We start from the raw sequence: 144,179 nt of genomic DNA on the forward strand, positions 1-144,179 counted from the left end.
ATTTGTGTACAGCTAGCCTAAAATAAAACCTGTAGAGGAAGCAGAAGGGAAAGATTTATTAAATAGCTGAGCAGCACTTCGTTCCTGCTAACGATTCTCAGTATGCAGAAAGTAAAAGGAACTAAACCGTAATCTCCCAAACAGCATCCTACTAGTTATGGAAAATGCATTTTCTTTCAAGTAGAAGTAAAAAAAACTAAGCGAAGTATTCGCTCTAGATGATACAAGTGTATGCCCCCAGTGCCATCTGGCAAAATAAGCTACCTTTTAGAAGTATTTGCCTGTATTTTGATGCTATAATGTCTGTATCAAGCAAAGGAGATAGATAGGCAGTTATTGTACGATATGGGAAAGCGGTCATTAGTATTGGTCTGAAGTACTAGAATCTGCGTAAGGATGTTTGAAAGCACTTAATGCCGGCACCTAAGCATTAACATACTCTTTTTCTAGTGTGGCTTTACAATATAGTTCTAATCCTCATTGATCACATGTAATGTTCTCCTTACAGATAATTGCAATTACAGCCTTACCTGTGTGAGTCCCCTGTCCCTATGTCCGAGGTCCTCATGAAAATCTGAGACAAAACTGTTGGTATCACTCATTTTTTAAAAGAACATTATCATCTACTGCTTAGCTTCCATTCTAATACTACTACCTTCTTCCTTCCCCAGCAATAATTATTTAAAAAAACAACAGCAACAAACCACCAAAGAACCAAAAACCAGTTATATGAAAGCTAGATACTGTACACGTAATCAAAACCAGCATCCTTCTAAGCACCAACCTTCTATGGTGGATATATAAGGCACGTATACCGCTGCATATTCAAAACATGAAAGAAAAACTAGGTTTAAAAAAAGAAAAAAGCATCAACTCCCATGCATAGAGTACTAGTTTGAATCCTGTAAGTCACTCACGCATGAACCTAGTACACCAGCCCTGTCAGAAATAGCAGCCCGTTACAAATAACTGAACCAGCATTTGAACCAGGGCAGCCAATTGTCTGTGCAAAGGAGTCAGCCAAGAGCTAGATTTGAGAGTCTGCTTTTTGGTGAAATATTACATGTTAAAAGACAAGCACACCCAAGAAATTGGCTAGACTTCTGAACTGTCACTGCTGCTCTGCGGTGCGGTCATGGTGTCACTGCTACCGGAGTGGCTGATGGGTGCTTTGCTTTTCCCAGCAGAGAGCCGGTTCCTCTGCTGCAACAAAAAAAGAGTTACAACCGCAGTGCAGATCAGAAAGAGCAGTCCCGTCAAGCCTCCCGTAACGGGTACAATACTGGTTCCAGAGTCCCTGCTTGTGATTTCCAGAGCTGGCCTGTGATGCGGCGCACCAGCTAGGACCACATCCTTCTGGATGATGACAGCTTTGTCAGAACGGTCAAGTGCGATATGCTGAATATTCGTGCCCCTGTTTTTATCTGCTCCAATGTCTTGCATGAAGACTGGGGCGTCTGGGTTGGCTCTTCTGCTGCGTTTGAAGGCTGTGGTGCTAACTCTTCCTTTAGCAGAGGACAACGCATGGTGGTAGTCAAGACTTCTTTTGCCATTGTGCCTGCGTGCATTTTCCTTCGATTGGACCGTGTAAATAGTGTGAATGTACCATTCTCGGCCAGCTGCCACCTTAAAAAAAAAAAACAAAACAAAACAAACACATAAAACCCCAACAAACCAGAACAACCCCATCATGCATATTTACTACAAACTGTGAAACACCAAGCATCAGATGCATCCAGACAGATGTCCCAAGTTTGCTGCCAAATGTGTCTAATTAAAGTCAACAGCAGAACTAGGCACTTGGAGATAGATAGGATTAATCTTTCTTAAGCAGACTGCTGAAGTAGGTCAGATAAACTATATTCTAAGAGAGCCTATTTCTTTCTAGTGTTAATGCAGAAAGGCTACTTCATTTACCTAGGAAAACACCAGTCAATTTAGGCAAGAACAACCCCACTTCAGGAGACCAAAAAAAGACTTCAGGACTTAAAGCAGAATGCATAGTTCTCTTTTTTTATTTCATATCATATACAAACCAATTACCTTTTTATTCTTCCCCAGTTGCAAGAAAATCAAGTCTAATTTCTTCATTTTCTCCTATGTAAAAAGAACCCCACGGTAAGTTAAACCAGTGACTTCTGCTCCCAGTCACAGGTGGACATGTCTGCAGTAACAGCAAGGCTGCAGAAGGGCAGCTCCATGTTACAAAGCAGTGCTGTCATTGTTTCTACACTGTTAGGGAGAGGGAACAAAGTAAATGTGTTGTTGAAGTCTGTCACTGACTAACATAGCGCCCATGATTACCTCCAAGCTCTGTTCTCCACCTCCATCGTCTTTTAGCATGAAGGAATTTCTGTGATATACTTCTCAGACAACTTACCTGGAAGAGTGGAGCAGATGACAGGCTGAAACCATCAGAACCAGGCTGTTTTACTAGAGGAAAAGCATCTGCATGATCAGCTGCTAACGTAGCATGAAACTCCAGGTTTCCAAAGGCTCTTGCTTGTGTCTCAGGTTGAGCTTTATCCTAAAGGAAGTAAGTTTAGTATTTCCAGATTCACATGGACATCAGGGATCTAAAAATGCATGCTACCGTAACTGTTTACGTACCAGGATCTTGAATCTGTACAAGAGGGAGGGTGAGTCAGCCAGGCATCCGTATTCCTGATTGTCTGGGCTGTACTTGGGCACGTACCCATCGGCACCAGTGCAAAGGAACACCTTCTCGATGTTGCAGCTGAAGGAGTCACCGAGATTCTGAACTGGATCCACCATCACTCGGCCATAGATTTCAGATCCTAGTAAAGCAGATAAACACATTTTACATTATACCAGTCAATTTAAAATTATTAAATCAAGTTATTACCAACCATTGTTCTTAAAAATTCTCAGGACAGGAATTATCTAGCTTTAAGTGTATTTCCCTTTGCATCTGAAAACAGTATGTTCCATGACTGTTACTACTGATTTATCATGGGCTTTCGTCTTACTTTCTGTTACAATTCCTACTGACGTGCGATATTTACAGTGCAGCTCTTTTTTAAGCAAGCTTTTCCCTTCTCTTCACTAGAGGGCAACCCATATTCACATATAAGAAACCACCCAACCTGATAGCATTATATGAAGCAAAATAAAGTTCTTAACAGGACATTTGGGTTTCAGACTGATAACTCAAATAAGGGACCAATTAAAACCAAAATTATTTCTGGTCCAGTACTGCCATTACCAGGAGTCTTCCCTGGAACCTGGTAACAGCTCCAGTAAGTGAGTGAGTACAGTGTGAGAGAGCACCTGCCCTGGGCCAGAACTAAAAAAAAAATAATCAAGACTGAGTCTGAGCAGCTTGGCTGAAGCCAGCTGCAGTTACTGTGCATCCAGGCTGCAATTGAGAACAGCTGCATGACTACGTCAAGGAGCCTCAGGTGTACAAGTATTCAATTCCTGCATTTCTGACTAGAATAACCTAAGCACTGAAATTACTTAGCCCCCTCAAAATGGGGCAAAAAGTTCCAGTGTGGGTAGCTTCAAAGCAAAACAACCAGAGTGAGGGGAATCTGTGATTACGCAGTAACTGAGTAAGAGTTTTCAGAACTGCAGTTTCAGATATATGCACCTAAATGCTGCACCTACCTTTGGAATGCTTTTCCTCTCAGACCCCATGAACAGAACCAAAGCCTGTTTCAATTACACTAAATTACATCATATTCTAGTGCTTCCGTATTTTACTTTTCTGCAGTGGAAATATGTAGACCATGTAGGGGTTATAAAACTAGTAAAATACATATTCAGCTCCTGTTAAAAGTGGTTCTGTTTTAGCTTTCATAATATGCTGAATGTACAATTGACTTTTTACCTTTGGTAAAGGCTACATCAGCTCCTTCTCCAAATCCCATTGATCCATCAGATATCCAAAGCTCCTTTTTGGACAGCAGAAACATTTGAGTATTTAGACTGAACTCTGCTGCCACTGGGTCACTGACCTGTGGTGAAAAGTGAAATTAAATGATCAAAAAAATGCCTTGGTTGTAGCTTCACAATGATCATTGTACACCACTGCCATAGTAGTGACGTGCTGATCAAACCTTCCAGCAGTACAAAGCATTTACAAGAATCCTCCTATATACAAACATAAACCTCCTGTTGCGCTTCTCATCACGACCCCTTAAAATACACAATTGTAGTGCTTTATTTCAGTGTTGCCAAGTAAAACAGCAAAAGATATCCATTTCCTCAGATACGGGACAGCAATGTGACACTTGCCAAAGTTACTGGGAGAATAGGGCTGTGGGCAAGAGGCCAATAAAACTAGATCAGGGCTAGAACTTAGCTCAACACCAACTTGTTTCCCCTACTCTGAACAACAATCTGCATATTCAAACCAACGAGCACAGGACGGGAAACCTCATCTGCCCCTACTTAGCCCCGGCTGCACTGTGCATGTTCCACTTGCAACCTAGAAGCTGCCTGCCGTTTGCCCAGAAAAGTAACCTGGCCACAGCCCACATGTGGTGACAACACAGGAGCTGCCCTGCGAGCAGGCTAACTCCTCTGGTGCAATGGTAGGTCGCTCCCAGTCACCACCTTTCTGCCTTGCCCACCGCAAACACCTCACGGCTGCGGGAGCCCAGCAGAGCCCAGCACATTTGGATGGAGGAAGCTGGCACCAAGCTGCCGGTCTGTGCCTGCCCCGGGACTCCGACACTCCGGAGTGCTGGGAGACCCACCGCATGTGTAATGCCAGGGAGGTGCAGAGGGGAACAGAAGGCAAATGGCTCTCCAGCACAGAAGGTAAAGAAATAAATTGTCTCACGCCACTATTTAATCTTGTTGACCACAATATATCCAGCATCTACGGGTAACAGTCATAAGGGTGTGATTACATAGACAGAAGCGCAAAATTAACTTAATATGCAACTGCCACCACAACTCCGGTTATTTCCTTCCTCATCAAATCATTTTCCTTTTCCTGTGTAGCATTCATGTCCTGCGTTACAAGGTGGCAGCAGGAAGACTATTGCTGAAGCAGTATCTTTAAATTAAACTAACAACATTTCAATTCAACACCAATTGTTTGAGCAAAGAGGACTGAGACATGCGGGTAATGCAGTTGTCTCCACATTTGCTACATAGGTCACGCAACTGGATAATGAAGCAGAAGGCTAAAGAGCAACTCTAATGGTCAAAAGGGCTGAACGGCTCTGACCGACACTGACAAGGCTTCTGAGGTATCCAGTACTTTTTGGGGAAAAAAAAAAAATCAGGTCATTTTTTATGTATCGACTGAAGGACGCAACGTCATGCTAAGAAGTTTTAAAATGTTTGGTATGTTCACTGGAAGTTAAGTCTCAGATTTAGAGTCCTTGGTCTCCAAATGCTATTCAAGTCATTCCTCAAGCTAACTGCAACAGAAAATCTGGTCTTCGTAACAGTCTACAATAGTAAGCTACTGCTACTTGATATGCTGCTTTTTTTTTTTTTTGGCTTTAGTATACACAGGAAAGTTGCCACACTAACTCTGAATGAAGTGGTTCCCACTGCTTGAGAAAAAGACCTTCTTGATACAATTCTATTATGATTTTTAAAACTGAGATTCAACAATCTCAGAACTAGAAGTTATTTTTGAAAACAATCTCACTTAGAACTAAAATTCCTTCCCCTTTCAGCCCCCGCCTTCCTGAAAAAGAAGCAGCACAATACTTGGGAACAGGCTGGACTATGAGGTAAATAAATGGAAAAATAAGGTTTTAATTACTGGAAAAACATTAATTTAGCTTGATTTTATCTCACCTGAGAAGATGAGATCTAGAGCCATCTGAAACACCCCATGATTTTCTCTTGACAACTGGTACCCGATGGCCTATGCCAGAACATCTCTTTCAGCAGTTACAGAACAGCTGCCTTTCAGCCTAAATTTGCTTTTGGCTGGTTTTGCCCATGAGGCGTCACGGAAAAATGTTTAAGTCCTAAGTAAAATGGTGTACCTGTTGGAACCTGATGTCCATATCAAATGTAATTGGGTCCCGTGGGTTGCAGATGACAGGAAAGGCATATTGCTGACCGGGCGCAGCAGTACAAGGGATGAATTTCACAGTGTAAGTGCCTGAGTAATCTCGTACCTGGGAGAAGATTAGAGAAATTAGCATTTCTCCACAGTCTCCGAACAATCACTTTTTCAGCTCACATTGCCCCTGAGGCCAAGCTGAATTCCCAGCAGCATCCTAAACACTTTCACAAACTTGGACATTGCTGTTTACCATCACGGTGCTTTACCTCACGCAGGAAGTGTGTGCACCAACATCGTCAGTGCACTTCAGCAGCACAGGCAAGGCACTGACACGTGCTGTGTCTCCCTACCTCTCTGTAAAATGAGGACTAATACCTACTATCAGGCCTTTGAGGGACTGACCTTGCTGCGATGGTAGTAGGAATCAAACATATCAGTGTTCAAATCTAACATACTAAATCTCTCTGAAGAGAAGATGATTTTGGCCAGATTTTTAGTGAATGCAAAGGGCTCCTTTCTGCCAGCTCAGCAAGAGCTGAGTAACTGAGCTGTATCCCACTCACAGAAGCAAGACACTTTTAAGCAGGCCTCTTCTGCGCTATTAGAGACACAGGCTTTGGGGCCACAGTAGTTGCCGCTGACTCCTGAGCTCAGCAGGAGCTCAGCGGCTTTGCCACATATGGGGGAAAAATCTATCATATCTCAGAACAGCAGCAGCAACTCCTGGATCACAGTTTCCTGGCAATGCCAAGGGCGATAACGTTAAGGCAAATTCTTCAAAAGAGGCCACAACTCCAGCACTGGCCTGCTCAATGAATGGTGCCGGTTAGCACTAGCGGGAGCATGGGTTCAGGCCTTTGGACTCAAGCTCCAGAGACACCAGGGACTTCAGACTGTTCATTATGTAACAAAAATAAGCGACTGCATCCAAATGAGTTCATGTCTATTGATCTCATAGTGCTGACGACTGCATGGAAAATATGTTAAAAACTGACATTCCCTTTGCTTCCCTAAATTCAAGTCTGAATGCAAACTCACAGCAAAGTCAGAGATAAAACTCCACTGCTGCACAGGCTGGTGGAAGGTCGGCTCGCTTCGTAACAGACTGAGCGTAAACGTGAGGCCAGGGTGGTCAGCAGACATCACCATTGATGCCAGAGATGTTCCTGAAAGAATAAAAGGCAAATTATAATTTGGCCGTAATTAATAACAATGCCTGGCATAGTATAAAATCAGCACACAAAAGCATAGAAGCAAGAGAATGAAAAGAAACTAACTTACACTCCAGAAAAGGAAGTACCTCAGTTACTTATTCCCCTTTTACACTGAGACAGACCCTTTCCTGTGATACCTTTCTCCTCGTGCCAGGTAGACAGCACTACAGATACTCTGGCTAGCGCAGGTGGACAGGCCAGGTACGCACCTGGGTGGGACATCACCAGCTGGCCCCGGAAATGAATCTCTGTTCGGAAGTTCACCACTAGTCGCCCTTCATCATTGATCCGCATACTCATGGGATAGAGGGAGCCTAGGGAGGAAAAGCCAACCATTTTACTACCACCATTTCCCAAGTGCATTTTTAAGGGAAGGCTCTTCATATATTTTCTGCATCTGGAGGTCTGAAACACTTTACCTAAACCCTGGTGCTCTTCACAGATATGAAACCCTGTCACAACGATTGTTTTGAGACAGATGTCCAAACCTACCAACTTCAGAAGAAATGCACTCATTTATACTTGCTAAAAGTACAATCCATTAAGGCAGATTTTTTTTTTCCTCCCTTTTGCTGACGTAAAACCAGAGTCACCTGAAGTATATCCACATATGCTGATATAACAGAGTGCAGGCAGGAGAAAGAAGGGGTCTGGCACTTTTTGTCACACGGACACCAAGGATGCTTACCCCAGTAAGGTCCCTTTTGCAGGCACTTCCCCTGCACAGGACTATGTAAGTGCTTCTGTTGCCCTGTAACCGTGTACCAGTTCAGCACTGGAGTCTACCTCTCCATAATAACGTCTGCTTTAGAGTTGGTCCGTATGCTAATTTATCTAATTTTTTATAGATTAAAAGCAGCATGCAATTGAGGGAAGATTCAAAACTTCTAGTTTAGTAACATATGGCATTAAAAACAAAACACTGCCCTTTGGGTGGGTGTTTTAATCGACAGAGTCAGCGTGCTGTTACTGCTTTGAAGATTCTGAAGGCTAAAAAGCATTGAGTTATTGACCACACATCTCCCATCATCAAAACGTTGAATAGGACAGAGTTTAGAAATGATGGCATCTGAAACAGCTCACCTTGGAGCTCTGATTCAGGAGGGCTGCCTATCCCATCCTTCCACAGGATAGCTGTGTCGTACACAAAGGTGAGTCTCAGTTCAGACTGCAAATCAAAATGTTGCCAGCCACCAACAGCAGCAGGGGAGTGGAAGACATAGGAGACAGAGAGAGGCACCCGTAGAGTTACATACGACTGCACCAGATTTAAGACCTGAAAAACATTGAGGTACCAGGTTACTGCATGCAACCTGAAAAAAAAATGACTTTCACTGCCAACCTTGCATTCTCATGAATTGCGCTCTTTACACCTAAGCAAATAAACCTGCACAGAGACATTTTACGTCTGTTACTGACATCACTATTATTTCAGGTCCTGCAAATCACCTCACTTGATAGCGTCCTCAAACCTTTACCGGTTTAACATTAACAGGGTTCGTACCTCTCCAAAATAAGGACCATCTAAAGATAAAAGCCTTCAAACAAACTCCATAGAAACTGAAGGTGGTTTAAATTAAAATTCCAGATCAGAACCACCAGATCCCTTAGGCATTCAGAAATCAAACACGAATTTAGAAATGAGTCCTGTCTTTACAATAGATTGAACTCTATGGATTATGGCACCCTGAAACACTGCGATTTAAAACTATGGCCTGAGTTAAGAAGGTCTCTCTCTACCAAGCAACCAGAATGGGCAGCCAAGCAGATAATTAGTAAATAAATCTTCTTTGGCCACTCAGAATCAATTGAGAAGGTAACAGTTGAGCACCTACGGAACGGGAAGCATCAAGCTACTGAGCCAAGGCTGATTCAAGGTGGAGTCAGCACAGAGGCTCTACAGACCCCTGGAATTTCCTCTAACGTAAGCGCAATTGCTGTAGGGTGCTTGCGCGTTGGGTTATCTTCCAAGTAAACGCAACGTGCTGTCAGACACTGCACAGGGGAGCCAACGTGCCTGCTCTGTGATCGATGTTGATGTAATTTGTATCACAGGCCTGGAACGATGGCCTGTTTTACGCAGGAAAATTACATGTGTGTTTGTTCCTTATCAACCAAGCTTCTGTTTATAAAATCTCACCTACTTGGCAGCTCTGCCTAAAGCCCAAACACTGTAAACCGAAATAAAAGCTTCTAATTAGAAAAGTGTCTTGGGTTATTTTGTAAAAAAGTATATTTTTGTGTAGCCTTAGAACACACTTCCAGGGTCAATAGCATACTTTACACATATGGTTTACTTCTATAAGGCAATAAATTTGTAGCTTCTTCTTTGAATATGCTGCTACACAGGCTTTGGGTGATAGCACAAGCATGTACACAGTTTGGAAAAGCTCTTTGTGTCAAAAAAGCAGAGTTTCTAAAATCTAGACTAGGAGCAACAGCAATGCAGTAAGCTGTGCTTAATTACCGAGAAGATGAATCGTGTCTGTGCACAGAAATACAGTGCAAAGGAACAAATCTGTACTTCTGAAAACATTTGTGCTAAAGGAACACATATCAAACTGCCTGCATAGTGACTACATCCTTTCTCATGCAATCGTTAATAACACTTTGTCGGACTTGTGCTTCCAAAGCCTCCTGTTGGGAGAGGAAGGAGCTTCAGTGCCACATACCTGCCCATCTATGCCAATGGAGCCACTGCAGTCCGTCAGCAGCTCAGACATATCGTAGTAACTGTTGAACTCCCAAAGGCAAGCCTCAAGGTTGAGGTTCCGGTAGAAACGCAAGGTTTTGGCAGACCTCAGAGCACTGCTGTACTGGTAAGGTGACGTTTCTCCAACCACTTTGGGGTTCTTCGTTTCCTCTGTAATAAACCCATGTTTGGTCTGGATCTCATTATAGTCTAGTAGGTTGGAGCACTTGTGGTGTCCCACACGAGTGCCGTCTGGGCTAAGTGTTAGCTCAAAGTTGGATAAGGGGCGCGTGGAGATAACTGGCAGCATTCCTAAAACATAAACGTCACATGACCCATTAACAGCCTGAATGGAAAAGACCAAATGCAGTATTCATTAACTTCTTATGAACATATTTTTAGAGCTGGAGTCAGGAAACATAGGAGTTAAGGATGCCCAATGTTTCTTTCATATGTCAACCTTGCAGTTGGCAAGTTGTTCATTAAATATGGATTATTCATGGTTCTGCCACAATGCAGCAAACAACTGTGGAGACAAACGTGTGGGAGAGGGAAAGTCCAAAGCAGTGTGTGTTATTTAAGCGGTTAGTCTCACCACTTGATGCTTACCATCCATATGGGGCATTGTGACTGTTAGGCGGATCAGATTGGGATGGTCAGGATCATCTGGACCCGTGTAGCGAATTTTAGCTGAGAAAGGTTCTGCTCCCACTGTTCCTGGGATGCGAGGTTGGCAAAGACCTGAGCAAAGGGGAAAGACAGGTTGTGAGATGCCTGCTAAACTGTGTCATATCTGTGTTAACCAGCTTGGAGATGTCTGTCCGTAGAGCTAGGTCAGAAAAATGCAGAAATGTCGACACGCTAATTAGGGAGATCCTCACAGCTCCGCCCATGCTGCCTGGTCTGACTCCTAGGGCCAAGAGGTCCTTTTCCAGAGAGGCAAGGGCAGAAGTATGGAAACCCTTCAATACCCAGCAGCGGCTGAGAAACCTGACCTCTTCCTGAGAAGGATTTGTACTTCCTCCCTAGAAATGGGGAGATGGCAACTTTACATCAGCATTCACCTTGGCAGCCATCACTTACTGAGGTGAAGGGCAGGGTGGTTCACAACCACACCTGAGCTCTTGCCACAAAAACCAGGCTGCCCGAGGGGAGCCAACATCTTGCAGACAACAGCTAACTAAAATACACAGGGGCAGTTTGTGCCATTCTGCAGGGTCCACCACTTACACTGGAGAGGGATTTCAGGTTCTTTCTTTTTCTGTGTATGACTGAGACAAAGATAATTTCTGATTAAATTACACAAAGAACTGGCACTTTAGGAGCATAGCGGTAAATCCACAGAGGACCCTCAGTGCATAATGGCCACTTTAGACCTCTAAATCTAACACTTAGGAGCCTCAAGAACCTTGAAAACTTCATAGGCTACTGCCTAACTTCCTTATGATGGGAAGTCTCAAAGGAGCTTCTTTTCAGCCACTAAGCGTGAACACAACTGCCTAAAAAACCTTGATGGATTTCAGTCCGGATTACATGCCCTTTCCCTCCCCAACTTGTGATCTTAACAAAAAATACTGCCTCCCTCCACAAGCCTTGTCTTGTCTTGTTGACAGGCCACTGCCACTACAACAGAACCACCACCAACACCCTGGTAATACAAAACTTTTTCAGTTCTTCCCACATAGTTCAATCCTACCCAGGGGTTTTGCACTGTGGCCGGAGGAGATGGAGGTGAAGGACTCCATGTAGCAGAAGGACTGAACTGCACAAAACAGAGAGCTGAGGAAGCACAGCGTGACCCACTTGACATGGTCAGTGAGCTAGTGCTTCTCTCACCCAGTGAGTATTTAATTATAGAGCCTAAATGAAACATTTTAGTCTAAAGAAACAGAGAAGAGTCACCCTCTAACACCCAACATTTTGGCCCTTTGAATCCCAACGTGCAGTAAAGCCAGGCTCCTGCTTTAATTTGGGCAGAATAGGACCTTAAAGTAACTCCTGAGTAACTGTCCTAGTCACTAACTGATTGAGCAAAAAGATGTGTTTTCCTCCTCTAAATTTCTGAGGAAAAAAGCAACAGATTAGACATACACATCTAGATATGGATCACAGTTAAGAAACCTGAGGATGTGGGCTAAACCCAGAATTAGGATGTTTCCTTATCTTCTGAGACATAGCCCAAGTTCTCAACAGAGTTACGTGTGCAGTGCTGCAATATCTGAATTTCCACATGGATTTCACACCCCCATCCTTTTCCAGTGCCTGTATTTTAACTGTCTTTAGTCTGCAGGTCTTCAGAAAACATCAAATTCAATACATCTACAATCTGCTCTCAGTATCAGTAGCTGTGTTGTTTAAATTAAAACCACATGGAAATAGAGGTGGTATTTGAAATATGTATATTCCCCAAGACTGGGGAGGTCAAATTCTGCTCTACTCAATAGTCAAATTAGCTGTAAAAAATCATTATCACCATACACCCACCAATCTTTTACACATGACCTATGATGGGCGCAAACTCTTGAAATACCAGACCGGATGAGATGATTACAAGATGCTTTTGCCTTTCACTAGCAACAGTCCCATATGTGTATGAAAAAAAAAAAAAATTAACTAACGTACGAGCACTAATGCCCTAAAACAAAACACCCCGTAGCAGACCACTACCTCATCTTTTCCCAGGAAAGGTTACCTAAATTCCCATCATCAACAACTTACCTTCCTCTCTGTTTACTGTATAAATTGGACTTAGCAGCTCCAGACCTGCATCACCATTGGCATTCACAGCTCGAGCTGCACACTGAAGCCTGGAGCCTGCCTGGAAGTATATAGAGTCCAGGGAGATGGATTTGGTGCTTGTAAAAAAAGTGTTGGAGTCCACTTCCCTCATCGGGCTGGTGACACCGTCACTCCCACTTGGAGCACTGACAAGCCAGCGGTACAGGGTCAGAGTATCATTGATGTTTTCCGTGGCGCAGATGGATCCGGTTTTGTCATAGTCTGAATACTTGGGATTGCATGCCTACGGGTTGGCATTTACAAAAGATAAAGGGAGTTATCTATTCTTACCTACACCTGCTCCAGGCAAGCAAACTGTTAAGCATTATTCTAACAGTACCGTGCTTATTACTAGAACTCTATCAGCAAAATAAGACCTTTATGCAGGCACATGATTTTCCCCTTAATTGAGGGGACATGAATGAATGCCATAGGGCTTTTTTAATTAAAAACAAGAACAAACAAACAAACAAAAAACCAAACCCCAGACAGTAGCGAGTTGTTGTGACAATTCACGTGTCACCTCTGGCCATGCAAACCTGGAAAATGCTAGTGCTAACTCCAAAAACTGAACTCTTATTTGAAAACATCAAAGTCAGTTCTCCCAAATTCAGACACCCTAGCTTGAGAAATCCCAGTGTGAAACCCCTCTAAATAAATTAGAAACTGTTAGATACAGAAAATGAATGGCCTGAATTCATACATCCCTGGCAAAGTGCTGCCAGTTTACAACTGCACCCTCCCCAGCAGTCTGTTGCTGCTCCCACAACAGAATCAAGCAGGAGTGAAGACGCATGTGTGATATTTGCTAGTGGAAAATTCAGCTTCACCCCCCCGCCCCAATCATCCTTGATCAACAGTTTAAAACTCCTGGCTTTACACAGAAGCAGCAGGCACACAAGTACGTGTCCCTCTGCCAGCTCTGCCTGGCAGAGCGGTCTCCTGCAGGCGGGACAGATGGCTGATACCAGAGGTTGCTCAGTCAACTTTGGTCAAATCTGCTGCTCAGCTGCTCATGGCACAGCTCTGCTCACAATGCCTAGGATGCGAACTCTTTCTGGAAAGCTCTGTAGGGCCCAGCCACAGACCTTTTTTTGGGCAGCACTTATCTCCTCCTCACCTTCCTGCCTGCTCAGCTTTGGGTTTAGAAATCTCTATTTTTCTGGCCCTAATTCCACATGTCCCAGCCATCCCCTGGAACTGGTTGTTAGTTTGACAGCACAGCCCAGTAACAAAGACCTATTTAGGTCAGCAAGAAACACTCACTGCAGGAAGAGCTGTCACTGGATAGGGGTGTTAGTGACCCTCTCTTGGAAGCTCTCATTCTCTGAGCTAGGTCACCAGAAAGACTTATGCAAGTGTCTCTGACACAGTAACAGCCTGCTGCTTTTAGTTGTCTTGTTCCAGAATTGAATACTTTTTCAATTTTCTTGCATGGTCTAGAGCATGAAATGAGTAAGTTGGATAAAGCATACAGAAACAAGCCTTACCGTTACACAGACAACAGGATAGCCAGTTGGAGGGTGTGGATTCTCTGTGCTCTTAGCAGTATCGTCATACATCAGGAGTGAGACAACCTGGGGCACAGCTGGAAACGTCACATCTGCAACACTGTCCATTTCTTCAATGTACACAATGGCTTTGCTCGTCTGAGTTGAGAGAGAGAAAAGGTTATGTATACTGCTGAAAATAAGGAATAGAGGGAGAAGGAGAAGTAGTACCTACAACTTAATTTCCACCACCAAGCTTATTCTGGTTTTACCCAGGATTCTTTGATAAAATGGTGACTTGTATTAAGGAAGACTCACTCCTCCATGGTTTTTAAAGGTTTTCAACTTAAAACCTGTTCACCAGCACCTAGCTAAAAATTAAGGAAGAATTAATTCCCCAAACACTAGGAAAAGGGAAATAAAAATATTCCAATTTTTCTTAAAAAAAAAAAGTTAGCCTTGGCAAACAAACACCCACCCAGTTGCTCACTCACTCCCCATCTTCAGCATGGCAGGAGGAGGAAATAGGATGAGAAAGCTCATGCTTCCAGCTAAAGGCAGGGAGATTGCTTACCAATTACTCTAACAGGCAAAACACACTCCACTTGGGGAAAATTAATTTAATTTATTGCTAATTAAAGTGGATTTGGGTAGTAAGAAACAAAGACAAACATTAAAACACCACCTTTCCTCCTCACTTCCCCATGCTCAACTTCATTCCTGAGTCATCTACCCCCCAAAAACCTTGCCACAAACATAAAATACAAAAACAAACCCCCAAACTCTCCTAAACTAATTCCAGAGACCATGCAGTAGCTTCAGCCTACACGTCAATTTGATCTCACTTGACAGCCAGCTTAGGCTTTTACCAACTGAAGTATAAAGACTCTGTGTTAACTTCAGAGCCTCTGTTTTTAAAATAGTGGCCTACAAATTTATCAAGGTATAATACACATGATTTAATGGATCCCAGGGCCATAGTTTCTCTGCATGTAGTAATTTACTGTATATAGTATTGAAGTAAGAAGTTGCTAGTGTTTGAGTCAAATTAGATCTTAAATATAAGGCAGTGCTCTTCAGAATCATAGTAGCTCTAACACTTGCTATGCTCTCCTCTGCTTCACCAAAATAAAGGAAGAAACGGGAGACGCATCTATGCCCATCTGTCCCCATTCGTGCTCTCCTCCCTGCCCACAGCCCTCCTACCATGGGAATGGGTGAGAAGGCCTCACAGAGCTATATTTGGGCCCATGAAGTGACACAGAGCAGTGACCAGAGCACCACAGCATGGCTGCAGCTGCTGCTGCCACATCTCTGATCTCCCTGTCGTACTGGGTCTCTAGCAGCTAGAGACACTGTTAATACAAACAAAACCTGCCAATCACAGCTTCTTGCTTTCTTTTTTGTATATTTTTAAATATTTTGATGTAATGGGAAAAGTCAGAAGAGGTTTCTACAAGCCAGTTAGTGCACTACACTTTCCTAAGCTGTATATCATTAACTTGGAAAGAATGAGACAGCTCTCCAGTACCAACCTCTCTGTGAAGCATATAGTGGGTCACACATAAAATTTGTAATTCAATGCTTATAGACTTTGTTCAAAGTGTGTGGATTTACAGCTAATTTATACCAGTATTTAGACAGGCATGCACCAAAATAACCACAGGAGCGTATGAATACTAGGCCGTCATGCACGCTGTTTTTTTAGATGTTTTTATACAAATAAAAAAAAAAAAATCATTACAAATGGCAACTTTTGCTGTCAACAGTGGTTACCTGTGTCTCTGCTACCATGTTCTCATCAGCTTTCAGGTGGACAGTAAATGCTTCTCTCATTTCTCTTATGCCATCATACAAAATCTCTACTTCAACAAAATGCCCAGTTTCTCCTTCTCCAAATTCAATATCTGATTAAAAAAAAAAAACCAAACAACAAATTAATGCAAAATTAAGAGCCAAACAATTGTTTTCTTTGCCAATTTTGTTCAACTAACATATTCTGTTGCAATAACGTGTTTTTGCTCTAAGTAAAATGCACTAGCAAACTGAGCTGTTAGCCTCTGTTCTTCAGCATAACGACCAAGTAAAACTAAACCACTTTCGCTGGACAGAAAAAAATAAATACAAGTTGATATTGATAACTTGTTGGAAGACTTAAAAATAATATAAAAACATAATATCCTGACATGATTTTCCATCAAGCCAACTAGCTTTCTTCCAAACAACTCCTGGACACAGTTCAGAATTAGTGTGGGCCAGGGAGGCAGTTTTCATGCAGAGATCCTGCTTCAGTTGTAAAGTTCAAGAGAGCGGGTCTGCATGCCAAGGAATGGTCCCAGGTGCATTATTATACCAGTAGGTATACTGCCTCAGGCTCCATTTGTAATGCATATTTAAGCAGGATCCAAAACACTGCATTTTTGAAATGAAAAGTCAACACATTTAGCATTAGGTCTTTAGGAGACATGTTGATCTACATGAAATCCCAAGACAAGAATGGTCTATTAGAAATAGGCATCTGTGGTCCTTCCTCCAGAGACCACGTGGGGATTGTTATTTCTTGCTAAAAGTCAGGAGGAAGTGGTACCTATTTTTCTGACACTAGCCCTTAGTCAGTAGCACAAATACTCAAGAAATGAGAGACCTTGTGTGTTCATTTTACTCTAATTACATTCAAGGTTGTATGTCCCTGGGAAACACCATAAAACAGTTACTCCTCTAGGGAGTTTGCGTAACCACCAGGCTATAACTGTTCCTGTGAGGGTGACGCTCCATCAGAACCACATCACTATGAGGAGAAAAAAACCCAAATGCAGTGGATCGCAGAAGGAGAATATGGGTCTGTAACCTTGAGACTTGGACTCTTTCCTGGGAGACAGGGGACCTGTCTAGGAAAAGCATCCTACCCACTGGCAACTCCTTACTGTAAGTGCTTAGGGCAGACCTCTCTTCCATACTGCAGGATGATGAAAGCAGAATAAATCTGGATAATTGCCTTAAAATAGAGAACCAAAACAAAAATAGACCTTACTCAGATCTCCCGTTCCAAAACACAGAAGGTGAAGCAGGAACTCCTGGTCTGAAGTACAGTACTTAACCATTCAGGTATCAAAACAAGAATTCAGCTCCCTGTCCAGCATCCATTTGCAGGAAGGCACTTTCCAAACTAATGTTTCCCATTCCCACACCCAATGAAGCCCTTACCTTCTGACACTGGATTGTAGTCCTCCCCCGAGGTGGCTGAGCCATCCTTAGTGTGCACTCTGACAACAGATACTTTGGAGCTATCACCGAGGCGTAGAACATGGATTCTTACTAGTGCAATTTCTCCAGGTTCCTGAGGCTCCTGAATGCTGTGTTTTATTTCAGAAAATTTGATCACTGGTTCTAGATGAGAAAAAAAAAAAACACAACAAAAACCTGACCATTAAAAAAATAGTAATAATTTACTCATGTCAATTAACCAAGTGCAAATACCTTATCTGAAAGTGGATAGTCCAAAGGAAATGAGAAGGTCATAACAAACCTGAAAATTGAAAGTGATTGTCTGGGTATTAATTTATTTGGTTTATTGATTGCAGTCTGGAACGATTGAAGTGAAATATTTTGGAAACTGGAATTCAGATAGATGTTTGTAGCTATTATTAAAAGCAGAATACCTGGTCCCCCGGTGTTTGCTTTAGTGGAGTCTAAAGTGGAATATTTAGAGATAAAATATGTTTAGCTTTTGAAGAAAGCAGTTATTTTTATAAGTTATTTATTGTAAGGCCTTGTCAAATGTATGGGATAAATCTGTTTTTCTTCAGTGACTCTCTATGACTTGTAAGGAGTGCATTTTACAGCATTATCAATTATATTGGGGGGGTTGTTTTGGGTTTTTTTGTGAATTTGACACAAGGCATCCACGAGTCTTTCAACTTAGTCAAATTTATGACACTCTTACAAAAGCAACACATATAGAGCAACAAATCAAATGGAAATAAACAAGAGAGTTTCTCTTCCCATTATCCCACAAAAGGCAGAGCCAGTGATGTGTTCAGAATAGATTAAAAGGGTGCAAATTCAAAACATAAAAATCAAATCCTTGACAGTTTTTTGAGAAACTTGGTACTGGGTACTTTGAAAACTGTAACGAACACTGAATGGAATTAGTCCCATTTTCCCATTTGCAGCTATGTATATAATCAACAATTAACATAAAACTCACTGTCTTCTTCATCCTTAATCTTGATCACTGTTTCTTTCTGATCCCCAATGGAAGCACCAAATGTGGAATCACTTTTTGGTGTTCCAAGCACCAATCTGAATTCCTCCTCCTCTTCATAAATTACATCATCCTCCAGAGTTACCACACAGGGCTTCTCAGTTTCTCCTGCAGAAAGGTATGAAGCAAGAACAAGACATTATCTTCATGGGAGTACAAAAGACCAGGATAAAAACAAAACAAAAACCCCATACTTTCTCAGGCTTCCCATAGAAAAGAGAGTCTCGAGAACATGGAAGCAGAGACTAGTGCTGTCTGGCACACGTAATTTTTCTGTTGTGTTTGAGTCAATCTCCGCTAGGGAAAAATCCCATGACTCTGCCACAGTCGGAGCTACGCAGCATCCCTTACAGCATTCAGCAGGGTGTTGTATGGCAAGGAACCTGCTGCTCTCATTCTCCTCTGCTGAAGGCACTGCATCAGTGTTATTCCTGCTTATTCTCATGAACAAGTGCTATGCTCAAAAGTGTAGCAGAAGATGTTCAATATTACTGAATTCTTTATTGTCCAACTTCGGCCATAAAAACCTTTTAAAGTGCTGGCTGTCATAGTCACAAAACTATTTGTTAAATAGTCCTGTGCCACCTTCTTCATCCACAGAAGCTCAGCTGGCATAACAACTCCCAGAATGTCCTGGAGGTCTAGCTCTTATTTACCATCAGATTACTTGGCAGACAAAAATAACACATTATTTTCTAATTCCAATGGGAAAAGCTTACCTGGGAGAAAAACCACTTCAGAATCATCTGTATTTGGCCTCTCCTTGTAGTCCATCATAACTTGGGCAGAACCCTGGCGAGTATAGCAACGCACTGTGGATTTATGGTTAATGTCACCGCTTCGATAAACGAGGGCCACCAGTTGTTCATCTTTTTCATTTGCCACGTACATTGGTTCTTTGAACTGGACTTTGGGTACTGACAACAGAACACGTTACACAAGTTGAAAAGGACCCTCATACATGGGCAGAAAATATTAACCACATTCCTCAATTAAAAAAAAAAAAAAGTTATTTTCTTTAACTTAACATTTTATTTGCTAACCTTTTACAATAAACTGAAGGAGGTTCAGATTTACACATGCTTTTTAAATACAGATTTTGAATCTAGATGAATTCAAATACTTTCCCAGTCTACAGCAACTAATTGCCAACTTGGTACCAATTCTGTCACCAGACTTCTCACAGTAGCGAAGACTTGGTGATTTGTTTAAAACCAGCACTTGAGCCACTTCAGAACTGTGGGATTATTTTCTACAAAGCAGCCTCTTTTAGCTTTGATGCAGAGTGGAGGTAGGTGCACGATACCACAAGGGCAAAAAGGGGTGATGAGCACAATTCCATCTCCACTTAAGTCAGTATCATACTTTGCACTGACTTCAACAAGTGAATATTTCAGAGTGAAACTGTAACTGCTCTTCAGAGTTCTGTTTGAGAACGAGCTTTCTAAAACAATATAGCTTCTTGAAGTCTTTGAAGTGCAGTGAATTTGCAGAAACCTGAGACTGCTGAGAGCCAGCTCAGTTTATTTAGCAAGTGCTGGAGAACCTGTAAATGGCACTGTGTTGAGTGTTGTTTAAAGTTTTACACCTACCTTTTTTTCCCCCCCTTAATGCTCCCCTAGAAGAGTTACAGCTTCATGAAACAGCAGTCTGCACAATTATTTGAAAAACTTAGCTCCCTACAATTTTTGGTGGTCAAATAACTACTAGGGGAAAAAAAAGTTTAATCCCTATGGCTTCTCGACCTTCAGAATGAATACTCATTCAAAGAAATAGCCTTAATGGACCAGGCATAAATAAATGTACTTTTAGCTCATGGCACAGTTCCACTATTATGTTAACTTGTCCAAAACAGTATCTTCAAGTACATAATGAGAAGGGAGACAAGCCAGAGTAAAGAACCTGCACTATAGCCCTGTGTTCTGACTTCAGGTGTAGCACACAACTGTTCATCTTTATAATGTAGTTGGGGTAAATGATATATCACAGCACTTACACACATAGTAATTTATGCTACTGCCAAAAGAGCTCTTCTACCTTCTAAGTGCACTTAAAACACTAAAAGGAAAAACCCTCCCCCACCCCCTTTATACTTACAGTCAGTGACAGTGTCATTGATAAAGACAGTAGTTTTGCTAGGCTCTCCAAGCACTGCATTTGCGGGCATGCAGAGAACTAGTTCGAACTTCTCCAGACCTTCCAGAATAGGCTGGCCCAAATCATCAAGGATAATCACTCGAAACACTTGCATGTTGACTCCTGGTGTAAAATCCAGGTTATGGCTGATGCCCACATAATCAACTCCAGCTGTTTCAGAAGCAACAAGACTTGTATGGTCAGTTACTACTGCATGTTCATAACATTCACTTGTACATTTGTGAAATGTGTTTGCAGCTGTTTCTATTGCTGTCCTGGAGAAAATTTAATTTAGGTTTTTGTCACGTGCAAATAAATTTGGGAACAATGAACATACAGTGCAACACACACACACAAATGCATATCTGGATCATCATTTACTCTTTACAACATCAGCACAATTAAAACTGCAGAGTAACAGGCTACAGCCTCAACAACATGCAACAAACCTGATGTCCACAGCAATTTAACACTTTTGCTCAACTCTGGACTACAAACATGAGGTTTTACTTAGCTATTTACCTTTAAAGGGGCAGACGTCTGTCCGAGAATAATTCCAGCTGTACCCTAAGAAAAAAATGTGTCTTGCACTAGGCTAGATCACCGAGCTTGAAAATCATGCTGTTACCACTGTCTCGCCCCTAAAAGACGCAGGCAGACTGAGTGCGGGTGAAAACACCTAGAATGACTTTTTAGTGTGTGTATGAGACTATGAAATCTAAACTGGAAGATGTGTAATGACTTCACTTCCTCCTTCTGCTTGTGTCCCATTATTTCACTGTGATTTTGACTGTTCCCATAATTTTGCATTCTTTTTAACCAGAGTGTTCCTCCCTATCCCCTTTCAAATGTTCTACTTGTTGCTTGTAATGACAGCACTTCTTTGTCACAGCATGTTGACATTTATATACTTAAAAGCAACTCTGCCTTCTTCTTTTACACATCATTATGCAGCCTCTGGATTAGAGGCAAGAAACACTTTCCTGCATAAAAACTGACCTCCCTGGTTGGCTCTGTGCATTATGAAGAACTACAAATCTTGCACAGGTTTTGTTCTTTCCTTAATCAAATATTGCGTGCAAAGGTATTTCATATACAACCATATTATTATTTTTTCTGTGCAAAACTCTATAAATACTTGAAACTAGGAAAAGATTTAGTGAAAACAATTTTTTTCTAAATCTCATAACTAGGCTTTAACAGAAGTGACTTTTAAAAAAACCCTATAAATACAAGATTAGAAACGCAACATTACTTTGCTACTTTATACACAACACAGAAAATTCTGTAAGACTCAATCATATTTCTTCACCTGAATAGTGAGTCTTCACATATTCATCACATACATTGTCTATTTTGCTAACCACTTCTCTGATCTTCAGTAATTGTAAACTTGTAAGTTAACTGTATCTTATAAGTTAATTAATTGTTCCTTCAATCATACATGCTGCATTACTAGTTGCTGTAATTCTTTGTTATTTTGGTAGCAAATCTGATTTTGTATCACATACATATTAAAAAAGACAATTTTGCTTTCAGCTTGATCAATATGAAAATTTCTGAAGCCTTATCTGTCTATTGCCAGTGTGTCGTCAATTTGTTGGGCTGAACAGAGAAATTTTCATTAATGCAACCAATTTCCTTGACAGCCAGCAGTTATAACTGCTCCTTAAAATTAATTTAGCAGCTAGCAAGTCAAGCAACATATTTAAACAGCACTGCAAAATTTTGGCCAGCCTAAGTATTCTCAAAGTCTGATAGGGAAAATGACTTTTTGTTGGGACTGAGAAATAAAAATAGGGTTTTACAAAGACAGTCACCAGATTTTGGGTATTTTGGGTCAGTGTTGGACAGAGAAATTCCTTGGAGGTCACACTGGCGGTGCCTTCCAGAACCTTCTCCACTGTAACTGAGAGACCCTAAAATCTCAGATACAACAGCTCTTATAGATAAATAAAGCTTCCTTGGCTAATGTACTGATAGCGTAATTTCAGGGCAACTGCAGATTTATGCTGTAAATTCAGTTTTATTCCAGAGAATCACAGTGCTATAAAGACAATACTCTCTTTCACTCTGACTTTTTCTTCCAATGTCTGCCATCAGTTAAGGTGCGAGTAAATTAATGATGATTTTATCCACATCCATTCTGCAGTCTCCATCAGAGTCAGTGAGCTTAGCTGAGCTGTCCTTGTCACACACATCGTGTTTTCTACCTGATAAATCCATGTCTGATGTCTTTTACTTAACTTTTCCACCCCATATATATGCACAGAAGATAAATAAGAGTGAATGCCAGATACCCCATCTTCATGCTCACATACTCTAAAGCAACCAGAGCATCATTTTTGTGAGTAACTCACCCTCTGCTGACACTGGTTCTGTTTTTCTGGAACGCACTGTGACAGAAGCTGTTTTGGACAGATCTGTTCCAGTCCTCCAGACATGAATCTCCACGTAACCAGCGCTTTCATCCACTCGATAGTCAGTGTTACCAAAGTACAGAGCAGGTTCTAAATACAGAGAGAAATGCATATATTTTTGAAAGAGCCTCTTTTGGCATGCTCTTATCCACACGGATATTTAGTGCTTAAACCCTCCAGCCTGACTTTTAGTGCTCAAACTCTGCAGTTTGAATTTTAATATGTCCACAGCTGCAAAAAAAAAAAAAAAGCATTACCAATTTCCCCTGCAAATCCCAGTAATATCTACTGTCCACTTACATAAATATTATTACGCACCTGCCTACCACTTAATGTAAGGGGGTTTTTTATCCTTTAAAAACAAATCCAAGCACTCCATGAATTAAGTAAATGAAGTGTTATATCTATATATTTTTGATCTTATCCACAGCTGACAGAGATCTTCCACAGCTGGCTGTTTACCTTACCATCTGAAGTAAAACAGCCATTTCAAAAATTGTGACTATGTAGTGTAACACAGATGTAAGACGTGGAATAGTTCCTCCATTATATTTTTGTTAAGCAAAACAAGGCAGAATTTTTTTTTTGAAATTTACTATTAAAGGAAATATATACCTAAACATAAATTCCACCCTCCCTAAAAGATAAAGGCAGTTTGCAGGATTTCAAGACTTTAGAATTTTTTTTTTTTTTTAAATTGTTTTCAAAGCATACATTTGACACAGATGTGTCAGATTAAAGGGTCACAAGCTGTTTTTTTCTTCAGTGTGGTAAACTGACTTTAGTTATTCTATAGGGAATACAAAAAGTTGCACAATCCAGGTCATGGTAAAGGTCAATATTAAATTGGATTTAAGCAGCCTCTGTTGTTCAGCTTAAGAGATCAAACATCACAAGACTGTCTCAAACTAGCGCCAATTTTAGCCGCCTTTCTGAATACCCATCAAGAAGAATGAAGCAGCACACACTGGAGACACATTATACCTGCGGCTTTTACTAAATAATGGATAGAGTCTGCTAAATACAATACATGTCCTCCTTTACTTCTGTCACCTAAACAATAGTAGGCTTTATCTTGCTATCAGTATTAATAAAGCCTGACACATTTTTCCTGTGTTGCATATTACTACTAACCTATATTAACACAATGTAGAGAATCTCTCTGATACCAGAGCAACATTATTTTAGCACAATAGCCAATATCTTCTTTAGTAGAACCACCACAGTTGCAGAAAAGCCTGGCACTCATCTAATATGCTGCATTTCTGTTGTACCTCTTGGGGAAATTCAAGAACTCTGAAAAGCTTTAGAAGTCATGATTATGGTCTCCTACAGCTGGGGAAATGGAAGCTTAGAGTAAAACACTATGGTCCGTAAAGAGTTTTTAATTTTTGGCTACCTGGCGTTTTCCAGAGCTCAGCTTATTACTGAGCTTAAAACCAGTTTTACATAAGGGACAGTTTCCAATGACTCAATGTGCCAAGTACAGCACAGAAAAATACACAGGCTTTTCTATATAATGTGAAGCAACTCAATAATGGAAGTGCCTCACGCTAGTAATAAGTTTTTACATTCTGGATCTCACCTTCCCAAACATAAATAAATGTTCTTTTGCGAATGGGGGAGAATATCTAGCTAAGTTCTTTTCTGAACAGGGACGGACAGCACTGCTCAGCTAAGTGAGAAGTTTATATTCACCTAGAGGCACCATCCACTTCCTCCACATATATATTCCTCCACATCTGGCCTATACCTATATAAACATTGCCACTCCAGCTTGCAGGCACCTGTAGATACTTACTGTAATTTTCTTGAGCCACTGAACTATGAACCTTTGCTTTACTTCACCATCAGAGCAAACCCTGACAATCACAAAGACTTGCTGCAGAAGCAGATGAGGTCCTTCAGCACACAGTATTAAGGAAGGTACAGGTGTTCCAAGCAGGACTGCGTTAATATTTATTTACAAACTTTTGATAGATTGCCTTTAAACAGGCTGAAGCAATTCTTTCCTTAGCCCAGCAGGATGTCTAACAAAGCAAAGCTTTTGCACACAAAATTCAAGAGAAAGGTTAGAGAATGAAACCAGACATTTAATGATGGGTTAAATAGCTTAACACAACACAAAGCTCTTTGAAATTGCGGTTTTTCTGAGGGACAGATCTATTCATCAGGACTGCAGGACTTCTAGCTAAAAATCGCAGCCTTTGGGAGATTGAAGGTTTTGGCTTTCTTCTTGAAAAATTCTTTTTCAATTCTTGAAGTATTTTTGTGTTTTAAGAAACAGGGTATCACGACTGAAAGTCAAACTGAATGTCTCATTTTATGTCAATACTTCAAGATGTTTTCAAAGAAAACTTTCCTTTGCCTAAAACAGTACCCCAACACAAATTTTTCCCTCCACCTTCCTCCCATGCCTCCAGTCAGCAGTTTTAATGATCAGATATTTGCCAGTTTTGGCAATTTTCCCCCTGTTGTGACAGGTAAGAGTCTGAAGATGATCACACTCCTGTCCCACCGGCTATGCAGTTTTTACTATTGAAGACTTGCCCACATGGTGGGGAGAAGAGTAGGCCTCTAAATATCCAAACTTACATGCCTTTTTGTCACAGCTAATGGATTATCAAGTGACTAATGATGCCCTAGGAGTTGTTACAGTTCTGTTTCACCAAGTTGTGTAAAGCACATAAAGAGTAATTCTGCACAAGGCAATGGCAACACTGCAGGTTATATCAGTGTCACTGCAACCTGGATCCTGCTTCCACTAAGTGGGCAGAAAAATCATTGGGGTCCCCCACCAAAAGTGGAAAAAACACTTGGAAAAATACAACTTGACAAAAACTGTTACAATTTTAGCTACATTTCATGAAGATGATCACTGTATAGTATTTACTCTTGCAAGAGTAATCAAGATTTTTTTGTAATTAAAGGAAAATTATTATTTATATTTTTTAAAATAAAAAAAAGTTATAATATCATCTATTCTTTACCATTCCTTCTTCCCCTCTGAAAGAACTGTCCAAGCTTGTAGATTCAGTTTAAAAATTAGACTGGTTAATTTCCTCTATTTACATAGGAATCTGCTTTCAAATATCAAAAGTCCATCAATTTCCCTTAGGCACAGCTTAATGGATTTTTCAAGTACAGGTTGTAAATTCTTTTGAAGTTTTAAGAGATCAGGCAGTTCAGCTTATTACAGGCCATGATAACTGTCCTGAATTGGCCTTTAAATACCAGCCTCCTTAACTGGGAGAGTAACTTTTCCCCCCCTTGAATGTGCATACTGTATCTACCTCTATATGGACTGTAACTTTATAACATCAGATGTCAGTGCTGCTCCTTTTGATAACAAGCTTTTTGTTTTGAAATATGGCTTAAGGAAATGCAATAATCAGTCGTATTATTACATATTACAGTCATCTTTCCCATTTCTATTATATCCACCGTCATTTGTCATCTTAAATTGTGCTAAGCTTTTTATAATTCTGCTGAGAGAACTTGAAATGCTTGCTGCAATGATCCAAAGTTTCTCAATCTTAATTGCATTATCAATGAAAAATACTAAATAAGCAAATACTTTTGGTCATTTCCAACACAAACAGATGAAAATAAGATTAAAAAAATAACTATCTCTGTAATTGTTTGTTTTTAATCTTTCAGATGAACATGTTTCCCATATAAATATAGCACAATGAGAGAGGATTGTTCCTTGCATACCGAGACCAGTGAAATATTCAACAGCATTTTCCATGTCTTCAGAGTTACTGAATGTGCAATCCAGATACACCTACTCTCCCAAAAATAATAGGGATAATAAACATCAGTCAATGGGCTATTAAACATACAGGTCCAGCCCTCAAGCAAGATGACACTTGTGACTCAATTATTACAGCGAATTAATCACTTGTCTCTGAAACACAATCCATTCTTATCATGGAGCCCAAAGATAACCTCAGTACCCTTTAAATTCTACCAAGGCAATATATTTTAAAGACACATACCTTATTTAGGATTTCAAAAGCTGATACACCAAGTCAAAAACAAAAAAAAAAAAGGAAAAAAGAAAAGCAGTTTTAAAAGTAGAAGTCATTCATGTATTTATACGCTTCTTTTCCTTCCCTTTTAGGATGGTCAGTGAAGAAATCATTACATTAATTACCAAACATTTAACTAAGTGAGCAGAACAGCATCTGAGCTAACTGGTAATCTTTAGTAAACAACAGTGATTTCAACCATGAAATGCCACAAATTATTAAGTTAAGATCAAATTTCCTGTATAAAATAGTAGCTCTAAGTGTTAGTTTGGCCTAGAAAGCCAGACAATTTTCTTTTTTTTTTTTTTTTTAAGCTGTTGTCCTGAAACCTGTTCTACCTGTGATGCCACTTAAACACACAAGCAAAGACCTAACGTGGATTTCCGCTTGCTTAGAAAACCACAAGCTGTTTGCACCTATTTCTTCAAAGCCGTTTACTGAACAACCGGACCCTTTGTTCAGCTAGACACAGACAGCGTGCTCCCAGGCACCCACACTGCAGGAAAATGATACACAACTCAGAGCTTACTGGTTTAGGATCAAAGGTCTACTACAAAATCCGCATTGTTCTCTGGCTTGGAGAGACCCTAGATCAAAGGACAGACATTATGTCTTGAATATTAACTTGCTGTTTCTTTTTCGTTCTTGAACTAACACTTTCCTTTATTTAAACATTACTATGATGCTATGAGAATGTGGAGTAGTAATTACTTTTAGAGATATTTAAAGTTTTAAACTTTTTCATGCACTAAGCGATCTGAAACTGGTGTCTCTGAAGACTCTTGAGACCTAATAATGAGCTATTTTTGGTTTTTTACATGCATGTAACATGACTCTGTGAGGAGCTATGGATCTTCACTTGAGGCAGTTTGTGGCAGGCCTCTCCTTATGACATTGACAAGAAAAGTTTAGGATGCTTTTCTTTATAAGATCTGTTTTCTCTTTAAGGAATCCCTGGGCATATGCCTCTCAAACCATACTTCAAGCTTTGATCAATGCCTTCCTCTGTATAATGCACAAACCATATCACACCTGAGCAGAGACGGTAGAAATTTGAATCCTTCAGATGCTAAACAGGGATAAGTTTCTACAGTTGTAATCTGAGAGATGAAAATAGGCCCGTGTACAGAACTAATACTGAAAATTTTCATGCATTTCACAGAAAAAAGTCACTGTAATGTATGCTTTATTTTCCAGTATAAGGCCATTATACAGAACCATTTATTTAAACACGCAGCAAGGTAGGGCCCTTCAGAGAGGGAGACCGAACCGGAATATATGTAAGAAACCTCAAACCCTGAAACAATAAAACCAAGAAACTGCTTTCTCCTCCATCCTCACACACACATAGCACCGTGGACACCAGTGAACTCACAAGTTTTATGAAGCTCTCATGAGACATCTTAACAGAACAGTCAGCAAGACAAAAATAATTTCCATTCCTGCCTGTGCTCTGGTATCAGACTTTCAAAATGGGAATAGTGACTAAGAGAATTTAGTAATGTTTGGATGCCTGGTATTTATCTCACCTTATGGTGACATTATCTTTACCGATAGAATGCTTTTTCTGAAATATGTTATATACTTTGTGAACCACTCTGTATAAATATTTAAACAGCAGTAATTCTACTAACAGAAGCTCTGACAACACACCCAACTGCTTTCTTTGATGACACTTTAAGTGGCTTTCCTTCTTGCTACAAAGCTTAATGGGAGTAAAAACATTTCAGATCACTTAACATAACTAATCCTTCAACTTTCACTGACATGCGGCAGCACCAAAATGATTGACCTCAAAGTTGTGGCATTCACATACAGCTTTCTTTGGCCTAAGAAACTCAAACCTTTTCTCTCCAAATTTCTTCTTTTTTTAAAATTGTTGATGAGAAATATATTCGCTACTTCAAATCTTACTAACATTAAGCAATGCCAATAGTAAGACCAAGCAATAACCTGCTTTCTTTGCATTTGATCATTGTGAGATGTGGAATGCTGTGAACAAAATATAGCACAAGGTATTTGCTTTTGTATGTATGTCAGGGAGTGTTCACAGAATCTCACCACAGGTGAACAAAAGAACAGAGTAATCATTCCTGAATTGCTTTTATTTAGAAAAAGCGTGAGGAGTATTTCCTGTGTTGCTTGCTATAGCAAGGAACACAATCATACTGGATATACCTGTATGTGGTCATAGCTGCACACAACTACTCTGTCAAAAGGCCATCTCTTGCTATCGACAAAAACTCCGTTGACTGCACTGATGTAATCTAACACCTCTGTAGGTATTTAAGTACTTAGGATGTAATAATCCAACCTCATATGCTATATTGCCCTTTACTCAATCCCAGCTATATTTTTACCATCTTTCTTACAAATAAAGGGGTTCAGACCTCAGAGATTGCCATTACACATAGAGGACTGTGCCTAGTACTTTGCTGCAAGTTTACCTACTTTATATTTGAACTGTTAAGCAGTTCATAAAACTGCAAAGTTCTGGAAGTGATGCCAATATTAGTTGAACTGTTAAGCAGTTCATAAAACTGTAAAATTCTGGAAGTGGTGCCAATATTATGGACATTTCTGTAAAAATTTGTAATATAAAAAAGCCCACAAATGTAAAAAATATGTATCACGTTCCAGGTTCATTAAAGCTAATCATGGCCTGAATCAACATTAATTTATGCTGTGTATGGTCACTTATCCATACAAGTAGTTTTGGAACACTATCAGATCTTAATAATAAAATTTTGCATTTTCCTTTTCTTTTTCTAGGGCTGGCTAACACAGGATTACTATTACCCCTTAATGCTGCAAATAATTCTATTAATATATACTTTAAAGTCTTTGCCTCTCAATTTCTTTCTTTTTCTCCTTGTGGGGTTCTCTGGTCCTTGTGTTAGAGGCATCACAGCGCACCTCATCATGACTAACTTGACCAAAGGACTGTGTGAATACAGTCACATCCCAGATCAAAGCTGTGCTCAGCTTTTTTCCAGTTGGAAAGAGGCAATTCAGGCTCACTATTGCCTTACTCCTTTGCCGAGTCTAACAATCATTCCAAATTTGGTTGGCATACATCATCTGTTAGCATATTGCACTTCACAATGGGAAATTCTATCTGTTTAAACAATCCATTTTTTCCCAGTATTAACAAAAACCCCAAAGCATTCATCTTTCAGACACAACAAGGCATACGGCTATGAAATCTTCTTTTTCACTTTAATGGACTATAGGACTATCCACTGTAGGAGTGGTAAGTATATATACTTACCCACTGTATATGCACTTACAGTACTGTCTAAGTATTAGAAATGTTTGGTGGATCAAGTTATCATTCTGCAGAAAGACAAAACTGGTGACACTTCACTCTTTGCAACTCAAATTTTACACATTTGAGAAAGAAGGTTTTCCAGTTTCTTATCAATCAATCCATTGCCAGCAGTCTACTTCCAGGTCAGATCAAAACAGAGTGGCAGCCTGTTTCCTGTCTGTTTATTCAAAAAGGAAATAGTCTTACAAAGTAGTGTATTCTTAAGAGACTTTTCATTTCAGAGCATACTCTTTAACAAATTGACCTTAAGCCCTGGCTATCTTTCCATATGACACAGGCTGAGTTCAGAACTACTCTGAATTTATCTGGTGATAGGTTGTTAAGTATTTTGCCAGATAGTACTCTCGGAAAGAAAGCTTTGTAACAAAGAAAGAAAGAAAGAAAGAGAATATATGATAACCTATCAAAGTTGTATTGAAAAATAGAAACATGATAATTTTCTGTCAGTTAATATAAAATAATTACCTATATAGTAATTTAGCTTTATATATATATAAAATAATTTTATATCTACTAAACACTGCATAGAAAGCAGTTTTGATCTGCTGATAATAAATAATTTTGTTTTCCATGAAAATAAAAAATCTGGTCATTGAGGCTGGCAAAGAAAACAACTCTTTCCTTGCCGCAATGGCTTAATTCTGCATTATTTCTCTTCCTATTCTCTGAAAAGGATAAAGAAGCCTTTCGACAAATCTCATCAGGCTAAAGACCATGACACTCTAACTTCATTCTTATGGCAAATTCACTTCTGATGTAAATCCTTCAGTCAGAGGAATTACACCAGTGATTATTTTGGCCCATTCATATTCTATTTAGAGAAAACAACATTTTTCCCCTCATCAATTTGACTGTGTCTGTTTTGACTAGCTGACTTCTGCAAGACATACAAAAGGGTAGAAATAAACAGTAGCTAACAGAAATATTCTCCTGGATCTTTAGCTTCTTATTTTTCTTCATGTAACAGAGTGAAAATTACTTTTTTATTATAGAACACAGAAATCAGCCCCCAAATTCTCGTTAATCAAAAGCTCCAAAGAATCAGCTCAGTATAGCTTAAATACCAAACCTGACCACTACTGAATATCACGGATTTGTCTAATCACATTACGAAACTCCTGCCTCATTTAGCTCCATTATATCCTCAAGATTGGATTAGCAAGAAAGATTTAGACAGGGACTAAAAGAACAAACAGAAGTTTGACAATAAAGTACATGGCTTTTCTTCTGCTTTTGTCTAACAGTATCAATTCTCAAATTGAATTCTGTGTCTCCAACTTTATAATAAAAAAGGAAGACTTGCATTTCTACCTTAAAAGTGCACTAATCTCAACACACGGCGAATTACTGTGCATTCCAAATTAGCCCCAATTAAATATTTCTACTCTATAGCTTTATCTCATAGTACACAAATTTTTTCATCTACAGTATTGTCACAAAACTAATCCTATACCTGTGTAAACTACTGTAATCACAGACTCTGCTGCAGTAACCGTAAATCTAATCCTCACAGATCTGCTTCAGAGTAATAAACCAACCATCTAGTCCTACGCCAATAAAGAAAATAAAATCTAATCCTCAAGTCCAACTGCAGTAACAAAACAGTGTAAGCCAAAGCGCACGATACATATTTACACTGCATCCAAAGTGCACGATACATATTTACACTGTATCTTAAACAGTTCATGTCTGTTCTGCCAGTTTTTCTACTGAGTAAGCAAATCCTAGACCCGTGTTTTCAGCTGTTTAAAAAAAAAAAAAACACCACAGTGGAAGAGAGTATTTAATCAGTAAAACTTCCAAAGAGGAAAGTCCCAGCAAAACAAAATTGCTTCTTCATACTCACCATCATCTGTGTCAGCCAAGATTATTACTTTAGTGCTTGGGAATTCAGTGCCAATTTGGCCACCCACTGGCATACTCAGAGAAATATTGAAGGTCTCGTCTTCCTCATATAGAGAGTCATCAATAATGATAATACGACAGATTTTCTCAGTCTCATCCTTATTAAAATGAACAATGCTGCTATGATCTTCAGGACGTGAGATGTAGTCACAGTAAGACAAGACAGTGGATGGTACTGTGCCAGTAGCAGAACCTATGAGGAGAGGGGGTAAAAAAAATGAATTACAGGGACTCAGTACTTTAAAGAAGCAGAAGAACAACAATCCTTTAAATGAAACAAACACAGAAAAAGTGGTTTATGCAGGAACTGACTAGTAAGTGTGCTTTGGTAACAAGTTAAACATAAGAAATTCCTCCTATTTATAATTACAACTTCTCCAGTAGCAAAGTGGCTCAGAGGGCTCTTATTATCACCCAGCACCCTTATGAAAACATTTCTTCTCTCAATTAACTCTATTATCTCCAGTTATCCTGACTCAGCCTTTTTGTGGGGCTGCACTTCAACCAGGTGAGAGAAGTGAGAAAACTAATTAAAAAAATAAAAACCTCTCAAAAATATGCTTTGATATGAATTATGTAAAGCACAGCCCCATCAACAGTTGAACAGTCACAATAAAAAGCAATTTTGTGAGAGAAGAAGAGTGCAAACGCAGTTAGGAGAGGCAAGGGGCAAAAACCCCAACTACGTTTTGCTATTGAAAGATGAGGATGTGGAGCCACACCCAATTTAACATCACACACAACTGACCACATTTCCTAACATTTGCACTGAAAACCAGCAAGATGTTTTCCCTTTTCACTTCTACTCACTATTCTTTAATGGATCAGAATGCTTATGAAAGTCACTGGGACTTCAGGATGAGGACTCTTCCTGAACAAAAAAATGTGAATTTGAACTTCACATTTACCTCACTGTGTGATTCTTAGAAGGTGGGGGAAAAAATATCCCTCCCTCTTACTTCTGCTGCATTTATTTGTGTGAAATACTTGTTAAAAAACCCCTAAGGCTTATATGCAATATGAACCTAAGAACAGCTGTGGATTTGCACTACCGGCATCCTTGTAGCCAGCTGGGATGTTACTATATGGTTGGGTGGACTGCTAGATGGGTGAACACTGGCGAGCTCACCAGAATCAAAGGGTGGTGGGTTAATAGTTTGTACTCCACCTGAAGGCCAGTTACAAGTAGAGTTCCTCAGTGGCCTGCCCTGGGTCCACAGTGATTTTCAGGGGACAAAAGCCTGAGCAACCCTGTCCACCTCACAGCTGCCCCTGCTTTGAGGAGCAGATCTAACTGGAGATCTCTCAAGGTCCCTTCTAACCGACATAATTCTCAGTACGTTAGGTGGCCTGATTTTCAGAGGTCATAAGTATACACAACATCCATTGATTACCTTCTTTTACTGTGGACAGGGGTTAGTAATGTGTCAGATGCTTATTAAGCAGGTTGAGAAAGGTTAAATGAGAGACAGTGCCATGTTTACCATGCTTGCTGTGTTTAAAACTTAGAGAAAAATTATTTTACTGCAGCACATTTATGAAAAACACAGATCATGACAACAATTACAGCAATTGTGCATTTGAGTAATGGCTAGCGTTATTAAGGCCAGACAGGTTGACAGCCTACAAGTACAAAAAGCCTTAAGTAACTCGGTAAGATTTTCTGTGCCTCAATACACAACAAAAGAGGGGAAAATTCTGTTAAGCCCTTATAAGTCACTGATGGAGGAACAAATGACCTCTGAATGCCTGACACTGTGAAGATTCCTGCCAATCACTCAGGCTGACTCTTACAGGTAAGGGTAACATAGAAACAAAAGACATTAAAAGGATTTTCTGAACCATAAGTTTAAATAAGTCACCCAGCTGAGGATGATCCTCCATCTTCCCCACCCGTGAAGCATACAGAATGCTGGTATCTCAAGGTATCGCTAGCTGATAGAAGACTTCTATACAAAAACCAGGTTTTTCCAATCAAAACTTTCATATTTCACTGCTTAGGATAAATCCTAACTTCTACCTTAAGCCTGGTTTAATTTATAAATACCCATTACCTTACCTTTACTAAATCTATTTTTGAATTTACATTTTAGTTTTGATTAAGAATTATCTGATATGTTTTATAATACCTAGTATTTTTAGAATATCTAATATTTTCTCTCCTCTGCCATCTCGCTTTTTCAGTTTATAGTGGGCTTATTTTGCAGTCAAGAACTATATTTGGAAAACTTAAGATTCAAAGGAGTTGAAGAAAGAACCATATTATCATTTACCTGTCTGTATTAACTGTAGTATTTGAGTGACTATCACCATGCTGAAAGTCAGCGCACCACCACAAACTTACATTGACACATCTCTGAATATCTAGTGAAGATAGGGTTGTGATCTGAACTTTATAGCTGGCCTTTAGCTTAACCAAAACCCCAAAATCTCATTTGATTTTAGAAATGGTTCAGTTCTAAATCTACACCTCTTCTCTGTGGTTCATGACCAACTCCATATGCCTTCTTTGATAACACAGATTCAAAAATGAGATAAAAAGCATTATTAAGACAGATCACTGCTTTGTGCAGCCTTCTGTGTCAGTTATGTTTAAACAAAAAGTGATACTCAATGCCTGTAGTCTGCCAATTTTGAAATACTAGTTCTTGCTGAATCAACTGAAGCCCTGACTTGGCTTCTTCCAGCTACATAATCAAAAAGCAAAACACTGATGACAGGAAAAATCCCACACTGCGGACGTCAGTTCTCATTCAGAGTATATACAAGGGTGCAATGATCAGTCAGATCCTCAACAACAGGAGAGGTACAGGGCTTAAGACTAGAAGAATCCTGTTTTCCCTCTAAACAATCGCTGCAGGGACAGGCATTTCCACTTCAGCAGGAAAGACTGCAGGAAAAAAAGTGGTGCCTCTTTGAAAAAAGGTATACATATATATACACATATATGTATGTGTACATACATGTATACATACATATATGTGCGTGCACACACACATTCTTACATTTTGGGCTTTAAAACACTCTTTAAGCAGAGAACTAGACACACAGAAGTTGCCTGCAAAAATAACTTCTTCCAGTGACTGAAGTTACCGGCAATACTTGCTGACTAACACCACCCACATTTGCTCTCTTATTTACCTAAACATGAACATTACACTGAATAATCTGTTACCTAGCTAGACAACATACCTTGGTGTGTAGAACAAATGACCATCAGTTCTTGACTGACATCTCCAGATCTTCTCACAGGAATCAGCAGTTCACCTATATCTTCCTCTACTCTATATTCCAGCTGAGGAATATACACTGTAGATACTGAAGAAAAACATGATGAGAGAAAGGGAGGACCAAGGTTGAACACCTGTATGACATTACATACAGAGTATGAATTTAGCCAGGGAAGAGATTTAATAAGAAACACAAATTCCTTGTTCAGCTAGGTGAAGCTTTAAGACAGGGCTGAACCACAACAGAGCAAAGAGAGATGAGGTATACAGGTACTCACAGGACCCGCAAGTGAACAATACTGCACCTAATCACAAATTCTCAGGGAACGAGAAGTGATACATACCATCACCAGGATCCACGATTTCAACCGTTGCTATCGCTGGAATCTCAAGGGCAGCCATAACCGGATCAGACAGAACAATCTGGAATGTTTCAGATGCCTCGTATTCATTGTCTGCAAATATCCTCACTCGCCAGGTAGCCGAAGCCTGTCCGGGATTGAACTGGACCTGTTTCTGAGGTTTTCCCTTGAAGTCTTTATCCTTTACTGCTGTACCATCTTTGGTTCCAATACCTGCATAAAAATTCAGAGAAATTATTCTCCATGCATTTTAGTATTTTAATAAAATTAAAACAACAACCACAAAAAATAGTTTTAAAATGCTAATCTGGCAGTTACTGACCTTCATAAAAAAATAAGGATGGTTATATCACACTTCCTCTAACATTGTTGCATAGCTCATAAAGAAATAGGTAATTAGGGTAGGGGCCTGCCAACATTTGTGTGCATAAAGAATTGTATTTGCATGAAAAATTCCACTGACTTCATCTTCTGGGCACTTAAAACCTATACAAGCATCAACAAAGTTACTGAGGCATGAGGTTATTTATCAAATATGACTGAACAGAACTGTTCAACAAGGCCAATTTTCCCGTCTATATAAAAAATTGTGGAATAAGTTTTCCAGTTATGCCTGGATATATCAACCTGTTAAGAAATTTATTTATGTCAATTAAGGTGTTCAAGGCTTTGTTGAAGGTATAATTTAGTCACCCACATAAAAAAACAACCAACCAAACAAAAACCAAACCCACCGCTCACCTCTTTCAAAAAGAAATTGACCTTTATATGTTTAATAATTTGTGCTCACAGTTCCTGTTACTGCTCTGTATCTGTGCTGTACTTATACACATTTAAGATCTGTAAAGTTCTTTTATCACTTTTACCTGTACACTAAAATAAACCCTAAAGACTTTTGCCATCTGTCCAAGTCTTGCTTCTGCAGATGCTCTCCTAGCTAGATGAATAAATAACCGGATGTTTGATGTGGAATTGCAGCCTAGTGCGACAGAACAATGTTCTCGGGGTTTATTGGGTCCACCACACTATGCAAATTTGCTCCTTCTCTCCCACCCCCATTTTTTCTTCCTCGTGTAACTCTAAACTGCAATACCTAGTCACATACCCATCCTCTCTGCTGGCGTACTATCCAAGCAAAAGCTTTTCATTGTACAGGATTAAAAGACTGCACATTCTCATCTTAATGCAAACCACAGAGGGTAGCTGGATAGAGATTCTAGGGCTAGAGATGAATCCATTTAATTTGAAGTTAAGGAGCAGATGAGGATCTACCTGAAAGTAGGTTTTGTTTGCTATTCAGATCAGATGGCTTTTGCTGCAGCATGAGTTCATAAAACGATGATAAACCATGAAGGTTTTGAAAGAGCAAAAACTATATCCAGAAACATGAACATGCTTTATTGGAAACTCACGTGCAGGATACTACAACTGACATAGGATTCATTCAGCTTTTGCTACTTAATGCAGCACAAACACTCAATTTTTAAATTTTTTTAAATATGTTTTTTTTCAGTGAGACTGTATCATACATAAAAATATATTATAGGAAGGCACTCAAGAAAAGATTTTTTAAATACAAAGAGTTGTTACACATTTTTAACCCCCAGTTGTTACACCCCTGCATATTTTTATAGCTAGGTTTCTTGTTTGTTTTAATCAAAAGGTGCACAAATACTGGCAGAATCCAACTGTGGATGTAACGAAGATCTGTAACTCACCACGGGGTTTTGACATTCATTACTGCCTTTGGGTTTCAATCCAGCATTAGTTCAAATATGAGAGTATCTTTTTATTAAGATTCAATGCCAGCAATTACAAGTTACTTTACCTCCGCAGTTGAGAATGATTAATCCCTCTCAAGTCAACGGCCTATGTGTTTGTTGGAGAAGCTGATGGATAGCAAAGAGCTTCTGAAGGCTGTGGAGTATGAAATCATCCCTAAATGGTTTAAGTCCTAAATTCCCACAGTTCTTCTATTCCACAGCTGCTTAGGTTTTAAATGTCTGATTTAATTAATACTCAGATAATAGCCCAATATATTTGTGTTGTGCAAAGCAAACGTTGTCATACATGGGTTTAAATGATAAAAGCCCTAAAACTTCAAACCTTTTTTCTTTTTGTTTTTAAATCAAGGAGAAAAAGACCTTTCTGCTCAGTGCCTCTTGGGTCGCTCCATTGGTGCAACGAGTTGTATGACTCCTATTTACTTGGCAAAGCTGTCACAATTGGGTACTCTGCTATCCCATGGCAGCACACTCATAACTTCAGTGTGCTCTACACCTGTCACCTCTGCTAGCAGGTGACCCTTCGGGAATTTCTAGTAGCTTTCAGATCTTCTCGTAGCTCAAAGGCCAGCATAACACTGCCCTTATAAAGTGAGGAGTTGTAACTAACTTCTCCACAGCTTGGTTCTGCAAGCAGGGACCAGTTACTTCAAGAACTTATTTGTTTCCTTACAGCTACAGTTAATGTGTTATGAAATGTATCCTCCTGCCAAAATAAACAAAGCAGAGTAACCCAATTTCTGTTTTGTTGTCTGGCAACTGACTTCAGCAAAAAGACACGGGGCAAACAGCAGAAGTTAATTTTATTGATTTGTTCTTACATCTACTAATACTAACTTAGATTTCCGGGTGGCAGCAGTGGAAAATGAAACACATAGACACTTCTGAGCAACGAAAATCTATATCAATGTTATTCTCATTATTTGGCAATTACTATTTAAACAGAGGAACAAGCAACTGTGGAACAGCTCCTTAACAGCTACCTTTTGTGGTGCAAGAAGCTTCAAACGTTACAGATTTACTTACTGATAAAAGAGGTTTCTCGCAGATGTCCTCTGCGTCTGATGGTCACCTCCAGAAATTTGGAGTTCTCATCTACAACATAGTTCTCCTTCTCCAGTGAAATCCAAGCCCAGTTCAGCCGAAATGGCTGGCTCTTTAACATGTTCCCCCCTGTGTCACAGAAAAAGTACCCTGAATACTGCATATAGTTCACAAAACATAACTAGAATTCCCTATGGTCATTGCTTAAGCATATTTATATTGCCTCAGAACAAAGCCAACCTGCTTTTTCACCTGCAGATATGAGGGACAGAGGTGCATCACATGAACCACAACGGTCCTCTCCCCCAGACCTTCCAGAGTTGACTGGCACACATCTTCTAAGAGGCTGGAGGCTAGTTCAGGGGTCACAGCCTGTGTCTTAGCACACCAGCTCCCTAATTAAGCTATCTATTAACTCTCAAAGATTACTTTTGCAAAGATTATTTCTGTCAGCAGTGAGATTAAGCTGTGAAAATAACTCTTTGGAAGGCTTTAGGTGGGTCACATTGTAGTCTCACATTACTGACTCTTTAACAATGCTAGCATGTGCCTATCAACATCAAACATGAGCACAAGCTGAATTCAGCATCTCCTAGTAAATGTAGGCAACAGTAGTATCACTTAAGGAAGATATAAACTATATATTGATTGATTGTGCAACAATATTTGGAAGTTGTGACTAAGCTTCTATTCTTTGCTTTCAGGAAAATAATTTATTGAAAACAGTAGTTATTTTGTATTACACAAAGGAAAACTGAAAAAAATCAAATTATGAATGTAATGCTATTTAAAATGTACAAAGCAACAAAATTTAGGTTGTAATTTTCTTCTGTTTTGGAAAATTAACTCTTTAGAAGTATTTTGTAAAATTCCTATGTGATCTGGCAAATCCCCTGTTTCCACACAACAAAGGTAATCAAATAACAACTGGTCTTGAAGCCATAAGCTTCCAGCTCATTAATTACTTTTTCTAGCAAAATTGGGCCTTATGCTGCATGCAGTATGCTTTGTAGTACAAGATTATAACATCTAATTTCAGGAAGTTTTCCTTTCTTGTAGATAGTTGACAAGGTATAGACAAGATAAGAATAGAGAAGAAAAAAGTTGCTCACTTTAAGAACTAATAAGACTCTGCCCTCCACTTGTCTGATGATTTTTCCACATAATGAACAGAAATTTGCAAAAAAAGAGTACTTCAGGTATTTAAGAAGCCTCTACTTACTGAAACAGACAATTTAATAAAATAGAAAATTGTATCCTGATAGCATTTGGTTTTTTTTTTTAAATTATGCTAACATTTTTCTTTTAAAATAAAAATTACATTTTGCTCCATAATTACATACTTCCGTTAGAGAAGGGTGACAACATGATGTCAACTGACTCATTCAGCACTGGATAAAATAAGCACTGAAACTTTTGGATTAAAGGCTCTAATTCTATACTAGTCCCTGGCTGACATCTACTCAAAATCACCACATAATTCTCATTTATTATACTAACATTGTCTCTATGGGCGTTGCCTCAGGGTCTTAAAAAGCGTAGGGCAAAATCCAGCATAGGATTCTCCTGCTAACTGGAAGCAACTCTAGATTATACATTGCGAGTAATTCCAGTAATTAGTGACGTTACAACTGCGTAAAACCTATGAGCCTGGAATCAATTTTAAGATGTTTTAAGTAGTTACAACTTGGAATTAACTGTGCCTTTGAACAAAAAATGCAAGTCATTCAGCAACATTGTGAACAAAGCATTGAAGAAAACAGATTTCTGAAAAATCACCTTAGTTGCAAGCTGAAGCCTAAACCTATTCACCAACTGGAATATTTTCAAAAAAACTTTGGCTGCTGCTTTGGCTGACACTCTATTGCTGCATGTAGGCTGGGAAAAGACCTCTGAAAGTGTAATTCACACGTGCTTCTTAGTGACTACTCCCTTCTAGAAAACAGAAAGGCTTCTTTTTATCCTAGAAACATCCCAACAAATGACGCTATTTCTGCTGAAAAAATGCTTTTCAGCATGATCACTATGTTTCTGCTAGTCATCTTTCCTGGTGGCTGTTTGCTTCACAGCCTTCATGTCTTGACAGACTTCAGTGTTTTGGGCTTTTTTTTTCCCCCCATTTTTTTACAAAACAGACTGAACACAGTGTGCTCCAAATTAGCAAAGACTTACCAGCTTAGAAATGAAGGCCTGGAAACAAAGGGAAATTCTGACTTAAGGCTAAGGTAGAAACAAAACCAACCAAAAGGCTCACAACATGGAAAAACTTTAATTCAATAATAAATTCATGACAAACCAGCCAATTTCCTACTGGTCAACAACTGCAGTCAAAAGCTAGCTCTCAAGTGTGAAATTACTGGAAAACTACTATATAGATCTATACAGAGCTAAAACCCAGATGGGATGGCACCACCTGCACACTTGTTTCCAGTCCCAAGTACCAACATCTCTGTTGTCCGTTTGCACTGCAAAGCTCTCCTACATACATAGAAAACACATACAGCCTTCTTCTCCATACATACAAAACACACTTACACGTGTAGGCAAATACACTATTACATATGGCTGTTTAGCAAAGACACATTCTTCAGGTATTCTACAGATAATTTCTTTTGGAAATGTCTGCTCCTACTGCCAGAGCAGGAAGGATTTCAGGAAGGTTAATCTGCAATGTAACTATCCCCAGACTACTTAGTCACCACGTAATGTTGCTGAAAAACTGAAGTAAAACACTGAAGTAAAAAACTGTTGTCCTTGGTGTGCAGTACATGCAAAAAACCATCCTGTTGGGAAACAAAAGCATATTGCATATGTTCACCTATAGCATTGGCAATCTCAGCACAGCGTGTATCACAGGATCTGATGACTGACTGCTGGAGCCGATGATACAAAGCGGCTGCCATGAATCGTTAGAAAATGTCTTTTGCTTTCAGCGTCACTAGGGAAGATCAGAGAGCTTAAAATACACATAACTCTTCAGTGGTATGTATATCACATCCAACTGAACTCAATACCTGGCTTTTTATGAACTCCTGCATCAAACAGAATGATCCCAGAAGCAGACCCCAAACACTCTGGAGGCTTAAAATAGACTCAAAGTAGACTCATACAATTTCCTATTACTGGGAATATCACAGAACTCAGCATCCTAGAAGATGGAACACTCTTTGGCCCCAACTTTCAATATGCAAATAGCAAAATACCCGTTCATACTCCTAGACAATTTTTTCCCCTTTCCAAACAGACATCTCATTTGGTAGGTGCACTTCCAACAGCAGGTTCCCAACCTTGGGCTGCCCAAGTCCAGTGAAAATCAGGATAGCTGAGGAACTTGTATTATGCACAATACTAATGTGATGTTCAACACTTGTTTACCACCTCACAACTTCTTCACCCATTCTTTATTTCAGAACTAGGAAAAGGCTGGAGCAGGAGGTGGTTACATTTTTAAGGTAATACATTTTATGTAGTTTTTAAGAGATAATAAAGTGTAGTCTAAGGAATCCATTCTTTATATTGAGGATTTAGTACTTCTACTTCAAAAATAAATATTTTAAAATAAATATTTGGAAGAATATATTCACAGGGGCAATTGCTGAAAAAATTAAGCATTCATATTATTTATTTTTACATTTGCATTTTTCAGAAAAACTGAGAACACTGAAAATGATAACAAACTGTATCTTAAAAACAGGCCAGGATGAAATTAGATGGTTGCCAGTTCTACAGTTATGATAAACTGAAGTACTCCAACAAAATGTTGTAATTAATAAGGCCCCTAACTCTTTCACTACGCAGTCCATCAGCCTTTCCCTGGCCAAAAAGGGAAGCCTTCAAGGGATGTCTCATACCATCAGTTTCGTAAACCTAACAAAGCCAGAACTGTTTTTCTCTTGTCAAAGAAAATTTCATAAAAACCTCCTGAGTTTCATAAGAGAGCGCCCTCCATTCTCAGTGTTTTCTTAAAAATACTATCCTAGTTACTATTTTCTTGGTTTTATTACCCCTAAGCAAGGGTTGATGTCATGCCAAGTGTTATTAGACCTTGGGAAAAAAGACTAGATTAATACAAGGAGGTAAAAGTTGGCCATGTGCTTGGCACATGGGTCCTGCATGCTATGAAACATAGATTTTCTTTCTGTAACCCCCACAGACAGCATAAATATATATTCAGCAGTTATAAATTAGTAAAGAATAGTACATTAATAACCTAAATGGCAGGACACTTTCTTTCTTTTTGCTCTGGTGAAAAGTCCATCCGACCACCATCTCAGACTTTGGATTAGCTTGGGTGGTTGGCAGTGTTTCTATCAATTCCTTCAAGTGAAGTTGTGTTTCTTTACAACAGCTGCTCTGTGGAAGCAATCACATTTGCAGTTGGCTTTGATTTGCTAGATAGCTAAAATTTACTGAAAGGGATCAGAAAGACAGAAAGCAGTTCAGGGGAACAAACTGTGAAGGAAATAAAAGGAATGAAAAGTCGGAGAAGCACAGAAGGAAGAAAGAACAAAACCCACCAGCTCAGAAGAAGAAAGTAAATATACATATGTAGAAAGGGAAATAGTTCCAAATGTTGGAAAACCTAAAAGGGGGGATGAGAAAAATCTAAATTAATTTGTGACTTTAGCTAAAAAATTAAGGGGTAGCAAAGTCATAAACGGGCACTAATCCCCCTGCCACCCAAAAATCTTCAAAAAATCTTGGGCAAAGGACAGATAGCAGGATATGTAGAGTTTGTTAGGAACAAGGCAGTTTTTCTTTTTGTCTTTATTTTGAACAAAATTAACCTCGTACTATGGCTCAAGGAGTTCTTTTTTTCAGAGAAGTCATGCTCCAAGAAAAAACCACAAACCAAAAAACAACAACAGAAAGAAAACCCACAAGCAAGCCAAACAACACCTCCCCTGCACCAGATATCCAATTTTCCCCTGCATTTACATAGATGCACTTAGAACGGGTTTTGGTCTTTTTGTTTGTTTGGTGGGTTTCTGTTTGTGTACACCACAGTATCAGGCTGTATTTCTCAGTCTAGTATTTGTAATGAGCAAACATTCTGGCTCAGAAGGAACAAGTGGATGTTCTGAGCAGACCAGCTAAACCAGCTGCCATTAATCCCTATCTTCTTTTATCTTCCTTCTTTGCTGGCATGCACAGAAGGTCTAACATGCTACTCACACAAGGAGCAGGCAGGCATACTACTAGACTCAAGAAAACTTTGTTCTCACAAAAATATTTTCCAAGAAACTGTACATAAATAAATAAACAGCCAGCAATAACCTCAGACTAAAAATTCAGGAATGGACTTATTGTTCCTAAAATCATATTTTTTTTTTAATTGTAGAAATTGTTTCTATAAAATTAATACTGTAAGCACAAATTGCAAAATTAGAAGAGGTAAAAAAGGACTAGTTCTTTGTCTTTACTTTTGATGTAATTAGTAGATTTTCCTCTCCTGAATGTCTCAAGAGCTGAAATAATAGCATAGGCTATCAACCTAGAAAAAAACATTTTTTTCAGGAAAAAGTCATCTTCCTTGGCCTACTCTAAGCAGTTACTTTTATCTGAGCTAAACGAAAACATAGAGAAACATCAAATTATTGGTGAAATGGCTTTCTAAAGAAATGCATCACTCTGGTCTCCCAAATATCTTAAGTCTGATTATAACATAAATTCCATGTTAAGGACATGCCAGCATTTCAAAAGACCTTAGAGCTGACTTTGAAGAACAAATAAAAAAACCCAAAGAGTAAGCATGTTATAGAATTACTTTTTTTTTTTTATGTCTAAATGCAAAGTAGAGAATACATGTCAAAAGTGGCTGCTGTATGGTATCACACTTTTTCTTTAAGCGTATGCAAGTCAAAAATAGGAAAGAATTGCAGATGTTGGAAAAGAGCACTAACTATCAAAAGAGCAAAAATTAGCTGACAAAAAAAGTACACCTGATCATTTTGGTGGTACCGTGCCATAATCAAGAATTTTGTATGGCCTTTAAATCAGTATTTAATAGGTCTTTTACAATTCATGCCTGATTTCAGTTATCATCAAGAAATTTTGAGGTCTTAATGAATCTACATAAAGCTGCTTATACTCAAGACTTTTTCTCGTGTTTGATGTGCCTGGACGGGGGGGTTAAAGGAACAGGCACACTATTGTTCATATTTCATTGGAGCCACTTTCATTATTGCAGCTTGTGGTGGAGGACTGGCGTGCACAGGCTGAATTACCTTGTCTTCTGCTTTTAAATCTAACCCAATTATGCGAATTTCATCTTTTCATCCTCCCGAATTCCAAAAGACCTGGAAGTTGACTAAAAGATTTGTAATTTGAGAATGATGAGCCAGTGCCTATAGTGAAACATGAGGCGAGCCTCTGCAGCAGGAGACCAAAAGTCATACCCCATCCTTGCCTTTGCTTGCCCACCCTTCCCCACTCGCACTCCCAGACTGGAGCATTGCAGTGTATTGTCAATATAATAAAAACTACATGCATTTTATAAAAAACAAAACAAAAACAAACCCAAACCTGATCTGCTGCCATATTCTCAATCAAGAAAGTCTTACTTCATTCATGACTCCAGTGGTTTTACCCATGTTCTTTGCCTTAGCAGCTTTGCTTTGGCCTGTTTTTATCATGAATTAGCAATCTTTACCCACACCCAGTCATCTTCCACCTAGATCAAGTATTGTATCCTTCTGTTAAAATTTGTCATTTACACTATATCTTTATAGTCTTTCTGAAAGCCATTAACTCAAGAGAAAAAAAAGTCCTTAAAGCCTCACAATAACATGTTTTGCTGCACTACATGATTCTATACTAAAACTATTTATCCAGTGGAAGTCATCATAACACACTGTTCATCCATGCCAGTGTAGCTCACTGGAACCCAAAAGCCACACTCCAATTTGCTCTAAGTATTAGCATGGAGGAACATAGTTTACCCTGCGTGGCTGGGAAGGTGTTTTCCATCAACTAGGCCTTCCCTAGTTCTTGGAGTTTTTCCGATACATGAACACACTACAAAAGATCAGATGCTAAAGCAGCTCTCAAACAAACTTACTGCTGCTCCAGAGACTGTAAATGTTTTCAAGTACAGGAGTTCATGAGAAGCCCAAGAATTTTTGTTCTGGCAAAGGGGAACTTGGTATTTGCAACAAACCATCATCACTACACTTCTAAATAAACTGGTTTTGCTGGTAGAGGGGAGTTGCATTTAATAGTACAATTAGGAGAAAAATTAGGAGAAAAGAAGTTTTGTATCACAGGCTTGTCTAGTTTTTGTCTGTTTTTCTAACAGCCCCTAACAGTTGTAGATAACTGCAGTCTAGCCATGACATGTCCTATTTAGAAACATTCCCCTTTTTAGAAAGAGATGGAAAGTTTAGAAGTGGAGGGTTTAAGAAGGGGAGAGGGGGCAGGGACTGAGACAGAGCTACTGTAGAAGGATGTGTGCTACGAAGGCACAAAGACACTCCTTAACACCATCCAAGGAATTTCCAGTTGTTCCTGAGAGCAACTTCATGTCGTTACAGAGATACAACACAATTTAGAGGTCACCCACATACATAGTCTTACACACTCTGCTTATTATGAGTTAAGTCTAACTCCTACTCCTTGTTTAAATTAAGAACAAATTAATCTTAATGCAACCAGACAGCTCAAACAACAACAAACTACCCTGAAATCAGGCCTGTGGTCCAACAAAGACATATACAAGACAGATGGGAATAGGAGTTTATTAGCTATTATTTCACAAAAGTCTCTTTGTTTGGAAAGACTCAGAGGAAAAAAAAAAAGAGAAAGGAGAGAGAGAAAAAAGAGACAGACAAAATAAAGGAATATCAGAATAGTGAAGTTAACGACAACAGAAAATATTAATAAACTGGAACATGCCCCTGAGGGAAGCTGAGTGAGCTCCTCAGTCATTTTTCACATTAATTTGAACATGCAGAAAAATTAATTTTTGGCCAGTTCTGTGCCAGAAAAAAATCTTCATCAAAAAAAGGAACTGAAAAACTTCTTTGTCACTTGTTTGTTCTAGATTGTTCTTGGATTTTTATTATGCAGAAGATTATTAAGGAAGTGCACCATCTGCAGAAAGTGATGAGTGTTCCTTGAAAAGTGTTTCTAGGTAAAGCTGATCCTCAAGTCTCTGCTTGAAAGAAGTCATGGTAACTGTGGGAATTTGTTCTTCCACCACCATCTTTTTTTTGTATTAATTACATGAAAAACTATATTCCAAGGAATCATCTTCATTTCCATGTTTAGATTAATTACAGAAACTACCTGCCACTGCAGAGGAAGCAACATCAACCAATTAATTTAATTAGAGAGTCTAAATGGTGCAGTATTCAGTTTACAAGCTATCCATACACAAAAGACTATTTTACCAGAGAATTCTACCAGAGCTTCACAGTAACAAACACGTTCAAGCGTTCTGCAAGCCATCTGAACTGATAAACCAGCAAAACTTACGTGATAAATTTTCCATTAGAAATTTCCTTACCCAGTCATTGTCTTGCATACAACTTACAGTCTGCCTGGGCTTTGATCCTAATCCAGCCTACTACATCTGATCTCATTTAGGCTTCCTCAGTATCAGTTGTTTCAGACAGCTATCAATCCATTTGCAAGCCGTCATGTCTGATTACCTATACAAATGACTTGCCAAATCTCTAAAATATCACGAGAACAATATACAGAATGTTTTTTTACAATGATCCTTTTATCATGAGAATATAAGTGCCTTACAGACTTTACTATAAGCTTTTGAAAGGGCAGTATGATAAACATGCTTTATGGATGGTAGTACAGTGCAGCCAAGGGAAATTAATACAGGAAGTAACAAACCATAAACGAAAGCAGACAGACTGATCAGCAGGCTCCATAGACACCTGTCTGAATTCTGGAGAGGTGCCAAGAGGTATCACAGAACATAAGATACGTTTCTTTCATGCTTCAGAGGCCTTCCCTTTTACTCCCTGGTGAAATGCTTGCCCAGTCTTAAAGATCATTGCCACATGGCTATTTTGCAGAGCCATAGCAAGACCAATGGATGAGGATGGATGACGACAAAAAGGTTTCCTGAACCCTGGAGTCACTTGAAGGGGCTGAAGTACCACAACAGGGTAGTGACCTGGAGTCTCTCCACGAACCTTACAGAAATCAGTATTTGTCTGACAAGGATCAGCATTACAAGAAGTGATGACTGCCTTTGCCTCCCTTTCTCTTGATTTTCTGCCCCTGTAACTCCGTGACAGTCTTGGTTTCTTCACACATGAAGGCTGCTTGCCCATACACCCTGTCCTTTGAGATCCTCAAAAGGGAGTGCCAGCTGGGTTGCCCGAAGAAGCGTGCTTGTTGTGTTTCAAGAGAATGATCATTTCTTACATAATTACATTTTGCAGACAATAAAGAGAAGCACTAGAGCACCGTGAAAGGTGCTTATGTTATCACACTTGGCCAGGACATTCTCTAGGCAAGCCTGTGTATAGGAAGGTAAAGCAGGTACCCAAAACAGAAATGAAAGCTTCCAAATACAACTTTGCTCACTTCTACTCACAGACCTCATGAAGTAGGGAAGTCATCCTCGGTAAGAGCTTCATCATTACTTACACACTGTATCACAACAAAGAAAGCTTGGTAGCAATTTTGTGACATGGCAAACGAGTGATGCCAATGCCATTTAGTCATGGAGCAGGTTGAAATTAGAAGATAATTGCTGAAAAATCTAAGAACAGCCAAACAGCACAAGTAAATAATTGCCTAAAGAAAAATCGATGACTGAGTTATTGAATGTGGCACACAAAGGAGAAGAATGCTATCTTCTACCTATCAATGTACTGATTTGGCAAGTATTTCCTTTATGCTAATCCTTGAATCTGCAGAAAAGATCACAACCTAATTAAGTACCTGCAGACAGATCAACTGGTGCACATGTTTTTAAAAAAAATACTCTTTAAACTTCTGTTCCAGAAACTACATTACTCGGCAGAGAAAATCTTTGGATCTGGTCTTAAATTATCCCCTAGCCCTTCCGCTAACATGAACTGAATCCAAAAGGAATCTCTAAACTGTCAGTGACAGGCTAGGCTAAAGGATATCAGATGAACTTGCAGTCTCCTTCCCAACAGCTCGGTCACTGCCTACGACTGTGCTAGCATGTAACAACGACGACGAAGTTATCTGATGCCTCACATTGACCCAATTTAATAAAAGGTATAGCAATGTGTTCCAGTCATAACTATCATGAACTGACTATGCACTGTAATCGTATAGAATACAAAAATTCAAAATTTACTACCTGGATTGGAAGAAAATGCTACAATTCTTTCAAGTGAACCATAGGCCTGATTTTGAGGTAGCCTATTATTGTTTGAACTGCCTGATTACATGAAGAAGCTTAATTTGTTCACTATGCTAGGACAAGATCAAAGTGATGTAGCTGAGCAGATATACATGACAATCTTAAAAAAAGCTGTTCTTCATGTCTTTGTTCTTCAAATGATACTCATCACACAGTTACACATGCAATCCCTGTCTCTGAGAACAACAATTCTTTGAGTCTCTCCAGCTCCTTTAGGAGAAAGCAGGAGGAAAGATCAATGGATGCATTCATTCTATCCAATACTCCTGCATACGCCATCCTGAACAAAATATAATTTCAGTCATGCTGTTACGTGGTCAGTGACAAAATGCATTACATTTCATAACTGTCAACTTAAATAGAGAGGAAAGATGTATTACCAAGTTTATCATTCTCTGTGCAAAAATAACATCATGACTGACAACACACATGTTCAATGCAAAAAGGATGCAATTATCTTATGCTAATCACAACACAGAATTGCAGAGCTTTCATTATAAACAGAAAGCCTCTACATTTTCCAAAAGGTAACTTTCCGTGTGTGCTAACATGAGATAAAACTACCCATCCATAATGCAAACGGTAGCTTTCATCATAAATTAAGTTCCTCCCCTGAAACAATGCTCTTTTACAACATACTTTAATATGCTTGGCATTTCAGGTCCCTGAAGAAGTTGAGGCTTCACAGTGAGACCTTGGAGATGTTGTAAATCAAGGATCAGTGCAAGAGATTTATGCTACAGTTTGACCTTTAAAGTCTTCCAGCAAGAGGCAGCTGACTGATCCATAGTTTGAATCTGCAGGGCTCATAACCATGATGGTTGTCTTGGGAAGTTATGGCCTTCATAACCCCCCCAAATTACATCAACATGTCAAAACTAGGCAACACAGTTGATACTACAGGCAGTCATTAGGGGAGGCTTCTTAAAGTGCCATACTAGGCAGAGGCTGAACAACAGATAGTACCTTTGAGAGGTGAGAAAGTGCTTTGCCATCTGGGAATGACGAGAATATATTATTCATTTCTTATCTGCAATCACAAAGAAATGTCATAAACCTCTGTAACATCAGGAAAAGTAGCTGCCTAACTTCAGAGATATGTCTTTCCTAGATAAGGCTAATGCAATTGCTGCTGACCTGTGGAGCCATTTCCTGCATAACAAAGTGAACTACACACTGGGTAAGAAGGGCACAAGCCAGAGTAATGGACAGAAACATGGCTGACCTTGGAAAAGTCAGTCTCATCACTGGTACCAGTTAAGTTCAAATGACATGCGAGAAGTCAAATACCTTAAGAAGCATTTTCCTGGTCACAGCACTGGAAGTAGAAAATCCTCCGCTCTTCCTCCCCATCCCAGCAATGATCAGCCAGCCAGGAAAAGAGAGTACAGGCCCTGTCTTAAGAAGAGCACAATGGCTCTTCCCTTTGTCTACACAGAAGATGAAGGTAACAGGGGAGAATCTGGGACCACTTTCATCAAGATGAGTGCTATCAATGCAGCAGCTGTGCCCCTCAAGAGTTCTGGAGACTCAGAGACTTGCCTCTTGGGACACAACCCCCTTATAACCTCCTTTGGAAGATACTGCTTTGGAGCAACGTCTGGTCTGCATATTCTGTCCGTTAAAGTACCTTCACTTAATTTTTTACAGATGAATAACAATACTGAAATGCATTTTCTAGTGTTTCAGAATAGCTGACTTCTAAGAACTGATAACAGGCTGAAACAAATGGAAAATATTAGACTCAGTTATCAAAGAGGTTAATGCTGAGAAGCTCTATGCTGATACTGACAATGAACTTCAAGAAAATTTACATGAAAACAGATAACAAGTTTGCAACTTGTCGCTATTTCAATTTCCATTTTGCATAATTCAGCTTGAGTTCCAAACACCTGAAACTGAATCCCATAGTATCCTAAAAAAATTTTGAGTACTACGGGAGATGCATGTTGAACAGAATAAATAAATTTGTATTCTGTTTGAGACAGGCATATTACGTGGAACAGGTTTATATGTTCTTTATTCTTCCCCAAACTTCTGGATAGTGACAGAGAAAGGAATAACCACACTTTCCTGAATGTATCACACATGTAAATGGCATGATCAATACCCAATAGAAAAGCACATAAAAATACATTTTAAAGTTAATTAGCTCTATGTTATTTATAAACACCTTCTGGATCCCGATTTTGCACTTTGAAACTATACTTCAATTCCTAATTGCCCATCTATGTATTCAGATTGATTCACCAGATGTTAAGGGAATTACAGGGGAATCTCTGCCCCTCTAATTACAAGAGGTTAAACTAGGAGCCATTTCATACCATTCTGAATGCACATTTAATCCTCATGCTTAAAATTCCCATCACTGACAACACTTAACGCAACAAAAATATTTTCCTTTTAATAATACCTTAAAGAAAATTATCTACTTATGCTGTCAAAGACATTAGAAAGACAAATCACAGGCCCATGTGAACCCTGAACACAGAGACAGTAGTTGAATTTATTTTTGCAGAGCTTACTGCTACATAATACAGGAAAAAAAGGAATTACGTAAAGAGGAATTGCTAAAAGACTGTAGAAGAAAAAAATCTGAGATTTGAAAGAACCAGAGGAGGACAGAAGACTGCCCAAGACATGTCAGGTCTTCAGGAAGAACATCATGGGCCATCAAGACATCAATTTCAGCAGCACTAGAAAATGTAATCCTTTAATTAAGTATGTCCTGTTCTGGAAAACAATCCTCCTTAAGTGACAGATTTGAGAAATACTTACTCAGTATTTTTTGGTAAACAGACAAAAAGAAACTCATCTATTGTCCAAGGAGTTGACCTCTCCCAAAAAGAAAAATCTTAACATCCCATCCAGGAAGAACTTACCTGCTGCCACACATTCACAATACAATGCCAGTTGACTGGGGTAACTGTTTTGGTTTAGTTTCCATCAACTTCTGTTACCATTTTGAAGCAATGACAAATATGTCAAGTGCCTGATATACAAAAGCCTTCCTGATACGTTTTACATATCTCATAACAACAGCTTGAATAAACCAGAGACTAAAACATGTGCATCCCTGTTTACCATATACATTCAAGCAAAACTGAAAGAATTGTTACAATAAAACGTCTATGGAACACATTAACTCATCGGTAACAGGAAAGGAAGGCAAATGCATAAATTTAATTAAAAAAAAAAAAGATGGTCTAAAGATAGGTTAATTTCAACAGTAAGTCATAAAAGTTCCTAAATGTCTATTAATGTTATCTTATTTATTAAATTATAATCAGTGTCCATAGATAAATTGCAAGAGACAGCCATCCCATAGACTCCTCCTTTCATATAATTATCCTTCTTTCTCACTCCTGGGCTCTCTCATGTTCTTTTAAATTTTGTCTTATGGCTAAAAGGACGGAGAAAAAGCCTTGTAGTATAAACAAGAGAAGTAAGAAAAATTATGTTCTGGTGCAGGCAAAGCATTCTGGATTTGATAAGTTAGAAGAAAAGGAAGACTTTGCTTTAAGGCTTTTATCATTCTTTGTGAACCCTTCTATTGCAAGCACTGAACCAAGCAACCAATGAAAAGAATGAAACAGACCAGTTGAATTTTCTGTAGGAACCGCCAAATTAGTCAAGGCCATCAAAGGAGTGTGATGGCAGGAGACAGGCAGATCAGAGGGCTTCAACACTTGGGGAAGTTATGGCAGTAACATATCTGATCTGTATTACAGCTGATCTGTAATAACTCTGTGTACATGCTCTGAGGGCAAAAAATGTGTGTGTGTGGGGGGATTACCATAGTCCCATTTCCTTGAGTTTATGTAGGTCTTGAGAGAAACGTATGGAGAACATATGAATCCATGATACTCTTGAATCCATGCTTTAAACAAGTGTTAACTACCATTTTGAGTGGGACTGTATTTGTAGAACCCACATCCTTCTTACATTCTTGGGTAGCCATCAGGAAAATAATCTGCTTATGAAGCCTGAAGCTCTAATAATCTCTGTGATAGTTAGTTATACAAAAAATACAGAAACTGAGCTGACATTTTGCTTGACACAGTAATGCTATATAAACTGGCAACAAGGTATTAACTGGAAAGAACCAGCAATGAAATTTTAATTAAGTATTTTGTTTGCTCTCAAAATATATAAAAAATCTTCTCTCATATTTTGTAGTTGCTTTCCTCAATGTTACCTAGATGCAAGAAAGTAGGGATGTATACATATTTTATCTGCTGTCATTAAGCTACAGAACCAAAATCATGAAGACAAACAAAACGTTTGCATAAAACTCAACTCTGAAAATTTGCTTACCTCCAATATATGCTAGAGTAAAAAATTGCCCCAAAAGACTGAATTAGTCCATGATGATTTAAATCATATCAAACAAAAAATTCCTTCAGAGTTCCTATGAAAAATTAAAAAAGGGGAAAACACAAACATTCTCTAGTCCACTCTGTTTATTTCACATCAACATTAATAATTTTATTAACAAGGTGCCCAGACTCTCTAAAAAAGTACTCTGTGGAAATAAAGTTTAATTTACCTATTAAAAGAAAATCCAACCACACAACCCAATGATAATGTCTTTTACTGCTACTATTATTTAATCACATTCTTAATATATGCAGTTTGGTGCTCTTTTTTGGCACATCTTATCCAAGAACATGCCACCATGGTAGGTGACGCCTTAGGTTCACCAACCAAGCAACTTTCCAGCTGCTTTGCACCATCTGAGCACCTCTGTCTGGATGGAAGCAGCTTACTGAGGACCTGTGCTGTTTCTGTTTAGAAAAGGTTATGGTCTATGAAGCCTAATCAAAGCTCAACGGATTTTTTTTTAAAAGACTTCCATTGACTTCAGAAAGTTTTTATCAGGCTCCTAGATGAGAAGGGACATGAAGACAGAGATAGAAAAAAGTGAAGGATTAAAATAAAATTGTAAATCATATTGTATAGCAAAAACATAGCTTTATCTTTTTTAAACTGTACTTAAAAATTTATGCACGTTCCATTTATTGGGTTCTTTATCAGTAAGTTAAATGAAAAGCAGACTTGTGGGTTGTTCAAAAGACAGCAGTTAAATCTATGCAGAGTTGACTGGAAGGGCCATGGGGCTACCATAGGTGATATATGTATTTGCTAAGGAAAGAGGAAAAACTACTTTTTTTTTTTTTTTATATATAGTCTGCTTACAGAAAGTACAAGAGAGATTACTGTGGCTTTTGAAGGGCAAGATGTAGGTTTCTATATAAACAAGAATATAGAATTTTTTTTTTAAGAATTCATTTTATCCTAATCTTTAGTACAGTCCAGTGAAAAGATTCCAGCAAGGAACTATTTAATACACATGATTTTGAAAAGTTAACACAGAGTTCTCTGTACTGTTTTGCATGATTAAAAACAAATACTCAGCCATGAAATCCTCTATGTACAAAGAAATGTACCTTAAACCTTGCCAATTTCCTGCGCATTTGTTGTTTAGTTTTTCTATACTGTACTCTTAAGACACTTTTAAAGGAACGCAGTTTCCTTTCCTATCAACATGTGCATATTACAGGTGCATATGCTAGCATTAATGTTTAAATATAGTAATTAACTTTAAATAAGCATGAAAATGTTTTTGACAAATTAAATAGTAGTGTTCAGAAGCAGTTCTCAGCGTGTGCCTTTAAACACATGTAATAGGGTGGTCAGATGAAGACCAATGAAGGCAAAAGCATAGTTGCCCTGCTTGCCCCAACAATTATTGTGCCAACAGGCATTATATGAGAACGGAGCTGTGCAGCAGATCCCAGGTACTTAGCAAATTCAAGATTTAACACCATTCACTACGTTCAGTGCAAACCCTCTGGGGGATTTTTAGCTTTATGTGAATTCCAGTATGTAATACTGGGACAACCACTGGACTGACAAGAAAATAGTATGAAAAAGTTTGCGCTCTAGACTGCAAAAATCCCTTTCTCTCCTTTTAAATTCCTTCAATATGCTCAAATAATGATTAACTTAATAATAATATTTCACAGTTTAGCTTTCACCATTAAGGTTTTAAAAGCTTTTAGTGGGATATCAAAGACCACACTCCAAAATTAATCTGAACTCATATAACTGTATGTGTGTGGATCTCCAGCTAAAGCATATAGGACTTTCAAGAAGAGTCAGGATAGAAAAATCAAGTACTTTTTCCCAAAAGTCCATATTACTGTTTGAATCTATCAAACTTCTGGGACTGAAAAGTAATTTCTGAAAATCCGTAATATTGGCCAAAACTCCCTTCCAGCTGACATATTCTAAAGTAGGTCTTGTTGTGACATTGATAACGAATAGGTTCTGCGTGAAAGAATTTTCAGGATTTAGAGCGCCCTGGTTTTAATCTCATTCTCACTGGCACAATACTAGAATTACTTTTTTAGTACCCATCTTTAATTTCTTGAAATTCTTGAAATTAACAGATCAGTCACAGTCAAATCTCATCTACATACTAGGCCTCGTATGCTGTTACTATTAGAAGAAACAATAGAGTATGGAGTAGCATCAACATGAAATGAGACTTGGGACTTTTTTCTTTTAGTTGAGGAAGTTGAGGAAGTCCTCAAAACCCAAGCAAAACATACAATTTTCTTATTAGATGTATGGCAGGTGAGCGAGTAGCTCTTGAAGCTGGTTCAGCTTCAGAATTGCCAAAGCATCTTTGCTGCTTCATCCAGGCCTTGTAAGATCCCAGACAAAAAATCAAAGTTCAAGCATAAAGGCAAAACAGAGGGCAGCACCTTCACAATACTTGCTTCGCATACGGGGCTGCTTCCATACAGTCAGCTTCCAGTGTAACTAGTACTACTCTGGGTATCTGCTCCCACTTCAGATACACATCCTATTTGCTACACACACATAAATGGTATAGATTTGAACCCTATGGATACTGGCTAGAGAAGAACCTTACCTCTGCAAGGACAGGAGTTGTACATAGCAGAAAATAATGAGGCTTTTACAAATGTGACCTCCTAGCTCTTAAGAACCAAAGTTCTTAAGTACCAGAAAGCCACAATCAAGGAGATGGCAACTCTGCAAATACCCAGCATATCTGAGTGAAGATGTGAAGGCAGCAATGTGGAAAACAGCAACACACGAACTAATGAAAAAACAAGAGCAATCAGTGTGAAATAGAAATTATCAAGTGCCAAGTGTCAGGGCTATGCTTGTACCTATTCAAAGGAGATGACAGTCTGTAAGTATTGTGTCTTTGGTAGCCATTGTTGTTATTGTCAGAACAGAACTGGTTAGCAGGTAGAGATCAGCCTCTTTGAGCTACTGACTGTTAGAGCTTTCACATCCTATTTTCTTGTCTCTTGTTTTGGGCCTGCCCTGACACTGGATATTGATAAGGGACAACAACACACAGAAAAAAAAAAAGTTAACACTTGTAAATCAAAGAATCATTCTTTCCAGCCTCAAAGATTCAAAACCTAAACAACAACATAATTTTTTACAAAGAGATGCTTAAATTACTAATGATGCAGTAAGGACGGAAATGTTCAGCACAGATTTCTTTTTTATCACAGACTGATGGCCTTGTATAGGAGGAACTACTTTCTAAAGCAGCACAAACCAAATTCTAAACTGCCACTAGAAAGGATTAAACACCATGTACTTAGGGTAGATATTTTCAAAAAACAACAATCCCATGTACTCTTCAAACACATGTAGTATGTGCCAATAATAAAACAGCTAGCAGATCTTAAGCTCTTTCAGAAAGCACTATTTCTAAATGGGATTAACAAAGGTTAGTACTCAGCAGGATCCTAATCTGTTCCTTTTGTGATCTACGAGCACATCTTTTGTGGTAATACTTGATGATAACAGATAGTTAAAAAAGTTAAAAAAGAGAGGCAAGAACAGGGAAAAATTTGCTGAACTAAGTGAGCTGCCCAGTAGGCAGAGTCTATTAAAACAATACCCACATTTCAATACCTTCAACTGCAAAGTTTTACAGAGATCTTTGTAGATCTTATCAACATATAAAGTAGATAGTATGTATGGAATGAGGCACCTTGTCCTAGAAAGCTGCATTTCTGAAAAGGATCTATTATGCAAAGCAGAAAAAAATTTCAATAATAAGCAATCTTCCACTGCAATACTGGAGCTAGAGAAGCCTTTTTTTTTTTTTTTACAAAGGGGACAACAGCAATTAGGAGCTTCAAGGTTATTTTACTTCTCTACATTACTAAGAATCAGAACTTGGCACACAGTTCTGCTTCCTACAGTTAAAAAAGGCCTTTGAGAAAATGGGGAGACACAGCAAAAGGGACACAAAAATAATTACTGCCTCAGTGAAAAAGTATTTCATATTAGGAACCAAGTACATATAGATGTCTACATGGTGTAAAACAACGCTGTGGTGAGAAACCCGACAGCTCTATCTGGCAAATAGATTTACAAAACAAAGCAGCACCACATGCAGAGATGCGGGTTTGGATTCTGACTGGATTTCAAAAGCTCAACTAAAAGAAAACCAAAAGGTACTTTGACTGCAGAGTAGAAATATTCTTTCTAGGAGAAAACCAAGAGCAATAAACAACTCTTCAATCTAGAACTGTCATGAGAAGAATTTGTAGCACAAAGGTGAAGCCAGACTACTCGAGATTTTGTAAACACACGTTTTCCTCAGTGAGGATAATTACTAGAATATATTAGCATGGAAAGCTATGGCTTTTCCCTTTACTTATTTATGTTTTTAATCTAAAAATCAGGCCTAGATAGTCTATGAAATGTGTTAGTTCAAAGAAGTGGCTTCTGGACTCGGTAAAATAACTTGAGAGAAATTACCTGGGATACACAGCAGAAAGGAGCAAATGACCTAATGGTCCCCTTCTGTTGAAGACACCTGGCTTGAAAAATTTACAGTAGAAATGTCTGGTTTCAACATACTTTTTTTTTTTTTAAAAAAATACCACAGAAGACACAGCAGGGAACTAACAGAAGGCTGCAAAGTTGGATTGGTGAAGGAAGAAGAGAGCTTTAGGAAGTAAAGAATGAAAAGGAGACTGAAAGAAACATGGTTTGGGAAGGAGGGAACATAAAACCTTGATTGCAGTGGTAGTTCAAAATGGTAAGGCTTAATGATAGAACCTAGCAGTGTCAGGGCACAGAGAGGAAAATTAAACTGAAAATGTTCAAATAGGGATGACCATTAGCCTCTGTGTCTTTTTGACTCTCAATCAGGCCCATCAAGCACCTCAAGATGTCAACAATGTTCATATACATAGTACAGAGGCAAAATAGGCAAACTTGTGAATTAAGATTTTTCTTGTGCCCTGCAATTTAACTATTCTTTTCCAGGCCAGGCATCTCACATTATACAGGGTGTAAAAGTAAACTTTGCTAACCATAGTGGTAAAGAAGAACGCTTCATTCTCTTCCTCTTCTCTGTGTTAACAAATACCATATCCTTTCTCTGTCGCCTCTACTCCAGAGTGAGCAGTACCAAATCCTTTAATCTTTTCTTACTGGTCAAGTTTTCTAGATCTCTGGTGATTCTCATTTCTTCCCCTGAAACAGTTTCGCCAGTTTTTCTACAAATTCAGACAAAATTTGTACAAGAAATCTAGTAGGGGTCTTATTAGCACTGAGTGGAACAATTATTTCTTCCATCTTAAAAACAATACTGTCATCCAGTTCCTCTAGTCTAGTATGATTGTTCTCTATTACACAGTAATAAAAATAAAAATCTTGCATTAGCAGAAACAGTCTCCAACACCTCAGATGGGAGGATTAAAATAAAATAAAATAAAAAATAGATAGGTAAAGCCTTGTCTTCAGGTGTGTAACTATTAATTTGGAAAACCTGGCTTTAGAACTGAAAACACTGTAGAGTGCCTATCTTGAAACAGCAACAGATGAAGGGATGAATCAAAGTCATGTCAGAAACACTTCAATGCTTTCATTCCACAATTGCTCAGGTTCTCTCCTTTCAGCAGAAACATAATGCCTTTGCAAACAATTGTATCAAAATAAAGCCTCCCAACCTAATGGCTTTTCATTCTTGAGGTTAACACAGGTAAAATGCATCATTCAGTGCTGTCAAGCATGACAGCAAATTAGAGCACACCAAAACCACATTAAAAATGGAAGGTGTTTTCCCACCGAATTCAAAAGATTCCTGCAGTGCAAGTTATCTGACAAGCTTTGTTGCATAAGAATTCATACACCTTCGCTAATGTTTTCAAACTTTATTAAAAATCAAAAGTTTCTGTAAACCCCTTAAAAATTCTATTTAGCTTGGGAGAAGTGTAGGTTTGGGGGTTTTTTTTAAGGCTGCTTGGAGACAGCTCATCAGCTGGAAATTCTTTGCCTCTTAAATGATGCTCCTTTGTGTCTGAAAGCGGTGAAATTATACCACTGCAACACCTTTTGCAAGGTCTGCAAACTATTTTCAGATTTGTGCATGAGGAGATAGATGCACAAAACCCGCCTACTAAAAAGGAGCAATTTTAGCAAGAGGATGGTACACTGAGTTGCATATGGTAACACAAAATTAATTTGTAAAATCATTAGTAAAATTAGAGGGAATACTACCTACATGTAAGAGTAGACAGTTGCGTTAGATAAATACAGTCATTAACATGCACAAACCTCACCAGATACTAAGTTTGACCAGTAACTACATTCTGCCAGTTTAGGTGACCCAGTTCAAACCAAGGATTGCTAACATTGCCGTATTTCAGTTTATGTTACAAAAGGAAACAACAAAACACGATTTAATTCTGCCAAGAGATTAGTTTTTCACTTGCACATTGTGCATTAACAAGAATACCTATTCTCAAGTGACAGATATCGTAACGTTTCTAGATTTTATAAGCAAGCATGTGACTTACTAAAATACTGTATTAGAATCTGTGAGAACTGCATAGCTCACAGAATTATGAAAGCCTGTATTCTTGTACCTTCTTAGGTGCCAGCTTCAATCAAAACCCTGAGAGGTTATTCAGAATTAAGAAGCCGTACTCGTTGCTTAGAAAAACATTAACAAGCTTAAAGGTAAAAGGCTGAGGCTCCTTATATCAGCCCCAGGGAAGCCTGGATCAGCCCCTGGATCAACTCCCCAGCTGAACAGTCTCAGTCTTTGGAAAGCAAAAGCTAAGAAAAAAGGTGGAAAAATAATGAACTACCAGATAACTGCTAAGTGTTCCTTAGGGTTTTCAGCCAACCACACCTCCTCCACACAATTTATTTGCAGTAGCACCAATCAAATACAGGTGAGAACGTCTCTGAGTGAAATCTCAGGCCAACTAGAATTCACAGCAAAGCTCCCACTAATTTTAGCACAGTCGGATTTTCACCCCGCAGACCTGGGACCACATTGAGTAAAATGCACAGAACAAATTCACACTTTAGATCATACTCTACATTTTTCTTTCTACAGAGCTATTTTTTAGTAGCTAGATGTACATAATACAATATTTTCTTCAGTATTTTATGGATTGCAAATACTCTTTAGTGCATTTCAGTAGGATTTCTTTATCCAAAGGGAATTCTAAGTTTTAGAATCACATTGCACAGAAAGCTTGAAAGAAGCCTGAACTAGTCCCACAAAGTTCACATCAGCAAAACATTGTAGCTTTCAGTATCAGCAAGCTCTCATTACTCTTTGGCAGCAGTAATTGAAAACAAGGTCTAGAGGGCAGCAATGACAGAAGGGTCAACAGGTTAAGTGTACTAAAAAACTACAAAATAAAAAAGGTGAACTCTACAGTTAAATAAAGGAGTTACTCATACAAAATATCACTGAACATAAATCAGGTGGAGAGGCATTGGACTAACCAAGTCTATGCAAGCTGATCTTTGCATGAAAATCACCAAGGAAAAATAACAAATACTTCCGAAATCAAATATGGTAAAGCCAAAAATAACCACTCTAGGTTTACTGCATGTCATTGCTTCATTATAAATCTTTGAACAAACTTAACATTATGCTACCTGTACAGTCACCCCAGGAATAAATCATGAAAACCAGCTGAACCTTACCTACTTTGTATTAAATTTGTACCAACATTTGGTCTGTGAAATGAGCTGCAGGCTCAACACTGAACACTCACAATTCAGAGCTGCCAGTGTGCACCAATAATTAATAAGTTAAAATTTTAGTACTTCCACCCAAATCTTCAGTTTAACAGCAGGAATGGGAACAGTTTCCTCAAGTTAGAGGGGCTGACTTTTCTGAAAGCTGCCAGCCATTCTTTCTCACACATATCACTGATAAAGGTTTCGCAGCAGCTCTCTTAAATAGCAGAACAAGTAGTTATCCAGAAAAAACCCTAAAGGAATCTTTCCTACCCTCAGGTTAGACAAAATGCTATTATTCAAAAGGTATACTCTCCCATTAAAGGGTAAAACTTCTGTCTGGAAGAACCTGATTGTGTTTCTGCAAGGGAAGTGACAAGACAGAGAAAAAGGCATTCATTTTTCTCCTCGCATTCGGTACACACTCACGTGTGCGCGCGCGTGCTTCATTGCTCGGTTTCCTTTGTACTGATGCAAAATAAAATGCTTTTAAGAGGATTTCGGAAGCTAGAACATAAAAAACATAGAAAATAGCAGGCTCTTTCTTGAGTGTTGCTGAAGCAGTTGCAAACTGTACTGAAGCAGTGTACATTCTCTCCTCCTGCTGGGCCTTTATGTATTTTTTTTCCTGAGCTGTACAACAGCTATTACAGTTGTGCCTTCTTTCAGGCACGCCCTCGGAAGATAAATGCCCCTGAGGGAATGTTTAATGTATTTCTAAGCACCAAAGTCATCAAAAGACTAATCCAGATAGAATTTCTTTTAAAAGCATTTCCTTGTGCTATAATAGTAATGACAGTGCTGCCTGTTCAACATTCTTTGCCACACCAAACAAGTTTTAAGTGAATTTCCAGATGTTACTCGCTCAGCACACTCTCCTGTAGCCATGTACTCTTCCTGTAGTTATGCCAGTCACACCAGTATACAACAACCCTTCAGTCAGTGCATACTTTCATTATAAGCGTAGCTGCACACATTTATTGCCACAGTTTTTCTCATCTCTTTTGGTATCTCGAACAGACAAATGATGAAGTAATCTAGCTGAAAGAAATCACTCCATTTAGCAGAGACTGGAAGTGCTGTTAATGAAACCATCTAGTAACTGACTCCCCTTGTGTCCCTGGGTGTATAAGTAGTAAAAATTACCATCTGTTCAGTCATGTCATTCCTTTTTCCCCATTGTTTCTCATCATTATTATATTACCCCACTCAGTCATGCCACAAAGACTTGTATATTCATCAAGTGACAGCAAAATAAGATGTCTATAAGAAACACAGGTAGCAGCTCACAGCACTTTCTCCTGTGTGCTAAGTGAAATGTAAGCAAAAATAGACAAAGAATGCATCTCCAATCTTTAAGTCAATAGCCCCATTTGATTTTAATTGCATCAGTTGCACACTACTTCAAGAAGAGCAAGAAAATAATTGGCTTGTGAAATCTAGCTTGTTTTTTCCATCCCTCTCAGCTGGCCAATATTCAACCTTTTCCTTTCAGCATAACCAGAGGAAGCACAAACCAAAAGCCATTTTCAGTCTGTCATAGCTTTGTCTCCCAATTAGTCTACTGGCTCCTAAAAGAGAAGAACTTTCCAGCTGTAAAGTTGCCAAGGATACAAAGTGCCAGCCATGGGGAATGGTTTGGTGCATTCTTTGCTTATGAAATAGGTCTTCCAGTTTCCTGAAGCCCAGTGTAATGACAGCTGAATTAAATGATTTGCCCACCCGAACCTTAACTAGAAAGGAAATAATTTCCTTCAAGCTATGAATACTGTGCACATTCCCAGCTGCCTACTGTTCTATCTTCATTTGTAAACATGAGAAACTTGTCCCTGACAGGACCACAATGAACCAGAGGTGTGGTTGATCTAATATTGAAAATGTTTTTAATGTCCCTTAAGCTACATAATCTTTCATATATGTGCAAAGTGACAATACCAAATGACTGGTTCCAAACGTTCAATTACTTCTTGGACCATTGAAAGTAAACAACTCGCATTTCATTGTTTTGCTAACTGGTACTCTCAGTGCCCTGCCTGAAAACAGCAGGTGTGGCCCTACAGATGGGATAAGGAAAACACTGTAAGTCATATCCAAGGTGCTCATGTTCATCTTCAAGTCATAAAATGAACCGGTTCATCTCAGCTAATCAAAATGTCTCAGCTAACCAAAGTGTGAGATAGCTCTTAACCTGTAACAGAATGCTTATTTCTCAGGCACATACTTCTCTATGGCTGGATTGGTTTATAGCCAATGGTGGACATAAAACTACAACAATTTATACTGCTACAAGAACAGAAACAGGCTGATTATGGATAGAAAGTAATAACTGGTTTTCAAGAGATCAAGATACACATTTTCTGGCTTGCAATAATTAGAATAGGAAGCCTTAGCAAACTCAAAGAAGCTACTGCTTTTCAGTGACTATCCTCATAACTATCAATGTGGATTTCTTTGTATCAAGTCTGCCAATTTTGTACAAAATATTTTAATAGTGTTTCAGACTTGTTTTGAGGCCCGTTAAGGAAATACTCACAAATTCAGCTTCCTGTCAGATGCTGTGTTAGAACGGTATTCTGACATCTTCTACGCACTCAGGATTACATCAAACTAGTCAGGAAGTTTACAGAGATTATTGTGAAGGCAGATCCTCACACAGAGGTTATTTAACTGAATTGCAAACTTATTTTATGGATCTTCCTGTCTGCCTTTAACTAAGATGAACTTGTGTAAAATTTTGATGAATTCTTAGTGAACTTAATTCCTGTGGACGATTGGGGAAAAATACTGCAGCTTACAGGAAAAAACACAATATGCAAACAGAAAAAAACAGATTTAAAAATAAGATTCATCAAAGGAATACGCAAAAAAATGCAACATACACGTATCGGTTGATATAAATAATCACTGGTCCACTGAAGCCTTTGAAGCAATAACAATCTATGCAAAACAAGGATGTGCTTCTGTATAAATAAGAGCAAAATAGACTTAACCAGCCTATCTTACCATTTTGCCAGGCTCTCAGCCATGATCTAGATCAGCTGAACTCTCATTTAACAAAGGTTAGCATCAATTTTCTCTTTCGATTCAGTAGTCGGCCATGATTCCAAACCCATTAATGCTCCACCTTGCACGGTTAAATTTTTGTAACACGCACAGCCGACCACGAGGGACTGACTGTCACTGCCAACAGTCCTCCATAAAGGCCACTGAACAAACAGCATTGTGACAACAGTATATCCCACTAAGAGTTCATAGCTTGCCACAGCAGTTTGCATTAATTGTGACATAATACATTAAAACAAATAAAGTATCCTGATTTATGTTCCTATGTGTTCATGACACTTTTACATATTACTTATAAAGAAATAATAGATGACTTGTTTATTTAACGTGAACAATCTTCCAGATGGTGTAATTCTAAGATAAGTATAATTAAGCATCTTAATCTTACCATTGTCTTCAACGGAGAAATAAAAGATGTCACTGGTAGCATTATCACCTTCCTTCAGGATGTAGCTGATCTTCATTTCATCAATATCGGCTAAGAAAAGAATGTGCTAAATGAATCATCACAGAATTTTACTACAGAATATAGGACATAGTTCATTCTACCTTTACTATTTGATTACTTATTAGTAAGTTGGCTAGTTTGTAGAGAAAGCATTTCAGCAACCAGACTTGTATGATGTGGCATGGCTTCTTACACTGGTCTATACTCAGCAACACACCATAAATTTAGTTACTAGCTCAAAGAACAATGGCAAAAAAACAGTGAGATATAGTTTTACAATAAATATTTCTTTTTAAATACTAAAGTCACATCCTTGTTTCAGCACATTAGGAAGAATTACTTTGCTATAACCAAATTGAATCTATTGGGAGTAAAGATCTGCCCATTTTTTAAAGATCAATTTCATCAGTTTTTTTTAAGATCTTCTGTGACACACAAGACTGTTGCAGGTACATTGGAAGGGAATATGAGAATGTATTAAACAAATCACAAATAGGTCTAAAAGTCAATAAAATTTTGATTTGATATTCCCAGAAAATAGGGAAAAACCATCCGGATATTTCTAGTACCCTAAAGTTGCAGGTGTATTATCCTGTGCCACATTTCATCAATATAAAGACCTCAGAGAAGTCTTCCACTTTTGCTTTTATTTTAGTTAATAAACAACAATTTCATTTGATATAAAAACGCTCAGGATATACCTAAATGTTCTTTATACTCTATTCAGCATTAAGCTGTTGTAGAGCTCATTCTGGTCGACTAAGAGACTTACTCCCTGGGGTTACTAGTTGCTCTTTTTCTGGCATGGCAGATTTGGCTGCTTTCTGTCAACTAAAAATGCATGAAACATTCTTGAATGAATGCCAAATGATTTTTCACAACACTGTAGCTTGGCAGGTAAACTGCAGAATTTTAAAAATAAATTGTGTTATCATAAACTTAAAGCTACAACCTGTCTGGAGGTTACACATAAATACATAAAATGGAGATAAAGGCTTTTTCTCTCCCCAGATTGTTTTCTCTTGCAAAAGAAAGGTAACATACCTGAGCACATAAAAATAATGGAGACCTCTAATCCTATTAGAGTGTCTAATGAGAATTTTGGTAAATGTTGGTCCCCCTGCTGATAGTCAAAGCACACTGGAGGGTAGGCGAAGTCTAGGCTGGAAGTTTCCTTGTAAAAGCTTTCAACATACTATTCTATCCAGGCCAGATGAATGACAGTCCTAAATGCAGCAAACTCCCTAAGATCGGCTGGAGCACAGGGACATTTATAGAGAGTTTGGCTGCTGTCACTGTGCCCCACCATCCTCTGAGGCTCTTCCCTCTGCACAGGTTTGGTGGAGCTGCCCTAAAGGAGGCCTCCCTGCCTACTGAGCTTTCTCTGTGAAACAGAATCGCACAAAATATAACCCAAACTACTGAGGCTATACTGGGTGTGTCCCCTGCCTTTTTTTCCCCTTTAAATACTAGATCGAGTGACGTGCAGAAATATTAAGCACCTTTCCAAACAATTTTCTCTGAAGACAATAGATTTTTGAGCCTGCGTTTAAGTTCCAGGCAGGCAAACAGGTACATCAGTCTTCAAAAAGAAACTGGTGCAGGATCTCCAAATCACCATTTCAGATTTTATCCCATCTTCTTATGAGCAGTACCATGCTACGTACACGGTAAGATGTACATTTGACACACAGTAGGAAATGTATTAATACATGCACATACAACACAGAACTTTTCTATTGTATCTTCATGGGTAAAACAAAGCTTCATTTCTAAAATGTGTATATTATAATTCTGATCATTTGCATATACTTCATAGTTTGAGACATTACTTTCTAAACCCCCTGAAACAAAGATTCAAATAACATAACACAAAATAACAGCTCATTGAGCCCAATGTTTATAAGCAATCATCAGCACCAACCTTGCATAAATGTTCTAATGCTCTCATTTCCAAGGCCAGTATTAATGATGAAGCCATGCTCTGGCCCATCTGTTATTTTGTATTTCAACAGCTTGTGTGGACTGTCTCGATCCTCTGCCTTTAATGCCTTACTAGTGATCAGGAAGCCTAGATGCCCAGTTGGAAGCCTTCTCAGAGTAGGAGCACCCTTGTTCACCACTAACTGTGGCACTCTGTTGTCCAGTGAACTGATCTGAATCATCATCACCTGGGGTTGATGGATCTCTTTGCTAGTGTCAGGGAAAACATAAAAGTTTGTGTGGGTCCCATCAGTCACAGAGAAGGAGAAACTATCCTGGCTGGTTTCTGTACCATCATGTCTGTAGCTGATAAGGTTCTCATTCAAGTCTTGTTTGGTGAAGCTGGTGACTGGGTAGCTGTTGTTGTACAAAATCTGTCCGTGCACTGGAACCTGAGTGACCGTGAATAGGAGCAAATGATCAGGCGTATCCCCATCTTCCACGGTCAGCTCAAAAGGGGTGATCAGCCTGGTCTCCCCTTCCTCAACAACCAGGTCACCAATAGTTAGAATTGGCTTTTTATTGTCCACATCTGTGATGGAGACCCTGAAGGTACGAAAGACTGGGTTATACCCATCTGTCACTTCAAACTCAAAACTGTCCATCTTCACCTCATCCTCTGCAGTGTGAATGTAGTAAATCTTGTTGCCAGCAAGTTGGAGTTGAGTAAAGGAAACAACGGGTGCTCCAGGCCTGTCTGAGTTCTCTAGATGGCCCCGGGTTGGGGACCGGGTGATGCTGAAATGCAAATTTTCATCAGGACTGTTAATATCACTTGTGCTGAGCAGATCAGTTGTGAGTGTCACCTTTCCACCTTCTTTCAGAGTTACACCCTTGTTGATCACCTCAGGGAAGACCGTATCAATGCTACCAATAGTAATATAGAAGTACCTGTCTATCAAGGCATTAATACCATCAGTAACATCAAATTTAATCAGATCACGCACTCCATGTAGGCCAGTATGAACATAGCGGATAAAACCCTGGTCTAAATCATCTTGTGTGAAGTTTGTGCCTTGTGTAATGTTGCACAGCACTTCCTCTTGTCTGTTCAGATGCTGTAAGAAACCCTGCACAGGTGCCAAACGGATGACATAAACAAGGCTCTTATCCTCAGAATCAATGTCTGTGGCTTTAAGGTCTTGACTAGAGATGACCTTTGACTTGCCAATCTCTACTTCCAGACCATTGTTGATTGCCATCCTGGGGGTCTCATCGTCTACCAGGATCACCATAATCGGCACATTCTGCTCCACTGTGTGGTGTCCATCAGTCAGCTGAATTTGGAAGCTATCTTCTTTTGTCTCCGAATCATCATGTTCATACACAATGCTGGAAACCTCCTGGATCTCCTCCAGGGTGAAGCTCTGAACAGGCACAGTGCCTGTGGACAGCTGCTGCACAACCTGCCCATGCTTAGGAGGGACAGCAATAACAAAACGCAGTTCATCTGGAGGCATGTCTGCATCGGCTCCGTTGAGGATGGGGGTGTCAATCACCAGGCTCATCCCCTCAAGCACCACGAATTCACGCACAAACATCTCTGGCTTTTCATCGTTGGTGGGGATGATGACGATAGGGAAGAACTGTTGAGGTGAGAAGTTAACACCATCAGAGCACTGGAAAGTGAATCTATCCTCCACAGGCTCCACCCCTTTGTGAATGCTCTGCACGTAGCCGACATGGCCCAGACGAACATCTTTGATGGAAAAAGCACTAATGGCAGTACCGGCTCTAGACTTCTCGGACCCTGGGGCTGGAGAGACATTCTCCAAATATCCTGAAGTGGACTGAACTGTGACAATGCACAAGATGTCATCTCTGGGAGTATCTATGTCCTCCACATCCAGCTGATCCAGACTTAGAGTACTCCTCCCTCCCTCGAGGACACTGAGTGGCTCTGCCGCAACTATCACTTCAGGTGCAATGCTGTCCACAGGCAATATAGTTACAGCCACAGGCACCCTTTGTACTGCGCTGCCTCCCACCACCCATTCACTGGAGAGGTCAGAAATGGTGAGATTGAAGGAATCATACCTCTTTTTCAAGCCAATCTCTCCGCTGGTGTGAGCATAGGCTACTGCTCCACTGATGAGGTCATGCTGGGTAAACTTTTCTGATTGCACTCCATCCACGAGGATGTCGCCCAGTTTGGGTGGATCCTGCACAATGAAGGCCAGCACCAAGCCATCTGTATGCTCATCTGTACCCTGGATAAGCAACATAGTAATTTCAGTAGCACCATTTTCCAGGACATCAATGGCTGCTCCCACCTGCCTGTGACCACCAGGGAGAGCAATATTTGAGTTCTCATCATCCACAGGCTGCACAGCAATCTTGACTATGATTGGCACATGATGGACTCCATCACTCACTTCCAACTGGTAAGAATCACTGGCAAACTCATCGCCGTTGTGCTTGTAAGAGATGCGCCCACCAGCAATATCATCTAGCAGGAAAGATTCCCCTTGCACCATCAGACCCTCCTCCAGATAACGTAGATGGCCACGCTCTGGAGCTTGAGTTATAGTGAAGACAATCTGATCTGCAGATGTGTCTTCATCTGTGGCATGCAGTTGATTGCTGGTGAGAAGGAAGCTGTTTCCCTCAAGCACAGTGAAGCCTGTATTGGTGATCTGAGGTGGCTGATTGTCCACTGGCTGCAGGAAGAGAGTAAAGGTACCTTGTACAGAATTGCCAGCTGAGTCCTCTACAAGGAATGTGAACTGAACCACCCGTGGTGTGATCCCCAGCTCCTGATCCGGGGGTCGATATGCCACCTTGTGGTGGTTGACCTGGGCTTGGGTGAAATGTGTAATGGACGCCTCAGGACTCTCAGCCAACACAATCTCTCCAGTGACCACAGAATGGTTCTCATCTGTGTCGGTTGGAGGTGTCAGTAAAATGTACTTCAGCTCCCTGTCATCCGTATCCAGGTCAGTGTACCGTAAATAGTGCTTCTTAAAGACAGTCAGCTGGTATTCCCGCACTATCATCTGCAGGCTAGTACCTGGGTACAATGCAGGTGGCAGGTTGTCCACTGGTTGGACTTTGACAGTGAGCACATGCTCCCCTGACCGGTTAGGGGGGTCATTGTCATCCTGCAGCTGGAACACAATGCGGCCCATCACTGGGCTGGCGCTGTGAGCTCCTGTGTGCCTGAAGAACAGCCTCCCATCGAGGATGTCCTGCTGCAGCCACTCATTCACCACCTTCTCATACATGTGTTCATCCTCCACAAAGTGCCAGGGGGGGGAAGAGGAGTTGCTCTCCAACCCTGCTCTGCTTTCTTTGCTCTCATAAGACGCTGGTTGCTCTGCCTGACGCAGCAACAGCTCACCAAAGCGTTGGGAGCGTAGTAGGGACGTTGCAGAGTCCCCAGCCAGGACAAATCGGACAGAGGTATCATCAGAGTCAATGTCTGTGGCACTGAGGACAAAAGGTGAGATTTGGACAGTCTGGTGCTCACTCAGCACCAGCCCTGTATTTGCATTCAGCAGCGGTGGCTGATCATCATCAGGAGCAATGGTGATGGGGTACAGAAATTCAACCTGGTGCTGCCCATCTGCCATGCGGAAAACAATGTTGTCACTGTAGCTGTGCTCACTGCCATCGTGCTGGTAAATCACCTGCCCTGCTGCTAGCTCTGCAGCAGTGAAGTACTTGCGGCTGGGCGGTACACCCAGTACCTTGAGCTTCCCATATCGCAGGCCCTGTGTGACCCAGACTTTCACCTCTTTCAGATTGTCCTCATCACTGATTTCCAAGTTGCCAGACAGGGGCCGTGACTGGCCCTCAAAGAGCATCAGCTGTGGGCCAGCCACATGACTGAAAGTGGCCACAGGGGCCAACGTGTTCATGGGCTTTACCAGGATCATGAAAGCAAAAGGTTCTGAGGAGGCGCCGTCAGGGTCCAGCACTTCCATTTCCACCTGGAAAAGCCGCTCCTGGTCTGAGTCCAGGGTAGGGGGCTGGTAGGCAATCTTCAGCTCCCTCACCTCCTGCTGCGAGAAGGCAACAAGGGGTCGGCTGGGGTCATCGGTGCTGAGCAGGAAGCCTTGCTGCCGTGGGTCACTGGGCCAGGCAGAGGTGACGTTGAAGATCAAGAAATCCGGGGGGGTCTCCAGGTCCTCAGCAGCCAGCATGTCCAGGGTGAGAGCTGTGAGCGCAAACTGGTCCACCTCCATCATAAGCAGTGCCAAGAAGCTGGGCTTGGGTGGTGTGTTGTCGGCCCCTTCGTGGATTCGCACCAGCACTTGGAAATACTCCCGCTGCTCCGGGCTGGTGGCAGGCAGCACGGATACCCGTGCCGGAATGCAGTCCCGGCCGGGAGAGGCGGTGGCCGCCGTGTGCTTGTAGCGGATCCCCGCTTGCAGCACGGCGGAGCAGGCTCCACTGTAGCCGGCGGGCAGGGGCCGCCCCTCGGCGTCCAGCAGCTGCCCGTAGGCGGGAAGGGGGCCGGCGCCGGCGGCCTCGGGGGGCAGCAGGGTGAGGCGGCAGCGCCGGCCGGGCTCGCCCTCAGGGAAGCCCAGCACCTTGCCGTCCAGGGGGGTGCTGAGCCCCCCCAGCTTCTCCACGGGCAGGGGGAGATTGCGGCTGAGCAGACGCAGTTGCTGGAAGAGTACCTCCACCTCCAGCGTGAAGGGCACGACGAGGGTCCGGTGGTGCGAGTCATAGCGGAGCTGGAGGTGCAGGCGGTACCGGCCGGGGCTGCGGGCCCCGAAGTGGGTGTAGGTGACCTGCCCGCGGGCGAAGGCGCAGGGGAAGCGCGGGGGATCCAGGGCGCCAGCGGGCTGCGGGCCCGGCCCGTTCCCCAGCACCGCCACGGCACACCTGTCCCCCGGCCGCACCCGCAGCACCAGGTCCGCCGCCGGGTCCAGCGAGACTGAGCGGCCGAGGGGGACGCGCAGCCCCCGCCTGGAGACCAGGATAGCAGAGGCATCGGGCTCCACCGCCCCCCGCGCGCTCAGGACCCCGAGCAGCAGCAACGCTGCCGCGGCCGGAACCCCCCGGGACGCCCCGGCCATGGCCCGGCTGCTGCGGGGCGCGCTGCACTCTGCGCCGCCCCCCGCCCCGCCGTGGCTACTGAAGGGCCGGGGCGAGGGCACCGCCCCAGGGTGGGGGTGAGAAGGGCCCTCCCCCAGCGCTACAGCGGGGGCCGCCGCGCCCGGCTGGGGCTCGGGAGGTGCCCGCACGGCAGGCGCGGCGGCAAGGTGCGGGCTAGGGCGGCGAAAAGCCCGAGCGACCCGCGGCGGGCTGCCGAACCGGAGCGGTGCGAGGGAAGCAGCAAGCCCGCCCCTGCCCCCGGCCCCCTTCCCGGCGCAGGCACGGCCTCAGCCTCGCTCCCTCGGGCGGTGCGACAGCGAGAGGATGCAGCCAGGTTAAGGGCGGAAAATAAGGAGAGGTAGGTGAGGCAGGAGAGCGGGAGCGAGCAGCTGAGGAGGAGCGAGGCGGAGCTGCAAGTAGAGGCAGAGGGGAGCAGGCACCTGAGGCGGCCGGGGCAGCCGGGCAGGCGCGGCCCAGCCTTCCCGGGCGGGGACGGGGCTCGTCTCGCTGCCGGGGTAGAGCAGCCCGCACGGGCTACTGCAGGTGCCTGCCTGCAACTATCCAGCTGAAAGGCGAAATACAAGTCTCCTCTCGCGGGGGAAGCGAATTCAGTGTGGAGAGGAGAGCAGATGCAGAGTTTCAAAGCCAACACGACCATCCCTTCGTGCTCTAGAAGGGGCTATTGGTATTTCATCTTTTTGTACAGACAGAAGTTTCCTCCCCTTCACCCCCAAACTTGGCATACAGTTCATACGGAGACATTAAAGGGGGGGAAGGGGAAAACAGCAAAACGACACTGACTTTAGGATGCTTGCTTGCTGCTAAGCAATTTCTCACAGCTAGAAAAACGAAAGCAGCCTAGGCAGTTTCAACACTGCTTGGGTTTCACTTTGCTATTCAGTTTCACTTGCAGGTGCTCAGTCCTTGCTCAGGCTCTTAGCTGAGGACAGCAGATAAAATGCTACTGGATTTGAAAAAAATAAGGTTTCTGTTGGAATTACTACTGCACTTTTTACTATTTTGGACATCTAACCTGCTGTTTCATTAAAGGAACAAGTTGCTTAAAACTTTATTTACTGGTTTTTTTTTTTTTTTCAAATTCTTCAGGAAAATATCACCAACTTACTGAGTCCCACTGTGCGTGAAGGTTAATTGCTTACCCACTCTTAACTACCATAAGAATGAAAAGCCCAATCCTACTTTAAATGTTTTGCTTGTGTTCTGGTATCTTTATTAATATCAACACATTTGAAAATAAAGTGCATAGGGAGATCAAGTACACTTCTCTGGTTTAGTACAGGTTTATACGATCATTTGCTATTTATCAATGGCTTTTTTTTTTAAGCATAAGGACTTTCTCATACGTAAGTTTCCATGTACACTAGACAGCAGTTCTGTGGAAGTGTTCTCTGGAGTGAGGACTGAGTGAACTTTTACTGGGACTTGTCCTTTCAGGAACCTAAGTATGTCCAGCTTATTTATTTTCCTCAAGCCAACAGGATATTTCTGGGCAAATGGAACTGGACTAATCAGTAACAAAGACGTTGCTGAATAATCACTTACAGATAGAAAGGGGGTTTCTGTTCTTGATAGATTCAAAGCTGTTATGCCAAGTTTTGTTCTTTGTAGAACCGTGTAACCAATAACCCAAGTTACCCACCGAAACCTGTATCTACATCTACATATACAGAGAAGCATGCAAACTTCACAAAATTTGCATTTTTTCCATCCTTAATCAAATCTAGGCATTTGTTCTATAAGGAACAGTGCCAGTACACAAGGTCTGTGTAAAACTCAAAGACTGTATGCTGTTTCCATCAAGTTTCCTGGAAGGCAAGACAAATTTTCCCATTAAAATAAATGGAATGAGAAATGTTTTCAATTACAATTTTTATCTCAAGATTGTGTTGGGCAGGAAAAATTGAGGAATTGCTTTCCCATGTATTTGTGCCCAACCTGCTTCTATCTTTCAGTTTGTTGTGAGCTAGTATAATTTATCAGAAATATGAATGTACACCAGAAAAAAGTAGATTATGCATTATGAAGTTATGGAAACCTGACATTAAAGAGTTGACAAACTAAATCCAAACTGCATGCAGTGGTTCTGACTGCCTTGCTCACACCTATTGACTTTGTGCACAGCACAAGCATCATTTTCCCCTCTTTCTGTTTCACTGGCTTTTAAAATACTTCCTCTTTCTTATGTCACTGAAGCCCAGCCCAATAAGCATATAGACATAGGTGCTCATATTACATGTTAAAATTGGTGGAAATGCTTTCATATATATTTGCAGAAAAGGAGTATTTATTTTTCCATCTCTTAGGACTGGATTCAAAGCCCTTTAAGTCCTGCAATCACCTTGCAGTTGACTTTGATAGGCTTTGGATCAATGTTAGTTATACAAGATATTTAGAATCAAGTTCAAAGAATTGTTAAACGAAAAAAAAAGTTTTACTTGCTCAAGGAGCTTCATTGTGCCTCAAATATAGCTGAGTAGCTTCTTTCCTATAGTCATATTTCAGTTAAAACCACCCCCACTCTATTCCAATATTAAAGCAAGTTACAACTAATGGTAGATCAGACAGTCAAAAAAGCATGGTTGCTTGACATCAGTGAAAGATTCTAGAAATATTGATTCATCACCATGTTAGTCCAGTGTTATGGTAGCATAACTACAACTAAAAATGGAAGTTGCTCATTTTTCCTCTATGTTCTACATATCTTTTATGAATAGTCCTGATCCCAAATTAGGCTCAAGAACATTTCTGCTCTACATTCACATAAGAGCATAAGGCATTCATCACTACGAGACAGTCCAAACCTTGTGGCAGCACAACATACACAGCTAGGTCCTCAAGTTCTAAGTCTGGGTCATTTAAAAAAAAAAAAAACCAAAGAAAAGCAAAAATAGTTGCTTTGAGGGTTCATTAAGCTGGAAAAGAAAATCTCCACCTGTTCCATTAAACTAAGATACACTGTTTTTTTAAGTGTTTCACTGACAAATTGTGATTTGAAAAAAGTGAAGTTAAGGAACTCCTTGCAAGCGTTCCCTTCCGAATCAAAATTTTTGTTAAAAATCACACAACTATAATTAACTTTGGATACACGAGCACTGATGCACATGTTAACTTCTAGTAACCAAGCAGGTTGAGCCAATCTGACAATTCACTGTGGCAACCCTCTGAAGTGTTAGGAGTTAAGACTTCAGAGCCAATTATCACGGAAATTATGACCTGCAGCCCAAAACAACAGACAGATTTTCCACAGAACTTGACTTACAGTAATCACACCAACATCCTTTTTCACAGTCACACAAATATACATAAAATTGCAATCAGAAATATGTTTGATTGAATATTTGCTACGTAAGTGATGTGTGAGCACTTTAAAAACAGACAATACATCTTCCCAAAACTCTTTCTGATGGTTAGGTTATTTCTCACACTTAACAGTGAGCATTATAAGCAAGGCTTAACAAGAATCAGTTAAGTGTGCGGAAGTATAAAGAGATACAACAATAGATTGATATTTTTGCTTACCTTAGAATTTGTTGCGCAGTTGCCTCTGACTTCACTATTGGTTTTATGGCTCCAGCTTACTCCAGTTCAAGTCTCCAGTCTTACTGTCTGGACCCTTCAGTAATTTGGAAAAGTCCTTTCCATCTAGCTTGGTTTCAAGTTTAAAAAAAAATAAAAATCAAGAGAATACTCAGCTACTAGCTTTAGTCCATCTTTTTGTATATCGCATCTTGAAGTGAGGTAAGAGGAAGTGTTTTCTTGGATTGATCTTGGAGACATTAGTTGGAGGGAAGGAACTCTTGAAAGAATTCAAATTGGAAAACATGAGTGAATCTGAAAAAAATAAAGCATAAAAATAAGTAATTTATTGAATTAACCTAATGAATATAACTATTTTGCTAAGTGCATAACTACATCAACTTTGTTTTTCATTTAATGTATTTGTTTCATTTGTAAATGGCAGTATGAGATGCAGCAATGACCAAATTAGACATCTGTCCCCCATCCTGGAAGTAATTAGATCTTAATTCCATAGTAGTAGCATTGGTCAAACACTGCTTCACGAGGCTGAGCATACCAGTGCTACTTTCACTTAACATGCTTTTGATAACAGCAGAAGTCAGCAAGGGCTCCCTTTAAAAAAATTCTACCTTACGCAGATGAGATGCCCTGGTTTGGAAGTGTCAGGGCCCTGCCCCATATATTATGACAGCTTTTGCTGTGTGATCTACCTTTCCTCTGCTCACACACCAGGTGCCACACACCCCTGTCTAGAGGCTGTGAGTAGCACACCAATCCCTGGCACTGCACAGCTGGGGTTTCTGCATGCATGCTTGCACTCATCTGCATGCTACCTTTGAATTTCACACAGGGCTTTGCCCTGCTCCCTGCCCAAATTAACACAGTTCCAACACTATCTGCCCTGTATCCCTTCAGGAGAAGGGAAAGACTATCATATGCGTTACGTTATATTAGGACATATTAAGCTATACTGTATCATGCCATAGGGTCTAACTGGAGGAATGAATGAGAGCAAGCATGTACCTGCACTTTCAGGCAGCAGACTTGCTGCACTTTACAGCTCACAGGGAACCAAGTACCTAAGAAGAAAATAGAGCGCATCTGCAAGATCTCATACTATGAAATATATGTACCTGTTCTGGTGAAATAAGATGTTGAAATGCTTCTGCTGTACCTTCTGCAATGCTGTCTACTGACAACAGTTGTCCTGATCAGCTGTCTAAGTGTGTATACATAAACACGAGTGTGTATATATATATGCACAAATTTGATTCCTAAAACTCAGCAGCTTTATAGGACTTTGGGGATGGCAACGTTGTAGTCCTTAAAGACTCAGGAACTAGAACCAGGTTATAAACCTCAGTTCCAGGCCAAGGTTTTAGGATTGAACTTCTGAAATCCTTTCTTCTGTTGTTCCAACATTGTACAAGTGCATACGATGGCTTCATGATATTCATATAAAAATTTTGCATACTATTGTAAAAATACAATTACTAATGACGAACTTTGTAATTATTAGAAAACAATCACAAATATTGTGATGAAGTTTCCTAAGCAAACAGTGTATGACCAACTAAAGCTACATACAGGTTCTTCCTTCTATATTAAGATTGAAAATACAAACACTAAGTAGTCCATCTATAATATGCTTTTCCTCAGACTGTTTAGTTCTAAGTCAGATGCAAATAAAAAAAGGTAGCAATTTGATATTGAAAGTGATTGAATACTATTTGATTTTTAGAAAGGTCTATTCCATTTAAACAGGGGAAAAAAAAAATGATGCTGCAGCTGCCATCCTCAGGACCTCTTTAGAGCCTCTCCATCTTGCAGCTGCAGAGCACAAATGAAATCCAGGAGCTCCCTGTGGAATGCTCCAATAGGCATTTCATACCATAACACTCCCCTATGATGGAGCCAGTGGCTTCATTGAGTTTGATTGACAAGGTGGAGCAATTGGGCAGTGACACATACAAACATCAAGAAAGCTCCCCTGTGCACAAGGCTCCTAAGCTCATGGCTTTGCTGGCCCTTTGCTAATTTGCAGTAGCATTCTGGGGTACATAGACAAGGCTTGCAAACAGTTAGGAATTTGCAAAGACCAACTTTTTACTTGTGTAATCTTAAATGTTAGCATCAGATCCAAAGCATTCTGCCCAGACAAAATGGTGTTCTACCACAAGGACAGGGGGAAACAAAAGTCTTCAGTGTCTGGCTACAGGCTCCAGATACACCCTTGGGCAGTTCTGTCCAGTCCCCCCCCAGAGACAGGTTCTGCAGAGTGAAGGGGCAAGGCAGTCACCTAAAAATCATGTGCTGCACACACAACAGTTCTACCCTGTACAGCGAGTAGGAGCAGAATTTGCCTTTAAATGCATTCCCAGACTGCCAGATTAGTACAGGAGCATAACACCCCCACCCCCTTCCTCTTCCTGCCAAGAAAGCTAACATCTCATGAACCTCACAATAACTGCTCCAGAACACAAAGGTAGAACCAGACAGCTGTATTAGGAGAGGTATACTTTGAACCAATGTGCTTTCCAAATCAATTTAACATAGTTAGAAACTGATGAGCATATCTAGTGACTATCCATGAAAATAAGATGAAGGATAAATTCTCTAACCACGCATGATAGTCCAAAGCAGAAACAGATACTGCCTTACACCTCAGTTAAGAGAAAGAAAATAGTTAAGACCATGACCAAAAGCCAGACACCGCTATTTCATACATTCATATTTCTATAAATATATGTGACATTCTAAAAAGTTTACAACATCCATCTTTTAAAACTCTACTTATATACAAATGTAGCGAGATCCCAATGGTTATGTGCACCTTTGAAGAAGTATAGAAACAGAAAGCAGCCTTTTATTCTTCTCACTCAAGTTTCAAAAACATTTCAGCACACACACACTTCATCTGCATTTGATTTCTGGTGGCCAAACAGCTACCCAGGCATGTTTACTGAGTGCATAGCACAGGTTTCCTTCCCTCCTTCATGCTGCAGGTGTTCTCCCTGTGACATTTCCTGATTTTATAGAAGATACACAGACAAACTTCTGCACAGGTAGGTCAGGTTGCTAATTTATCTAATACTCTACTGCCTATCATCTTCCTTCTGTCTTAGATAAGTAAATCCCAAACGATGCATTGGGTTCTTTGAAATGAATAGGCTAGTCCTTCTTAATACCTCTTAGTACTCCTTATAATAACTAGGAAAAGGTCAATGAGGTTGTTCACATGAGCACTACCAACATCAGAGAGGATTACAGAATGAATAGCTGCCCTCAGAGATCTGCTCAGGTAGACTAACCAGCCTTTCATGCAAGCAGCCCACTGTACTCCACGCAAAACTGAGGGGAGAATTGGCTAGAAAGCTTTAACTCTTTCACACACACAGAGGAGCTGCCTGTTCACTTCTGTGTGGAGCAGACACAAAAAGTTTGCGAAGCAGCACAGGAGCACATTTGTGATGCGCTGTTCACCGTAGAGGTTTATTTGAGACGTGTGGGTTCCTCTAGCTGTCACCCTAGTGGAAGAGAAACTATACAATTTTAGAATGCATCTCACCACCTATGAAGTTGGTAGGTATGAAAAATAGACAAGAAAGTCAGTCAATGGAAGTTAAAGAAACCTTAAGCTAAAGCAAATGTTATGTATTTTACCACAATACAGAAATACACCAATGAATTATATCCATTAAATATTTATGGATATAAAAGGAATTTTTTAATCACATACAAAAGTTGTAAGGTATTGACACATCTTTCCAGATTTCATCACTGTAAATTCTATTTCACACAAAATGAAAATGGCTGATATGCCAAATATTTTCTTCACATCTTTGCTCTTAATTTATGCTAAATCAGGATGGATTACATAATTTTGGTCTTCCATGGCAATTCAGCCCATTTTATCAATCGGTTTTGTTTTCATCAAATCTGCAATCTAGCAACTTTAGTACAAAACCAGCAAAATTTTCCTTAGATCCATTCTTTAGCAGAGTATAATTTTATAACTTTTTGCTCACCCACAATTGTTAGAAGCTACTGCCACTCTGAAGACTTGCTCCCTATATTTACAAAACCAAAAGCAGTGGGGTGGCTCTAAGAATTGGCCATTTCTTATATTTTAAAGGAGAAAATGGCATGATTTTTTTATAATATTTGATGACTGATGGATTAAAGGAAGATAATATACAGGAAGACCAGTGGGATTGGTCAGAAGTCCTGGGAAACTGAAATCAAGCCAACCCCTCGTGTTATTTGTAAAAGCCACCATTTTCACTTTGTATGGTTTTGTTTTAATGCTATCATTCTTTTCCTAAGTGCAACCCAGACTTAGGAATCTGTCCCTGAAGATTCCCAAGCCCTGTAGCAACTACTCAAATTGCTCTTATTTTGATGAAGAAATATGGAAGAAGCTTAAACAAATTAAACCCCAAACCAACACTTCAATATTATACTAGGAATGGACTGGAAGTGTCCTGTATTTGTATCGGAGTTTTTCCACACAGTTTTATCTTCAACAACATACTGAGGAATTTTGGCACGTGACATGCTGCTACACTGATGCAGTGATGTCTGCTTATTAGGACCTATGAAACCAGATGCTACCCGTCTTATCTGCACCATCTGCTCTGACATCGGTATCAGAGGATCCAAGTTCAAATTCTAGCTGTTGTATGTTAAATATAAAGAGGATTTCATTGGCTCCTAACCAGCAATGTCATTCTGCTCTAGGGAGTCATACGCACACTCCAATATTCAGGGGATCTGATCCATATCGTTCTTTGGGACAAAGATCCTTGTGTTTCTTAAAAAAATAGAGCAAAAGTGCATTGCTAGATCACAACAGTACTTTTCTGAAATTCCTATTCTGTGAAGTGAGAAATAGTTCCTACTTGTTTAGCTTCCCTGTAAAGCAGAAAAATAAGAGTACTGTTGATGCTAACCATTTGAAAAATAATCCCCTTTTTCACCACCACAAGATACCTCTACCCATATGTAATCTTTAAAAGATTCTATAATCAGTCATCTTCTTACTGCATTGTTTCTGTTTATGCTAAATGGGAAAGTTATTCAGATTCATGGAACAAAAGAGACTGAATGTAGGTGCTTGTAATACTGAGTAGCTTGTAGGCGCAAGCTACTCAAAACAGCCCAGAGGAGAGGAGAATGAAAGCAATAAAACCACTTTTCAGGGTTTATACATCAAGTAAGAGTAGAACCAGGGTTCACCTGGAGGTTTTGCTTCTTTTCTTTTTTTTTTGACAAAAAGGTTCTCTTCCAAAGGAAAGCACTGATTTGACAGAAAAAAACCCAGCTTTTCAACACAGACCTCTACTTCAGTGGTATGAAGTAGATACTTATAATGCAGAAAGCACTCATTAAGTCAGTGGAACCAGCTGACTCCAGGCAGGTCTCAGGAGACAGGTTCAAGCCTGGGCTCCAGGCAGCATGGCTACATGGGAGGATGGGGCCAGGAAAAAAAAAACAAAACACAAACCTGTGGCACATGTCCCCCAGGCAGCCTCAGGCAAAAGGCAAAGTGGGCACTTGAACACGGGTCTCCCAAAGACCATATTAGTATCTAGGCTAGACTAGATCAGGAGAATCCACCCCCTTGGAGAATCTCAGGTTACCCTTAACACAGCATAACACATCTTATTAAGGCTATTCCCCTTCTGACATCTCAGCATACAGTTTCTTGCCTACTCTGGTCACCACGTTTCTGTAGAGAAACAGCAAGAGACTTGAAAAATTCACTTTTTCCATGCCCCAACTTTGAGAAAACAGTTTCTGACTTAAGTCTTTTAGAAGACCAAACCTATAAAATCTACAAAAAGAACATAGACAGTATATATATTTGTTGACACAAATGTCCACAGTAGGATGTTCATGAACCCTGCACATGCACCCAAGTTAGCTGTTGCACATTCTGAGGCACAGTACAGATGTTGGAAACATCACTAGAAATATGCTGCTCAGCAAGAGCACATGCAGAAGAAATAACTAATGCTGTGTCTCATTTTGTTTGTTTTTCCACCCTGCCTCCCCAAGGAAAGAGTCACCTTTGCCTTTTAATGAGTACATCTGACTTCCCCCCACACACACTTACTTTATACAATCATTCTTCTATTAGCAAGAACTGGAACATAAGTAAAGGTTAGGCAACTTTGTGAAAAGGAAGACTGTTCACAGAATCACTAAGGTTGGAAAAGACCTGCAAGATCATCAAGTCCAACCATCAACTAACATCACCGTGCCCATTAAACCATGTCCCACAATGCCTCTTCCACACGTTCCTTGAACACCTCCAGTGATGGTGACTGCACCCCTTTCCTGGGCAGCTTATTCCAGTGTTTCACCACTCTCTCAGTAAAGAAATTTTTCCTCATATCCAGCCTGAACCTCCCCTGGCACAACTTGAGGCCATTTCCTCTTGTCCTGTCGCTAATCACATGGGAGAATCTAATCACCTCTCTGCAACCTCCTTTCAGGTAATTGTAGAGAGCACAGTAAGGTTAAAGGAATACAAGGCTAGAAAAGAAGTAATAAAAAAAAGAGAGAGAAAAGAGAGAGAGAGAAAGAGCTCTCCCATCAAAGTAAGAAACCTCTTTTAAGCAGTTTTGCTTAGGTGAGGGCACCCCCATTCACTGATCAAAGCATCACATATAAGACACTATGCACAAAACTGTCAGAATTCTTCTCCCATGATCCCCAGTTATGTATGGAAAGCAAAAAGCTAAGCCTCCAGCTAAGGTAGAAGGAGATCTATCAACCCAGCTCTCCAGTACTATATTGCTAGATAGTCAATATATAAATCATTGGCTTTATATAGTAGTCAATATAAATATATTGACTATATATAGTGAGTTGGTAATAAAGCAAGAGCTGAATTAGATGCTACAGGCATTGTATGAGCCTCCCATAACAGTCCTACTTTCTTCCAAGTCCCCTGTCCAGAAGCAGACACCATCAATAGAGCAATAACAACTTATACTTACCAGTAGTCCCTCAACAACGCATACATCTACACAGCACTATATTAAATCTAACTCTTGTTGCCAGTTTGGTCTCAAAAAAAATTAAAGAATAAAGATGATGACCTTTTCAAGTGCTCCTGATTGATTGACTTTTAATATATTTCAGCAATACCCTTGAGGTTAGCGTTTGGCAGTATAATTTCCTAACATGGATGCTGTATGTTGTCTCTCTAGGATAAGTCTCAAATACACATTCAGAGTCCAACACTGTGCAGAGGTAGCAATCACTTCCTTCTGAACAACTGCTTCTCTTCCTAATATTTGAAAAATCTCATGTTTGAGATTATTTTTAAGTTTGATAGTTCTATTGTCTGCAAGCTGACAGAAGTGCTTTATGTTGAATACATACATGTGGAAAACTGCACTGAAAGCTACCTCTAGATTTTTGTATATCTTATCAGAACTCAGTGTAAAGTTATAGCTCTGTTCAACTCAAACTATAAAATATTAGAAGTGTTTGAGACGAACTGTTAAAGAATCAATCATATTCTATTATTCTGTCACATTGTGCTGAAGCTGTAAGTGTCGAGAAATACAAAGCTCTAAATATCAAATGAGAGTTTTCATGCTAGGAACTGCAGACAGTGTTTAAGAGCAAAGTGCTTCTCTGAGCTTTAGTAAAAGATCAGAAAGTCTTCTAGGCTAATATTAAAATCCTCATTAACACCACTTTGCAGCAGCTAAGGATGGAGATAGGGTGTAATCTGATAACAACCAGGAAGTTCATAGGAGCTCCAGCAGCAAAAAGAACACTTTTGTTCCAACTGGAGAGCTTATTTTAAATTTGGAATCCTTTTCCAAGACTAACTGGTACAGTTCAATGGAGAAGCTATCAAGTTTAAGAGCATTCACTAATACAATAATTTACATTGCCATTGCCAGTGTAAACAGAAAGACAAATACCAACTTTATACAACATAGCAAATATGTAATAATCTAATAAGATTTGGCTATTGACATTACTAGTGCTCTTTAATTCATTCTATACTACTGAGCTCTCTTCTCTATTTATTGATTCCATAATTCAGTAAAGAAACTGTTTAAGTACAGCATCAGACTGAAACAATCATCGTACATCTTCAGAAAGTACTTCTTTGAATAGGGACAATCAGTTTATGGACCACACTTGGTAGCAACTTGCAAGGTCCATAATACACCCCAGGGGTTCACAAGCAGTTTAAAACATATGAGCAATCAGGGGCTTAAGCAGAACTGGCTGTGCACAGGTACAGCAGCAAACGCAAGGCATCTGATACATAAGCAAGGTTAACACTAACAGGTGAGAGACTCTCAGGAGGTATAAAGTACTATCACTGCACCAAATTGTAAATACAATTACAACCAACTTAGACTATATGCTACTGTTTCTCTTCTTTAGCCAGCCTCACACACCCTCAGGCACTCAGACCCAACCAACTGGTATTATTTGTATGCTACAGTCACTATGGCTGATCAGAAGCAATTCCCCAACTCACACAACAACAAAGTTTGAAAAAAAAGTTGTCATTTACAGCTCAAGTCTTTGAAAGCTGATGCTTTAAAACTTTTTTTTAAAATAGTCACATATAAAAGTAGTTTTAATTTAAAAAGAAATATACAAACTTACTCACTATGACTGCAAAATACAAATACTGCCTTAACCCTGATAATAGCTTAATCAGTAAGATATAACAGCTATACTGATTTATTTGGTGATATAAAGTCAAAATATGGCTACACTAGTTTAAAGCATGTTTGAACATCACACGGCATTTTAGATTCAACTGTTCACATTGTGTGCCCCAGGGCACACAAGGAACCTCAGTAGTACCAACACAGGTGACTGTTACTCTCCATCCACAAACACCAGAACTCTAACTGTTCCAGAGAAGCAGTAAGCTTTTCTCAAGGTCAAAAATTAGACCTCTTGCGTGTCCTGTAAGGGTTCAGTGCCTAGGAAGTTGCTGGTTTGTAGCACATGCCAAAAGAATGCTCTGCACTGTGCCATTAACCTGGCAGGTTTTAGCTAGGAGCATGACCATGACATGATAGGAGCTCTAGCTAAAAGGAACTTGGCTCTCATATCAGAAAACCAGTCACCTAAGAAATGGAATACTACAGAGCTTTTTCTTGTCCTCTCCCTTCATAAAACATCATCTGTACCTCTAAGTATTTCTTAGTAGAGTCACAAATATTTTGGCTAGTCACATAGTTTAAAAAGAAAAAGAAAACAAACACACATCCCCAACTAGACAAACAAACAAAACCTATCTGTAATATGAAATAGAAGCTAAGCAAGGAAGAAGATTTTTAAGACTAATCTGAGAGATATTCGGTTGGGTTATCAGTAAGACAAACCTTCCCAAGCTTAGAAATGCAAAAAAAAAAAAAAAAAAGAGAAAAAACTTACTAAAATCATTCAAACCCATAGAAAGAAGAGCTGCCTACCTCTAGAGCTGCTAGTGAATGCTCATTTTCACAGACTTGCCAGTGCTCTTTCAAAACTTCTGCACTCTAAAGTTAGCTTTGCCTACTAAACCTGGGACCTCTGCAAACCACTGCTTTAAGGTCCGATCCTCCTGTCAGGTGTTCCACACAGGTGTTGCTCGGCTGAGCTGATTGGCACCAGCCTTCACTTACACCTGGGGAAGGTGCTGCCCAGCAGCTGAGATCAATGGAGTCATCACATACATGAAACTGCCCCGTTGTTCTGAGTTTGCAAGACCAGAGCCTAAATAAGAAAAGCAACAAGCTTTGGATCTAAACTATGTAATTTCTTTGGGCTTTTTTTTTTTTTTAAAGCTTATAGCTTTTGAGAGGAAGAGGCTTTACAGTAAAGCCTTCTATAATTTGTAGCTGCTTTGAAGGCAGAAAGGGAGGGTTTAGATCACAGAATAATCACATTACCACAAAGAGCCCACCACAAAGAGACTATTGTAAGTCTCCCATTACAAACATTGAAGTCCTTTATTTAAAAAAACAGTGCCCCCTAACATTCTGAAGTAACTCCCTCATCAAAACTTCTTCTTTCCGCACCCTAATAGCGTGTTTGGAAACACTGAATAAGGAGAGCAATTCATTTCAGGCTGCAGTGTGCATACAAGCCCTCATCATAGCTTATATTTGCAAGGTGTTAGTTATTCTCCATTTACAACATTGAGTTTCACAACAGGTAGATGAGTTTATTAAGTTATGTGCTTTGATAAGCCAAGATGCAAGCTATTTTAACTTAGTTCCTCTGGCAATTATTTAAATCTTTGATTTGAACAACCACTCAGACCTTACGTGGCCAAAAATTCTTATCTGAAGAATACCACTCCTGTACTATAGATGTACTTACATATGGTCCAATGGTTGGACTTGATGATTTTACAGGTCTTTTCCAACCTTAATGACTCTGATTCTGAGATTTCTAATTCTAACTACTTAGTTAAAATAAAGAGCATGATAAAGTTTATTATAAACAAAAGTATGCCACAGCATAGCATTTTCTTAGAGCCTTTATATTCCCTGTTTTCTAAACTCTCCCTGAATTTAATGCCTTTCTTACTATCATAAATATTAGAAATCTGCGCTGCCAGTATCTGTGCTTGCCATTACCAAAGCTACAAAAGGTAGGATCATCTTCCTACTTCTGTTAGTTACTGCCTTGGTTATACATCCAACATTTGCATTAACCTTCTTAATCATACTTGAAAACTCACACTATGTTATGCTCTGGGTCTGCCTGCCTTCCAGGATATGGGCCTGAATTCCTTAATCTTAAATGCATGTTTCATGGTCTTTCCCCACCCCCCCCCATAATACTAGGAATTGTAGTGCTCATATGCCTCAGACTGGATCCACACATCTTTACAGTGAATACCTACACACCCTTAGATTCATGTTATGATTTTCTACAAGCTTTTCTTAAGTGAAAAAATTATTCTTTAAGTAGCACAGGGTTGTAAGTCATCTTTTGCATGTCTACTATAATTTGTGCCTCAATAGTTTGCTAAGTAGGATTTCTAATTTTTTAGGAATTAATTTTTCTAAGAAGGCATTAAAAAAAACACAATTAGTCTTGCTTACCTAAAAGCGTACATTTTTATACATTTTCTTAATGGATATACGAAATAGCAAGGGCATCAAAAGAGCCTGGAATTCCTACCTAAACTATTTTAGAAAACCAAGTCCACCATAATGTTCAGGGCAAAACCCCCAAATAAACAAAACTCTCAAAACAAATAAAATGTATTTCTAGGTCTCAAAAAACATTCACTTTCTTTTTTTCAACTAGCTTTTAATTGAAAAATCTACCATGAACTGAGATGCAATTTATGACATTTTGGTAGTAGCAGGAAGCTTACAGCTGGCTATTGGCATGCCTTTGTCAGTTTTTGCTCTGTCTGCTACGGAATAATATACTTTAAACTGAGTGCACCAAACATTAATTGAAGCAGTTAAAAGCAGGCAGAGGATATTTCCTGGACATTAGTAAGTGACCAAGAGAAGCTGACACCCTTGGGCTTAACCTTAGGTGCTTATTAACAGTTAGGAAATACCCTGCATGCTGTGCTTTTTTGCTTTGGAAGACTTGAAAGGAAAATATCTCTTATTAAGTTATTTTATAATTAACAATGGTTTTGATCAACAAATATAATAGAGAATATTTCTAAAGATTACTTACATTTAAAACAATGTGGGGGTTTTGTATTGGCTCAGCATCAAGTTCAGCAAATATTTCTCAATATAATAAATTTCATCTGATTAGTGGAAAAACTCATTTACTACCCATAGGAGAACTCTTTTGTCCCTGTAGCACTATACCTAGCATTTTTTCAAGAACTTTCAGAATCTAAAGGATGCATTACAGTTGTCTGTGAGACTCTAGAACCTTAAGATTTAAAAAATACAGGGATTTCCATCCTGCTGATGTTTCTGACAAGTTGTCTCCTTATCTTTGTATAGCAATGAAGAGGTGTCTGTCACCAGAAACAGAAGTTTTAAAAAGATATCTTTAGAGATATTTGTTGCTAACACAGTCCCAAGGTCCTGGCCACACAAACCTGTTAACATTAGTGAAACCCTGGTCTCTCTGAAGTCAACAGGAGCTTTGCAGCCAAGTTCCACAAGAACGTGGTTCATTAGTATCAAACTTCCATATTTCATCCATTTCTTTGATCACCTATTCTGCCTAAAATACAGAAAAATAGCTTTGCAGGTTTCAGACATCTGCATGCTTATTATCAAACAAGTATGTTTAGGCCAGCCAGCAAACACCTCTGGAGTAGCAGGTCTTGAGAAATGAAGAACATTTCAAAGCTTCACAAAAAAGTATTTTGCCGTGTTGGGCCCATCACGTGTTGCAAGCAAGGTGAGCACAGCCCTTCTATTGGTCAAGTTCCCATTTCTAGACAACTATTCTAGGGAATAAGATTTCATTTTTAATTAAATAAAAAGCCTAAAAATAAGTAACCACAGTATGAAACACTGTTTTACCTTTTAAAGGAACAAGAGTTGGGACAGCAGTCATTCGTTTCATTTATTTCCATTCATTCACTTCCATTTGATGGAAAACAGATGAAGGGAAGAGAGGCAGGCATTTACATTGAAACCAGGAGCACTTCTCCTGCCATTCTTGTTTAAGTCATCTTCCCTGACACATACAAAGAGATTCCAAGTATATTACTGTAGGTGTACACATCCCATCATTTCTATGTAAATTTCTGCCCACACAACTTCGGCGGTTGAACAACTGAAGTTATGAAAGTGGTACACAGCTCTGGCTGGCTGTGCCTAGAAAGTGGCTATGGCACATAAGAAAAGGAATTCAGGTCAGAGTCAAAACACAGAGATAAGCCTCATTCAGGAAGAAAGGGTTAGTTACAACATGATTGAACAAGGTATTTTACACAGTTTACCAATTTATAATGGTTGCCTGCTTTGAAATTAACATGATTAGATTGCTAGATTAACGTGAACTCCAGACCTTGCCCTCATCTCAGCTACCCTCATCTCCTATTGCCTCCCTTGCATACAGTTCTATCATGGAGGTGACCTGATCTTTCCAGGACAATCTCACTTGGCTACACCTTTGAGGGCATCAAGACAAACTTCTGCACCAAGACTCAGCCCAGTCACATTTCCCCTAATAATCCCACTCACCCCTGTGGTCTGCTATCACTTTCCCTGGATCTGCTCTCAGTAACACTACTCAGTTCTTCAAGAGGGGAAGGTGAACCAGAGCAGATGCAGGTACAACTTAGCACCAGTGCCCTCCCAGGGCCATTCCACCCTGTGATGCTACCAACAGTCCAGACGCAAGCTCCCACAAATCTTGTCATTAGGTCCAAGGCAAGAAAGGCCACCAAAATTACCCAGAAAAAAAATGAAAATCAGTAATTGATTATTAATCATGTTTTTCTGAAGGTATCTTAGGGGTTTTAATTGTCTTTACCTACAAGAAAAATGTGTTGAAGTTTAGATCCAGCTCCAGCATACTGTACATTGTTTGAGAATAAAATTGGCCTTTGAATGGAAATTGATACCAACACATAACAATGCAATAGTGTTCCTCTACAAACTAACTGTCTTATCAACAGGAAAAATAAACAGGCAGGCCAAAAAAGAAGGCACTAGAATTTGACTTACAGATTAGAGAGACGTGATCAATGTAACCTATAAGTTTGGAGGTGTGATAATGTGATATAAAGTATTCTGCTGCAAGGACAATATTGTTTAAAATGAAAGATTTTTCTTTTCTTATCCTCAGAGAATGGCTGCTTTGAATTTAAGTAAGTGAACTAATTTTTTCATCAATTTTTAGTATTCATAAATGATAATTCATTGTTCTTAGTTAATGCCATACTTCCAAAACAGAAGAGGAAACATTTGTAGGGAACTATGTACAGTGTGTGCCTGTTTGCATAAATGAAGGCGCTCTCCCTTTTTCACCTCCCCAAAAAATCAGAAGCCCCCCTTTCCTTCTATTCCATTTTCTCATAGAAAACACTCAAAAAACTGAGACATGTAACTGATCCCGCTGTCTGCTCTGTAATCTCTTACATGTGATAAATGACAATGCTTTGCTTTAAATCAGCCTCATTTAGAAGGATCAGAGTGATTTACACAGGTAGGGAACCAGCAGACAGATTCAAGTAACATTACTTAGCTAACAATAACACTCTATTGGCAATGACACCTAAAATCATTTGATTAATCTTGTTCTCCTTGACATGCTCTCTTTATGGGAGCAATATATACTCTCCTGTTTTCAGAGACTTCCTGGATGTCTGACTACTTCACCCTCACAATTGACTGACTTTCTTGTACCTTTAATGTATGGTTTTAACAAATCCTACTTGTGTCTAATCTCTTCTTCTCAGACAGCCAGTGGGTCCAATTATGTAGCTTGCAAATTTCGGCAAAAGAAGTAAAACTCCAAACTCCTTTCCTCCTATCTGAAGTCCTGCTGTTCATCTGTCTCCTGGCTTTAAAACAAAACTACAATCTGCGGTCACGGCCCTCAGCAAAAAAATAGGGATCAATTACAACAAGGGAATAAATATCAAGTTACTTCATACTTACATGACAATTCAATATGAGGCATAATGGCATTTGGTTGCCTTGAAAACCTGTCTTCACAGCTAGTGAAACAGACAAGCAAAGCAAAACCCAACCGATTCAGTAAAACTCTGGAATTTAGCAGAATAGCTCACACACACTTCTCCTGCATCCAGCCTATTAGTCAGGAACAAGGATAGAGAAAGATAGCTAGTGTATGTATACAAATAGGGCAGAGACAGCAGGGCAGGCCTGTTGCCATGCTCTCTGAAAACGGCAGATGGAGATAAACAGTGCTGGCTGCGTGGGAAGAAAGTCTGATTTCATTCCCAGGACAGTACCACATCCCAGAGAGGTCAGTCTGTCTCACTGTCCAGGTGAGACTTCTTCCTCCCAGTGCCACCTGACTGAGTTAGCTCTGCCTACCCACGCTCCCAAAAATTTCTTCTGAGGAGTTGAAGGCGTGAGGAACTGTTCATACAAAACAGAACAGGCAAAGCCTGCTTGAAGTAGCCTTCCTTTTGAAACTGAAAGAAAGATTTTGCCTGCTTCTCAAACAGATAAAAATAATTTAGGAAACAAATCGGTCAGAATTATGCTGCTGCTGGACACAGGGCAGGAGGGATGGGATTCTGCTGAGGGAGGCATTCATGCTTTTAACCTTCACAGTTTGGGGGCCAGTTACAAAATGGGATAGTTGTGGGTAGCAAAGACTATCTTTGAAATTTCAGCCTACCCCTCTTGGGAAAATGTCTCCAAATGCAAAATGAATTTGTTAGTATTATGTTTATTCTAATTTTTATTATCAATGTCTTTTTTGCTTGAATATGGCCCAGCAAAGCACATTCCTGAATTCTCATGTCTACAAAACAAAAAACACCCAAGATGGGACGTCGGATCTAAGTATTCCTAAGCACAAATTCTTGCAATACCAATATGTGGCCTCCTTATATTTAAACTCACTTGTAGGATAGCTCTTCAAGCTTCACTGTCTGGGGCACTCCAGACACAGTATTATTCAAAGGTGGTTCATAAGCTGCTTACAGATCTTTAAAATAATGTCACAGGTCTGTTTTCAAAATACATAAAAGCCAGGAGACTAAAACAGCAGTCCTAAACTTCCTCCTCCTGTCTGTGCCTAAGCATGATGGCACGTTCAAGTGCAGGCATACACCTGCAATATACAGGCACGATGAAATAAATTAAGGACAGGTTTTCAGTCCTAATCCTAATTTCACGGGTTTTTTTGCAATTTAAGACAGACTTAAGCTTTCCTCATAGTCCTTTGTAGCAATAAAATTGACTTAAGGTACACCGAAGAAAGAAATTGCGTTGAAAATTGATGGAAGGTCCTACTCCAGGTCACTGATGAGATTACCAGGGGTGGATCTCCCCATTTACCAGGCAACCGGATGGTCAAACATCACTTCTTTAACATATTGATCATCCATTTAAATGAAAGGTGAACTCCTTTAATGAGATTCACAGAAGAATTTCCTTGACAAAACAAGAGTCCTTCATTTATTATATACCCACAAGAAAAACTGGTGGAAATATTCAAAATCAAAGACAAACAATTCTCAGGAAAATACTTAAATAAAGTGTCTGCTATAGATGTATCATGGGATTCAAAGCATTTGCTCGTGCATTTAAAGTTAAAACGCAACAGCAATCCCCCCAAAACCTCACCACCTTTCCCATCTCCCATGTTACATAGACAGGGAAGCAAGCTGCCCACAGATTAGCCCTACTTCTCAGACTGTGTTTCCTCTTTTTGCGCAGGGAAGGTTCTGGAAGTCTCATCCCAGCTGGAGCTGCCAGCAGGGGAGCCGAGCCCCACAGCTGCTGGGTGAAAAGGGCAGCAGTGGGGGGCCTGGCTTGTAGCTGTCACTTCTCGCTGGCTCCGCTGCGCTAGACTCGCCCTCTGCCCCAGCCTGTCATAGTGACTTGTCTTCTAGTGGAGGTACAAGAAGGAAAAAGACAGCCTCTTTTACTCTGGCAATCTCACTGCGCTTTTCATTAAGATGTTGCACTACAATATTTGTGAACAGAAAATAAAAATAAAATTGGAAAGGAGGAAACAGAACCACTGCTTTTCTCAGCCTTCTCTTGTTCTTTGCGTGCATCAGTACAAGTGCTCATTTTAGCTCTTGGGTTCCATGTTTCGAAGGGTTTCCAGGTTCCTAATTTTTACGCTGGTTTTTAATGGAAGAGGGAGAAATATACTAATAAATAAGGCCCAAACCCAATTTGAGTTAGGGAAAGGAAAAAACAAGCGAGTGTAGGACTAAGGTAATCCAGCCCCTTTGAGAAGTCAGGACAAAATTCTCATTGTCAATACACACCTCACAGCCTCTTCCTCTCTTTGAGAGCTAGTCGACCCAAACAGGGCTGCCTCCTTTGGGAAACTGTGTCACTAATATACAGGGTCAGACAACAAGTCTTTAAAAGCAGTATACAAAAGCAGTAAGATACATACATCAGCTTCATTGCCAAGTCCAAATCCCTGCCAAGATGGGAAATACAAACTAAACTTCTTCCCTTTCCACCGTCTTCCTCCCTGAGCACAAATAGACACATGTGTGCACGAGCACAGACACACGTGGCTTTTTTTGACCACAAATAGCTTGCAAGGTCTCCTCAGCCAACAGACACGAGTATAAGTTTTTGCAGTGAAGAAATGGAAGCACTGGTGCCGAAAAACAATAACCCACACAATGATTTAATGAGAAAAGTGTTGACAGGGAGCCTTACGATTAAAACAGAGCATAATATGTGAGTACAGTCCTAGCGGCACTCAAAAGGAAGAAATCAATGTATACACATTCTTGCACGGTTATAGTGATCTGCAAAAAGATAAATCTCTAAAGGTGTACTGGGAGACCTGCCTCTTTTTTAGGAGCTTTAAAAGCTAGTGCGGAGAGTGAACCAGGTGACCCAGGGCTCAGTATAAGTATTTGTTAGTTTGAATCACTTAGTCCTCAAGATTGAGAAAGAAATCAGTGTGCTGCAGGTACACTGGTCTTCCTCTCTCACATGCCCAAGAAGTCATAAAGGCCTTCGAGATTTCAGTGTTGTTGCAGAGAACCTTCCCCGGTGCTTTTCCAGCATAATAATCTGCCATGACTGATAGAATAAAATTATGCAAAACCCCCCCAGAAAACAAATGAAAAACATTTCTGTAAATTCCCACCCACAAATCCAGAAACATCAAGAGTTAGAATAATCTTCAACTTGGATTGTTTCTTCTAGGCTGTGTTGATACCTTACAGTGGCAGCCTCTAAGAAGGGCTCCAAATAAGGAGAGAATAGCACATGCAAAAGCTATGGCCTAGGAAACACTCAAGTGGAAGAAAGGATTAAATTTAAGCCCTGTGGACAAGGAAGTTTATACTAACAAGCACGAGTTTAGATTTTGCTTCTGCGGAGGACACCTTTCACCTTTATGCAGCATTGCAACTCCACCAACTTCAGCACTGAAAAGAAAAAGAAGCTGTTGAGCAGAAAGCTGTGAGGAACCAAAGCTCACTGCCTACTTTCAGGTCTCTTGCCCTGAGGGTAACTTTGATAATTGTAGAGAACCTGGGGAGAAGTATCTGGAGAGTCTGGATCAATGAGTGACAGATACACACTGGCAATGATCATAGGAAGGTGTTAGCAACACCCCAGACTGTAAAGATGCTTGGGTTTGGACTGTCAAAGCCTGGATTTCTTTAAGGAATATGTTCATTTCAGCTGGAGCTTTGGTGCTTTAGTTAAAATAGCTTAATAAAGTGCTAATTCTTTCAAACTAAAAGTACATGTGAGACGTGATAACATATTTGGGATCAAAACAAGTCAGGTAATTCAACCAACCAAAGTTTTGTACCAATGTTGGCAGATACAGTTCTACAGTTGAATACAAACATTACTTGGAGGGCAGAGAGAGAAGAATATACTTTTCCAGCAGTTTAGCATTCTGAATGAGAGAATGCAGCAGTGAATAAGGGTAAGTATTATTTCTGAGCAAAACTGCAGTTCTGATAATCTACAATCGGTTGACATTTCTTTTTTAAATTCTTTTTAAATATTTTCCTGAATATTCACTAGGTAACCAGATATGCACCTCTTGGAGCCCTTCCTTCATCATGCACGAAAAGTTTTGTTCAATGTACAAAATACTGTAATACCCAACATCTGACTTCTAATTATTTTTAAGATAAGAGACAGAGAGAACAAACCCACTTTAAAATTGTGTATTCTACTCAGGGGAAGATTCAAAATGCCAATCACGTCAAGAGTCATCCAGAAAATAAGACATAGAATGAAACAGGACCCAGAGACAACTGCGAACACTCAAATCAGAACCTCTGAGGACGTTATCGTGACAACCACGCAATAAGATTCAGGATTACCAACACACAACAAATCGGCTGTGGAATCAACCTAAAAAGTTTTTGCAAGTGCAAAATTCCAGACCAGTATACCAGTGCAAAAATATTTCATAAAGCTTTAGATTGTAATTAAAGTCTACAAATAGTTTTTCTCATCTGAGACTTATTTTATGCCTTATTGAGGTTTTTCATAAAGACTCATCTGTGATAAATGTAGTAAAACACAATTAAGAATATTTATATAGACGGTCATTTTCATTTCTTTGTATCATTGACAAATGTTCATTTTAGGCTGAAATTCAGTAAATTTGATTTGTTTGAGGGACAATTTGCAAATGACATTTTAGACCTGTACTGTGAGTCCATCAGAGGTAGGTTTCACTCAGAAGATATTCTTACTGACTGCATTAAATATATCTGCACAATGTATTCTGATTAAATAATTAAACAGTTGTCACCCATAACATTCAGGTTATCTGGCAACACCCCACAGGCCTGGAAAGATGACGACTTCTCTTCGCCCTTCCTTCTCTCAAACACACAAACCTTTGCAACAGTGCAAATACAGACAACCAGAGATAAGATGAGCAACAATTTTGGAACAGTAGAGAAAAATTACATTTTCTATTAATCTTATCAGCTCGGATATTTGTGTATTCATCTTCCTAGTCCTCAGAATTCATTGTGGTCCTCCCACAGCAGTAATTTACTTCATAGATAAAAATAGCTATGTGTAGGGCAATAGCTCTTCAGCTGTTATAAATGGAGCTCTTATACTATGAAATAGTTCCCCTAAATATCCTGTCTGCTCAAGTGGCAACAGGACATCAGATGTTTTAGAGTTGTTTGAAAAATTCAAACATGAAAACCAGAAAGGAAACAAGATTTTTTGATGACTTGGATAAAATTAAATCCACATCCTTATGGTTATTTCTTGTGAAACTAAAAACAATACAAGGTTTCACAAAATAAAAATTTGGCCGCCTTGCAACTAGCAACTAACTGATGAGACTCCTCTGCTCCTCAGTCAGTTTATCAATTGCACCAGACATTCAAAACACTTGAATTTTAAGGTGTTTGGGTTTTGCTGTTGCTTTTTTTTTTTCTTTATTCACCCTCCCCCTTCAGGAGTCTCAAACTAAAGATTACACCCTTGCATAAAGGAATGACACCGTACTACCTTTCATAAATGTCATTTCCTGACAGCAGACTTAGAGTTTCTTGGGAGCAATTGCTAGTGACCATAATCTCAAGGGATTTGTTTGGCATCTGGTTCTCATTCATGCTAGTCTCTTACTGTTTACGGGTACAGCACCTGGTCCCTTGATGCCTTAGGGAAAATGTTTTACATCTATTTCCTCACTTTTAAACATTTTACTTCTTTCTCACCCCTGCCTCCTTTCCTTCCTCCCTGGTCATGTAGGTTTGACTAGAGCTGTGGTTTAACCTACATTAAAAAACCTAGTGTGCTGGGTTTTCTTGTCTCACATCTGAAGTTGTTTCAGGTCCTGCTTGAAATCACAGTGATACTTCATATCTCTTCCCTCTGACCCTTTGGACCTACACATTATGGCCATTCCTTCTTCACAGTCTAACATCTCATGTAGCTTTCTGGGAGCATACCAACAGCTTTCCTTTCCACAGCCTTTTTTATTTTTAAGGTTAGTTTTTAGAGGATGAACTTCTGACCAGTGATTAATAGGTATCAGCTATACGTGACAAATTTTCTAAGCTGGAAAGCATCCAGCTTCATACATTACTGAAGCTGAAGTATGCACTTTACAGCACACTCTGCAAATTAAGTACTCTGGCTGAAAAAAAGCCAGTAGGCACCAAGAAGCTCACCCTGCCTGCATAAGTATATTCTGTATCACGATCACAAAAATGTTACTATTTAAAATGACATAATACTTCTTTGTTAGATATTATCTTGAAACACTAAACAGCAGACTCATTTTTTAATGTGCAATAATAAACTCATACAATTAACATACAAATTGATAGTTTTATTTACATTTTCCCCCAAGGTAATACTTCTCTCTTTCATTATAAAAAACAGTGTAAGATTAAACTATAGTTTGTAGCAGCACTACCTCAAAATAAGATAGATAGTCTGTTGCCATTTAAGTTTAGAGACTGTTGGACCTCCAGGATATTCTCATGACTTTTTGTGGTGAACAATTTTTAAATCATTAAATATGCATGCTAGTTAATAATTTTGCACTTCTTTGTTGATTTCCCCTCCCACTCACCTCCCCTTACTTATATCCAGGTTATACTCTTTTCTTCAGATCTGTTTGTCTGTAAGAAGCAAAAGACTATCACACGCTGCATGTGTCAACATTAGAGTGATAAGGATAGAACTCTTACACTGTTTACACTGGATCAAAATCAACTATTTAAAAAGCTGCTTTGATAGTGTGTAAGTGTAAATAAGACACTGTTGCACAGAAATAATTTTGGCTGACATTTGTAAAATATTTAGTATAAAAGCAGACTAATTTTGCGTTCTGAAACTAGATGGTTTAAAACAATTTTAAGCATCATTGCAACACCATCAAGCAGCCATCAGATATGAGAATTTGTTACACAGGCTAAGAGTGATTTAGACTTGGACTCTGAACACCTGTTCATAGAAGTAACTGGTTCCAGGTACTACTTTATGCAAATATTCTTTAACAGAGAATTAGGAAATTATTTGGCCATGGTAAAACACATTTCTAGATGCAGGCAAATATTCCTTCCAAGCAAAACCAAACAAATAAAAAAAAAAAAAAAAAGGAAAAGCAAGTAGGCATTTTGTTTACCTTAAAAATCTTCCCATATTTTACCTACAAAATCTCAAGTACACAGAACTTTCCCAAAGAATGAAAAATTAGTCTTGCAGTGTCAAAGCACTCTTTTTTTCAGCTGGCTCTGTATGTAGGAACCACCAAGTCATCAGGCTGAGGAAATTCTGATCACTTTTATGTGATAAGGACTACTATAAGAGATATCCAAATGCCCCCTCCCCAGTAGGACAAGATATTCCTTAATAAGGAAGCCTGTTAGCATATTGTCTAAGGTTTGCGGTGGTATGGCCTCACTGGCTTTCACCAAATTATGCTGCTGTAAATTGGAAATGAGATCAGCATCAGCTACTGTGCTCATAGGCAAGCTTTGTGGGCCTTCTGCTTGCCTTCCAGCCACGTAACTATGTGGGTTTAGGCTTGCAGAATGGTACATTTCAACACCACAACCACCTGGATACCTTCACCAAGCCCTGGGTATTCTTCCTTGGAATTCACCTGTTTTTAAGTGAAGCATAAGTGTTTTATCAGATACAGGGTTGGGGTGATACACTGTAAACAGTAAAAACTAATAGTGCAACAGCCATGAAGATATCCTGAAAGAATTTAATTGGTAACCTGGGATCAATTATATAAAGCAAGCTACTCTAGTGACCTTAGTCCAGTGTATCTCCTTGTAAGCCACTGACTCTTTTTGCTTGCATGAAGACACCAAGACTATTTCATAATGGGGAAAAAAAAAGGTAAAAATCACACAGATCTCTGTTAACAAACTTGAAATAATAGTAAGAAACACCTCCTTTTTCCAGCCTTCTCTAATTGTGGGTTTTACATCTGATCTTATCCTCACGAATTCACAAATCGCACTACTTCCATCACTCTATCACAACCAGCATTTTCCCTGTGCGGTGCATATGCATTTCTACACTTTCTGAGCACCAGCCACTGCTTCCCATGCAGGAGGCTTCTACTCCCTTGCAAAGGTTCACTGTTATTTGGATCTGCCCACATCTTTGGTAAGCTTAAAAGTTTATGGACTTGGCAAATTAGAACAACCCTCCTGAGAAAACTAAAAACAGTCTCCTGGGGATGGTGGATGTCCTCCTCCAAAGTGGGAGAATGGTATAGCAGGAACTTGAACTCTTATGTCTCCATATATCAAATGAGCCCCCCAACCACGGGGCTAACGAAAATTGAGAAATTATCACAATCTTCCCTCCTCCTTTTTTCCTTCCCAAGTATTTTAGACTTTCTCATTTCATCTGCATGTGGAATAAGAATTGCTTTTGAAACTGCAAATATTTTCATGGGATAGAAACAGAATTTTCCACACAGTTTCAGGGAAATAGATTTGAGACAATGGTCTATCCTTTAGTACTGCGTTTGTTGGTTGAACAAGAACAATCTTCTTTTCCGTGTCTCCTGATTCCCTCTAAATGAATTTACAAATACATTTTACTTTCTGTATGCCACAGCACTGCTCCTTTCTATGCTTTAAGACAGTTGCACAGAATTTAACTGCTTTCTTCCTGTAATCACAAAACAAGTATTATTACAACATTTTCATGCAAGATCACGGTATTCAGAGGATACTAGTAGCTTGGCAAATATATTAATCTGGCAAAAGCACCGCTTCCAATCCAAGACTCCCAACTCCTTTCTTCTGACTTTTTCATCATGACCTAGCAAACTTTGACTACATTAGGCCCAAAGGCCAAGGAGCCCGTGGAAAGTAGTAGTTAGCTACTTGTTCTTCTGCAGCAGACTGAAGTATTCATTGAAAGGACTTCTGTAAACTACAATTAAAGGTATTTTGAAACATTTTTCCTTTTAAAGGGAAAGAAAATAATTTCAGTACTTGTGCTTTCAATAACTCATTTTTTTCCTTTTTTAAAACAAAATGAAACTGTAACCCAATTTAGTGATCACACAGCCCTTCTGGAGCAAACAATATAAAAAAACCCACACAGTGTAAATACAAGAAATAAAAAACACAACAAAAAATGTCAGGTGTCTTATTTCTCAAAACTGACAACTGATTGTTTGAAAGGAAAATTCAGGGGGGAAAAGAGACAACCAGAAGGCCTAAGTATTCAAACCAAAGCAAGAAAACAGAAAAATGTCATTATCTGAAACTCCCTTTTTTATCTCCCTGTTGTCCCCATGGTCTAAGAAGCCCTAATAAAAAAACTATTTAGATGCAATATAGATTTTTAAGAAAGGTATTCAGTGATCTATATAAATTATACTAGACAACTTGTTAGAAAAGGAAGCATATGAATTCTTTGTTTCAATATTCTCTCTGAAGTAAGCAAACAGCTAACTTTTCAAGGCAGCCTTAAATATCTTTCATTCTAAGAGAGTAAATTGCTTTGGGTTTAGGTAAAACTCTTCACTGCCATGACAGGTGGCCCATCTTCTTTAATTTATTTGAAATCTGAGATAAACCAAGGCTCCTGTTTCACTGAAAGATACGGCTGAAATGGTGAGTGGTTTACTTAGCATTTTATTACAGGTCTTCCACATTATTTGAACAATAGTAACAGGCCTGATAGGACCTTAACTTGCAAACTGCTTTTGTCAGAGATACACTCAGGAAAGCAACCTTGGAGTTCAGGTTATAAATTAGTATAACTTAGAGCAAATAAATGAATATGAAAAGGAGTTTCTTGGTCGTCAGGAACTAATGAGTTAAAAATCTGTAAGCAAGCCAAATACCCTTAAAGCATTCAGGCATTAAGCGCCAGCAAATTCTTTAACCAAAAGTCAGTATTCCTGAGTAAACCACAATATTTGTTATTTTCTACTACTTTCCATGCTATGTGCAACTATTTGCATCTCATCAAGCTTTTCATAGAAGTTATTTACTAGCCAGTGTGGGAAAAAAGATCTCATTTTAAACATGAACTACATTCAATGCAACACTACCAAGATCCCATTATAGTTAGTACCTTCTATTATGTCTTTTCTTGCTACATCAATCTTTAAGAAAACTTGTATTTCACTCCCCTTCACTCCCCTGCTTTTCAGTCCTACATAATTACTATATAGTCACTATACATCTAATATAACTTGGGAAGTATTTGGAGCTAATTTTGATGAAAGGATATTGCATCAATGCAAGAAGTTATCTGTGTGTCTCTGACTGAATCCACGATGTTTCCTAACTGAGGGGTCTAGATGATGATCGCTTACAGCCAAGTAAGTCGTATTCTCTGGCACTTAAAGCCTCCTTTGGAGAGAAAGACGTTAATATTTCTAAGCAAGTAAGTTATTTTTAGCAGCATTTTGCTGTAGACAGAGTTTAAGGATATTGGCAGTACTTATTGGTAGCTGGAAAAATCAGATAAAATTCCAGGCATACAAGTGATTGTATACAAACATGCCCAAAGCTGCCTAATTTTCCTTTTTTTTTTTTTCAGTTGAATTAATTGACAATATTATCGCTACTTACAAACTTTGTTCTGACAGGTATCTTTGGCATTCTGCCTTCTGAACCATTTTCTTAGTCAGATCTTACTCATGCCTGTTGTCCAGGGCTGGTGCCACACTGTGTTTTCCCAAACTGGCAAACTTTGGCACATTTTCTTCTGGATTAAAATTAGTGGCCCAAGGCAGATCTCCATGACTCTGTGAGCAGGGCTGAACAGGAGCACCCTGACTAGCTTCTGCGGCCATCACAGACCACATCCTTCCTCTTGGTTCCCCAGATGGGCACCTCCTCTCATGCTCTGTAGACTGGTTGCCCATGGCAAATCTCTGTTTAGATTTTGTCCCCTGACTTGCTACAAAATATAATTTTTGGAAAGGCTACTTGGAAAAGATGGCAAGGCTAAGAATGACCTCCTGAGACCAGCAGTTTAGCAATTCCACTATTATGTTAATTCTAGGCAACATCATATTTTGGAGTGATATTTTCCCTCAGTTATTACCCCATGAAATGCCAGTAGTGTTGTAATACCTGAACTAATGGTCTAAACCAAATTCATTGATTCAAGATACTTGTCACTCTGAAAAAAAGGGAGAATGGGGTTTCAGCTGAGCTGACCTCTCTAATCATGTGAGACACGCTCAGCCAATTAGGGACACAGGATAGATACCATTAGACATACACCACTGCATGCATCTTAACACGCACATGTTCTCAGGGTAATATTTCACTGACAGTCAGGTAGAGCAAAAGGTGACCTCTTCATGAGAAACCTGTGAATTAAAATACAGGATTGGCAATGGCTCATTTGCTAGTATTAGTCAAATTTCAGTCAGCCAGCTCAAAAGTATTTCCTTCAATCCAAGTATTTCAGGTTGCTTTGCTGAAGAGATGAAGTTTCCTCAGTAATAAAATCCATAATTTTCTTTGTCTTCCTTTTTTGTCCAAGTAATGGTTAATATTCAGAACAATCCTTGTGACAGCCCTTGTAATGAGAGGTCAGAAGAACAGCAAAGAGGGATCAACAAAGAGGATTCTGGACAAGGTTAACAGCCCAAAAGATCACATTTCAAGGAGTTAATTAAACTGCTGTTGTTGCAATAATGGAATAAAAATAGGACTTACTTATTTTGATATTTGACCATTTACAGTATATGTTGCAGAGAATGGATTTATTCGTGGTTGCTTATTGCCAAACTACTGCCACTATCAGAGAAGCAGCTATAAAAATCCTTATGGGTGTGGTCTTTCCTTCAGTAAACAGCTGTATAGTACATTTTTTTTTAGTGCATTCTCAGAAGTTGCAGGAAGTGAGTGATGTTTATTGTCCATTCAAAACTACATATTGCTGTGTCAAGAAATGTAAGTTGTCTTAGTGGTGCTGAAAACAGTAAAATATTTTTCTCTTTTGACTTGATTTTAACACCTTTCCTGGGGCCATTCTACCACCTGCCTATAGCTGAACAGAACTGTAGAGAATACTATTAACATTTGCAAAAACTAATTACGTTATACATATGCAAAAATATAGGCTGAAGGCATCAACCAGTTATGATGTTTCTCCATCTGTATCTTGTCAGGAACACATTCATAGAAGTTTTAGTCAATTGATAGAAGAGATGCAACTGAGGGTAGTCGCTGCAATAATTTGTGGGGTAGAACCTCACCTGAGTCATTCATGTCACAAGCGACTCTCACAGCCATCAACTTTGACAGTGGTCAGATTCTTCAGCTTGAGAATTTTCTGTTTGCCAGCTGGGTGTTGCTCTTTGTCCCCTTCTAAATGTCTTTATAGATTATTTCACCATGTGAAGAAACATCTTGCCATTCCACTGCCTCTCAAAAAAACATCCTTCCTTCACGCTCTGTGGGAGGCATGCCTGACCCAAGCATATAAAAGGAGACAGTCTCTGTTAGTAAACTGAGGAATTTCCTAACCCCTTAAAGTGAAGAAATACCCCATTTTTCCTCAAATTTTCAAGACTGTTTAGGAAAACCTTGTATTTTGTTTTCTTTCTTCAATTTTTACTTCCAAAGTTGTCTCACAGGTGTAATACAGTATTTGGGAATATGGATTCTTTGTCACAGAGATTATAGTTATTGAAATAGCACTGGAAAACAGGCAATTTGGAAACAGATTGCTCCAGATATCGAATGAGAATGAGTGCAGATGGATGAAAAGTAGTAGTGTGCAGATGTAATTTACATAAAACTTTAATAATTACATTTAGAGAAATATAGTCTCTCAGCTGAATTTTTAACAGCTTTTACAACTTTACTCAAGGTCAAGTTGTCTTGAACAACCTGACAAATAAAGAACTGAGCTGGATAATGATTCAGTGTCCTAGTTCACTGTTAGCAGTTAGCCTGTGATAAGATGCAATTGCAAGTCTGCATAATTCCTGAGGAAAAAGTGCCACCACAACATTGTTATTTTTACAGAATTGCAAAACAGTAATGTAGGACAAAGTAGAACTTCTTAAGTATTATTAATGTGACCTGTTTTCTCCAGTCTTTATTTTTTCTCCAGAAAAATGAGATGGGTCTGGTCACTTAATGCTCCCTCCAGCTGTATTCTGATTGGGTTTATGTATGGTTGCCACAGTAAGGTCAAAGCTTTTGAATTTCTCTTCCAGGTTTTAAATTAATTTTAATGGAACTTAATAAGCCAGATAAATTTATCAACCTTCTTCACGTTTACATTGCAAATAACCCTGGACCTTGAGTAAGGCTCCAAAATACCCCATACAAGTAAATAGGTGTAATACAGAATAACAATAGAAAGACATTTTCCCCTCCTCAGTGTATCCTGAGGAAGAAAGAAAAAGTTAACTGGGTGGAGATGATCACATGCTCCCAGAAATTACTATCAGTTTTGGTACAGCATGGCCACACCTGTTTTTTAGCCAAGAAATCTTTTGCAAAAATTTTATCTAAGCATCATTTAAGTTATCTATTTCACTACTTTTTCCATAGGAATCAATGGTCCTGGTTTAGATACATTTTAATGCCACTATTACAATATTTCTACTATAACCATTGAGCCGTTATTTCTTTCTGGCTCATCTGAAATTCCCATTAAACAGATTTAATTCATAATAATCACAAAACCAAAGAGCATCTTGTGTCCATTTCTACTTGATACTCAGCTACTTCTTAAACTGCCTCTGCCAAGTGATTGCGAATATGCAGCCCAGCAGAAGTAAAGCATCCTCTCCTCACATTTTTGGTCCAATGCACAAAAAACAAATAGGCTGATTTTAAATTATGTATGTATGGTGCATTTGTAGTTTATACCATAAACTGGTTGTTTTAGGAAAGGGGACCAGACCACTTTTAAACACAGACTCTCTCTAGAACCAGAAACAACTATTTTCTAGTAAACTGAGGAGAGTTACTCACCTTGCTAGGAGCCCTAGTTTTACAGTTAAAGCCACCGCTATTCTTCCCATACAGGTATACTTCCCTCATGCAGAATGTTTCTGTACAGTAAGTGACATAGACCATGTCATTGCCTCTCTGAGGAGTTCAGACCAGAAACTGAACTCTGCTAGTATAAGGGGAAGATAATCCTTTTGTGTCACAGTCACCTGAATGAAAGTAAGCTGATGTACTTATTTGTCTTTTGCTTTGTCAACTTTCCCCAATCATTTGGCCCACGAACGGAGGTATTCACATGGTGATGTATCACATTTTGTACTCAGCATATTCTACCCTTCCATAAGTAGGCCTGCAACAGTCTTCTACAGCCACCAGGACAGTCATACAGACGAGTTTATAGACAGCTGCTAATAGTGGTACCCCAGTTTTGCTTGCATTTCCTCACCAGGCTATTTAGATGGTGCCTTACCAATAGTTGTTGAAAAGGCTTGCAAAGATGTACACTGGTTTTTTGGGGGTTTTTTTGAGTGATGGTTGAGCCCTGTTTCATTTGGTAATCTCGCTGCTTTCTGAGAGTGTACTTCGTGGACCTTGAACATTGACCCATGCACGGTTCTTTGTGTTTCTCACTGCTCATTGTCATCAGCAATGTATTCTGATTCTTCAGATTGTCTTGTTTTGGTTACTTGATGCTGTCTGAGCGGAAGGGACAGCTGAATCTCAGGAGCAACTGATGCACTCTGCTACAACACCAATGATCAAGATAGTTCACACAGCTGCAGAAAACCAGTGACAAATATGGATCACCACCCAAAATTCTAATAAACCCTCCTTCTAGTCACTTGTTTTTAAAACAAATGCTTCTTCCTAGATCTCTGCAATGGTGTGTTGGATGATTAATTCAGTTTTCAGAACTTGCACATCAGTGAAATTGATGCACTTTGTGAAATACCATTACTTTTCATTCCATCCTGACACTACATCATTGCTCCGCCTTGTGTTCACAGAAAGTCCTGACTTTTGAGGCTTGATCAGCACTTACTCCTTTTCTCCTAAGTAGGAATAAACTGCAACAAGCCTTTTGCTGGCACAAGGTACTGGCCTAGTAACACCCTCCCGATGACCTGAGATCCAGATAGCATACGTAGATTTGCAAGCTAGTGCATTGTGGGCACATGATGATCCTTGGAAGTCAATGGGAGTTTATCTTGAAAGGAACAGAGTAAGGATTAGGTAACACAGATTCAAGCAGGTAACTCATTTCAGTATTACTGTCAGTGCTGTAATATATTGACTTCAGAACTTACATCAAGCATGTTTGCATTTGAAATTGGAATTTTTGTAAATGCAAACATGTCAATTTACATATTTAAAACCTAATCCCTGAAGGGATTGATGCCAGGAGGCTGAAGGGACCTTGTTATATTTGCCTGGGAAAGTATATGCTCCTTCTATACATTAGGGAAATTGTGCTGTGATTCAGCCTTGTATCTCCTGTGGTGATTGATATGTAGCCTGCTTCAGGAAGCCTCTCTGGAAAAGCTAAATCGCTATAAAAGTTTATTTTGCATAGTTTAGATTATTCTATTAATATCAATCCAGAGCAGTAATGCTTGTGATACTTTTGAGAGAGAAGAGATGGGGAAGGAAGGTGATACTAAATTCTACCTCCTAAGTAGGTCTGTCTAATCCCTGTCAAAACTGTATCCAATGACAGAATGCAACCATGTGTCTTTAAAAGATTGCCTAGCAATGGCTTGACAGCTGTTCACGATTCAGAAAAGGCAGCCTGAATGCAAGTAACTTAAGCTTTCACAGAAGCTGCATGACTGAGTGCTTAGTTGATTGAGAAAGTGAATTCATTTCAGAGTTGTTGTTATGGCCACCTGACACAGTTTGAAGTGAAAAGTGTTCTTAAATGCTAGCAAAAATTTTTCTCCTATGACAGAATAAAGCCGAAAGAGCTGTACAAAACTCAGCAAGAAAAGAGGAATATAGCAGTCTGCATTAGGTCATTTTAAGTTAGGAAACTGGAAAACACAAAACTTTAGAACCAAGCCTATTATGACACGTTTAATTACTGCACAGTTCAACAGACTCCTGCCTGTGTGAGTTTATCAAGTTACACAAAGGAACTGACATTTAGAAACTGCTTACCGAGCAAATTTCATGAGTAATTTCTTTGGTCTAATATGCTGGCCACTTCATATTGAAGTTTGCATCTATGGTGACGGAATGCTTAAAGTTAGAGACAGCTGACCCAAGCACTTTTATCCTTCAGAGCTTCAGAAGTAACATACTTTCCTTAATTACTCACCTTATCTGCTTTATGGTTGTGTTGTGCTTTTGTGAGTAACAACTTATTCTTAGGGTCTCTTTAGACTTCCTGAGGTGCATGTTTATCACACAGTGAAACCTGTTGGTTGTTTTGTTTGTTTTACCATGTATTAATCATGACGCCTTTAAAGTTCAAGAATTAAGAGGAAGTATAAATCTAATCCCAGAAGTTTTGCATGATGTATTAGCATCAGTTTTAAGTATCAGTCCAAGTTTCTCAGCCATAAAAATAGCACAGTTTTACAGGATTGTCTAAGTTCCCGTAATACCCTTTACAATCTATTTCTAGCCTTCTGGCCTCAAACTAGGAATACAGATGGCCCAAGGGGACAAAACAACCCCAACATTCTGGTTGTTTCTGTGATTCTTTTCTCTAAACTTTGAGTCACAAGTTTTGAAAACTGGCAAAATAAGACAGCTACAAACCTGCAAATACTTGATTACCACCTTTCACATCTACGCATCCAAATCCCTTAAGCCATCTATGATGTCCAAAGCACTTTGTAAGATTTCCACACACACCCCGCCCCTGCCCCTTGGAGTTCAAAAACTCTGACTGATAAAGAATAAAACTGAAACAGAAGGAAAAATAACCAAAATAACTAAGGAGGAAATAATATATAAAGTAATCATTATTTTAAAAGTGCTTTTCTTCCCCTAATCTCAGTCTCACAGCAAAAAGATTGGTATGGCAATAGTAAGTTTTCTGTAGCCAAGTATAGTTCAGAATTATGTGTACTAATGCTATCAGTATATAAGTATATACTGCTAATAGCTTTTCAATTCACAGCTTGAGTATTTCCACTCTGAGCTGTGGAACACCATAAAGCCCTATAGCTTATCAGAAGGCCTGCTGCATTTAAAGCTTACACCACATATTCAGCCGTAAGTATGTGTGTATGGGCAAGAGGAAAGGATGAGGCAAAAGAGTAAAGTGAGGAAAATGCTTTAAACACATCTAAAGCTTTAGCATACATTTTTTTTGGAAATAGGGTCTATTGGATAGTACTCATGGAGATACTCATCTACTACTTGAGAAGCTGAAGCAGCCCTAAGACAGTTGGCTTTTTGTGTTATCCACCTTTGCAAGGATGGAAAATATCCATATTCCTTCTACAATCTCTAAAATAAGGTTATTTATTTACTAAACTCACTAAAATAAGTACTGTTCTCCCCAGTACTATGTCTATATTCCATGTATTTCCCTGTATTTCTTTGGCAGCTTTTCTCATAGTAACACCCCCTCCCTCAAATCCACTTATTAACCGAGTGTGGTAGTATTGTTACCCACCCAGGAAACTACATCATCCTGTTTTACCATGGGAGAATTCAATCTGGCAAAAGAAACACTTGGATACAAAAAGATAACGTATTTCTTTCAGGCTAACTACAGTCATTAATGTAGTAGCAAGTTTAATGGTTGTAACTTCAAAAGTATACTCTAGGCCTGCCTTAAACTACTTTATTGGCAAAAATAATCAAGCTCACTGGTTTTAGGAGCAAATTACTCTCCCTAAACTGGGGTATACTTCATTTTTATTTGTAAGTGTCAACTTTATTATAGACAGTAAACATTACATTCCTGAATATTTTTTTTATATACAAAACTGTATTTTTCCAGGCTAGCTGAAGTTTTCCTATGCTTTCAAAACGGATTTTTTTCCTAGCCTACCAGTGTCTCCTTGTTATCTCCTTCCCATTCCTTCCTGATCAGTTCAGAGTTGTTCTACTTTGAAAACTCCCTTTTAAGGCTCAAATTAAGTATTTCTAATAATCATCCCAACAGACTATTCAAGATTTTCTTTTTTTTAATCATGATGCACCCTTTCCTGCAACCAACTTGAAATGGTTTTTCTAAAAAAAAAAAAAAAAGGCAACTCCTTCCCCAGAATCCCACAGCTTCTAGCACCCAGTCTAGTATGTTTTAGCACATAGGAAAGTAATAAGATAAGCCAATTATACTATCTCACACAATTATGTTAATCAAACTCATATTTGTCTGGAAGAGCAGGAGCCAAATCAACAACATTCTGTATCCTTATATGAAGGCTAAACTTGGCTTATGTAAGAACTTCTAATAACTGTTAATTAAAAAATGAAGTAAACAGCATTATTGATATATGATAACGCTATGTATATATACCTGTATATGTATATATCTGGCTAGAATTTGGTCTGAAACACTAATTTAAAATCCAGTTAGTACTAAATCAACAAAAAGGACTGCTTTTCAAAAGCATATTATAGCTTGTAAATAATTAGGTTTAACATCTCTTTTACAGTAAATTTCCACCTGTTTTAAAAGTGATAGCTAGATAACTGTCCTGCTGTCATTATCTCTGTACTTTTACCTATTTGTATCCTGTGAATAGGCTGACAGATTGCTCTGTACTATGTGATGAATGAAAGCTGGAGATGGAAATCTGAGCCAGCAATCATTCAGGAATGGCAGACATTTCCCAGAGCTTCCCTCAGAAGACTTCATCTCCAGAAAATTTTGTAGGACAATGGTCTCACACAGTAAATCCTTTAACAAACAGAAAGAAAAAAAGCATACTGTCAGAAATAATCTGTAATATCACTTTCATACAGGTATGTGATAGCTTGTTGTCATTTAATGGATTCAATATGCAATACGCTGCAAAAGCATTATGGATACACAAGCCTTCTAGCATTTGGAATCCAAAGAGTACTTCACTCTTAAGTGAGTTGAGAATTGGTGACAGATCCAAGATTACAAACCAAAGATCAAACACACAGAGTAAGTGCTGAGATACTCTGACTACCATCACACAGACTAACCACAGAGCCAGAAGTATGCGAAGGTGGGGCCTGGGGTCACCCAACCTATCAGCAAAAGGAAGTGCAGATTTGGAAGCCACGTTCACAGGATACTGTGTAGAACCGATAAACGTTGTAGAAATACTTGCAGACCCAGCTCTTCATGGACATGGCCTGGTGAATTTGCCTTGTGCTGTTACACAAACTTCTCACCTCAGTTCTCCAGTCACTAGGAAGCACTCGCTTTATTAAACTAACAACCAATTTTTGGAAGACGTGCTTGAGGCAAAGGTAATGCATAGTGTCACAGTTTGGCTCAAGCAATAGCAGTGGAAGAGTCAATATTAACATCCTCGTATTTTCTTTCCTGAGTACGTCTTTTTAGTCTATTATAGATTGAACAAAGATATCTCTTTTTTCTAAACAACCCCAAGTTCAGACTTCATCCAGAGCGCATAAAATTATTCCCACTGATTTCACCAGGTTTTACACCAGGCCAGTCATACTGCACTTGGCAGCTAAAACCGACATACATCCTACCTCCCTAAATGCCCAAAGGAACTGAAAGGGCCAAGCACATCCTGAGAGTAGATTTGTACAAATATGCCTACTAGTATTACTAGAATTCTGTTAGCAACCAGCATTTCAAATAACCGGAGGGAGGCTGTGGTAAAATGCAGGTAAGAGAAAGGAGGGGTCATATGGACGATGCTGTTGTGGGGCAAAAGGCATTTACAAAACACTTCCACATTACTCTTGAAGATACCTGTTGAGGAAAAGTATAGTACAGTGACACAGTGCTCTTCCTCTTCTGGCCCTTCCCACTGTCTTCTGTTATCTTTGCAGTCTACCTCTCTGCTCTTTCTTTTCTCCACCACCACTAATTCCCTTACATCCTTATTTATCTCACGCAGCCCTGCTTGCATTTGTATGCAAACCCACCCTATGCTTTGCCTATCAGAGACTGCCCTGGTGCCACCACTTTGCCATCCTTCCCTCCCAAGGCTTCTGACACTTGCTGAATTGAGCTTAATTTAGCAACAGTCAAGATGAGGAATCATCTCTGAAAAGCTAAAACTTTAATGTGAGTGTAATGGAACATTAAAGAATTAGAAAAGAGGTATAACATTTACTGGAAGTAAAACGATGTGATTCAGAGCAAGATTTTCAGGATCATTTGGATGGCTAAAAATGCAATTAGGTGTTTATATAGCTTTACAGAGCTGATTTTTAAAATACTTCTGAAGCTTTCACTCTACATTTCATACAGGCTGGTCAAAATGCTGATCTCTTTCCTTCCTCCCTCATCCCTTCAGTTTTTCAACTGGTGTGGCCAAGAAGTGAAAAAAATTGCCACAAAGGGGATATAGAATGTACCGTCCCTTCAAGAAGGTCCACAGAGATTTTAATCAGGGTCTGCTGATCAATTTTGGTTTGTGACAGATGACAGATTAGCAGCTGCAGGGAGTCAACCCTTCTCCTTGACTGCTTGCTCAGTCACCTTTACTACTAGTAAAATAGAAGGTATCTTTGAACTGAAAACTACAACTATATCAGCTCTTCAGAATATCTATTCTCTAGACAAGGTTCCATAACACACATGGAAAAAATCAGTGGACTCAATTTTTCAAACAGCATCATGGTAAACATGGACTAAAACCAATGTTATTCAACTTTTTGGACAAACACTATTTGTTATACCTTTGGATGTATTTTCTGCTTCTTTTTTTTCAATCACACTGGAAATACCATTCACAAATTTCTTCTAACTGCAGAAAATTAAAAAATAAACTGCATCCTTTTTCATGTATTATTGAGATATAACACAGATCGCAAATTAGCTTTGTACCACCTACTATCTGAAATAAACGATGAGAAAGAGATTCATAGATTTCAAGGAATATGGGTTTTCAACTCTTATCTAAATACAGTTCATATTAAAAATGACCAGGTTATTAAAAGAACTAGGACTTTTTTTCCCCACGCTTGTAAAAATTTCATAGCCTGAATGCCTCCATTCTAAAACATGTCACTGATTCCTGAAGGGAAATACTATTTAATTTTGATACATGTTTCAGTTCTTTGTCAACAGGCTCTCTACTGCCACACTTTTTCTTTGCACAGCACCGGTCTCTAATTCAGAGTTGTAAAGAATGTTGTGGTGAATTTCTTTAGTTCATTAGTAATTAATGAAAGGCAAAGAGGAAGGATTACTATCCTACTTTGCCACACAGGAACAACCACCCAGGCAGACATAAACACACCTCCCATGTGATAATTATACAGCAGCTTTGGTTCCCAGTTTTATATATTACGTCACCATATATCATCCTGATTTAGGCTTTTATGGGTGTGAAGCAATTTAACATCATGGCAAATGCTTCAAAGTTCTATACCACTTTAGAAGAAAGTGGCGCTCTGGCTGTATGCGAGCGGAGTTTGGGGAATATACTGTGTTATGACCGATCAGGAAGATCAAATGCTTCCGATGCTGACAGGTACTGGTTGCACAGGCTGCTTGAAAAGGAAGTGCCTTTTCAAATATATTCTTTCTGCATATCTGTAATCTCTTTTCTGGCTAAATTCACTTCCTCTCCCATACTATCATAACTGTCAAGTTTTTTAAAACCTGAAACATTAATTCAGTCATAAGCTTCACCTAGACTCCTGCCCCAAAGGACCTGGCTCAGGAACCTGCAATGTCGTAATAGTTTTGCTGTTATCACCTTGACTCAGTTCCTCCTTGTCACTGAGAATGTCTGATAAGAAAAATTCCCTTCAACATGTCTACATAATTGGACAGGAAACACTCTTCTGATCTAACAAATGTTTGAGTCTAAAAGAGTGTTTCCTTTTCTCAGCTGGGGAATTTGCTTTGCTACCTTCTGTACCTAAAGAACATATAGACACAATGAATAACACATTAAGAACTATTACATCAACTGACAACCAAATTACTGCATTTCTTCAGTAGCTTCGGAAATACAGCTCAAATACGATTCAGAGTAGTAAACAGTCCCATTGGCAGCAAGCATTCTGAGATTACCTTCTCTGAAACACACCAAGATTATTTAAAAATCAACACACACAAACCCCTCAAAACCCTAAGCAACAAAACATCTTTTCATAGCTCCTTCCTTTCTCTGCTGTCTCTCTCACAAACAGTAAGACTAGCCAGCTTAAATGTTGCTTCTCTGTCTTCATATTGACACAGCCCCCCCCTCATTTGGGGACAAGGCAACCCTCTCATGGAGAAAAAGAAGGCCTCTCTTACTTCAATTACCAGAAGCTGATAGAAAACTTCTCAGGAGTGAAACCTCTTTTGTCTGAAGCTAACAACACAGCACTGGGTTTTCTAGCGCAAATGGATAGACGTGTGTAAGATTAATAACTAACTCGCAGCAGGGCTTCTTAGCCAAAAATGAGTTTTGCAAGCTGATATGCATCCCTAGCTTCCAACTACTGCTTGTTGAAGCAGCGGTGATTTTTTAAATTTAAATCTCTGTAGCCCCTTGGATGGAGTATCTGCATTTACATTTTACTCCAAGGAACACCAGGACGGGAACCCAGTGGGCAAGTTATAGACAATATGACTTCAGGTGGTAGTTATTGGTAGGCTTGTACTTGCCTAATAGGCTAAAACCAGCATTCAAAATCTAGACTTTATCTAGTTATTCGTAACAAAACAGCTTTCCCAAACCTCATGGGAAACTTTAAGGATATGTTCATAGGACTTCAAGAAATATGCATGTTCTAATTTGGTTTTGCTTCAGGCTTAGGCTGGGCTTGGTGTGGTCTATTGATAGATGCTTCCAAGAGAGGTTTCTGGTTTGCATTTTGCTTGCTTGTTACTTTTTGTAGTAACTGTTGTTTTGATTGCTATGGAACACTGCCTAGGACCACACATTTCTCAGATCCAAAAATAAGTAAACTTACGGTAGCAACATAGTAGCACTTAGCTCATTCTTCAAAAGGCAGTCTGCAAAGCACTCCCTGGTAATCTAGGGCTGGCTAAAGAGCTCTAGCTCTTTCCTTTTACCCTGTTGCATAACAAAAGCAGCTGAAAATGCAAAAACATCTGGCTAACAAGCAGCTCATGTATTCAAAACTAAAACTAGAACTCCGATGTCTGTGACAAGGAGCACAAAGTGAAAACAGTGACTGTGCCATCTCTCTGTACCACACTCACCATCTCGTTACAGAAAAGCTTTGAGCATTTCTGGATGAAAGTCCTACCAACTCTTTGACGCCCTTCAGCAATTAGCTTCATCACAAAGCTGAAAATTACCTTGGCACAGAACGGAAGGACAGGTGAGAAGATGGCTGATTCACTAACCCGTTTCACAGGTCCATTACCACACTCGCCTCCTTAGCCACTTGAACACAAACCATGAATGAATCTCAGGACTCTACTTTCTGGCTTAGCTAGAATTGTCTCAACTCAACTATGTTTGGCTTGCCCTGTCCTGTTGTCTTCCCCCCCACCCCAAACCTTAATTCTTCGCCGGACTTTTGCCAGGGCACTTGGCTTATGGGGTGCAACAGTACCCAACCATGCACAAGCCACAGGGCAAAGTACTGCGTAACCCCAACCCAGTCCCATGACAAGTGCCCCAGTACTGCTACAGCTGTACCAACTGGAAAGGGATCTCTATTCAGAGGTTTTCTAGCCTCCCTGCAGCACAGAGAGAAGAAAAAATTGTCATGAAAATCCCTGTGGGATGTAGTATGAATGGGAACTAACAAGGCTTTCTACAGTGCAAGAAATATTTCTCATTCTTAGAAAGCATGAAGGTTAGACATAGTGAGCTCCCTATTTTGAGGCTGCTTGCCCAACTGTTATTTAGAAGAATGTAGTTCATAAGTGTTCTATAAATGCATGATAACCACGCTATCTATATGGCAAGATAAGAGCATAGTCCTGAGGGCAGTTTTATTCTTGTAGAAATTTAATTTTTACTTATTGCCACAGTTACAGGACAGCCATCAAGCACTGGGAGTTTAGTACATAAGAACACAACTTCTGTGCTTGAAGATCTCTTTATTTTCTATTTTAAGGGGACAATAGCAAATGTTTCATTCTCTCCTACAATCTAGATTTCTAGCCATATGAACAGTTGTTCAGTTGTATGATTAATCGGACCCTCTCCCGCATTTTAATTCACTGTACTGTGTGCTTCTTTATGCCTAATAATTACACAGTTCTATTATTTTATTTTATCTCTGACTAGCTGCAAATACAGATTGATCATTGTTACCAGTCCAATTCAGGAAGCAGTTAAATGACTTACTGTTATGACAAGCTCCATAGATGTTGCCAATGTTTTTCAAAGCAAGTACTTCTGCCTAAAGGCTCTGAAGAGAGAGTTACAACCAGGCCAACCTGATGCTTCAAAATCTGTTTTGGATTTTGTTCCCTTTATCTATCTGCCATCAACCTCCATTCTTGATGTGAGTAAGTTCAGGTTACTCTACCACAAGACTTTTGCTGCTTGTTCTTTCTACTCCCCTTAGGTTTAAGCACAGCACAGATTTTTCTTCATTTCCTTGTAAGAAGTTTCTAATAGCTGTAACAAACATCTGGAGGACATCCTAATTTACAGGAAAGAGGAAAACAAATACCTACTCTTTTGGCAAATCACCTGTAAAGTCAAATATTTCTGTCTGCATGAGAGCTTTGCTACACTAACAGTAAAATTCTGAGTTCTATGCTCAACTCTAACTTTATAATTTGTCCTACCAAATGTATTCCATCCCTTTCCATATCCTACAGATTAGAAGTAATGTTTACATGTGCCCAAGCACCTAACTTGGATCAAAAGTTCACCTTCTTAATCACTGCTCTGCTTCATAAGCAGTTCTGCTCAAGAAAGCGTCTGGTGCAATCGACATTTCCAATAGCACTTGCCCTAAAGCACATTCACTAGCACTTTAACTCAGAAGCATGTAGAGATCAAGAAAGAGGCCTGTTAAAAACTTACTGACAATTTAATAGAACTTGTAAATGATCTTAAAGAGAGTAGAATAGCAGACTTTTCTAAAGCAACTCGAGAAGGAGCATTGTATTGAGTGACAGACAACATTTATGTTTACCAAAATGCAGTTTTCACAGCAGTCTACAACTTCCTCTGGGATTTCCAGCTTCAATAGCTGTCTACATTTTGGACTTTCAAACTCCACAGAGTAAAACTTGCTTTAAGTTTATTTTGCCTGCACTGAAAGTCTCACAACACTGCTATGATCTCCTAAGACTGACAGATTTTCGTATTCCGTCATTTTTTGAAGCCTATGCTACCAACTAGGATTCTTGATTCATGAAGATGACTTGGTAAAAACAACAGAAAAGAAACATTACATTGTGTCATGTCCTTTTTCTTTACTCTGAGACTGTGTCTGTAAGAGTTCACACTCCAAAGTGCATGTCAAAGTGATCCTTGAAAGACTGAGTATTTGAAACCTGTCATCCCCTGTAAATGGTGTCACACTTTGTCTCACACCAGACCCACTAACACGTGCCTCCACACTGACCTGTGAGTCTATAGCTGCCAAGGAATGAAAGCAAGTCACGTGAACAAAATGCAGGATTGAACACTTCAATAGCACTTGACAGTGTGTTCATTATTTAAGAGCCTAGCAACTATGGAAATTGTCATCTACTATCTCTTTAAGCAGACAAACCATTTCAGGCTAGGTCCAACAAATGCCACATATTACTGGTCAAGAAGTAGCATGGCAGGGCAAAGGGTCAGATGCCCTTCTGCTTAGGTTCTGCTTGGCTTAAGAGGGAGAGGAAGATTTTAATCCAAATGATGATCACTAATGGGCTCAGACTACAGTATAAAGGTTTCTCAGGTCTGCACTGTCCTTTGTGAATGTATCACAAAACTGTAGAGATGATGAGATGTTCTCACCTGGAGATGCCAGGAAGCCTTTGCCAGGTTCTCAGCTATGTTGCACTGGGGAAGACAAACCCTGAAGTAGTGATACTGAGCTGTTTTCTTCCCATGTCAGCTCACCTGTTCCTAGAAATGTAATAATCGTACTAATAACTAGAGGACTTTTTAAAGAAATATTTTCTATTGGCTTTGAGCTTAAGTTGGTTTGCCTCAGAAATGACTTCAAGGCCCTGGCTGAACCTAAGGGGTTCCCTTCCTTCAAAAGGGAGTTATATAAATCAAGATGCTGTCTGTTCCCATGCTGATTTTCCTCCTCCTCCTCTTGCTTCTGCAAAACAGATGTTCTCCAGTTTATCTAAAGAAGAAAAATTACGTTTTCTTTCAGTTGTAGAAGTCAGCAAGGCAGTGCTCTGCATCTTCCCCTGACCACCATGAAAGAAGAAAGATTTCTGGCACCCCATTAGGAACACCCAGAATCATCATGTTCCCAATGGTTCATGTAGCAATATACATAGCAGGGTTTCATTTGTAACTTTTCTGGCATACACTCATTCTGTGTTGGCTGGCTCAGCAATATTTAGCAATTGTTTCTTGCTTATGTGGAAATATTTCTTGGATTAGAATTCAGTCTCTCTGTGCAGCTTATTTGTTGAACCATGTGGTAACAGAAATGTTATTTTGCCCTTAATCATTGTTAACAGAAACATAACCATGACCAAACGATCTTGGATATACATACGATATTCAATACCACGTATAACAAAAGTCATTGTATTAAAAATTTCTATTGAGTGTCAATGGTTTTAGTTGCAACCTATAAAATTACACTTAATGAATCCCATAACATTTCACTTACTAGCGTTTCTGTTTATAACAAATACTGAACTGGGAACTGCAAAAGGAGTACCATACTGATTCTCATAATAAAAGGGTTCATCGCAGTCATTCTACATAACTTGCAGTTTCCAAGTTTGTGATCCTTTGATGCTTATTTGGCTACAAAAAAAAAAAAAAAAAGCCATGTCTCCAGATAATGAAGGATTGAAAGGTTGTCCCGGACCATTTGAAGTCTGAGAATATTTGATTCTTTCATTGCTTACAGCTAGGCTCGTAAAGGATCAAAAAGATTTTTGCAAGACTGGCTTAGTGTAAAGGCTTATTTCTGATTTGTAGCACAACCAGTGACCATAAAGAAGGTATTATCTTTGAGAAGTAATTGCACAGAGTAATTAAAAAGCAGACTACAAATCGTTTCATACAACAGGGAGAGGGAGTGGAGAGCTGTTTCAATATGGAAACAACTTCTGTATGTATGCTCTTAATTTTAGCCAGAAAGCTTGAATTCACCTAGAAGCTAAGAGCTCTGTTTACTGAAACCTTCAATTTCTTCTTACTCTTTTTCACTTGTTCCGGAAATCAGCAGATACCCAGATTGCCATTAATGACTGCACCCGATTTCCTTCATGAAGCCATGCCTAATTATCCAAATGGAGCACTAAGACACAATAGCGTAAAATAAATTAAAAAAATTTGCAGCTTAGTTCTCCATCAAAATCTATCTCCATCAGAATGAAATTTTCCTCCTACTAGGATCTGAAGCGAGCATTATAGTATATAGAAATGGAGAAGAATCCCACTAAACAGTCTTCTAACATTCCTTACTATATTTTCTTTTTTGAAAGACACATTAGTGCAAAGCAGCAGGATGCATAGTCAGCTAATCCCAGAATATCAAACGCTGTTGAAAAGAAGGCCATTTGGATCCCACACGAAAGAACAGACGAGACAGTGGCAGACTAGGAATGCATGATGAGTCCTGTTTATGACAGATTAGTATGTACGCAGCTGAATTAAAAACAAGATTGAAACAAGGACAAAGATAAGACACCTGATGCATACTGCTTCAAACGAATTCAGACATATTTTGGGCCTCATTCAAGTGAAAGCAGTTTCTATTTCCTGATCAGACCCCAGGATCAGGGGTATGTTATACCTGAGTCAATGGCCTTGGGAAAGCTGTAAACAGGCTGCCAGCAGACTTGGGGTTACACCAAGACCAAGGGAACCTGTCCCTTCTGACCCAGGGAAGGGAACAGAGCTTGTGCTGAGCTAAGGGTAAAGTAAACTTGGTAAGGAAATTCACATGTGGGATCCTGTTGTGAACATGATTTTCTTTTGGTAAAGAAATTAATCTTTGCTCAGAATGTGATGTCTTTGAATGGTGACGGAAAAGTGGGCTTTCTAACGGCAAAAGCATTGAACTTATGGGATCATGAAGAGAGAAGTCAGAGATCCAGTCTGAGACTAGGACCAGGGTCTGCGTGAAGAGAATACAAAGGATTTCCAAAGGAGCGTAAATGACCACCTGAAATGCAGTTTTATATATGGAGGACAGAGAGAACCTCCATCCAAAACAGTGAATAACCTACCAGTGTACTCTGCTGTTTTGGGTCTGAGCTATGCATTTTACATCTCCTAGGTATTGTACCTACACATCCCATTTTCTGGACAAGCACTTAAAGAGCTAAAAAAAGGTAAAGGTGGACATCAGCACCATCATTTTCACTTTTGCTTTAAAAGAAGGTCTCCATGTACATATTCTGTGGGGGACCAGATCCTACACTTAGAGCATGCTCTAAGTGTATCTACTAGACTGGGACAGATAAGAATTTTTTAAGTATCAGTCCCATGTGGCAGATGACCCCCCCCCCCCCAATTAATGTGCTAACCCTGGGTATCCTCGTTAATTTGCAACTCTACTAATTACAGTCTTGCTACTTACTTCCCTTTTGAGCTGCCTACATTGTAGGTTCCAATTTGTACTTTGGCATCCTCAGGGAAATTGATATTTTAGGTCCAAAGCAACAGAAGATTTCTATTGTAGACTGTACTCTCTGAGGTGCCCTGTAGATGCCTATTTTGATTACATGAACAAACAATGTACCTAGACATCAAGGTAACTGCATGAGGCTTTACCTAGCACTTAAAGAGTAGTCCAGCCTGTATAGTCTGAATATGAAATATCTGCAGCACAGCAGGCTTGTGAAGTGGATTCCGTTCATGTTAACTAAGATGGTGCCAGATCTTAAGTGATCTAAGGTCACGCCTAGATCTAACAGACTCTTTCTGTGACTGCAAGCAAGCCTTGCCTCACACAGAGATAGCTCTAGACAAGGGAGCGCGCTGTGATGCTGCAAAGAACCACCATAAACAGTCCCTGAAGCAGTACTGCAGCTTCAGTATGGAGTAGGGTCTCAGCTACTCAGGTGGCGTGCACTGCCACACAAAGGTGGCTAAGACTAGTTTGGCATAGCTGTGCGTTGTATCACATTCTTGATGGATACAGATCTTTTAAGGTCTTACACTACAATGCCAACTGAAAGCAACAGAAAGGAGACATGAAAAATAAGCTCCTGAGCTCTGCATCTCAGTTACCCAGCTACAAAAAAAGGAAAAAGAAATAGACCTCTGCCTCTTATGGTGATAACTGCTACCAAAAGTCCTGTGCATTAACAGTATGTAAAGTGCTACCAAGAAAATCTTTACCATATTTTTACTGCTCACTTGATAGCTCTCAAAATATTCTGACTTGGCAAAGGGTAGAAAAATCATGATCAGACAAATGGCTTCTAAAAAAGGCTTAATTTATGACAGCTTATGTTTAATTCTGTTTACAGAGAAACCTGCTGCTGGGAGAGACTGATCTTGGCACTGACATGTTAACGTAATGCTACCAAGGGTGAAAATGAACCATCAATATCACAGCTATGAGAATGCGTAAGTAGTACTGGCTGCTACGTTTATATGTAGATGTGTTTATTATTATGTCACAACTACCCACAGTGATGCAAAATGTTAGTAGGAAGCATTATTATTGCTACTCAGAATATTCTCCTCAACCTCTTTACATAAATAATAAAAATGCCTTGCTTTTTGCAACTATTTCTCCCTGCTAATTACTGGGGTAATAGGTGTTGAGCTTAGGATATTTTAAAACCTGGAGAATGCAAAAGATAGGAACCCTTGAACTTCTTATTAAGAAGAAATATTCTGCTTTTTAAGGTGCTTTAAGGTACAAGGTGACTATGGATTTCAGAGTTTATGTGAGTATTGGTCTGCAGCTACTCTGCTACACACAAAGGACAGGCACAATAGAATGAGTTTATCCATGTCTCTGGCCTGGGCTTAGCCCTACAGTAGTCAGCACAAACTTTAAGTGATTTTGTTTGATCTGTGAATATTTTTAAGTGGTTACTAAAATCCACCAACATTCTGCCTGCATTAAGTCCTCCTATGTTGAAGGGATTGAAGTGATACAGTATTGCGCCCCCAGTCACTGAAATAGAGTTATAAGAAGTTGGATTGCATCTCAGAATCAGACAATATGGAAAGATTTGTAGGATGATAGGGAAGTCTCATGTTGAAGTAAATACAGTCATGAGCATATACTGACAAACTTTCCCTTGGGTTTTGTTGCCTTTTCCTGCTTTCTCTTCTCTGACCATGGGCTACAAAAGAGAACGATGCGACTCTTCACTGCATAGCATGAGGTGTTTCTGTTTTCACATTCCCAGGTACAAATCTTAACCCTGCAAAAGCTATGCTGGGCCTTTATCAGCTGGAAATATCACCTCCTGTTTGTTGGCAGAGACACACAAGTAAGCTTTTGACAATCTAAGCACAATGGGTTCAGCAGAGACTTTCACCTGCCTCTAATTTGATGATGGAGAAGTATAAATCATGTGCGATAAGTCTAGGGAGGAGGAAGTCAATCACTTGTCATCAGTTAATAAAGCCACAGAACAAAGTGTTTACTCTTGTTTTGTTTTTATTTGTTCTCTGGTTTGTTTTTTTTTTTTTTAGTATGAGAATAACCACTTTTTAAGAATAATGTTTGCTAAATAAAACATCATGCTGCTTAGCTGCACAGTTTTCCCTAATAAAGGCATTTATTTTCCTGAATTTTTACTTCCTCTTCTCCTGAACACTGACATTACCATTTAAACATGAGCTTATGTATTAAGAAAAAGGCTTGGTTTGTACCCTTCTAGCTGACATACAAGGCTGGAATTTTTAAAACTTTGGAACTAAGCTTAAAGTTATTTGTTTTGGGAACACGATGATACCACAAGGTACTAAGACAAGTTAAGAGTGATCATGATACATGTTACAATTTGGTCTCAGAAGGGAACATGAGAAGGGGGAACACTCGGCTGATAAAAGTTCTCTTATTATTATTAGTCTTTCATAAATTTTTTTCAGCTGTTTCTCAGGCATTTGATGTTTATCAAAACAACGTATTTCAGCTAGAACAAATAACAGCTTTTCCCTTTTACTTGGGATTGTATTATTACAATCCATCTAGTCCCTCATATGTGGTGAAATGCTCCTCCAAATAATCTGCAAATAGAAGCATGCTATTTATGCCATATGTGAGCTATATTAAAAATGTGTTGAAGCAGATGAGAGAAACTACGAGATAAGTGGGATATGATACATTTCACAAAAATCTTTTGGATACTGCCGTGAACAAAGACCATGCTTACATCGTAAGTTCTTCCTGAAGGGGAAAAAAAAATTCTTATATATGAGGTCTAAACACATGAGGCATACGTCTATATATTTAGCTTTCCAAAAAAACAAACGACACTAATGTCACACCCAGCCTTTCCAAATCCCAGGCTGTTGAAATCCTTCTGGGTGAAGGACAGTATTTCTAGCAGTCAACACTGCCCCCCGGCGTGGGTTGTTTCAACTTCATTCTACAATGGCTTCCTTTTTCAGGGTTAATAAACACATTTGGAGTGCATTGTTGAGTATGTCATTCCATGACTCAATTTAACTTATTTTAAGAAAAGAATTTTAAAAGCTGGTATTTATCAACTGTTACTCTCTATGAATTACTGCAAAAATATAAAGGAATGTGTAAATATAGGAATATTGGTTTTATCATTTATATTTGCTTTACATTGTGTTTAGTATTTTTTAAAAGTTCTACAGGCCCAGTGGCTCAGCTTTGCAGATGATGTGTAATATGGTGTGGATTTGCTTTCTGCAATTATATTTCTATATATTTTATCTATATACAAATTTGATAGTGCTTACAGACGTCTATCAAAAAGCTGGCAGAACATACTCATTTAAGCACATACCTGTCTCCTCAATGAATACCACGAGCTTATGCATGAGAAAAGCAGGTGTATTTGCATAAAAGGACCTAATCCAAAATTCACTGACATCAACAGGACCCTCTTCAGTGGACTTCATGAGAGATGAAGGACTTCATACTTTCATGTACTTGAGCACTCAAAACTACGATCTAACACAAATCACACAAAATACATCCAGAAAATGTCAAACTCTACAGAAGCACTTCTGCTGAAATCCAGAGTCTTCAGAAGGCAGCATTATGAGCCTGTGAGCATCTGCCCTAACCACCACCTCTAAACTGTCCTACCACACCAGCATCCCTGTGCTGTCAGGCTATGGACCACCACACAGCCAAGCTAGTTAACGTTATCCCAACTGGGCAAGCAAAAACATTGTTAGCTTCACAACAGACAGAAACATTTTGCAAGAACCTTGGCAGCTCTTTAAAAGACAGTAAAGAGAATCAAAACGTTGTTATGCTACCACCCCAGCAGATTTCCGATAGTCCATATAGTATAAATAAAAATTACACTCTTTCAAATCAATAACCCCCTCCACCAGCCTCAAAGCATTAGGAGCTGTTAATCTCTAAATATATGATTCATCTCATAGTCAACACACCACACGTACATACACAAACATCTCAATTTCATTTAGAAATAACTGGGATCATTATAGGCATAGTTGATTTTAATTTATTACTGATTTATCTTTTTTCTATCATTCATTTAGAATATACGACTGAATTTCAATCCTGAATTGCATGAAAAGATAGCATTAATGCAACACTAAGTTAGTATGCTCAAATACTCCCAACAAGTTGCAGAAATGTTAATTTAGCCACATATTCTCTGTATTTTATATTAACATATTGAACAATTACTGGAGTTTACATTTCATAAGTAGAAGAGGGGTTCCTAAGAGGTTTTGCTGCTAGCAGTTGAAAGAAAGTTACCATACGTTTTGGATTGATCATAATTTAGGATCACCTGTGTATGTCTGCAAGATTTCAGTATTTCTACCGTTGCAGAAAGCACTATAGAGAATAACTTCCGTAGTCCAAAATGTATACAGCTCTGTGCATGAACCCATACCTCAGAGATCAAGGAAACAGAGCTGGTCAAAACTGTCCACCTCAGGGACTGCTTTTTGCAGATTTTGTGCAAACACTTCACTACACTTCTGTGTGAACACTGTGCTAAATTCCTGTGTCACACAGAACGTTCTTTTAATATTAAGAAGCATGTATTTTCCCAAATTAAGACACTTCCCTGAATTATTCAAGGAAACGGTAGCGTGAAGAAAAAGATTAGCACTAAGAGCAGCGCGGTCCAAAAACAAACTATAGTGTAGTAAGTCCAGCATAAAATTAAATTGTAGCTTGCTAAAAATTATTCTGATACTAGTTTTCCTAAGAGCACCAGTTACAGTATGTATGTTGGAGAACTGTAAGCGTTATGGAAATGCAGTGTTTTGCTGGTCTAGGATGAGTAAGAAATATGGGTTTGACCTGCATGTGTGGAGCTGAAAATTCATACTGAGACTGTGGGAGGGAGGGAAGGGCAAGTCCCAAGGTGCTAATGACAAGTCACTAAATAGCGTAAGACAGTCAAGGTGCTATAATTCTCTACCAAAACATACCATAGAGAAGAACGTTGGAAAGCACATTATGATCAAGAAGAAAAGTAGGTAGGCTATGATTTCATCTTCAACTGTTGTGAGAAAAATTGTTTCCAACCACTACAAAACAGCTGTTTTGTGATGCTGGTGTTCGTAGCTGTCCTTGGCCATGGGGCTGTTAAGCAGCCATGTTCTCAACACCCTCCTTTCCTACACTACATGCTGCAAACCCCTCAGTTCTGGTGCACACCATTGCGCCGAGTTCCCTGATTTGGTTTGTTTTTCATCTGATCTTCGAGTAAATAAATTCTGATAGAATCACAGCTCGGCTTGGCTTCTCCTCAACCCCCTGCTGGCACCAGCAGTTGTTCCCAGTCTTTCTATTGCCAGCAATACGGGATGTTTCATGCCAGGCAATTGCAACTGCTAATGTCAAGGGTCAGCTCCACGGCCTCTTGTCTTTGTCACCAGCTCTCACAGCTGGTTGGCATCAATTTATTCTATTCTTTCAGTTTACAATCAGCTTGAGACTTTCTTCCGCACAAAGTTTGCTTCCCTTTGTGACCCTAGTAACCTTTACTTGAAATAATTTATATTGCTAAATCCTGAGGTACTTTGGCTGTGCCCCTGGGCATCGATTCAGTTTCTGCATCCTTTCAACAACCTTGTGTATGTATACGCAGTTGTCAGATGCCATCAAGTGGCTGAACACGTTTCAGTTTTCTATTCTGCACTGACACAGCCCCAGTATCGTCCCCTGGGGTACCCCACTAATGACTGGCCTCCAGCTGGACTTCATGCTGCTGATCACAACCCTTTGCAGCTCAGCCAGTTTTCAATCCACCTCACTGTCTGCTTATTTCATCTGTACTTCATCAGCTCATCCATGAGGATGTTATGGGAGACAGCGCTGATAGCTTTGCTGAAGTCGAGGTAAACAACATCCACTGCTCTCATCTCCTCCACCAAGCCAGCCATCACATTGGAGAAGGCTCTCCTCATTTTTAAGGAGGCTATAATAGCAGTGTAGAAGGCAATACGCATTTTTGGATTTTTCACAGTTAAACCTTTTCACTGGAACACCAATGGAATAACTACTAATTTACAGATTACTAGTCCCAAGGTGCTAATGACAAGTTACTAAAGAGCATAAAACAATAAAACTTATATGACTCAATGTGGTGAAGGCAAAAGCTGAACATCTACTTCAACAATGACCACGACACAGAAATGTTTTGCCATTGTTTTGCATGCTCCCTAAGAAAAAGACCTGAAGGAAAAAAAGCTGGTTTTGTACTTGACCATTCTCCAGAGGCATTTCTTGACTTGAAATCTGAGACTAGTTCTCAGATTACTATCTTTCAACACGATCTCACTGCTCCAAGTTGTTCCAGTGGATAGCCAGAAACCTCCAGAAAAATGCAAATTCAAATGCGCTCAGGAGTGATGATGAAAGTACCTCATTGGACAATGTTGTAAGAATTTTAGTGAAAGTGGGGTTATGCTATGGTATAGTTCTGTATCTCTCACACAAATGAGTTCCCTTAGTAAAAAAATAAAAATGTTAATTCATAAGCCTTCTGCCCCTCCATTTTACCTCAGCAAATTCTAAATCTCCAAGATGATAAAAGAACTGAAGGGCAAAGTGATTTAAGCAAAAATGCTGAAGTCCTATTATGCTTTTCCAGGGCTCAAGCTACACAGAAAAAAGCGGGAGAGGTTTATTCCCTGCAATGAGTCTGTGGGGAAGCAGTTTATGGCAAAAGTAGGAGAAACATTGTACTACAGACCCAGTCAGAGAGCCCTGAAGTAGGCTGGTCTTCCCTTTGAAATATTTTTTCTTTCCTCCCAGTTTAGTCTATCTTTGCATAATCTCTTTTATTTTGTTCAAGTGAAGCAGCAAGAAATTCCCCCTCCTCTCTTTTTTTTTAATTGAGAAGAAATGCTGGTACTCAGCCTCTGGTGGGAAAAAGCACAGACTGAGGCATAGTCCTGGCTCACTTCTCCCACATTATTCACTCTGATGCAGTTAGAAGCCAATGCGCACTAATTGCTGTGATCTCTCCATTTGGCTTTTAACTTAAATAGCCATCTGTAGGAGAATCTCAGCTGCTTTCAGCAGCCAGAAGCACTTGAAAACAGCAGCCCCCTAACATTGTTTAATTTTTACAACTTCGAGGTCACGAAAGAGACCACTAACTGTTTCAATGAAACTCCATAGGATAGGCTCAGCTGGATGATTTGTTTCTGCATTAGGATTTAATTTGAACAATATGGACTTTTCCCCATTAGCATAAAATAAATCAGCACTTCGCACTAGTTTCCCACGCATCACTTTCAACAGGCTGCCAACATTAGGATCATGTGGCTAGATGACAAGCACTCAAACTACTTACATCTATTAGAGTCCATTGGTCACATCAGCTCTTGGTTTTGATTATTCTTTAAGTTGTACATCACTGTAACTTACTTCCCACAGTCACCAGGTTTAATATACACACATGCCTTGTAATTCAGCCACAGAGCATATTTAGACAGCCATAAATTCAAATCAGGTAGCAGGGGTTTGAATAATATAAGACATTTTCCCTTAGTAAGGCAGCTATTTGAAATACACCACAGATATACTTGCAGGATTTCAAGGATATCCAGTATCAGAATTCATATTTTCCTTCCCCAGCTTACCATATTCACGTTAGCACATAAAACACTGCTTTATATATAAATGATTTTGTTCCATAAGTTTAAGTGAGGTAAGTTTGCAACTTACTTGAGTCCAGTTTTGTCAGTTCATCTTCAAAGTAATGTGGGATGAAACAAATGATCCAAGTTAATAAAGATAAGCCATTGAGCTAGCTGGAAAGAACAGGATATTTTTCCATTAAAGACTTTCAGGTTTCTTCTTCCCCCCACACCACCCCTGCCTCATTGCACTGTGCCAAAGGGGACACCACAAGGAGACAAGCAAATGCACTGGATTTATGCAAAAAGTTAGCATGTTCTAGATGCCCCTACCCCTTATCAGCTGTACCCTTACCGATCATGAGGCACAGAGGCCACATGCAAACTCAGTTTGCAGACAGGAGGTCAACACTTCATGGACAGCTTGGTTTCACACAGGTGGCCTCAGCCCCAGGGCCGACATAGTGCACTGCAACATGGCCACCACCCCAGCACACTAGTCCAAAGCTCCCTCCACACCCTTTCCTGGCAGCCCTTGAGGCTCCATGGTGCTCCCACCCCTTCCCCACAACCATACCCTGCTGTGAACTTTCTGCGTTTGGCCACAGAACAGAACCCTCACCTCAAGACAAGCAGCATCAAGTCTGTCTCCTCACGTAATGGTGGACCTCCTGCCCCCCCCCCCCGTAATGGCGGACCTCCTGCCTCCCCCCCCACGTAATGGCGGACCTCCTGCCTCCCCCCCCACGTAATGGCGGACCTCCTGCCTCCCCCCCAGAGCAAAAGGGCTGGCTGACTGGCCCATCCACCCATCCCATTCCTGGGGAGCTTTTAACCATTTTCTACCCAAAAGAACGGGAGCAGCAACTCACCTCACCTCACCTCACGCTGTGGGATGCAGCAGCAAGCCCTCAGAGAAGCCAACTGGCTTTTCTGAGGCAGAGTGCCAGGTGCCACAGCTGGCACCAATCAAGCTGATTTCTGAGGGGGGCTGTCTCCTCAGGGGAGGCCGTCTCCTCAGGGGAGGCCAGCAGCAGCCTCTTTAAACGTTTTTAAACTGCCACCAGGGAAAGCCCAAATAAGACAACGCATTTCTTATCTACAGTAATCAATATGGTGCCATGTAAAATGCTGTACTTCACCATCTCAACGAGTTGTTCATCATTTAAAAACAAAAACCAAACAGAAAAATTAAAAGTTATTCCAAACTTTTCCCATTACGCCTATGCCTATCACATTTCTGACCCATACCGGACACCGAGAAGGGCTCACTCCTGCCGGAGGAGCCTGGTAGTCAGGACACTGCCAGGAGCAGCGTGTTTTCTGGAGCGAGAGCAGTAACGCAGCCGGAGGTGCTTCAGCCGCCAGCCTGGTGATGTACAGCGGTGATACCCTCGATGAAGCAAACCCAGTCTTTTGTACTTGCTTTTACAACACAGAGGAGCTCTACTAGGGATCTCCGTGACTGTCTTCCACAAGATGTGCTTTCAGCGATTAACGCTGAATATATGCTGGGGCAGGGGGAGCCCTGGCAGTTTGGGGAGCTCATGTCGAGGAGCTGCCGAAAGCCCCGACCGAGCCGCCTCTGCGAGGAGGGGTGAGCGCAGGGATTGCCGTATCTGTGCAGGTCGCCTCAAACAGCCCGCGCCTTCTCCCCTGGCCTGGCTGCGTCGGGTAGGATCCCTCCGGCAGTCACCCTTCCCACAGTCCGCCTTTAAACACCCGAGGCCTCTGCCGTCCAGCCCTGCACCAAAGGAGGCCACGTGGAAAGTGGGCTCACGCCGAAGCGGCATGACGGGATCCGTAAGCATCCCGGCAGTCAGTCTCGCACTTACTGCTTGATACATTTCCTCAGGTGCAAAACAAAGCGAAGCACACGCAGTTTCTAGTTGTGTAACCACGAGTTCTGCATGCCAAGAAACCACTTAAAAAAACCCACATTTTCTGGATTTTTTTGTGAAGCAGTTATGTCCTAAACTATCGATGAGCTAAGACACAGGATAAAAAGGTTTGGGGAGATTAAAAAAAAAAAAAGAGAGAAAGATAAAACTAATCAGAAACTGAACTAGGGCATAGGCAGGAAAAGCATGTGATGCTTGGCGCCGGGTCCAGCAGTGCCGCCGATCTTCTGGGTGTGTCTGTTGTGGAGAGAGTTTCTACAAACAGTTTTGCAAAGGACAGCAGAGGTCCAAAATATTTACAAAACTTTCAGAAACACAGACTGTCATTCAGCTTTCTGCACCACGTGAAAATATGTACCCTATCGCTGGTAAGGGGCTTTACCCCTTTCTATGATCATCTTTTCAGATCCAGTTATCTCCAGACCAAATTATCTGTAATGCTTCTTGTCTAGAGCTGTCTGTATATTCTATATGTAAACTTATATGCCAGTTTTAGTTACCAAAGAAAGATGGACTTGCTGAAGAAAGAAGTTGAATATGTATCTAAATACAATAAAACAAACTGCAGATGCTTCTCTGAAAATCATTACAGATTAAATATGCACATTTTTTTCTAAACACTTCATGTTCCAATTGGCAGCTATAAGCCAAATTACTCTGCCTAACCCCAAAACAACACTTACACACAGAAGCATCAAAATTTCATGCAGAAATGTTTTTTGAAAATGAGGGGATTTTTTCTTAAGACTTTGCATGGATAAACTAAACATTTCTAGATTTTTGTATATACAGAGAAATCAGATGCTATCCACCTGCTGATCACCAAGGTCAGATAGAAAAAGACCTCAAATTGCTCCACATTCACACCTGAATTTTTGTGTACGTATAAAACCTTCATGTTGTGCAACTGTTAGAGCAGTTTGGATTGAACCAAATATTGAACTAAAAAAGTAGCTTCAGATTTTGTGTTAACAAATGATAATTTCCAATGTGCACAGCTGCAACCAGCCTCCTTGGATGCAAAGTCTTCCCTTCTTGCATTCGCCTGAGATTCCAGTGCTGCAACAGCTCAAAGATGTTTTTTTTTTTTTTTACCTTGGTAGGAGTGCTGTAAGTCTTCAGAATGTGCATATGTTTGTATTTGCAGAGTAGGTTACAGCTGGAAAAAAAAGGGTAATTTTTTGTTTTGTGGGAGGAAAGGAGAAAGACTGGTACCATAGACAAGGATTTCATTAAGATGAAGAAACCCCAGTTCTCCAAAGGGAAAAAAAAATAAGCTTTGCTTGCAGATCTTTCATGAAACAATTTGTGTGGTCTTTATCATGTCAGTCTCTTAAAGAGTGATAGCTGCAGATTTACATGGTTGTCTGACCTGGCCTTGAAATTTGAGTTCTTTAGCCTGTTTAAGCCCTAAATTCCATTCCCACCAAGTAAAGACAATTTTGACCAAAAAGCTGTTGCACCAGCATGTAATCTTCCAATGAAATCTATCAAAACCATAGCAATAGGACTAAAATAAGATGCTAAAACTTGACAACCAAAAAAATTAGCTGCAATTATGTATCATTGTCTTATCCTCACTGCATCTTCTAAAGTAGTCATCCTCTACAGCACATATACAGCATGTTTTTGCATGTCCGCAAGTATTTTCATTACCCTGAAGTATGACCGAAGAGTCTCCCACTGATGTTAAAATGTTGGGAGCAGCAGAAGAAAGCAAGACATTTTCTGTATCAGAAAGTGAAACAACCTGAAAATAAAGTGAAATGAATTGAAAAATTGGTTAAGATGGAACAAACCCTATTTATTTACATATTATTTTCCATCATTTAAAAACTTTTTATGTAGTTGGTTTATGGTATTTTTCACTTTCCTTTTCCAGACCAAAAGTGAAAAAATTTAGTTAAAAATAAATAAATATAGAAATGAAACCTCCTATAACATTTACAAAGTATCTGTTTCATGTAGAAGTTGAAATGTTTTGTTGTTTTCAAAATCCCCTTTTCTCTCTGTTGTGCCTGAATCGATGTGCCAAAATAGACACATGTTTTATAGCGGTATTCTTTATGCTTACTGATAAAGGCTATGAAGCAGCGTAAGAGAGCCGCTGTCTCAGAGCACACAGACGTGGGTTATTTTTGAGGGAAAGATTCTCATACATAAAACCAGTATTATCTAGTTGTTATCAGTGTTTTTCACTTGTATCTCTCAAAGCATCCCTTAAAGGGGGTCAGGGTCCTTAGTAGGAGGCCTACTATTATTTTCTAAATAAGAGAAACATCATCTACAAGGAGCACGTTAGCGGACAAACACTGACGATGGAGAATAATTATGAATAAACTGCTGTACTCATCATACCTTCTTAAAGCAAGATGGAAACAATTCAAAACAATTCTAATAGCTGACTGGAACAACAATGGAAACACTGAGAAAACTTCTTTCATTTTACTGAAGCAGAAACTGGCATCTGACTACACATGCGTGAAGAAGCTCCCCCCTAATAGAATGCAAGCATCTGAAGATCAGAACATTTCTATGTGTGGCTGCACACCAAGATCAGCTATTTTCAAACCCAGCCTAATACTCTGATGTCTAGTTGAACAGTTGCATGTCTCAACACCCCAGTTTTTGACACAGTTATTTAAATACCTTAGACATGCATATGTTTTTGCCAATTTCTAGTCTAATCTGCTTTCACTAAAGGAGAAGTAATGAGCTAGTAGATATTACTTCACATTTAATTAAGGTACCAAGATAGGAGGGAGGTGAAGGATGAGGAAAAGGGACAGAAAATGTCATTCTAGACTACCTGGCCATATTTACTAAAATTTCTTTAGACAAAAATTGGCTCCTCTGAAGATCTCCAGAGGTTCCTCCACTGATTGTGTAGGAATGTTGTAAGAACTACTAGGCGACTTCCACCACTTGGGATCCAGACTGTTTAACTGCCTGAAGACAGATGCCTTGTGGAGTGAGAATAGCTCTTAAAATAATAAAAATATAATGCCATGGGGCAACACCAGTGTGAGTCCTAATACTGTCTTGCTTTTCAGTGTAATAGTCTAGTAGGTAACATCATTGTCTGGGAAATGGAAAATCTATGTTCTAGGTTTTCTTAACCTGAAAGGCTCTGAACTTACACCTTCCAACTTGTAGGAGTGTATCTTAAACAGCAGGTGAAGGCCCTTTTGGGAGGGCTGACGTGGAAGAGGGGGCACTCTCCAGCCTTCCTACGGCTATGCAGTCAACAATGCCAGTCATGGGGCCAGAAGGAAAGTAGGCAAGCAGGACTCTGTGTGCTCTCATCTGAAAGAGGGCACAGTGGGGGATATCATGCTCTGCTACCAGGCAAGCACATGTATTTTATCCTAGACTGTCCCTGGTTAAAAAACGCAGGCTATAACCCTAAGTGGGAGAACAGCTGTCAAGTTTCATCAATATTGTCAGGCCTTTTTTAAAAGGATAGTTTTTGTATCCCATTGCAAGCAAAAATTATGTAATTCTTAATCATTGAAAGCCTCTGGAAATTTTCAGTGAAGTCCACAACAGGCTGATTGGAAGAATTACTATCAACAAAGAAACAGTGTTTTGCCCAACCATCTAGTCAGGTTTTTCTGGAGAAATTGTCATCTCAATTCTTCCTCTTAGTAGCATGTCACCTTGATGTAATGCGCACCTCTACCACCCCCCGCCCCATAAATAATTATATTTTACACACTGGAGTATAAAACTACATTTCCCTGAAATTTCTAGCTGTCCATCAGTTTCACTTTGGTTTTGTGAAAAGACATGCTCATCTTCCTAACTATCATCTGAAGACAGCATGGTGCTTCAGCTGCTGATTAAAATGTGCATGTGCTGTAGTCATAGTATGCAAGCACCTTTTTTTTAGATACTTCTATTATGGGATTTCCAGCAGGTGAAATACAAATTTCTATTAAAAGAAAATTTTGTATTTTTAGAGAAATTTATCAGTCATTTAATGACGCAAAGGAAGTAATTTGTATGAGCACCATGCATATTGGAATTGTTTAGGACACTGCTTCCAAAAGTTTGAGCCTGTTCTAGAGTTTGACTTTTTTCACTGGAAGGGATTTAAGTTAGGTTAACCTAGAAATGAACGATGAAGCAGAAACTGGCTCCTGACAAGAAAAAACCACAAAAACCAACAACAAAAAACCCTCCCTCACCAAACCCCCAAATATGAAGGCTTCGCAAGAATTCTCTGGAAGAGAAGAAAGATTATTACTAAACTTTCACTTAGCGATATAGTATGCATCATTAACTTGCATTGCATTTGGTTGTTGAAATCCATGTGTGTCCACACAACCAGACAGAAAGGCTGTTGTGTAGAAAACACCAAAGAAAGGGTTTCTACCATTAGGAAAAAACTAAGACTCCTATATAGAAATATCCAGTCCTTCGGACAAAACTCCTATTTCCTTATTCACCCATTATTTAACATTCAGAGACTGCAAGATTTTCTATTCCATCTTGTGAAGAAACATTGAAAAGGAAACAGTTTTATGGAGTTGATTTCAATCTGAACTGGAAATACCAGTTCATTTGGATTTTTCTGTTAACTAAAAGGCCTTCAAGGAAAAAAAATAAATTGGTAGGTATCCTCTAACCAGCAAGCTGGTACCAATATACTGACTTAAATATAATTGAAGCCTGTGCCCAACAGCTGTGTTTGCAGAGCTGCTGAGAGTACAAAATATTTTGTTTTTTTTAAAAAGGAGAATGCCTACATCATCAATATTTGGGCCAAAACACCCTGAGTTCAGGATTACTTCAAACTACAGTTTTGTTTTTCCCATTATAAAGACAGTCCTTGCTTCCAGTACTCAGGTCACACATAAGCTCTTACTCTGAAACACGCTGGTCCTTTCTAACATTTGGACTCTTCGAATCAATACTCATGACTTTGGTTTGCACTCATCTTTAGTTTTCCAAGGATAAATGTTGAGTTGCTTGATTTCACTCTCCAAATCACAGCATTTCCTTTCCCCTTTCTCCTATCTTACACCTTCAGCCTTCTAAGCTTCCACCTCCAGTTGTCTTCCCTCACTTCAGAGATCTCTACCTCTCAGACTTCATCATTGTGGTTGCTTACTATCTTGGCTGCTTTCAGCCTTCAAATCTCAATTCCCCATCTGTTCTTCTAGTCACTGGTCTTTTTATACTCTTTTTGCTATTTCATCCTTCATACCCTTCTGGACTTCTTAGACCTATTTCTTCCATTTATGTAAACTATTTCTAACCCTGAACCCTTGTTGCATTCTTGCCCCCCGGGCATCTGACATTGTCACTAAAGCCTTTACATCTGAACCAGAATATTTATCCCATAGTCTTGCTTAATGTCTCCATTTCGTTTATTCTTCACATGCTCCCAGCTCTCACTTCAAATTGAAAACACAGCTTTTTGCCATAGCAATTCAGAACTGCACTTTTTGATTTCTTACATCTTAGCAAAGGGGGGCATCTGTATCTGTATTATTTATATGCAGAAAGCATATAAATAATGCACGTTGTGTGACTACATAAAAATTGCATTGTTCTGTGTCTCCACACCACCTCTGAGGGTTCCAGGATTCTGTGTGGTGCAAAAGCACAGGGGAATTTTAGAAGATCGTATTTTCCACTGACAGCTCATTCTGAGCTGAAGTGAGTACACAAAACAGTGACATTTTTAGCTGTGAGTCCAAATGAACTTTTTTTTGTGGTAAAATCCAAGCTAACCCTAGTATTCAAAGGCCTGCTGCTATATCCACTTTCTTCAGTTAATACTTGGCCCAACCACATCTACCTCTAACCTGACATTCAGCTTCAGTCTTGTGGTTTTTTTGAATTTGGCATAATCTACATAGCTGCAAAATACTTAGCGCCAGCCTCCACTAGTCTGGAGTTGTCATTAAAACATACCTAATATGTCTTACAGACAGGAAACTGAAGATTCTGTGAAAAGCAGATACGTTCTCATAAAGACAGATCCTGTCATCAGACGTTGCCTTATGAGGAGCTAGGACTGAGCTGTAGCACCTCAGTCATACAGCACATGATCTCGTACCCACGTGCAACGCATCCCCCAGGGCAGAGGAAGGGACCTTGCCCCATTTCTTAAGCTTGGGTAAAAAAAACAGTAGAAGAAAGTTCCTGGTGTTTTCTTCTCACTTGCACCAATGTAAAGTGCAGAGAATGAAGTGCCTTAGCAGGAGAAGATATAAAGCATACTCCTTGATGAATATGGATGAACTCTCTGATGTAATTTTTTTCTTGACTGACTGGATTTTGTCCAGAACAGAGCAATAAACAGAACTCATTAATTGTAACATTAACGAATTCCATGTAGGTTGGGCTCAGACATCTATTTGTTCAGTTGTCAGAGTACCTGAATCCAACGCAAACATTTCAGAGAAGAGCAGAGACAGGGATTACAATATTGTCACAGAGTTCATGACTTTCTTCCAAGACCTTTCTGCTAGGCCCCATTCATGCTTACATCTCACTTCTTGCATTCTCTGTGAACGCCCTTCATTACCCATGAAATAACAGTGCATGAAAGAAAGTTTTAAGACTCTGGAGCCAGAGAGATGGAAAGTACAGCTTTTTCTTCCTTGCTTGCGGTAGTTGTTTTCTCCTCTAAACCCCAGCTGTTAGTTTTGCACAGTCATATCCTGAGTTGCCGATTCAAGCTGGTTTATGAGATACAGGCAACTGTGCCTGCCATAACCTCTCAAACACACTGCGCTGCTCTGATTTACATGTATGAAAGTGAAGGGCTTTGCTGCTAACCCCCACAAACACTTCCATGACTGGCAAAAATTAAAGCAACTACCTTTACTTTGGATTCCGGATATCTTTCTGTTACTCGTCTATGGCTGTTACTTATGTTTGGATGGGCAAGCAGATTATTTAGGTAGATGTCAGCTGCACTCACAAGACAGGATTTTTGTGCGTTTCGCAACTCTGCTCACAAGAGAAGAGCAGACAGTTCAGAATGGCATACAAGTTGCAGTTTTGCCATGAATTCATTATCAGTGAGAAGCTGGCGGTCTTAGCTGGCATTGGTACGGCAACAGACTGAAAGCTCTTGGCTGAGGACCTGAACCGGTAGGCCATAAAAAGGGGCCAAATCATCTATCAATATTCTGGATAATTTCCACCTGAAGATAAATTTTCAACTATTTTCCCCACTAGCACACAATCCAGTTGTGTTGCCAATCATATTTATAATTAGCACATGCAAACCTGTTTCATTTTCTCAGTTGGCTTCCTAGGCCAACTTCCTAGGCCATGTGTATAGGGAAAAAAACATGCCCCTTATTGGTACTAACCAAAATGGTTGTTAGTAAACTGTGTGAATGAGAACTGAGATCCAGATTTCCAAAGACACTGAAACACCTGTGAATATTTCTAGAATCAGTTTAAGTTTCCTGATAAATAACTAAGTAGCCTGTGACCAAGGAGTCACATTTCTCTTTTGCTTGTTTAGCATAAAATGAGTAGAACGAAGTTTCTTCATCTCAGCTCCACCAGCACAAGCTCATCAGGAGCTTACTGGAAATAAACCATTTTGGATTTTCAGGGGAAACAATTTGTGCATTTCTGAGGATCTGACAAATTTAGATTGCTAAATCTCATTTCAACAGCACACAAATAAATTTTGATTTAACGTCTTAAATGTCTAAATGGCTTTCAAAAAGGACGTATTTCTACCCAAGACCCTTATAAACTGCAACAGTGAGTGAAGCAACATTAAACTAACTTTTTAAATCAAGGGCTGAATTGAGCACTGATTAAGGCATTCTCTCTCCCTAAGAGGAAGCCCCATAAGACATTATTTAAATCTAGGAACAGGCAAGCCCTTATAAACCCTAGAATTCTGACTTAGACAGCCACGATAATTATCTATAAATTACAACGGTGGGAATTTTGTAAATGGTGGTATAAATACATAATTTAGCATAATAGCATCTATTTTAGCAACACCACAACAACCAAGTGAAAAGTAGGACAGAAGCTGGCAAAAACTAAATATGAAACCACATGTTTGGGTTTTTTCTGTTCCCCCCCAAAAAAAACCCCAAACCAAACCCCACAACAACAAATAGAGTTCTGTTTAAATGGAACACAGAGAAATGGAAGTGACCCAGCACTGGCATAGGTTGCCCAGAGAGGCTGTGGGATCTTCGTCCTTGGAGATTATTCAAAACCTGTCTGGACATGGTCCTGGACAACAGGCTCTTGGTGGCCCTGCTTGAGCAGGGGGGTTGGACCAGATGCCCTCCAGAGGTTCTTTCCAACCTCAACCCTTCTGTGATTCTGTGAAATGTACAGATGTTTCCATGTATATGTTAGAATTCAGCAAAATAAAGTAAGGGTAGGTGGTTTTTCTAACCTTAAACAGTACAAACAGAACAAACAATTTCTTGTGAAGCTGGCTAAGAAGGGCCAGATTGCTTTTTGATAGTTGTAAGAGGTACACAGATCAAGAACATATATGCCAAACTATGCAACAGGAACCACTTCAGTAGTTCTCTTTGCTAAACGATGTGGCTTAAATGTTTATCATTCATACCATTTAATCGCAGCTACTTTATCCTGTTACTACTAAGCTACTGTTGAAATTGCTTTCTCTTCCCCATCAGCCTCACCAGCTAGTATTTCCTTCTTGGTGTGCTAACAAATTTGTGAGCTTTACTTTGATATGAGCCTTCTTCAATGGCTTATATCTTAGATGAGAGCCAAATAGGCATTTTCTGCAGCATAGCCACTTGAGATCCCCTCCCTGTCTTTAAGTCTCTCCTGACTTTCTTCCCTATTCCAGTACTCTCCAGTCAGCGCCCTTCTGAGCTTTGAGTTTTTCAATTATGAGTGTCTGTGTGTAGGTGCATATGTAAATCTTTATTTTAGATTCTGTTCTCACCCCTCAAAGCTGTTTTCTGATATGTATCTCATGCTCTCTTCCAGTTCACCAAGGCGACTGAGGTAAATTTCTAAGGGGGAACTGGATCCACTTACTGCAGCTGGTGGCTATCTTCTACTTTCTGGCATGGCAACCCACCTCTCCATCTTTCTCTATATTCCTAATTTGTTCGCTGCTTTTCATCCATACTGGGTGTTCCTGCAAATACATGTCTGAAAGCAAATGCTTGGAAATTTCAGTCACTACAAATCCCAGAAACTGATTCAGCTTCTTAAACAGAAGTATTACAAGTATGTTTTGAATAGAAATCTAAAGGGTTTAATAAAATCTAAAAATACCAGGTAGGCATCTTTTAAAAGGTAGTTCCCCCTCCAGCTCTACATCTTGCCTGATTGTGTAACAAATGCAAATCCTGAACAGAATATATTTTTAATCTTCTTTGAAAACCTTAAACATGCTATGCCCTAATTCCAGTTGTATATATTCCCTGTTTCCATTTCAGTTACTAAATTAAAGCTAGCCATAACCTCCTCTGTCTAGTACTGAATCTATGCACTTCAAAGAAGTTGATACTTCCTTTTTGCTTTTAAAGCTTTTTGCAATGGCATTACTTTGAGAATCTTTGCAATGATTACAGACTATTTTTCTATCTTCAAGGTCTATCATTGGTCTTGAAATTCAATATGCAGATAAGAAAGCAAATCCAGCCTTCTCAAGTCACTAGAATGTCTCAAGGTGCTAAGATTCAAAATGCAGGGGTGATGAATTCATTCTTCTGATCACAGTAGGATCAGAATTTGGGATGCCCTGTTAATCATCCTCACAATAATCCCATTTTAAAATGTACTTATTTAATGCCAGGATTATACATCTTGATCAAAATGTATTCTCGGGTTACAACAGGGTGCCTGTAACAGGGCACAGACAGACTGCCTAGGTGTAATGAGGCTGATGGATGCATAACAATGTCGCTATTCATATAGCCAGACCCTGCTGTATCTGAGCCATCTGCTGCTGAAATTGCAAATCTGTACTGAAGAATGGTAGATTATTTTTTCTATTCTATTATTCAGACAGCGCTTTTCATTTGATATAACTTGCAGGCACTGGATCTATGCTTACTTGTTCTAATAGAGAATCTGAGGCCAACTTTTCACTGTCAGAAGGCACTTTGCAAGCTCAGAATAACATGCAACTGTGAAAATACATTGCTTAAAAGAATATGCCTAAAAGGATGAAACTTTAAAAGGAATTCTTTTGTTAACACAGATAAGATCTAAAACTAGACTTTTAGTTGTAAAGAAGTTGTATGGGAGAAGAAAATAGCAGCACGGTATCTACAGCAAATTTCTTTTTCCTTTTTGTTTAAAAGGAGGTACAAAACTACTGCCAAGTATACCTGAAATACATACAAAGTAGTTCCACTAGAATTAGCCCAGTCATTCCACTTTTTACAACTACAACTGCACAAAATGATCCCTCACCATTTACAGATTTCAGGAAAAATTCTCTCTGTCTGGTGTAGTTTTGATGGCACAAACCTGGCAACAGCACCTCTGCTGCTTCTTGTTCAAAAAACCCTTTGTATGCAAAAAAAAAAAAAGGTTATGTCCAACATAAAGTGAAAAAGAGGGTGTTCACGAGTTAACTGAGGTAAGGGAGGGGCACAGGAGAACGTATCTCTAGTCGGGGATCTCACACAAACCCTATCAATGGCATACATTAGAATACGCCCCTTCCTGCAGCCTGGAGTCCCCAGATCAGACAGCACCGATGTCTTACTCTGGCACTTCTCTCTACTGTACTTGAGCATACATGGGAGGGAATAGAAAAGCACAGTCAATTATTTGAACAGTATTAAAACATGATTATAAAGTGATGTCTGAGAGCAACGCTTAGTGCTTTGAAAACAACTTGTTTGAAATTCTCTGTCAATGGACCCACATCTTTCTGTCAAACGAACAAGCGCTATCAACAAAAAGCATCTAGTTTTTCTCCAACATGGTTGGTTTCGGACATCCAGCCTGGTTCAAAGCTCGCTAGCAGGAATGTTTGAGACAGAAAGATATTTAATGTGCTCCGCTTCTTGGCAAGGACTGCTGAAGAACAGAAGCAGTCCTACTGATTCCTGACAATTCACTGCAAGGTGCTTTCAGAGTCTTGTTTGAGATGGTGTGAAATGGCCTGGCAGTGGCGATCACACCTACCGTCTGTCCAAATAAAGACAGACACACATGTTGTTAATAATACCCTGGGCCCTTCAGTCACCCTGTGTCATATTTACCATCTACAATATTCTGCCTGGTTTCATTTATAGGTTAGGCCTCTATTGACAGGAAAACACGCTGGCTGCTGCTGAGCCTGCTTCTAGCATGTACAAGCAGAAGGGGAATAGAAAACACAAGTGGATACAAATAAAATTTTGAAGGCCTGAGGGATGACTTTGCATAAGAAAGGGTTTAAGGATTAAAAATGCCTAAGTTTTTACTGCTAGGCTTGTGATTTTAATCATATTGAACACATTTTTCTCTGTTTACGAGCTAGAGGTTAATGCAACTTGTGGGCGAATCCTTCAATGTGTGTTTATCTTTACGTTAAGCAAGAGTAAGTTAAGATAACTTTTAAACATTTTGTAGAAACTGTAAAAATTGCAATTATTACCTCAGAAAGTACATTAAGCTTGCAATTTTCAGCCTCCAGTTATTAAAAGCAGAGGTGCTTTCACATTTTTAAAGTGCTAAACTTTAAATCAATGTAGTATAAGCAACACTGTTACTTTGGGGGATAAAGCAGTTATGCTGGAGATCTATAATATAATGAATGACATGGAAAAGGGAAAGACTAACTGTCCATCTTTTTACTATGAACAAAACCAGTGAAGAGGGCAATGAATAAGCCTATTAGACAGCAGATTAAAACAAAAAAAAAACCGAGAGAGAAAAAGAGTTCTTGAGCTATGGAACTCATGTCTTCAGCGTGTTGTACAGGTCAAGTCTACGCTGCTGACAAGGCAGTAAATTTGAACAGGTTTGAACGCAAAGGGAGGAAGAGTACTCTACATCTGCCCTATGCTCATATTCTTCCTAAGGCACCCACTACTAGTTTTGCTGGCTGCAGGGCGCGGGGCTCAATGGGCTCTCAGCATTTTCACTTTGTGCAAGTTATTCACAAATGGAGCTAGCTACTGTACAAACACATCTAGCTCACTGTGATATTTGCTAGAAATTGGAAATTCAGAGCTTGAAGGGACCTGCATAGACTATTTAATACAGCTTTCTTTGCATTGTGCTGGGAACAATGGTATTTTGTGTAATCTGTTTTTGAAAGTAATCTCCACTGAGCGAGGCACCAACACTAGTTTGGGTAGTTTGCTTTTCCCTTCTTGTAGTTAGAAAGATTTCTCTGCTATCTGATCTAAAACTTATTTCCTGCAAATTAAGGCAATTCCTTCTCATCTTTCCTATACTGGAAAAAAAGTATGAATAAACTTAAAGTGGGCTTACCATTCAAATGAATATAAGGGCCATCAAACCACAGGTAGCAAGCACATACTGCTGGTCTGACTTCTGTGCCCCCAGCTTCTGCAAATCAGGGCTTTCCCCATTTCCACATACTTCTCCCTTTCCACTCTAGTAAACACTTCAGCTCCCTTGTCTCATGGCAATCCCCTCTAACTTTTCTATAACGTGCGCCTCATTTCCAAGTCAGAGCCACAGAACATGGTTCTTTTAAGTTTTCTGTTGCCTTATTGTCTAAACCTGCTTTTTCAATACCATCTCCCCACTGTTTCCCAGCAAGCTGCTGCTGCCATCTACCCCATCGGTACGTAACGCCTGTCAGTCTCTCTGCTGATCAGCACACAATGAAACTGCAGTGCAATGAGCCAAACAAACAGCTTTGTGAGCGTATGTGTCAGGCCATATGTTGCACAGACTTCATTGACACAAGTAATTCCAAGTTCACAGGTAGTTTAACTGCCAAGTAGTCAGCATCCACTCTTGCGGGACTGGTCACCCAAGCTAGAGGAAATATTTTTGATTACTTCAGCAATCGCAAACATTATAAACAGTGCAATAACAAAATATGAACACCAAATATCAAATAGTAAATATTATTTCAAGTACACAAATTCTGTAAAAGTTCAGATAAGATACAACCACTTTGAAAACATTTCCGAAAGCAGAATCATTCACATAGATGCTTGCAAACATCAATTAAAAAGTACTGTAAACATGGTTTATATGAATTACTTCTGGCAAATGATCAAATGTTTGTTATTCCTACTTCCTCTGCATTCAACTAACACTGTTTGTTGCCCAGGGCACTCTTGATCTAGAATCTAGAAAAGCATTTAAGCACTTACTGAACTTCTATTTAATGGAAGGAAAACAGAAGATGCACATTAAAAAAACACATAGGAAGCAGCTATAGCACAACTCTCCCACCCCAAATAATATTGCTGCAGACATAATTCATATAATTACCTCATTCTTAAACTCAGAATAAACACACAGAAAAAGATACAGATATCTATTGAGCAGATGGAAAAAGTGGTGAACTTTCAAATACTCCTTTGCATTTTGTTTCACTGAAGTCAACTGAAAATATCTCTTTGGGTTTCATGAAGTCAGTGCAGACCCTGGCAAGAAACTGCTTTTATATGTTGAGAATGTCAGTTAGTACCCGAAATTGAAAGCTGACATAGCATTCTTCTCTACTGTTACTGGGAAAAATAATACTGGCTTGAGAAGATTTACGGACAACAGAATCTGTGATTTCCTGCAAATTTGCAGCTCTCAGTATAGCTTCATTACTGTGGCACTTACGCACCTCACACTCTTAAATATATTTTTACATATATATATATATTTCACAGATAAATATGAGGCAGGGACATACTACTGGTTTTGTCCTGCAGACCAGGAGCTCAGTCTCAGAAACCAAGGTCACTTGCCAAAGCTCACACAGGAATGTTTTGGTAGAGCCATCTCAGATGATCCCCTTACCTCTCTGGTCCTCTTTCCTCTACCAGGTTACCGGAGGGCAGCCCTTTGGGTGTGCGTCTTCTGGCCCCTTCCGCCCCAGATCCCCCAGCTCCCGCTCCAGCAGAGCTCCACAGCAGTCACTTGCTGCAGAGAGCACCCGACACCAGTTAGTAAGCGCTACTCAATTAGGGGAAGGAGTAGTGGAATGATGACAGTATCATCCAGTAAAATTCAGGTTTTCAGCCTTAACTGACTCTTGATTATTACTATCATCATCATCAAGGGCTAAAACTAGATGAAGGAAGGTCTGTCAGTTTATACCAACTGAGGAGTTAACCTTTTAGCCACACAGTTGCCGATTTTAATAGACATAATTTTATCAATGCATTAACTTATTTTTTGCGTGCTATAAAAGTAGTTTTTCCTGAAGTTTCCTTATTTCTTCTTTTACAAAACAGATGATGTGCTGAAAACTGAATTGCAAGTCTTTGTTCAGGCTATGGAATTTCTCTGGGTACTAGTGGCAACCTTGTCACAACGTGGGGTTTCACACAGATTAATTTACACAGCCTCGCAGAGCCATAGGCCAGGATATGAATTTGCATGGTGCTAGTGATTTCTGCATTCACTCGGTGAGGATGCAAAAGCTTTGGCCTACGGTCACGGTGTGAGACTATTCTGTTGCTCTATTCTATGTGAGTGTCTACCTAGTGAGAGAGTGCAACACAGTTCAACTCTAAATTCACACTCCAGTCTAAAGCACCATAATAAGCTTTTAGCAACAAGCCTTCTATTCAAGCAACTGGCTTTTTAGACAGCTACGGTGAAGCAGAAAAACAGAGCACGGTGAGCAAATGAAAGTTTGCAGTGGCCAGCTTTGATGAATCTCTGATAATAACTGTCAATAAATGAGTGAATAGGTACATCAAATATGTCATTTAAAAATAGCTTCAAACAATAACACTGTATATCTAGACTAGTACATTAAACAATGCCTAGGAAACTCCCAGGCACTGAAATAGTACTGTTTATGCTGGTAAGCTGGTTTTGGCCCGATCCAAATTTTGGAAGCTAGAGCCTTCCAGGAGCCATTTCCAATAGGTAGTTCACACGTATACAAGCATAAACAGGGGCTATTCCAGCTAGTCTCAACAGTAGCGATGTTCCTGCGCAGGTTTATTTTATTAGAACAGACATAGCCTAAGTGTGCCACTTTGTGTAACTAGGATCTCTTTAATTTTAAGAATTTAACTTTTTTGAAGATGCAGCTCTTGAGAGTGCTGTTTAAATAGCCACAATTGAGAGGACTTTCCTTTCTTCTTTCCTCCTGAAAAGGACATAAGAAAAAGAAAAACATGAAAAATATTACTGAAATAAGAGTAGGATGGAAATACACCTCATTGCAATATATAACAGATCAAATACACAGCAAAGGCCATAAATACCAATTATTAAGTTTCCCAGAGTCCCTAATATCACAGAGTTCTCAGAACTGGATTTAGTTACGGTATTGATGAGGTAAGAGATCATAAGGTTTGAGGGTCCGCAGCAGTCTGACCTTTCTCTTGTTACGCTACAGGCAACGCATGCCACGTCAGGTGGCATTTAAGAACCTACCTCGTTTTAATGTTTCCCCTGGTTTTAACGCTTTACTTAATAGCATTGATAGAGATTCTTTTGGTAACAGGATTTTCTTGTTAACTGACATTCTGAATTATTTTGGAGTGATTTGAAACTCTCATTGAAAAAAGGAAAATTACTGACTCGAAGTCCCGTGGTATGCGCGGTTCTGCCATACAGGTGCACAGACCAAAGGGCCGTGCAACAGCTCTCCCGCTGTCATTGTAATGCCCTTTCAGAAGGCCACTCGTATTGGTTCTCATGTATTGAAATTTTTTTTAAGGACACTCCAGGTTCAGCAGAGGGGACAGAATTAATTTCAGCCGAACTTCCCTGTGCAAGAAATACAAATATGTTATTATCACTGCAGTATGCATCTAAGCTACACAAATACAAAATCAATAATGTCAATATAATATTAGTATTAGTTCTGCTGATATTTTTCCTTATATTAACTTGTTTCATTAATACAGTCAACTATTTTTGCATACCTGAATCTATAGCAAGTGTTACTGCATTTATTTTTATTATTCAATAAGTT

The 144,179-nt window shown here is 39.6% G+C and overlaps 1 protein-coding gene across 1 annotated transcript; it reads right to left on the bottom strand.

Moving 5' to 3' along the window:
* Positions 1-1,095: 1,095 nt before the first annotated feature.
* Positions 1,096-71,635, bottom strand: FREM3 (FRAS1 related extracellular matrix 3). Its single transcript, XM_059826735.1, has 24 exons — positions 66,550-71,635; positions 64,566-64,655; positions 38,671-38,817; positions 35,843-36,073; positions 35,461-35,586; positions 32,210-32,461; positions 22,939-23,088; positions 20,540-20,749; positions 19,162-19,359; positions 18,386-18,550; positions 17,383-17,565; positions 15,955-16,085; positions 14,179-14,337; positions 12,629-12,932; positions 10,520-10,651; positions 9,891-10,222; positions 8,302-8,494; positions 7,428-7,532; positions 7,043-7,170; positions 5,982-6,116; positions 3,854-3,980; positions 2,611-2,798; positions 2,381-2,527; positions 1,096-1,626 (listed from the first exon to the last, which is right to left on the bottom strand). The coding sequence occupies exons 1-24, from the start codon at positions 71,633-71,635 to the stop codon at positions 1,096-1,098; spliced, it is 9,450 nt and encodes a 3,149-aa protein (XP_059682718.1).
* Between the last annotated feature and the right edge of the window lie 72,544 nt (positions 71,636-144,179).

This window comes from Gavia stellata, chromosome 19 (assembly GCF_030936135.1).
Source record: "Gavia stellata isolate bGavSte3 chromosome 19, bGavSte3.hap2, whole genome shotgun sequence".
Lineage (NCBI taxonomy): Eukaryota > Metazoa > Chordata > Aves > Gaviiformes > Gaviidae > Gavia > Gavia stellata.

Coding starts and splice junctions, on each gene's coding strand:
- FREM3 (XM_059826735.1), bottom strand. CDS start 71,635: ATGGCCGGGGCGTCCCGGGGGGTTCCGGCCGCGGCAGCGTTGCTGCTG. Junction 32,462..35,460: donor CATTTGTTCTACACACCAAG/GTATGTTGTCTA, acceptor CTCTCCTCATAG/GTTCTGCTACTGGCACAGTA. Junction 3,981..5,981: donor TGGACATCAGGTTCCAACAG/GTACACCATTTT, acceptor TTTTCACCACAG/GTCAGTGACCCAGTGGCAGC.